The 105,000-nt window shown below is 48.1% G+C and overlaps 4 protein-coding genes, 3 long non-coding RNA genes and 2 pseudogenes across 7 annotated transcripts; 5 read left to right on the forward strand and 4 right to left on the reverse strand.

Moving 5' to 3' along the window:
- Positions 1–14,132: 14,132 nt before the first annotated feature.
- On the forward strand, positions 14,133–15,962 carry LOC137849310 (uncharacterized). Its single transcript, XM_068668836.1, has 3 exons — positions 14,133–15,422; positions 15,514–15,573; positions 15,715–15,962. The coding sequence occupies exons 1-3, from the start codon at positions 14,543–14,545 to the stop codon at positions 15,882–15,884; spliced, it is 1,110 nt and encodes a 369-aa protein (XP_068524937.1). The 5' UTR covers positions 14,133–14,542; the 3' UTR covers positions 15,885–15,962.
- Positions 15,963–17,013: 1,051 nt separating this feature from the next.
- Positions 17,014–19,784, forward strand: LOC137849303 (uncharacterized). Its single transcript, XM_068668832.1, has 7 exons — positions 17,014–17,087; positions 17,588–17,718; positions 17,909–17,968; positions 18,224–18,283; positions 18,736–18,873; positions 19,014–19,115; positions 19,539–19,784. The coding sequence occupies exons 1-7, from the start codon at positions 17,014–17,016 to the stop codon at positions 19,757–19,759; spliced, it is 786 nt and encodes a 261-aa protein (XP_068524933.1). The 3' UTR covers positions 19,760–19,784.
- A 3,704-nt stretch (positions 19,785–23,488) lies between these two features.
- LOC137849304 (zinc finger CCCH domain-containing protein 11A-like) lies at positions 23,489–28,124 on the reverse strand. The gene is made up of 6 exons (XM_068668833.1): positions 27,827–28,124; positions 27,520–27,596; positions 26,642–26,834; positions 25,839–26,008; positions 25,363–25,424; positions 23,489–24,813 (listed from the first exon to the last, which is right to left on the reverse strand). Exons 1-6 carry the CDS (start codon positions 28,122–28,124, stop codon positions 24,546–24,548), a joined length of 1,068 nt encoding a protein of 355 aa, XP_068524934.1. The 3' UTR covers positions 23,489–24,545.
- A 22-nt stretch (positions 28,125–28,146) lies between these two features.
- LOC137849308 (zinc finger CCCH domain-containing protein 11A-like) lies at positions 28,147–34,670 on the reverse strand (annotated as a pseudogene).
- A 132-nt stretch (positions 34,671–34,802) lies between these two features.
- LOC137849311 (uncharacterized) lies at positions 34,803–37,287 on the forward strand. The gene is made up of 2 exons (XR_011091851.1): positions 34,803–35,014; positions 35,759–37,287. It is a non-coding gene; the product is annotated as an uncharacterized lncRNA (long non-coding RNA).
- A 2,234-nt stretch (positions 37,288–39,521) lies between these two features.
- LOC137849307 (ubiquitin carboxyl-terminal hydrolase 42-like) lies at positions 39,522–61,789 on the forward strand (annotated as a pseudogene).
- Positions 61,790–67,382: 5,593 nt separating this feature from the next.
- LOC137849306 (uncharacterized) lies at positions 67,383–69,886 on the reverse strand. Its single transcript, XR_011091849.1, has 3 exons — positions 69,690–69,886; positions 68,346–68,621; positions 67,383–68,073 (listed from the first exon to the last, which is right to left on the reverse strand). It is a non-coding gene; the product is annotated as an uncharacterized lncRNA (long non-coding RNA).
- Positions 69,887–70,803: 917 nt separating this feature from the next.
- Positions 70,804–84,895, forward strand: LOC137849305 (cysteine protease ATG4A-like). Its single transcript, XM_068668835.1, has 12 exons — positions 70,804–70,845; positions 75,406–75,514; positions 75,977–76,075; positions 76,869–76,970; positions 77,526–77,598; positions 78,933–79,012; positions 79,551–79,738; positions 79,848–79,926; positions 80,811–80,956; positions 82,017–82,073; positions 83,227–83,338; positions 83,611–84,895. Exons 1-12 carry the CDS (start codon positions 70,804–70,806, stop codon positions 83,673–83,675), a joined length of 1,152 nt encoding a protein of 383 aa, XP_068524936.1. The 3' UTR covers positions 83,676–84,895.
- Positions 84,896–89,143: 4,248 nt separating this feature from the next.
- LOC137849309 (uncharacterized) lies at positions 89,144–91,533 on the reverse strand. The gene is made up of 3 exons (XR_011091850.1): positions 91,451–91,533; positions 90,107–90,382; positions 89,144–89,834 (listed from the first exon to the last, which is right to left on the reverse strand). It is a non-coding gene; the product is annotated as an uncharacterized lncRNA (long non-coding RNA).
- Positions 91,534–105,000: the final 13,467 nt, after the last annotated feature.

Raw genomic sequence — 105,000 nt, forward strand, 5'->3', positions numbered from 1 at the left:
TATAACATTCACCACTACAAAAATTGGATGATATTGATCTTTCCATGCGTCAATGTGATCTGTGTTTACTCTCTGAATATCTTTAACCTGCTGACTATAGGAAGTTTTTAATGTCTGCATTAAAAGGACTGTGGCCATCAGGTCAAAGGAGGTGATCCTCCCCCTCTACTCTTCCCTGGTCAGGCCTCACCTGGAGTACTGTCTCCAGGTCTGGGTTCCCCACTACAGAAAAGACAGGGATCTCCTGGAAAGAGTCCAGTGGAGGGCAACAAAAGTCTAGATATAAGGAAAACAAAATCAAAACATTCCTTCTCTGGTACCCATAAGAAAGTAACAGACCATGTAAGTAAGTAATGGACCATGCTGCTCAGACAAAATGTCCAGAAATCCCAGATCAAACTTGCTCCAACTGTAGCAAGAGCCCAAAGTCATCAATAAAAAGTCTTGCAGAAGATTTCCAGCAGAGGTAAATGACTATCTCTATAACTCTGCAGTACTGGCTGAAGTTGTCATTCTCTCCGCTCAGAGAAAAAGATTCAGAAAAAAATGTGGCATGGAATATTCTGAATCTAGTAGGAGGGATAGTTTTTATGCACTTTAAAGAAAGAGAGTGAGATAATGCAATGCAATGCTTTGTGATGTGTCTTTAAAGGTGGAGAGAAACTGACTTAGTGTGAGTCTCATCATGGCAACCCTCATTTGTTTTCTGGCATTCATTTTCTACATCCATTTTGTATGCTAGGTAACGGAATAGAAAAGTGCACTGCTGCTTATAAATAGGTACCAACATATATATATTTTTTCAGTGTTCAATAAAGACACATTACTTCTCTTTGCCCCTGTTATCCATAGCAAACTGATTTGTCAGTTTCTGAAACTCTTTTGAGACTTGGAAACTAACATGCAATGAAATATCCTTGAAAGACATTTGATCATGGTTGAACTGCTTTGTGGTAAACGTTTGGCTGTAAAGGACTTTTTGATATTAAGCTCTTCTCAGTGTTCTGTGGAAAGTCGGGTAATTGGGTTCACATGAAAAAGATTTGATAATGGAGAGGCTGCAGGGGTGGTTTCTGTGAGCAGAGCCCAGCAGCTGGCCCATGTCACAGCAGAGCCAGCTGCAGATGGCTCCAAAAAGGACCTGCTGTTGGCCAGAGCCAAGGTAGGGAGTGCTGCTGGGTGGGCTTCGGGGGAGCAGATTTAAGGAAGGGGGAAAATACTGCTGTGCAACAGCAGCCGGGAGAGAGAGGATTGTGAAAGCATGAGAGAAGCAGCCCTGCAGCTCCCAAGAGAAGTGCCGCAGGAGGGCAGGAGGTGCTGCAGGCAGGCAGCAGCAGTTCCCCTGTGGGCTGTGCAGGGAGAGGCCCCTGGTGGAGCAGGCTGTCCCCCTGCAGCCCATGGGTCCCCCATGGAGCAGATCTCCACGCTGCAGCCCCCCCATGGGTGGAGGAGCCCCTGGTGGAGCAGGTGGATGTGGCGTGGAGGAGGCTGCGGCCCATGGAGAGCCCCCGCAGGAGCAGGCCCCGGGCCGGAGCTGCAGCCCGTGGAGAGGAGCCCACGTGGAGCAGGGGCAGAGAGGGACCGAGAAGGAGTGGTGGAGATGAAGTGCTACAGACTGACCACAACCCCCAGTCCAGTCCCCCTGTTCCCCTGCGCTGCACGGGGGGAGGAGCTGGAAGAGCTCAGATGGGGGGAAGGAAGGTGTTTTTGGTTTCTTTTCTTTGGTTCTCACTTGTCTAGCCTGGTAGTAGTAGTAGTTAGGCAGGAAATCTTACTGTCTCCCTATGCTGAGTCTGCTTTGCCCATCACGATCCTTGTTGAGCGATCTCCCTGTCCTTGTCTCAACCCTTGAGCCCTTTGCATCGTATTTTCTCTCCCTTTCTCTTTGAGGAGGGGGAGGGAGAGAGTGGCCGTGATGGAGCTCGGCTGCCCACCCACCGAAAAGCACTGCAGCTGCAAAGTACTGGAAAAGTTTTCAGAAGCAACAAGGTGTTTAACAAGGACACGTATAGTTTCCTTTTTCAGGCTTCCTAAATAATTGGGCTTATTTCATATTCCCAACTTGGAGGAGGAGAATTGTTGATTTCACCTTCTTTTTTCTTCCTTGGAAATCAAAGGAGAACAGCTCTAAAAGGAAGGGGAACGTATCAGAAGCAAGCTTTTTTTGGCTTGTAATCCTTTCTTAAGGAAAAGATTTCTCACACACCTTCCCCAGATGTAGGGGGGCAGAGAATAATTTTGGAACTACTCCAATTAAAGTCAGCTTGGGGAGAGTGGTACTTCTCTACTTGTTTCTGAGACATTCGCATTAGCAACAGAGAGTGTTGTGTTGCCGCTGCCAGGGGCCTATGGTGATGACTTCAGAAACAGAATTGAATGATGTCACTGTGACACCTTGGTAACAGCTGCCTCTGAGCAAGTTTAGCGAGGAGGGACAGAGAAGTGTGCTGGATGAAACCACGTGAGGACTTGTGGATCCCACGTTGAGGTGCATCGAGAGGGCCCACCCTTCTGTAAGTGTTTGGATGCTTCATTTTAGATTTCTGTAGTTTGTGTAAAGTCCTTTCACAAGCATGAAGTTTGGTACTTTGGCTCAGGGATGTAGCTGCACAGAGTGACAGGTGCAACATGTGGCTGAGGGCCTCTGCACGTTCTCTCTTTCCCACACACGATCAAGAAAGAAGGGTAGACAAATAAGAGTGTGCTGTGGTCCTGCCATAGACCTCAAGTACTACAGCATAAACAAGAGACTTAAAAGTAGCCCATCACATTAAACTTCAGGACAGCAATGCACTTCATCAGCTGGGCTGGCCTGTTGAGTGGAGTGTCTCAGGATGGAGTGTATGAAGATGCACTCCATCTGCTTTCAGATTAGCACTTGCAGTGAGCAAGCTGCCTGGCCTTAACATTTTTCATTTCATTTTTCACCCGACTTTTGCTGGTTCTTCTTGGTCTATGATTCACCCATCTCCCTGCCCCAGAGCGACACAAGTAAAGCTCTTAAGCAATTGCTAACCTGTTCTCAGTGCTCACGAGTCCCAAATCACTCATTTTACAATCTATAAACCATGGCAGCTGGCACCTAGTTGGCACACGGTGACACTGCACACGTTGGCAGTGTCGTCAGGAGCTGCAAAGTCAGGGCTGAGGGGGTTAAGGGAAAACCACACATCAGTTTAGCAACTTGGCTCCCGTAGGATACTTCCTACGGCAGGAGTTTCAGCAAAGCCACTCAGAGGGACCTGCTGGCTAATTCAAACGGGACTTCTGCTGGAGCAGTCAGAAGGCAGCAGGAGATATCCAGTGGGCATCGCTGTCAGTCTGTGGCAGTTTGGGGTCCAGGTATCAGTGGTTAGGTGGGGTTTTCTCTGCTTCACTTTCTCCAAAGCTGTGAAAAAATATTTCTTTTACAGCACTGTACAGTCCCACGTTAAGGATGGAACCAGCTGCATCAACTTCCAGTACGACGGTGTTGGAAAAAGGTGCCTTTGGTGGTCAGGAGCACAACAGCTCTGCTGATGTGTTATTTAAGTGTGTTCTTACATCTGAGTTTCCTCATAGCAGTATGTAGCTGAGGGGGTCCAACTTTCCCAGGGAAGATTTATGGTTTTTCTCCTACCAAGCACCAGCTCAGTATACAAAGCTCTGTTAATAACACCCAAGCATGTAGATGTTAAACTGAAACTGCTTTTAAACCTAGTTGTTGTTACAAAAATAGCTTAATACACCATCTTCAGAGGGTAAAAATTCACATGGAAGTACAGAAAAACCCAGAAGCGCTTCCTGAGCTTCAGTTTACCAACAGCACCATCGGATTTAGATCCTGGCCTGGCAGCCAGGATGCAGGGTCTGTAAGCATTGCTGCGATGTGGAAGTGCCAAGACAGGTTTCTGGCCTGCCCTGACTAAAAGACCTTTTTTTTCCATACAAACAGCGTGCCAGGGTACGCTGTAATGCCAATGTGCCAGGTCAATAGAGGATGTCAAACAACAGAGGCGTTTCTCCTAATTTCTGGCATGAAAACACTTTTAACAGCATTCTTTTCACCAAGAAACCCCTCTCTATCTTCTCCAATACTCCAGGATCTGCTGCAGCTGCAGCAGCCGCGCTGCTACAACCCACATCTTTGCCAAATCTTTTCAATAATTGTGCTTTACCTCGGCAACGTTGAGGTCACTCCTCTTCCTCCTCCAGCTGAGGAAGCAGCTCGCTGGCTCTGCCACACCGCAGGTGCGCAAGCAAAAGCTGGGAACACAGGAGTCAAACTCTCAGTGCTCACGAAGCCACCAGGGCACAGGCCTGACACAGAGGCACCCCGGATCCGCTCTCCCTCCCCGCTGCGAGGCTCGCAGCAGCCCCGACCCGAAGCGCACACAATGCTTCGCATGGTGATGTCACCGCTGATTCTGAGTCCCCAGGTGAGGATCTGCCTCACCACTCTCAACGCTGGGGTTGGGTTTTGGTTTTGTTTTTTTTTTTTTTTCTTTTAAACATTCACAGCTTATGGGAAACCATCAGGTAAACCACAGATCGCTAGGGAAGAAGTCCCACACGAGGGAAGAAGTCCGTGCTTTTCTTCCAGGCAGCGGCACGTGCTTTAACACGCCGCGTTCGACAAAGCAGCTCTCCCCGTTTTGCTCAGTGGCAACAGGCACGACTGCAACGCACACAGGTGTAGGCAGCACCTGCAGGTCCCAAACCCTTAACCGGTTTGTAGAGAGCACCAATTTTTGAAGTAGTGGTTCTCCCTTAATCCATGACCCCTTCTTTCCTTTATTTATAGCGGGTGGCTCTCCTCCATTTTCCTCCTCAGTGTCTGAGCAGACACTGGGAATCGTTTCTGGAGGAAGGGCACTGCTGAAGCTCCTACATCTACTCTCCGAGAAAAGAGAGTATGTCAAAGAATACAGATTTCCTTTCTTTTTCCCTTTTGAAATACAATTTCTGAAATCAACGCTGCCGCCTGGCAGCAAATACCTACGGGACTAAAGAGGATTCCTCATCCTCACTGTAACGTTGTAGTTAACCTCCCAACGAACCCATCTCCCCAGGAAGCGGCCATTTGAGATGGGAAGGGGTAGAGCAAGAGGAAGCTCTCCTTAGCCTAGCTCTTCTCCCAACACCACCTTGCCATCCAGCACCAAATTCAATTCACCTGCTCTGCCCGATCAGTTGAACGGGCGTCCGACGCTGGCACATGCCACAGCGGTGTTTCTGATGTGGCTTAAATCACCTATCCGCAGAATATCTCGGGTCTGTACGCTCCAATAATGCAGTAGTTGAGAAATAACGCCCAGAGCTCACACTCTGAGTGCAGCCCAACAGCACCGAAGCACCGGGAGGCTAAACATTCCCAACCTGGCAACAAGGCTGACCCAAGCAACAGCACGGAACCCTTCTGCACCTTCAGCGTGGACATCAGCGGAAGGAAACACAGATTTTTCTTTTCTCCTGGGGCTGCACCGCTCAGGGCCAGCAGAGCAGTGCTTCCCCTTCCCTTCTCTGTCTGTGCCAAGATCGTGCCTCGTCTCTCGAGTCCTGCCCGTGATGGTGCCTGGCCTCAGCCCCTTGAGGCGGCCATTCCTCCACCACCGCAGCTCTCTTGGCAAGCTGCGAGTCATTTTATGTCTTGTCACGGCTTTCCAGAGCCAGGCACACAGGTTCTGGAGAAGGCTGGGGCAGGACAAGCCTGCTTTAAGCCCCAAACCTGCCTCCTTTACTGTCTCCTCTCAGGCCAGGCCTACCCTCCGGGCCCAGCAGCACTCATCCTGCCTGCCCCAGGACCCGCAGGTTGCGCCCTGTGGTAGCAGCAAAGAGCCCCCCAAATGTCTGTCCTGGGGTACACAGGGGTGAGGCAGCCCCGTCACTGCACAGACACCCATGGGACACGTCACCAGAGCCGCTATCGGCTTGGCAATTAAGGACGTGGGAGAGGAGCCCACGTCACGCAAGCATTCGTGGCTGCCCTGGACAAAGAAAGAAACAGTGGCTGTTTTTCTCCCCATTTAAATAGCTAAAAGTACCGCTAGCAGTTTCTTTCTTTGCGTCCAGCCTGTACTACGTTTAAAGACAGAAGCAGCTTCTGCTGAGGAGGTGGAAGATGCTGTCAGCAGAAACACCGTGCCTAGAATGCGAGTAGGGAAGACAGCGATGCTGTGAAATAAAGCTTTTACAGCCGCTTCAGATCAGTTGGCCCGGGCTCCAAGGGTCAGACACCCAGCTGGGAAGATTGAATTTCCTCCTCGATAGCCTTGCCCAGCTCAATCTTGCCATCCTGACTTGGCTCCAGAGAAAGCCTCTTATTAAAGGCACAGAGAAACAATAGCTTCTCGGCCAAAAACTAGGAGTTCAAGCAATCCAGTGAAAAAGCTGTGCTTGGGAACAAGAACGTTTCAGAGGCTAGTTGATTTTAGTTCTCATCGTCACTCGTGTCATGGCAAAGGGCCTCTACAGAGGCAAAAGAGTCTCAGCACTGAGGTAGGACATAGCTCAAACACCAGCCCCAGAAGGTGGAGATCATAGCCTTGACTCACCCTAAAGGCATCGCAGAAAGGGCACCAGGTAAGAGGACAAGGAGGGTTTTTGCTCTAGGGTTAGTTTGTCACATAGCCCAGGAGCCACTGGCTTTGGCTAGCATTTGACAACTGATTCTGGACCTTGAATGGACGAAGCCATACTCTGCCTCTGAATAATGAGGCTTGCATAGAGAGAAAACCCACACTGCCTATAGGGACTCTGTCATAGCAGTGGGCTTGCTTCTTGAGCCCCATCCCTCTTTCCACCCTGCAGGCCCTACTTGCACGCTCTGCCTTGCTCAGATGGGAAGCTCAGCCATTCATCCAGCACCACGAGAAGATGTGGGATTGATTTCACAAGCTGGTGGACACACTGAGGACGTCACAGTTACATGTGGGCACATTTTATTCTCTGGATGCACTCGCGCATTGTTTCTGCTCAACAGCCAAAGCTTTATTGATTCAAAACCATTTCCCTTCTCCCCCACCCCCAGCATGTTTTATTTATTTATTTATTTATTTTTAAATTTTGTATATGTATCCCTTTTCCCACCCCTCAACTGCTCGTCCACTTCTGATTTGAGTAATATCTCTGCTTGGAGTCTGTTTTCTCAGAAGAAGCTAACTGACAATTCATTCTTTTTTTTTTTTTTTTCTCCCAAGAACTATATAAATTACATGCAAAACATTGTACATAGAGATTAATATCAAAATGCAATACAGATCAGATGCACTTTAAGCTGGACTCTAGGATATGGCAAACACACCAGGGTACATATTGCTTTGAAACCACCATTTTTTTTAATGTCATGCATACCACATAATATTCAGTCTTTTGTTTTGTATTTTTCTGTTTTTATACAAAAATACCAGTGCTTATTATACTAGTTACTGGAAAAGAAAAAAAAAAATCAGATCTGTGTGCCCTCTTCAAATCAAAATTTTGTTGTGAGAGCACTGGATAAATATATATACACACACCAACAAGTGTCATAAGCTTTGCCTTTGCTGAAGGAAGATGAATAGTACCAAGAAAATCTGTCTAGTTTGTTTTACAGGCTTGTCTTTCTCAGTATGGAACAAACTGACCTCCCTGGTCTAACTTTGCAGTTGGCTATTCTGCCTTTGTCCTGGAGAGAAGAGCAAGAACAAATCTATTTTTGCACTCCAAAAACGCATTAGAGGAGGATTATCACACCCACCTAAGGGTACTTCCTTGTTTCTTTATAAAGCACCAAGTATTTCTCTTGGACAGTCTCTGTTGCTGGCTTGTTTTGTGCCTTCCATTTATAATAAAGATATTATTAAAAAGATATTATAAAAAATATGATAAAGATATTAAGATGCTTACACCTTGTTTTTTACCCTCCTCTTTGGGTCCAAACACCTAGATGGAGGGTGCAAAACAACACTTTTGAATCCAGACCCTGAGCTGCAGAGTCCAAAGGCCCAGCTTTCAGCTCTAAAGCCTGACTTGGAGATACAGGACACGCCCTCTCCTCCTCCTCACTGCCTCTTGCCTCCTCCCCTCCTGATATTTTAACCGTCTCAAACCTCATTATTAGGGCCCCATGCTTCCTTATTTCACCCCAAATCCCTATGTTCAGGGTCCACAACCTCCACTTGGTATCTGAACTCTTCTTCTGATTGCCTTAACCTTCCAATTAAGAGACAGGGTGCTCCTTTAAAGTGACCAAGTGCTTTGGGTCAGGGCCCTGACACTTGCTTCTGGATCCAAAGCTAGATTTTCCTTGCTTCCAGCCACACTCTTACTAGCCAGGCTGCCATTTTTAGGGCACAAAATCCTCATGCTAGGAGCTGAGGCCTGAATTTTAGGGTCCAAAGCCTCCTCTTTGGGTCCAAACACCCATCTGGAGGGAGCAAAGCATCACTTTAGGATCCAGACAGAGGAAGCGGGCTGCGCTGTCCATGATTTTTAGGCCCCAGCATCACATATTAGGGCAAAAAGCCTCTTCCTTGGGCTCAAAAGCCCTTTTTAGAGAACGAACCCTTCTTTTCAGTGCCAGGATCATCATTTGCTGAGTCAAGGCCTGACAGTCACGTCCCAAAGGCTCAACCTGAGAGCCCAAAGCCTCTTTTTTAGCACCCAGAGCCTTCTCCTTGGGACTCAAAGCCTCAGGTTGGGGTACAAAGGCTCATTTTCTGGGTTCAAAGCCCCATTTTAGTGTCCAGAGACCCCCATGCTAGGCTCTAAAACTTCATTCTTCATGGCTGACGTCTCATGCTCAGGCTCCAAACCCTGATTTTCAGGGCCCAGACGCTGCTTTGGGATCCTAAGCCCCCTCCTGATTGCCTACCTACTCCTTTGTAGGGCCAAGAGTCTACTTTTTGGTGACCAAAGCCTTAATATTAGGGCCCAGAGACCCACCTCTTGAATTCAGAGCCGCCTTCTTGGGGCCTTCCTCATTAGGGCCAAATGCCTCATTTTCACCCTATAACCCCTTCTCTTCAGGGCTAAGAGCATCTTTTGCGGATCCAAACCCTTTTTCTCACCCTTTCTTTGCAGCTGAGAAGCATACAGGCATGGCACCAAGGCTCCTCTGTATAGACCACAGCCTTGTTCTTAAGCACCCAGCTTTCAGGACGTTTTCAGGACAAGAGAGCCTATAGTTGGGATCCAAAGCCGTCTTTGCTTACACGTCAATCCTACAGAGTAGGTTGCCATTTCCAAGGGGCAATTCCCTACTTTTAGGGTCCACAATTTTATTATAAGATGCAATGCGTCCTTCTTAGATGGCAAAGCCGTAAGTGAGAAAGCCCTGCTTTCAAATCCCCAAATCCTCATTCTAGGAGCCGAGGCCTGAATTTTAGGGTCCAAACATCCATTTTGAGGAAGCAGAGAGTGGAGTGTGCACCACGCTGCCCTGACATTTTTTGGCCCCAGCATCACATATTAGGGCAGAAAGCCTCTTCCTTGGACTCTAAAGCCTTGTTTGAAAGGATAACCCCTCCTTTTTAGTGGCTTTTTCTTGCTTCCACGTCAATGTTGTGGACCAGGCGGCCACTTCCAAGGAACAGTTCCCCGTGTTTAGGGTCCACGATGTTATTCTAATTTAGTCTGCCCACTGCAGGGCCCAGGCAGCGTCTCCGGAACCGGTAGCAGGGCCTCTGGGGCGGGTCCCGTCCCAATGGACGTCCCACAACGGACCTGGTTCCGTGCAGCAGCGACCGCTTGGAGTGCTCCCAGGTGCTCCAGGTGCGAAGCAAAGGCACAAAGCGCAGGCACCTTGCCCCAGAAACCCAGCGCAGGAGCCAGGGCTGAGGAGCAGGTGGGGCAGTGCTGCCAGGGCTGCGCAGCAGGGCCGGTCCCATGGGGCCTGGTTCGGCAGTGGGGCTGGGGGCAGCCCCGGGCAGGGGGACCTCCCTCCAGGACAGGGGCTGGCGTCTGCAGTCCCCTGGGGACAGGACCCCCGCGGGGCTCTGGGGCCACCCACGGGGGCCTGGGGCCGGTGGCAGTGGTGGCACTTTGTGGCATCCCTCCCCCGCCACAGGAGCAGGAGCCACATTCCCTCCTGAGCGCTCCCGGCAGGATGTCAGGGAGACCCCCCTGCTCCCCGCGAGCGGCCTGGCTGGAGGAGGCTGGGGCCTCCCCGGCCTCCAGGCCCCAGCCGCAGCCCTATGAGGAGACTGAGGTGCAGCCACTGCAGGCGCCCTCTGGCTCAGGCGTGGGCCCTTCTGCCTCGGCCGTGGCGCATCAGGAGGAAGAGGACACCCTGAGCTTCCTCCGCGCTTGCTACAGCCGCAGACCCAAGGTACCGCTTGCTTTTGTGCCGCGGCTGCTGGCCTCCTGCGGGCAGCCCCTGCTGGGCTCCCCTGACCCACTCGCTCATCTCTCCCCTCCGCGGCTCAGTGAGAGGCGCAGAAGCTGAGGTTTCTGGCCTCCGTCTGCGACGCCTGCCAAGCCGCCGTCGCGGACCCGCGCACGTGGGACGCGGTGTATTTCTGCCAGCTGGAGGTGGCACAGAGCATCGAGGTGAGGGGATGCCCTGCCCCACGGGGAGCACCCTCTGGCCAGGTGCTGGTCACCGGGAGCCGTCTGGGACGGGGCAGCCATCCTGTAGGCTGTAGGCCAGCCCCTGGAGCCGCTCGCTGGCCAGGAGATGCTGCCCTGTGCCATCCATCGCGCTGTGCCCTGCAGGCGCTGCTGCAGGAGGAGCCCAGCGATCGCCTGGACACGGAGGTGCAGCAGAAAGCCATGCTTGCCATCGCTGCCATGAGGTACCTGGGCCAGCGCGGGCTTGGCCACCACTGCCGGCCAGGGGCCCCGAGTGGGGCACAGGGTGCCGCACAGGGGGCGTTCCACACCTCTGCCCCCCTCCCCTTGCAGCACAGCGCGGCTGCTGCCACAGGGCATGACCAACGGCCTCCTGCGCGCCTGCTTCCGCGGGGTCTTCCACCTCCCTGGCCACGAGGACGGGACAGACATGGACACGTCTCTCTACGTCAGGGTATGCACGGGCTGGGCTCTGGGGATGCCACTGCTCCGTGTTCGGGCGCCCCGAGCCCTGTCCTCCTCTTTGCAGACCGTGGAAGCCCTGGACAGCCTGCTGCAGGCGCTGGTGAGCAGCGCCGGCGCCTGCGGTCTCCTGGAGCTGCAGAACATCTTGAAGGTGGGGCTGGGCAAAGGCTGGGCTTCAGCAGGACGGGGACACGGCCACCCGCCTGGCCAGCGCAGCGGGGGGACGACGGGAAGGAGCAGTGCCCTGTGCTGCGGGCACACCAGCAGCTTTTCTCCCCCCAGCTCCTGCTGCCCTTCACCCAGCAGCAGCCGGAGGCCGTGGAGGAGAGGGCCATGGCGCGGATCGCCGGGCTGGCCGCCTTCCTCAACACCTGCTCCTAGCCCCAGGTAGGGAGCCCCTGCTGCAGGCAGCCCCGGCGCCCCCGGCCTCGCTCCCCGGCCGCAGCTCTCCCCATCTCCAGGCTTGCGCAGAGCCGGGGCTGGGGCTGGGGCCCTGCCGCCCCGCTCAGCCGTGCTCCCGCGCTGCCTCTCTCCCCAGGTCAGCTCCTGCTTTGCAGGAGCCACAGTGCTGAGGCATCATCACCCCAAGAAGCACCGCTTCGCCTTGCTGGGGAGGCTGGTGGGGTACCTCCTCCTGTGCTGCACCTGTGAGAGCGAGGGAAAAAGCCACGAGGCAGCCAAGGCTGTGTGCCACCTCTGCCTCTTCGTCACACAGCAAAGAAGTGAGCGGAGCCGCGTCGGGCCGGGTCCCTCCAGACACAGGCACAGCCAGGCCAGCACCAGGCCGCCTGGGCCCCTCTCCTCAGCAGGAGAGACCCGAGCGAGCGAGCAAGCGAGCCCGGCTGCCTTGCCGCGGGCTGACGAGCCGTTCCCCCTGCCCTGAGCGTGAGAGCCCGGGCCCTCCCTGGCCGCGCTGCCCCCGGCTCTGCTCTGGCATGCCCCCTTCCTGCCAGGGAGGCTTGTGCCCGAGCCCCCGGCTGCCACTGCCAGCTCCCCAGGCCCCCCCGCCGACAGACACTGTGTCCGCTTTTCTCCAGGCACAAGGCTGTGCGACCAGGATGCCGAGCAGCCGCAGGGCTGGCGAGCTCGGCTGTCCTTGTGGCTCTCCGAAGACAGCAACAGCAACAGGATGTTCATGGTGAGAAGCGCCAGCCCCGAGCCCTGAGCCCTGAGCCCTGAGCCCCGAGCCCTGAGCCCCGGAGGAGAGCCCGGCCCTGCGACGGCAGCAAGAGGACCGGCACTGTCCCCGACAAAGCCCGGTCCCCACGGGGCCCACACGCGGCCGCACCCCAGCCGTCGCCCAGGCCCTGCTCCCAGCTCTCCTGGGGCGCTGGGAGCAGCAGGGCTGAGCGGGGCCGTCGCAGCCCTCGCAGTGGCTGACATGCTGCCCTTCCTCCCACAGATCTTCATGAAGTACCTGCAGCCCTCTGAACGCCTGGGCGTCTTCCTCACCGCCGTCCAGAGCATGAGAGCCCCGAGTCCCCACAGCACCGAGCTGGCTGCCCACATGGTGGACGTGCTGGCGGCAGAGACTGACTTCCATTCGGGACAGGTGGGTGCCCGCCAGCACCCCCGGCCACGGCCACGGCTCCAGCCTCCAGAGCTCCTCAGGGTTCTGTTCCTGCCCTGGTGCCGGCCCAGTCTCAGCCGTGTCCCACCGGCAGGTGCTCCACATCGTGTGGGCCATCTACAGAAGCCTGCCGTCCGTCAGAGCCGTGCTGGCCCTTCAGAGCCTGGACAGGGCCCTGCTGCTGCTGGCCAGCAAGCGCCCCAGGGAGACGGTTGCCAGCCTGCTGCAGTGCTCGCTGACCTGCACCAGGTACGGGGCCCAGCAGGGCTCCTCTCGCACACCCCCAAAGCCGTCAGCCGGGCCGGGGGCAGCCCTGCTGACAGCCCGGGGGTCCCACAGCGTCGCTGTCACCATGTGGAGGGCGATGGTGTCTGAGCTCCCAGCCACAGAGAGGGTGCTGCGCGAGCTGCTCCGCATCCTCATGAACCAGTCTGGCTGCAAGACATCCACCTCCACCAAGGACCACCCGCGCATCCTGGCCCTGGCCGTGAGTTCCTCGCTTGCCCGTCTGCGTCTCCGTCGGGCAGGGGCAGGGGCAGGGGCAGGGGCAGGGGCAGGGGCAGGGGCAGGGGCAGGGGCAGGGGCATGGGCAGGGGCCCCGCTCCCCTCCCCTGGCCCCTGCCAGCCTTCTCCGCACCCTGGGGCACCAGCCTGGGGGGCTGCGTCCTCCTCTGTCTCTCCCTGCCCACGCCTCCACCTCCAGCTGCTTCCTGCAGGCAGCAAGGCCCCTCCACGAGATCCTCCTGCTGCCTACCAGCCGGGAGGAGGCGAAGGCCATTTTCCCCCAGCTCTTCCTGGCCCTCCTCTTCCAAGTGTCCTTCACCACGGAGCTGAAGCTGCAGGAGGTGCAGGTCTTCTGGGAGAAGCACCGGCAGGACCTGCTCACTCCCGTCAGGTGCCACATCCCCGGCCCCTGCTGCTCAGAGGAGCCCAGGGCTGGGGCTCCCGGCGTGACCCGGGCCCTTCTCTGCCTGCAGGTCCACGGTGCAGGCCCTGAAAGCGCTGCTCCGCAGCGTGGGCCTGGGGATCCAGGTGCTGGCCATCGAGGCGCAGGGCGGCTGGGCCGCGCTTCTCAGCGCCGAGAGCCACCTCTGGGGCGTGCAGGTGGTGGCCAGGTGAGAGCCCCTCGTCGGCACCATCCCAGCCCTGGAGGTGACAGGGGCTTCTCGGAGGAAGTGCTGCCACAGCATGGGTGCCCGTGGCCGCTGGGCTGGTGGCAAAAGAGAGCGCTGCAAAGCCAGGAGAGCTGGGCCCGCCCGGCTCGGGGCTGACGGCGCCTGCTTGCCGTTCTCCCTGCCAGGGAAATGAAGGAGTTGCCCAGGAGCCTGTGCGCCACCATCATCCACCAGCTGGTTGAGCTGCTCCGCACGGAGGCCTCCTCCTGGCAGACGGTGGCCATGGTCATCCTCAGCAAGGTGAGCAGGGGCAGCAGGAGCAGCGAGCCCACGTGGGGCTCTGCACAAGCCCTGCTGCCTCGGGGCCAGGCTTGGCTGTGCCCTGGCATTCCTGCCCTGGCATTCTTGCTGCTGAGCCGGCACTGCGCCCCACGTCCTTTTCAGCTGCTGGAGTGCACAGAGCTCGGCGACGAGCTGGACTGCATCGTGAGCCTCTTTGCCAGCTACCTGCGGAGCCCGTGCCTGGGCATGCAGAGCCTGGTGCTCAGGGCGATCCTGGGGCTCACCGAGAGGCCGGCCACGGTGAGCGGGGGCAGCCGGCAACGCCACGAGTGCCGCGGCTTGGGCTGGGCTGGCCCCGGGCTCTTGTGGCTCGGCACCTTGCCAGGCAGCGGGGAGGGGAAGGGGCGTTGGGCGGGCTGGGAGAGTGTTTTCGCCCAGGGGGCAGTCATTGCTTTCCCCAAAGGAAGGTGTTTTGTTCACACAGGCGAGGCAAACGCTCGTCCTGCTGCCGAGCATCACGGAGCAGCTGCAGGCTGCAGACAGCGACACCCGCGCTGTCGCTCTGCCCGTGCTCAGCACCATGCTGCGGCTCCTGGAGGGGAGGACGCTCAGCCTCGCGGCTCTGGAGCTGGCCGGCAAGCTCCCAGCCCTCTTTGGCGACGTAAGGCTGCGTCCCCATGGCTGCGTCCCTGGGACAGCCCGCTGGGGGCTCTCCCTGCCCGCTTCCCAGCCCTGGGCGCCGCGAGCCCTTGGGCAGGCTCGTTTTGCAGCGCTTTTGGGGGCTCGGGGACTTTGCCCCCAGCGGGACCCATGTCCCCCTCTCGCCCTCCCCAGGACTCAAGTACGGTGCGGCTTCTCTCTATTCGCCTCTTCCTCGACACGCTGGGCTTTGTGGAGGGCAGAGAAGAGAAGCTGCAGCAGGTGGCACACAGAAGCCTGCTCCCGCTGTCCTTCCACCTGCACGACCAGGACGAGAGCGTGGCCAAGGTGGGCATTTTGGTCCTCGGGGGAGGGCGATGCTGACTGCCCTGCCCTGCCCTGCCTTGGGGGCCCCCGAGCACCAGGGGTGCTGCAGCTGCTGGCAGCGTTAGTCTCCACTGAGGCCCCCTCCCTGCGGAGGGGCTGCGGGGGGGGGAGCAGGGTCTTCTGCCCAGGCTCTGCTGCCATCTCAGCTGTTCTGCAGGCCTCCCGGGAAGCCCTCCTTGGTGTCGCGCGCTTCCTGCGCTGGAGGCAGCTGGCGCACCTGGCCGAGACGCTGCAGAGCTGGAAGATCAGCGAGTGCCTGGTACGCACACTTCTGCACCCGGGGCCGGGGCCGGGGCCGCCCTGCGCTGAGCCCGCGCCCTTCCCTCTGCAGCTGGCCAGGAGGAACAGCGCAGCAGAGGAGTACCTGGCCCAGAGCCTGCCCTACCTGCAGAGCCTGCAGGAGCCCCTGCGGCGGGAGGCTGTGAGGTTCACTGGTGAGCCGCGAGCCTGGGGTCCCCCGTCCCTGTGCCTTCGTGCTGTGCCCCGGGGAGCAGCCGGGGGCGCTGACAGGCCGTGTGTCCCCAGGGCTCGTGGGGAGGCACCTGCTGGATCAGCACCAGAGCAAGAGCCAGGACATCTGCCAAGGTGAGCCAGGGAGGGGGATGGCAGGAGCCTGTCCCCTGCTCCCTCCTGGCTGTGCGGAGAGCTGGGGGCAACGTCTGCGGGGGGCCGGGCACTCTGCGGGTACAGGGCCGTCACCTCGCCTCTCCTTCTCTGTTCTCTCAGTCCTGCGAGGCTTGGCAAATGACCCCTGCGAGTCGGTCTCATCGCTGGCGATTCAGACGGGGCTGATCCTGCAAGCACCAAGGCCACGCTCACGCTTCAGCTTTCGGCAGCTGTGCTCCAGGCTGCAGAAGGCGTGGAGGAGGCGATGCTCTTCCCCGGCAGGCAGCTGAGCGTGCTGGAGAGCTCCCGGCATCTCCTCCTGCCTGCGGCGCAGCCCCGCTCCCCGGGCACGTTGCCTCCACTTCTCCGGCCTTCTGCGTGCCAGGGGCACGCCCAAAGCAGCTCCCGAAGCCCATGAACAACAGGGCTTCAGCCGGCGCCTCTCCAGCAGCGAGCCTGCTCCAAGACCCCCGCTTCGGCCTGGGACACTGCCAGGGATGGCACAGCCGCAGCTCCACTGGGCCACCCGCCCTCAGCGCGGAAAGTGGCCTCCTCCTCCTCCTTGTTGCCATCAGAGCTGGCCAGCAGCATCCTCAGCTACACGCAGGCTGTGCCTCCCCAGCCCCGGGGGCACTGTGCAGCCCTCCCTGGAGCGCAGCTCTGCGCACACGCCCCACGCCTGGGGGCCTCGCTCTTTTGCCCTCTCTCTGGCCTTTCGCGCGGTCTCCCCCATTTTCTTTCCCTTCCCTTCCCTTCCCTTCCCTTCCCTTCCCTTCCCTTCCCTTCCCTTCCCTTCCCTTCCCTTCCCTTCCCTTCCCTTCCCTTCCCTTCCCTTCCCTTCCCTTCCCTTCCCTTCCCTTCCCTTCCCTTCCCTTCCCTTCCCTTCCCTTCCCTTCCCTTCCCTGCCCTGCCCTGCCCTGCCCTGCCCTGCCCTGCCCTGCCCTGCCCTGCCCTGCCCTGCCCTGCCCTGCCCTGCCCTGCCCGTCCCTTCATTTTTTTCCTCCCTCTCCCTTTTCCCTTTGATTAAACTTTTTGTATCTCAAACCACAAGCTCCATGTGTCTGTCGTATTTTCTCCCCCTGCCTCTTGGAGGAGGGGCAGGGAGAGAGCGGCCGTGCTGGAACTCGGCTGCCCACCTGAGGAAAACCAGCACCCTGTTGGGACAGCAGGGGCGTGCTGGAGTGCTGCCTTTCTCCACTTCACCATTTTCCCGGAGGAAGGATCTGCCCCCTCTGACTCTGGCCAGCACTGAGTGTCCTTTTGGGTTTCAGACCATGCAGCCCAGAGGCTTTGAGGGACCAAAGAAGCCTTTTAGGATCCAACACCATTTTTCTCTTTCTGTTTTTCCTTCTCTGTTTTTATTTGTTTTCTATTTATTTATTTATTTATTTTGAATCGTACAGACCCAAGGCCTCTAGGATGCTGAGGATGCTGCTGGCCAGCTCTGATGGCAACGAGGAGGAGGAGGAGGCCACTTTCCACACTGAGGGCGGGTGGCCCAGTGGAGCTGCGGCTGTGGCTGATGCCACGCAGCCCCAACCCATGCATGCAGCCCCTGTGCCAGCAGGGTGCGGCCATGAGGTCACAGCGCCGCGCTGTGATGCTGTGCCAGGCCACGGGCACCTCTCTGCGCCGGCCCCAACGGCGGCACTCACGCGGCGGTGGCAGCATGGGGCGGATGTGGGGGGCTGCGGCCCCCACCCGCCTCCTCCTCCTCCTCCTCGTGCTGTGTGCCCGGGATGCCTGGGCTATGCCAAGGCGAGTGCTGGGAGCAGGTGGGCGCCAGCGCCGGGGGCAGCGGCAGGGCCGGATGCGGGCGAGTCGCCGGAGGGGCTGGGGGCCGAAGCCTGGGCTGAGCCCCCCCGGGGCCCCTGTGAGCCGAGCCATGCGCCGCGCTGCCCCGGCTCCAGCCTTCCCCTCCGTCGGGAGGTCCCTGAGCACCGCCGCAGCCTCGGGCATCTCACCCCGTGCCCCGGCCCCTCCATCACTGCAGGGTGCTCGGGGGCACAGCGGGCAAGGGGAACGTGTCTGCTCTCTGCTTGCTTCCAGGTGACGATGCGCTCGGCAGCGCTTCCCCAGCTCCTCAGCTGGGTCCTGGAGTGGAGCTCCAGGGGCAGCCCAGCGGTAAGTTGTCACCGTCCCCTGCCTCCAAAGCAGCAGCACTGGTCCGCGGGCGACTGGAGGTCCTGCGCAGGCAGACCACCCCCTTCCGAGGGGTCGTCCGCTCCCTAGGGGGGCTTCCCGAGGGAAGACTTGGTTGCAGCACGCAGTGGAAGCCCTCCTCACCTGTCCTGGCCCCCATCTGTGCCCGCAGGCCGTGCTGTTCCAGCTGCGCCGTGGAATCCTGCTCCTGAGACTGGGTGGCACCCCACAGGTACGTGGGCTACGGTGTGGCTCTTGCTTTCCTTGGGGTTTGTTGGTGGCTTTCTGCGCCAGCTGAGCAGTGCTGCAGCCTCTCCCTGGCCAGTGGGCTCTTCTCCACAAGAAGCGGGGACGAGTGTTTTTCCGCCAGCTCGCCCTGCTCCTGGGCCCTGCGCCGTGCCCCGGCCCCTCTGTCAGCCACCGCAGGGCGCTGGGGCAGAAGGAGCTCCCAGCACGCACTGGCAACGGTTTTGCTCTGTGCCTGTAGGTGATTTGTCCGGGACGTCCGAGCATGGTCCTGTCCTCGTGCCCCAGGGCGATCCCACAAGTAAGTCAGCGGGAGGGAGGAGCGAGCATTGCCCTTGTTGTTTGCTGCCTGCCTGCAATGGACCTTCAGCCTTCCTTGGCCTCAGCCGCGCAGGAGAGCAGAGAGGGAAGGGCTCAGGCTCGGTGACACGCCTGGGGCGCTTTGCCTTGCCAAGCTGTCTTTGCCAGCCGCTCCGCCCCCATGCGTGCTGCAGAGCCAGCGGGCACGGTGGGCTTGAGTTTCGAGCCTGGGCTGAGCTCTGGGGAGGCCCTTCTCTGGGCAGCTGCATGCACGCTTCGTTCGTTTTGTCCCGGCACGCTGGCACTGCAGGCCCCTGCTGCCTGTTTGCAAGAGGCTCCTGGGCGGGAGGGAGAGTCCAGGGCCGTGCAGCAATCCCCTGTGGGAGCTGCGCGATGGGAAGAAGCATCCCGCCCTGTTTGGTGGGAGCTGCTCTGTTCTGTGTTTGCTTGCAGGTGTGGCTGTAGGCGACGGCTCTCCAGCTTCCGCGCTGGGTCCTCGAAGAGCAAGGCATCAAGCGAGAAGAGGCCAAAGCTCCCAGAGGACCTCGGCAATCCTGCAGGAAATCCTGCAGGAACTGGAGGGAGCACAGGGTGGGTGTGCTGCACGGGGAAGCCTGAGGGGCTGGCTACAGCCGTGTGCATGCTGAGAAGCATCGCCTGCTGCAGCTAGAAGCATCCTCCTGCTGAGGAGCGGTCGCTCCCAGTGCAACTGTGCCGCTTTCTTGCCGAAGGGGCGGACGGAGAGGCTGTGCAGAAGGAGGCGCTTCCCAGGGGAAACACGCTGCCAGGCTCGGAGGGAGCGCCAGAGGCAGCGCCAGCGACCGTCCCGCCAGGTAATTGCCGTCCGGTGGCATGCTTAGCACAGAGCAGGTGCTGCCAAAGGAGCCTGGAAGCGCTCTGCAGGAGGGCTGTGGGCTCTGGCGCGTGGAGCTCAGCGCCAGCAGTGTGCCAGAGATGCTGGCGGGCCTCTGTGCCTGTGGGTGGGGATCGCCTGCCTCCCACCGCAGCCAGTTGCAGCCCGTGACCCGTACCGGAGCGTACCTCCCGCAGCACCTGAGCCCCGCAGCTTGCCCAAGTCCCCAGGGGCCCAAAGCAGCACCGCAGCAGCGAGTGGGACCCCTCCTGTGACCTGCGGCCCAGGGGGCTGCACGGACTCGCAGAGGGAGCCTCTCCATCCACCCGTCTGTCCGCCCGTCCTTTGGCATCCTCTGTGCCTAAGCCATGCTGAGGCTTTCCCTTTCTCTCCTTCTTGGCAGTGCTCTCGGAGCCCGGAGAAGCCCGCCACACCGGGGTGTTCCAGTTTTTTCAAGAGAATCCAGGTACTGAGCAGCCCGTGAGCGGGAGCCGCGAGCATGGCGGCGGCGCCTTCTGCTGCAAGCAAGGCAGCTTCTTCCCGGAGAGGCTGGCAGCGGGAGAGCGACCGTCTCGGCACTGCCAGAGCTCCCGCAGGCTGCCCAGCAGCGCGAGGACGCGCTAAGGCCCAGAGCTGTTCCTCCAGGTGCGGCTGGCGAGAGGAGCGCGAGTGCCTCGGCCGGTGCCGCCGTGCGCAAGCACTGCCTCGTGAGCACGGCGGCAATCGTGGGCTCCCTGCTCTTCAGCACACTTCTGTGCTGCGGGGTCATCCAGCTGCGCAGGAGAAGACAGCAGTGAGCGGCCGTCTCTCGCCCCAGCTCCCCGTCGGCCGGCTGCCGCTGGCCTTGCAGCACCGCCGGTGAGGTGCTGCGGCGCGGCCGCCGGGTGCTGCCCAGCCTCCTCTCTCCGCAGGCGCCTCTCCGCAGCCTCAGAAGCCCGGGCACCGAGATGGGCCCAGCGCCAGCAGCCGCCACCCGGGCCTGGACGAGCGCACCCCAGCCGGCTGCAGCGCGACCGGCCCAGCGCCCTCCAGCCCCCGAGGATACCACCCCCCCGGCCCCCACCACCGTCCCGGCCCTCCTGCCAGGGCTGGGGGCGGCCCCCCCGGCGTGCGGGGCAGCGGGGGGGTGAGGACTGGCAGCCGTCCGGCAGCTTTTCTGAGTAAAGCTCTGCACCCGAATCGCCAGTGTCCAGGCTGTGCTTCGCCTCGCGCTAAGTGGCCAGGGGAGGGAGAAGCTACAAGCAACCTGCGGACACCTTTCCCCCCTCTCCAGCCTCTTCTGCCGCTTGTCCCCGCTCTCTTGCCCTGCTCCAGCATGCAGGCCCTCCCATGGCATTGCAGGCCTTCCCAACGGGGTCCTGCATGGGCTTCCCTTTCTCTGCGAGACCAGGAAAGGGGAGGCACCGCCATAAACAGGCTGTTCCCAGTGCTGGCAGCCTTGGGGACACCAGAGCATTCCAGACACGAGCTGGGGCTCTCTTCCGAGCAGCTGCGAACGAGGCTGTCCCTTCTCAGATCCGCTTTCCAGCCAGCAGCAGAACAGAGGCAGAACCTCTTCCTCCAGCTTTCCTGCTTCTTTCGCGCAGTTTGCCTGCCTGTTCTTTGTCTCCTTGTCCTGGCCAGCCTGTTGTCCGGCACCCTGTGGGCTGGACACACAGATAGCTCTCTGTCTCCTCAGGCTTTTCCTTAGAGCATCAACAAGTCCTGAGCCCTGCGGGTTGGATGGCTGAGAGAGGGAGTTAGGGGGATACAAGAAATCATTAGCCACTAAAAAGGAGGAATTATCCTTTCAAACAAGGCTTTAGAGTCCAAGGAAGAGGCTTTCTGCCCTAATATGTGATGCTGGGGCCAAAAAATGTCAGGGCAGCGTGGTGCACACTCCACTCTCTGCTTCCTCAAAATGGATGTTTGGACCCTAAAATTCAGGCCTCGGCTCCTAGAATGAGGATTTGGGGATTTGAAAGCAGGGCTTTCTCACTTACGGCTTTGCCATCTAAGAAGGACGCATTGCATCTTATAATAAAATTGTGGACCCTAAAAGTAGGGAATTGCCCCTTGGAAATGGCAACCTACTCTGTAGGATTGACGTGTAAGCAAAGACGGCTTTGGATCCCAACTATAGGCTCTCTTGTCCTGAAAACGTCCTGAAAGCTGGGTGCTTAAGAACAAGGCTGTGGTCTATACAGAGGAGCCTTGGTGCCATGCCTGTATGCTTCTCAGCTGCAAAGAAAGGGTGAGAAAAAGGGTTTGGATCCGCAAAAGATGCTCTTAGCCCTGAAGAGAAGGGGTTATAGGGTGAAAATGAGGCATTTGGCCCTAATGAGGAAGGCCCCAAGAAGGCGGCTCTGAATTCAAGAGGTGGGTCTCTGGGCCCTAATATTAAGGCTTTGGTCACCAAAAAGTAGACTCTTGGCCCTACAAAGGAGTAGGTAGGCAATCAGGAGGGGGCTTAGGATCCCAAAGCAGCGTCTGGGCCCTGAAAATCAGGGTTTGGAGCCTGAGCATGAGACGTCAGCCATGAAGAATGAAGTTTTAGAGCCTAGCATGGGAGTCTCTGGACACTAAAATGGGGCTTTGAACCCAGAAAATGAGCCTTTGTACCCCAACCTGAGGCTTTGAGTCCCAAGGAGAAGGCTCTGGGTGCTAAAAAAGAGGCTTTGGGCTCTCAGGTTGAGCCTTTGGGACGTGACTGTCAGGCCTTGACTCAGCAAATGATGATCCTGGCACTGAAAAGAAGGGTTCGTTCTCTAAAAAGGGCTTTTGAGCCCAAGGAAGAGGCTTTTTGCCCTAATATGTGATGCTGGGGCCTAAAAATCATGGACAGTGCAGCCTGCTTCCTCTGTCTGGATCCTGAAGTGATGCTTTGCTCCCTCCAGATGGGTGTTTGGACCCAAAGAGGAGGCTTTGGACTCTAACATTCAGGCCTCATCTCCTAGCATGAGGATTTGGGAATTTGAAAGGAGGGCTGTTCCTCTCCAATAAGGCCTCGCCATCTAAGAAGTCCGCATTGCAGGGAACCAGGTCCGTTGTGTCCGTTGGGACAGGACCTGCCACAGAGGCCCTGCTCCCGGTTCCAGAGATGGTCCCTGGGCCCTGATGTGGCAATAATAAGGTTATAATAAAATTGTGACCCTAAAAATAGGGGTTTGTTCCTTGTAAGTGGCAGCCTGGTCTGTAAGATTAATGTGTAAGCAAGAAAAAGCCACTAAAAAGGAGGGGTTACCCTTTCAGACAAGGCTTTCAAGCCCAAGGAAGCGGCTTTCTGCCCTAATATGTGATGCTGGGGCCTAAAAATGCTGGACAGTGCGGCCCGCCCTCCACTCTCTGCTTCCTCGAAATGGATGTTTGGACCCCAAAATTCAGGCCTCGGCTCCTAGCATGAGGATTTGCGAATTTAAAAGGAGGCGTGCCCTTCTGATTGCCTTGGATAAGGCAATCAGAAGAAGAGTTCAGATACCAAGTGGAGGTTGTGGACCCTGAACATAGGGATTTGGGGTGAAATAAGGAAGCATGGGGCCCTAATAATGAGGTTTGAGACGGTTAAAATATCAGGAGGGGAGGAGGCAAGAGGCAGTGAGGAGGAGGAGAGGGCGTGTCTTGTATCTCCAAGTCAGGCTTTGGAGCTGAAAGCTGGGCCTTTGGACTCTGCAGCTCAGGGTCTGGATCCTGAAGTGCTGCTTTGTTTCCTCCATCTAGGTTTTTGGACCCGCACAGGAGGATTTGGACCCTAAAATTCAGGCCTCGGCTCCCAGCATGAGGATTTGGGAATTTGAAAGCAGGGGTGTTCCTCTCAAAGAAAGCCTCGCCATTTATAAAGGCCGCTTTACACCTTGCATTGAAAATGTGGACCCAAAAAATCGGGCATTGTGCCCTAAAAATGGCACAATGCCCGAGCTGCCATTTTCAAGGAAGAAATCCTTGTTTTTAGGGTCCACACGTTCATTGTAAGTTGACAAGCAGCCTTCTTAGATGCTGAGGCCTTCTTTGAGAGGCCTCACCCCATTCCAAATTCCCAAATCCTCATGCTGGGCCGCACTATTAGGGCGAAATGCCTCATTTTCACCCTATTTCCCCTTCTCTTCAGGGCTAAGAGCATCTTTTGCGGATCCAAATCCTTTTTCTCACCTTTGCTTTGCAGCTGAGAAGCATACAGGCATGGCACCAAGGCTCCTCTGTATAGACCACAGCCTTGTTTTTAAGCACCCAGCTTAAAAATCATGCACAGCGCAGCTCGCTTCCTCTGTCTGGATCCTAAAGTGATGCTTTGCTCCCTCCAGATGGGTGTTTGGACCCAAAGAGGAGGCTTTGGACTCTAACATTCAGGCCTCATCTCCTAGCATGAGGATTTGGGAATTTGAAAGGAGGGCTGTTCCTCTCCAATAAGGCCTCGCCATCTAAGAAGTCCGCATTGCAGGGAACCAGGTCCGTTGTGTCCGTTGGGACAGGACCTGCCACAGAGGCCCTGCTCCCGGTTCCAGAGATGGTCCCTGGGCCCTGATGTGGCAATAATAAGGTTATAATAAAATTGTGACCCTAAAAATAGGGGTTTGTTCCTTGTAAGTGGCAGCCTGGTCTGTAAGATTAATGTGTAAGCAAGAAAAAGCCACTAAAAAGGAGGGGTTACCCTTTCCGACTGCGGCAGAGTCCCGACTTCTCGCCCCGGAGTACTCACACCAGCAAAAAGCACCAACCAAAGCCTGGGGGAACTTTGGTACAGCACAAGAGAAGGGAGTGGAGGTAGCGGAGCCGCATGGCAGAGCTGCTGCTTTTCACCAGTTGATCATCCCTGATAATTGAAAGTAAGGCTGGGTGGGATGACCCCCACCCCCAGTCCTGGCAGCAAGCTTGGTCCACAACACACTGGAATAACGATTCTGCTCCCTCACACCCCTACAGCTTCATCATCTGACACGGGTACAGTCAAAACAATGGCATACACGAGTAAAAGTCAAGAGTTGACATAGTAACTCCAGGATTTGGCTATCAACTGTCCGAGAAATCAGAACACCGAAGCTTCACAATGTGCCCAACATCGAGTTGTGCCAAGGGGGGAGGAAGGAAGAAGCTTTACGTTTAAGCCTTCAGAGCATCGCTCCATCAGAAGATCGATTTGCAGCCACCGTGGCGTGCCAATGGAGATCTTTCTGTGCCAAAAGAAGTGCTTTGTCCTCTCAATAGCGAAGGTAGCCACCTATAGTTACAGAACGGATGCACAAGCCCTTAACTCTGACCAGCAGGGAAATTTAGGACAACTGAGTGCAGATCCTGCCAATTTCTACCCGTTCGGACTGTGCTTTAAGTCTCATTGCAAAGCCTCAGTTAGAAAAAGGATCACCTCGGGGTATCCAACAAGAAGAACAGTTTCAATTTTTTTTATTTTTTTTTTAAATATACCATAGGACTACGCGGTTCAACTGTCAATCATCTCGGAGAGTTCAAGGAGGAGCTCATCCTCGTCCTTCCCTAGGTCTAAGTCAATCTCGGCTTCCAGTCTGCCTCCTGAGATTTCCCAAAGTAGCTTCTCCAAATCTTCATCCGCAGATAAGGGCGTGTTCCCTGTGGAACTCAGCCGGCGTGTCCGTGCCTCTTCTAGCTGGGAAGAAGCTGAGGTCGAGGTCTCGAGTTCGATCTCCATCTGTTCCTCAAATCTTGCCGGGCTTCCAAGACGCACTTCAGGTCTTGGGAGAGCAAGAAAGAACAATCAGGATATGCCATTTCTTAACGGGAAATCCCTTTTCTGCAAACCGGCTCTTAAAACTGTAGGCAAGCCCTCCTACGCTTCAATCTTACACAGGGATTGTTATCAATCAACCCAGGGCTACATTTAGAGCCCGATGTGTTACCAGGTACATTTTTCAGTCTGGGGCTTTATCTGTGAAGCCAGGGCACCTGGAGTTGAGGTGGCATTCTTGAGGACCAAAAGGCAGAGGACACTACTCCTCATCTATCACCTCCCGAGGAAGTAGAACTTCACCTCCTCCTCGTTCAGGTATTCAGACAACCCAAGAAGTCACTGGAAAGCTGTGCTGACTTGCAGCATTTAAAGAAAGCCTAATTAAGCAATCCTGCTAGATTTCCTGCTAGAAAGTGGTTTCAGGTGACTTATTCCTTTGATGGATTTGGGCTTTAATTATCTCAGAACCCTCCTTTTTTCCCACATGTGACAGAACTTATGTTTCCCTGGGGATATACACTGATTAAGAAAAAGAACAAGTTGGGGTTGTCACCTGTTTTGGGCATTTTCTTCAAGTCTGATGGCTGGGACGTGCTCCGGCACGTCTGAAACACCCTAGAAAGCAGCAAAACAGTATTTATGACACATGGGTAAAAGATTCCTTAATAGCTTTTTCCTCCACACTGCTTCTCCTCTGGCATTGCGGAGCCGTGGCCAAAATACAAAACCAAGGTGCTCCTGAAGAAAGTTCACATTCACCTGGAGGTTACTCATGATCTTGTGTCTTTTAAGAACATGGCATTCATGGACAAAATCCCCCCCACCAGAGAAATCACAGCATCAGAGTACCGGTTAAAGAGTGCCATTCAGCTCATAAATACAGAAGGGTTCTACAAGCATCCTGTAGACAGCTACTGGATTTCCAAGGAAACAGAAGGCCTGCAGAACGTTTGCCTTTTCCACCTTTTCTCCTAGAGGAGGGTAGGAATTTAACAAGGGATCCATCTCTGCATTAGCCCCTGGCCTTACCATGGCTGCTTTTTTGGCTGGAGGTCCCATCATGTCAGCATCCAAAGCAGTCCGGAGTTCCACAGCTGCTATGGCAGAGGGATAACTCCCAGGTGCCTTACGTTTCAGTGCCTTCTTCTTGGGGAAAGTGACTTTCCCACCCGAAGGCTTCGCAGATGTCATCAAGTTGGCTAGAGTAAAAGGAAGAGAGAACTGATGCAGTCTTGCTCTGCCTCAGGAAAAATCCAGGTTCTCTTCATCATTTCCACAGTCCTTCTACACAGTTAAATGCATTTGGCCAGCAGAATTGCACCGCCATTGCCTGGATTCTCAGGAATGTTTTCCACATAGTAAACTCTGTCTACCAATAATCCATACAAAGGAACCAAGAAACCGAATAGCTACAGTAAATAAGAATCCAGGACAAGGGAAACCTCAGACACATAGCAATCCTAAGTGCAAGCTAGGTTCACAAATATAGACAGCTTTTATATTTCAAGTCCTGCTCCCTCTAGGAAAGGGAAAAGCAGCAGTTAGAGTACGACAAGAGCGTATGCAACTGTTGTACCAGCTTCCTCTCCCTTGCAGTGATGTCCCACAAAGATGTTCTACAAAGTCCAAATCTGTAGTGTCATTTTCTAGTCTCCCGTTCCTTACCTAACATCTGGCTGGCAGAAAAAGAAACAAACTAAGAAAAAGAAAGTCCACACTTCGCTTCGTAGCATTGCGTGCCAAAATGCACCCAGCCAGAGTTACAGCATGAGAATTGTCATCTTCTGTCTGTATTTCAGAAGACAACCTAAGTAACTCTTAACCTTCAACACTTTTAGCTTCCCGGCCCTGAAATTGAGCTGCCACTTTCCCTGCTGGTTCAGTATGAAAGAAGCCAGCAGTAGATTTGACAGCAGCTTCCTCCTTCCCAAGCTTCTCTTGTTGTTCTCTCTGTTGCCACTTCTCCCACCGTCTCTCTTCAAAGCTCTTCTCTGGACATTTACGAGTTCCACTCTGCTGAGTGGGCTAGAAGGAAAGAAAAGTAGTGCATGAATAGGACAAAAAAAAAAAAAATCCGTGGAGATTTCGTTAAGAAAATCTGATCAGCAATCCCTCCAAAATGGTCTTGATGTGGAACAGCATATTAATATCGTTCAGGTTACTGTTGTGTTTTTTTTTTTCCCTAAAATTCTGCCTGTAACAAGAGCCATGCTTTACTATGGACACAGTCTCACATATCTGCAATATCCACTATGGCAAGCTTCTTTAAACAGCTAGGGTGTTCTGCTGTACATCTATTTATCCCATTCTTTTTAAGCAGCAGAAAGTCATACAAGTTCCCCTAGACAGTATCCACAGACAGATTGATTTCCTTGAACACAGAACTCTGGCCTTCTGCATTAAATCCTTCATGTCTGACAGATCAAGTCAGTAAGAACAAAAAGAATTCCCTCCACGTTAACTGTGTAGATTTCAGCTGGTGCTAACAGGGTTTCTTTGTTGCTGTGGTATAAACAGACTGATTCCAAGTTTGAGGAGTACAGAGTTGTCTGGAAATGCTGCTGGCGATAGGATTTAGACTGCACTGCAGCTCCTACCAGATGCTGAAGGGTAAGAACACACTCAAGAGGGTGGCACACGGTGAGTAACCAAACTTGTCAGAATGATCAGAAATTGTACGAATGTATGTGTGTCTTCACAGAGGACTCACCTGTACATCAGGTACAGAAGAAAGTTTAGGAAAAGGCCGGTTCAATTCCACTGCCTTCTTTTCTTTTTTTAAAGCACCTGAAAAAGAAGACCAAAAAAAGTTTGGTCAACGGCAGAAATAAAGAAAGCTGGGTACTTGTTTCCTTTGTGCATTTATTTCCTTGTGCCCCATGAGAGAGAGAGAGAAAGGCTACAATGTGCAATCCATTCAGCAATTATCCATGAAGCAGATCCTGAGCAAACTGAACTTGCTCAAGATGGGAAGCACCTCACTGGGGCAGGCATTAAAGCATCTGTTTATGGAGCACCTGTTAGTTTTGTGCTCCATAAAGATTTCTGCTCTGCTGGGGCAGGTCCGGGTTGTGCTGAGGGAGCTGCACGAGCAGGTCTTGCCCCTGCGCTGGAATCTTCAGTTTTACCATGCCCTTCAGCCTCGGTTTTGGCTTGAGTTTCGCGTCTCTGAAGAGCTTTCTCACGACGGATTTCCTCCAGTGTTTTCACATGGATCTCTCCCATTGGCTTAGCAGCCTTCCCTGTCATCATCAAGAAATGAGGAGAAGCACCAACATTTAAAGAGAGTCCAGCAATAGTTTCAGTCTCCAACATTTGTCAGAGCACTAAGGAAAACTAATCTTGAGTGTTCCCAATAATGCATCTTAGAACAATATCCTTAGAACAACATTCTCCTCCTCCTCTGAGCCACTTGTATTTTGAAGACCAGCCCTATCCAGAGAGAACTGCTACACAGAAATGCTACTTTACTTTAGTACTTTTTCAGACTGCATTTCAAATTCCTGCTCCTGGCAGTGGTTCTATTCTAATTGTACGGAACGGTTCACAGAAGCAGCTAAAAACCTTGACAAGGCACAAGTAGAAAAGAAACACACACCTAGAGCCAGATTTCTGATAGTGGCTGTCAGAAGAGCTTCAGCACTCAAGCAAGAGGCATCAGTTCTTTGTTTTCGTTTCAATTAGTTTTTAGGGATGGATGAAAGCAGTCCAAGTTCATGGAAAGGAAGGAGGAGAAAGCATATTTAATATCTAGCTGTTACCTCTCTCAGTACTGGTCTGTTTCGGAGGTAATCCCAGCCTGTCCTTCAGAGACTTGGCAACTTGAACTGCAAAACAGTTCAATTCAAGAACAAATTAGGGAGGCTGCAGAATGTCAACTTCAGGTTCACATTGCAAAACAAGACAGGAAAGGGAACTTTGAATCCCAGTGATTACCACCTCAGCCAACATGCAAAAAGAAACATCACTGGAAAAGGACAAACAGAAAGACTAAATACAAAACCCAGGAATCCAATCTAGATGCCTGTTTAGTACCTGGATCTCTCTTGGGTGCTTTGTCAGCATTTCCCGGAGCCTCTACCTTCTTCCCCAGCCTTTCAGCAAGGTGGCGCTTCACTGGAAGGGTGCTTACATCGTCTTCAGAGAAAACAAGGAATATTGTAAGAACTTTTCTTTGCAGGAAGCTTTGAGAACAGTCAACAATAAGCTTCTATTTTTCAAGCATATTTTCATAGTATTGCCTTTCAGCTGATAAATGATTTTTTTTTTTTGGCCATTTCTGCAGTCAACACAGATCTCCACTGCAACGTATTTTCCTTTCATACATCAAAAATACTCTTTAATGCAGTCATATATAGAAGGCAGCACCTACGTAACAGCTCATAAAAAGTTCTTACCCGTGGAGGCTTTCTGTTTTCCTTGTCTAGCAGCAAGATCTAGTCGAACCACAGGTTACTCCCCTAAAACAAAAGGGATTTTTTTTTTCTATTTCACAGAAACCAGTAGCCAACAGAAATATTATCCTGTTAGCCCATCTCCACCATGTCAGACACTGTTTTGACAGCTAAACCACATAAACTCATATTTTAACTATAATTAACATAGAAAAAAAAATATTAATAGTCTCAGTGCTTGCTTCAAATTCCAGCTGAGATAGTAGAGAGTGAATCTGAGTCTGCTTGACAGCTATACTTTGTGCAGAACAAAGCTGCATAAGCAAGCAGAATATTATTAGGTACAAATGCTGAGAAATAGTCCTTTCTAAGGTGAATGTCTACGAGTAAAAGTACTTCCACACTTTTTTCCCTTTCAAAGGCATTTGCACAGCTCTAAACAATGTATACACAAGCTCCTGTCATACTGTGTCCACACCTGCCACTGTCAGCCTCTTTAATGCTTCAGAAATTGCTTCTTATATAGCACTGTCTTCTACAGCTCTTTCTTCTCCTTACTCTTCTGTTTTTCAGTTACCCCCCTATTTGCATACTGACACTTTTTTTTTTCTCCTGCCACTGCACTTAACCTGAGCACCAAATCTTGCCAGTACAACCAGGGACTTTAAGCATAAAAGCACGTTTTGAACAGAAGGCAGCACCAGAAGGCTAACATGGGTGAATTGTTTTAATTATTGCTTAACCCTCCAGTTTGGGAGTAATGAAATCAAAACAAAAGCATTCACTATTACCTTTCCTGGAAGACAGTGTCACAGTTCTCACCACTGTCCGGACGTTTTCCTTTTCTGGAGCAGGAAAAATCATAGAATCAACGGGACGAAGAGAAGATCTTGAAGAACCTTCTGTTCAGAGCAACCAAAACATAAGGAAGTTTACCCAACATAAAAAACTATCACAAAAAAACAAAAAACTTTAAATTATTTGTTACTGTCCAAAATACAGCAAGCAGAGCATGTAAATAAGAGAGGTGACTAATTTGCCTCTGGTTGCCCTTTGAACTCCCATTTAGAATACCATCAATCAGGTTGCTTGATGCCCCCAGCTAAAAATGGAAGTCTGTCCCTCAAGCAGCTCCCAGGCACCATCACCTGCCGTGAACAGGATAAGAAAGTAGGGAATATTAACTCACCACCGTGTCTCTTATTTTTTTCCTTCATCTTCTGAGATTTGATTTCCTCAAGTGTTTTTATTCCAAAATTCAGATTGCCCTCTGAAAACAGGAAACAGTTCATGAGACTGGCTTAGAGGCACTAACTGAGGGACCACAGCTCCTCAGGCTTCTTAGCGCTCAGCAACTTTCTGAAGTATTTAGAATAAAGCCTGGCAACACTCCTCACAAGTGAAAGAGCCCTAGAACCAAGGGCATTTTGCCCCCCCTATCATCCTTCAGGCTTAAAAATGTAGTTTTAATTTTAATCCATTTACACGATATTAGATCCCTCTATCGTTAGATATGGTTTATCAACAGTGGTTGCAAGGCTGCACGTGCAGCCATTTCAACTCCACGCTGTGGCCCTGTTTTGTTCTCCAAAAGTAAAGAAAAGGAGTTCACCTTTCTGACCCAATGGGCACGTGATGGTATGAATGGCAGAAATGAGATCATGGAAATAACCGAGTCCATTCAGCACCCCTACATTTTGTTGTGTTTTTACACCACACTGCTTTTGAGTTAACTGTCAAGTTCTTCTGATTTATCCTACTAAGGTGCTGGAATACCTTGTTTAGTAATAGTAGAACTGCCTTTGCGAGTGGAAATCACCCGTAATCCATTTTTGCCTTCCGCAGCTGGTTGCTGGACGGGAGTTCTAGTTTCTTCTCCTTCCTCAGAAAGCTGGTCTGAAGGGGAAAAATCTATTCAGTTATGCATAGACCAGATTGTTCATGATTACATAGCTCATGCAGTGACACTTCAGCCCATGCTTCATATAAAAAACTTTGTTGCTCTTTTGTTTTGTTTTGTTTTTTAAAGAGCTACACTGACCTGATAAACTCCTAAGTAGAATACACTAGGACAAAACATCTAGGACTCTAGATTCTCTCTGCAGCTTTAACTACTACACAACACATTGCTCTTCAGACAGAAAAAAGAAATTTCCTTCCTAGTTTCACACAGAACTTTACACAACAGACCAGCTAAAGCCAGGAGTGGTTCCAAGCTTTCCTCCAACGTTTCAGGTTCTGTCCACTGACTGCCGGACAAAGCCACCAGTGACCTGGCCACTCTGCCTGCCCTATTGCTAGTCAGACCTCAGGTCATCTGTGATTTCTACATTCATTTACAGCACAGATTCCTTCAAGAACCAAAGATTTAACACATTCATTTACAGCACAAATTCCTTCCAAGAACCATAACATGCTCACCATCATCATCTTCATCATCATCTGCAGCATTGATTACAACTGGAGGGTGTGTAGGGCTTGGGACATTTTCAGAGTTTTCCACTTTCATCACCCCCTTAGCTGTGGAGAGGGATTTGACTGGACAGAAAGTTTGTTTTGCTGCAGTGACATCTGAGCCACTTTCAAATCATCGTCCGCGGACTCAGGCGGACTTGGCAGTGTAGCTAGAGGAAGAGGAGGATCATCGGTAATATGGCAGTTTAAAACTTTGACCACAATGCAAAGAGATGGTAGGAAAGGAAGATAACCCGCACAGACAACGAATTCAGCATCTTCTTTTGCCCACTCCATCCCTGTTTACACCGGGAACAATGACTTCCCTTCAAACAACAACACATCTCCCTACCACCCAGCAAAAGATGAAACAACAGGAAGCAAACTGCAAGGCAAACATCACACAAAGCAAAGAGAAGCTGAGCACGAAAGCAGAAAACAAACACCAGCAGTACACTCGGTTTAACTGACCACCTATGACTGCAGACCTTTTCCTGCACTCACAAATGAACAGTTACCTGATGCCCCCTACAGGATTGGCACCCACTAAGTAATACTCCAAATTAATTCTTCAGCGCTTAAAGAAAAAGGACCTAAACTCACTCTTGCTTGGTGGGAAGAATTGTCCATCGATGTAACGTCCCTTTGCATGATGAAAAGCACAGTTGGCTTTATGACAGCCTCCCGGCTGCTTCTCCCAGTAGCAAGGAATCTCACTGCACTTTTTCTGAAGACAGAAAGAAAGAAAAGCTTGTGATAACATGCACCTGAGGCTTGCAAAGAGATGCACAGCTCCAGATCACGACAGCTGTCACAACACAGTGCTGAAACATCATTCCAAAGGTCAGTTTCTCAGTTAAGTGGAGTATTTCTGGGCATATTCACAAAGTTTGCATAAGCTGCAACCACTATGCACATTTAGATTTGTCATCATTCAGTTTGAGAAGACAGGCACTCTCAGACATCAGTTGAGGGTGGGTTAAACTAATACACCTAGGATTATACTAGGATTATTCAGAGGGAAAAAGAACATCCGAAATTGCCTAGGTTAACCCTGTCTAGAACTACTTCTTGGAGACTTAGTTCTTCTGCACCTTTAACTTTCCCCACTTCCTACCCCAGGCAGCTAGAACAGCATTATCGGAAGGACTGTGGCTCAGAAGAGACCCGATAGTTCATTATCAAGCCTGCTCCCATGAGGATAGAACAGCCTGTTTATTACCCCCCTGCTCCAGCAGGTTTTAGCAGTCTATTTAACAGCTATTCTGCATCTGTTGAGAAAACTGTCAGCATCTAATAAAAAATATATATATATATATCTTGCTAAGACACACCTAAGGCATTGATTTTATTTTCCTCTGCTTCCTCCCACCCCCTCTCTTGGTAACAGAAACCAGTATGATTTTGAAGCAAACAAATCTATCCTGCAAAAGCACAATCAGTACACCTACGGCACTGAAAAATGCTTTTGTTGATTGATTTTGAGAACACATCGTTAGGCACTCACGTCAATTTCCATGTGTCTGAATCGGCAGACATTCCTGAAACAACGACCCTCCTGCCACAGCTTGCAGACCGTCTCATTGCCCAGAGCAGCTTCGCAGTGGCGGTAGGCACATTTGTCTCCCTGGAACCAAAAGGAAACCAACAAGGAAAATATAGTACATCCTCAAAAATGGCCATGCTGCTGCCTAATGTTGCTACAACTGAATTCAGAATCTATCTGGTTCTCAAGTTAACCAAAGACCAGTGTGCTTCCTCCTCCTAATCTACTCCTTCCTGAAAAAAATGGGGAAAAAAAGCAAAGCAAAGGAAAGCCAGCCATACCTTGGTACAGGTAGAATAGAAATAGAAGTAGCAATCGTCTCCTTCTTTAGACATGCCGACGAGTTCTGCTAACAAGCTCGGCTTCTCTCCACAGGGCCTTCCTCTGCTCTTGGAGAGAGCTGTCTTCACCCTTGCTTGGGCTGAAAGTCTTCTACTGGCTTGTGATCAGTGAAATCTTCTTTTGAAAAGTAACCCTAAAGAAAGTAACAAGTGAAAAATAATGAGGAACGAACAGTTTTCCAGCTTTCTTCAGTTCATCAAATCAAGTTATCAGTCTCTCAAAGAGAGCAAAGCCTTTTTCCCAAATTCTGGAAATGCACACCAACAAGTGTCATAAGCTTTGCCTTTGCTGAAGGAAGATGAATAGTACCAAGAAAATCTGTCTAGTTTGTTTTACAGGCTTGTCTTTCTCAGTATGGAACAAACTGACCTCCCTGGTCTAACTTTGCAGTTGGCTATTCTGCCTTTGTCCTGGAGAGAAGAGCAAGAAAGGAACAAATCTATTTTTGCACTCCAAAAACGCGTTAGAGGAGGATTATCACACCCACCTAAGGGTACTTCCTTGTTTGTTTATAAAGCACCAAGTATTTCTCTTGGACAGTCTCTGTTGCTGGTCTGTTTTGTGCCTTCCATTTACAATAAAGATATTAAGATGCTTACCCCTTGTTTTTTGTTTTTTTTTTGTTTTTTTTTTTTTTTTTCTAACGAACAGTGGAAGTGGAGAGTCGGATGACAAGCAAGAACAAACACTAGAAACTCCTTGTTCTGCCCCTGCTTTTTAATCACCCAGCATCACCCCGGCTGCAAAACAGCCTCTGCTGATTTACCTGCTTGTTAAAGCACCCCACAGGCTGCAAGTGCGGTGTGCTAAGTGTCAAGTTCTATTTCACGGTGCACAGGTAACCATTCATCTTCCCACAGTCGAAGCACAGAACAGCCTCTTGCTAACAGAACTCATCCCTGCTGCTGCAAGAAACCTCATGGCCTGCAGGAAAACCTCAAGCTAAGAGTTCCAAAGCAAAAGCAGAAAACGCATGATTTGTACTCTTTATATTGGAGTGAATTCTAGCTGCTAAACGCTGCCTACATCTGAGGGCACGTGCTGAGGCTGGGGGGAAGGACACTCAACACCCACTGACAGCAGGAGTGCAAAGATGCCAGCCAAGAAGGCAAAGGTTAGAGCTGAAAGCTGCCTCAGCTTCCTCCAGCAGCCAGCTGGGGGTCACCTTTCACCACGCGCTCTGAGACTCTGAGCCCTGAATTGGCAACATGACTATTTTTTTCCACTATTAAGCTTTTCATCAGTGCTTTTGGTTTGTTTGTGGGTATTTTTGTTTGCTTTTTTTGTCTTAGTTTCTAATTTTTGTGGAGCAGTGACTTTAGCTGGAAAGAAGGGAGAAGCCAAGTATTTCTCAGTGAAGACGATAACAATTCTGTCTCTGTATTTGTAGAAAGAGACTGTTTGGCAGGTACAGGATACTTCACTGAGACTGTATTCTAGATAAACAGAAAACCTGACTGAAGAAATCTGTGTCCTTCCAGATTCCTGGGCATTTCAAGCGGTGACTCCTGAACGTTCTTGGGAAGAAGACCAACAACAGATAAGTGATGAGAACACTGTACAAGTCCCTACGGAGACAGACTACATAGTTATTGTGGATCGCTATGAGCTCAAAGTATGTCTAATTTCAGCTTTTTTTTAATGCTCAAATAGGACATATTCCTGCGTCATGTAAAATTGCAAATTAAGCCCATTGTTAACCAATGCCAATTAAAACAATTAATTGGAAGGACATACAGATAGTGAAATAATTCAGCCTGTAATGCACTGTGACTGTTTAGTTTCCACACCTCATGGAGATTTCTGTAGGCTACCATTTGCTTCTGGTCATCTGTAGTTTAGGAGACAGATTCTTTGCCTAATTTTTAAGACAAAAGGCCTTGCTGAATTTTAAAATACCACACTGACAACCTGCTAGTACTATTATGGATATCATTTTAATGATTCATAATTCTTATGATGGGTTTGAGGGCTTTTATTTGGGGATTTTTTTTTCATGCTTTGATGTATTAAGAACCTGAAAAGGATCTTTATTTCTTGCAGTGATGATATTAAACCTGAAGTTAGCAGGTTTACGTAAACTAGCTAGCCATGGAGAAGTGACTACTTTTCTGAAATTCCTTGAAAGTGCAGTATTAGAATTTCTTATATTGTGTGTGTGTGTGTGTATATATATATATATATATATATATATATATACATGAAGGAGGCAGAGTTTGCTGATAAGATGATAAGCAGCATTATTTCCAGGGGGCAGTAGTATTTCCATTTGGTATGGCTGCTCCCTAAAGCTACATGCTTGCAGGCTCACACAGGTAATGGACAGCTGTGGCAGTGGAAGAAGGTGCTGCCACTAGCTTGTCACTGTTGCTGTGCCAGAGATTATCATCTCTGCATCTTTGGTAATAGAAATGACTGTGTGAGAGAGAGGTGATTGCTACAAGCAGTCGCTTTGCTATTTACCCACCTCTGAATTTAAAGGTAGGATTGAGCAAACTAATCCACCTTTGCTCTGGGCGTTTGAGCAATCTGTTCTGCCAGCAGAGTTGTAGGCATGGCACACGTGGGTAAAGGTAATCACCTAAGGGTGCTTCCTTTTCCAGCTGGCACAGCTGTATCTACAAGATCTGCAGCCTTTTTACAGTGCCCCGCGCTGCTGCAACGCTTCTCTAATGAAATGCAACAGTGGCTTTGCTGTGGCAGCAGCTGTCCTACAAAGAGGATCGTGTCATTCCCTGCTGCTTTGGGAGCAGTCGACTTGCAATTACAACCATTGATGTGATAGATTGGTTAGTAGTAAAAGATTGTCCGAAATTTCAGCCTTTCCTTTCTCTGAAATATGAAAAATTAACTCATTTTCCCTGCTGAAATCTCATGGGATATTTAATCTGTTCTCTGAAGTGTCACATTTTATTTAATAGCGTAAGAAAAAGTAGGCTCTCACTTGTATTGTTACTGTTCAACCTCCGAAAACATATAGAGCGTATTCAAAGGATCTGGTACTATTCTAAAGTTGTTGTTTTGCTCCATTGTTGTCTTCAGAAATTGTTATGCTTTGTCACTGAGATAACGAAGGGATTTGACATTTATCACCTGGAAAAAGTATATGGCGTCATTAATCAGTGTATTTACAACCAGAGAGAAGACTACGACAAAACCGATTTGGTGGAGGTAATTTTTGTTTTGAATTCTAGCACTTTCTGTCACTGTTACGCAGTATTTGTGTGTTCTGGGGTATCGTGGTTGTTTAGCATTGCTCTTCACTGCTTAGCTGTCTGTGCACAGACAACAACAGTACGACTTCTCCCTTTCAGTCTGGAAGACGTTTATCCACCTTGCAAAACAATTGTTATATTTGGCATAACTGTTGGCAGTTTCTGCAGGAAAAAGCTTGAACTTGAAGACAATGGGTCCACCCACACAGCCCTTTCAAAGCAGTTAACCTTAGTCTGTCAGTAGTTTTCCTTGGGAACCATTTTGGGAGCGGGAGGACTACGAAGGGAAGGTGCTTTTCTAAGTCTTTCACTCGCTCTCTCCCTCTACAGCCAGTCATGCACGGTGATAGCAGTTGTTCCATCCTTGGAGAGAAATTTAAGTATATAACAAGAGTTTGAGACTTCTCTCTAGTCACACTCTAATCTCTTTTTAACTAATGCGCTTGAGCATCTGTAATTGGGGAGATTTCTGCCTGTGCCAGTTTTACACTGAGTCAAATTCTCTGGTCTCTTCCTGTAAAAGATGATTTCGGAGTTGTCCGAACTCCTCAGAAATCTGTGTGAGGCATCCATGGTCCAAGTCAGGTGTTCCCAGTATACGCTTGGATATTCACTCTTCACATTGAAGATCCTTGAACCCATTTATCTTAGAGTTGCTTGTGCTTGAGAACAGATGAAATTTGTTGTGCCGATCAGTCTGCCTCGAAAAGAGAGTGCCTCTTTTTTTTAGGCACTGGTCATCTCGATCTCTTCTTCCACATCTGATAAAGAGTTAGAACGGACACTCTGTTCTGCCTGTGAGAGGATTATTTAGATTCAGGGAGGCTGCTCCTGAAAAAAAAAATGAGATCTTTTAGCTCGAGAAGGGATTTATTTATGTTATCTCATGGCCTGTGAACTTTTGTAACTTAACATTTAATTTAAGTGTTAAAAGTTAAGTAGCTTTCTTGGTTTTCTATTTCTTCCTTTAGCTTAGGCAAACAAATCTCTCCTATTCAGAGTGCACTGTACAAGTTAGTCAGGAGCGTGCTCTACTGTATGGAGAGAGAGAGAACTTAAGGAGTAATTATTCAAAGTCCAGAAATTAACTTGAGCTTGTTGTGGCTTCTCAGCAACTGTTTCTTCCTTCTAATTGTTGTGAAACCACTGCTGAGAGAGATCCATATAGTTTATATCCTCCTCTCTATTTTGGATGTATAAGGATGCCTCTGAAGCTAGACGGGGTAATAGGCCGTTGTGATGGTGGTAGCACACTGTTTGCTAAATATTACTAACCATGTATTACAAATTATTTATTTTTATAGTAATAGAAAGTGTTCTTAAGTTTTCATTTGTGCTTACTGCTATTTTAGTAATAGGTAGTAATGGTAATAGAAGGATGGTTGGACTAGATGATCTTGTGGGTCCTTTCCAACCTTGTGTTTCTATGATTCTTTCATGAGGAAGCTGTAGACCGCGATGAGGTCTCCCCTCAGCCTGCTTCTTTCCAGGCCGCACGGGCCCAGTGCCCTCAGCCGCTCCTCATATGTCTTCCCCTCAAGGCCCTTCACCATCTTCGTAGCTCTTCTCTGGACACTCTCCAACAGTTTAATGTTCTTTTTGTACTGTGGTGCCCAGAACTGCACACAGTGCTCGAGGTGAGGCCGCACAGCGCGGAGCAGTGCAGGACAATCACCTCCCTCAACCGATTAGCAGTGCTGTGCTTGATGCACCCCAGGGTATGGTTGGCCCTCCTGGCTGCCAGGGCACACTGCTGGCTCATACTCAACTTGCTGTCAACCACGACCCCCCTAGATCCGTCTCTGCAGAGCTGCTCTCCAGCATCTCATCGCCCAGTCTGTACATATAACCAGGGTTGCCCCGTCCCCGGTGCAGGACCCGGCACTTGCTCTTGTAAAACTTCATGCGGTTGGTGATCACCCAGCTCTCCAATCTGTCCAGATCTCTCTGCAAGGCCTTTCCACCCTCAACAGTCAACAACTTCAAGTTTAGTGTCATCAGCAAATTTGCTCAAAACACCTTCTAGTCCTACATCCAAATTGTTTATAAAAGCATTGAAAAGAACTGGCCCTAAAACGGAGCCCTGGGGGACCCCACTGGTGACCAGCCACCAGCCTGATGTAGCCCCATTTACCATAACCCTCTGAGCCCTACCCGTCAGACATTGCTCACCCATCGTATGATGTTTTTTATCTATGCTTGACATTTTTAATGGGATTGTGTATATGGTTTGCTTTTCTTGTTCTCTAAAATGACTTTTTGAGAAATCCTTTATATAATGAACATGAAGTTGAGGAATCACAGACAAGACAGGTATATCTTTGCGAGTGTTCCTGTAGTCCGGAGGGTTTTTGTTTGTTTGTTTGCCTTTGGAAGGTTTTACTCTTAATCTTAACGTCCTTCAGCAGAAGTGAGAAATGTGATTTTATTTTGTGCAGTGTCGCGGACCCTCCGAAATCTACTGGGAAGGATGAATACCTCGCAGAGTACCGATTTGATGACGGTGGAGACAAGGAGAAACCAAGAAGATCAAAAGAATGTGACCTCATTTCAAAAGAAAACGTTTTGTACGGCAAAGAGACTTCTGAGCCTGGTGAGAAATTGCGGCAAACTTCCTCTCTCAAGTGTGACACTGAATGTAGCTCTAAAAAGCTTTCCTCCTCATCTATTGCAGAGAGATGCCAAGGTAGAAAGGACAAGACTAAAAACACTGAGAAAGAGCATTACCAAAGCAAGAGGGAACATGCTCCTAGTGAAGAGAAGGAGAGTCAAAAAGCAGGTCCTTCCAGCGGCCAGGTTCAAAAGGCGTCACGCTGGAGCTCCGAGTTCGGCGGCGTTCCGAGGCCGTTGTGGCGGTTGTGGAGACGGCCCTGGCTGAGGTGGCTGCTGCTGTCGCTGCTGTCCCCTCTGTCCCCGCTGTTGCCGCTGTTGCTTCTGTTCCCGGACCTTGGAGACCCCCAGCGGCTCCCTGTGACAGGCCCTGTGGCCCCGGGGAGCTGCCCGCCGCCTCGTCGGCCAGCCCGGCAGCAATCCTGCCAGCACAGAATAGCTCACTGCGTTTCAGGGTAAAGTGACAATTAATTTCTATTTCCTGGCCTGGGTGCTGCTTCCTTCTTTAAGGAAGCTTCAAGGTTAAAGGTTAAGCTCAGTTATGTCAGGGCCCAAGTCCGTTTCGTGAAGGGGCTCTTGTACGAAAGCTTAAGCTGGGATTGACTCTCCGCTAAGCGGAGGCCAAACGTGTACCTACTGAGAAGCAGGTCCTAAGTGATAACGTTTTCTAAAGAGACCGCTAAACACATCTGAACAGTGCTGCTGCAGAACTCTGAATGGGGGGATAGCAACTGTCTTAACTGATCTGGAATCTTGAGTTTACTTTTCAGTGGACAAGAGGTGTGTCTCTCAAGGCAAACAAAGAGAGGAGTAACACCCGATACTCATGTCAACATAAATTTATGCTCAGAGCGTAGGTGTAGGAACAGCATCGGTATGTATATGGAACATCGGGAGAGGAAGCTCTGTCGGTATTTACAGTTTTTCTACTACCTTGTCAGAGAGACGTTATCTCCATGTTAGAAATGGATGTATTTTGAAAAAGTGGTGGTGGATCGGATTTCTTCTTTCTAGTGTTAATATTTGCTCTTGAATCGTACTTAATACCTGGTAACGCCTCAATCAGTTGTCAAAAATAAACTTAAAAATGTGTAAGGCTTATCTCATTGGTCAGTATAAAGATCAAGGCCTTTCCTTTTTTCCTTTTCCTTTTCCTTTTCCTTTTCCTTTTCCTTTTCCTTTTCCTTTTCCTTTTCCTTTTCCTTTTCCTTTTCCTTTCTTCTTCCCCAGTATTGTTTTTCTGTTCTCCTTCTCACTGCAGTCTTGATTTTGTTTCTTGTCCCTTAAATGTGTTTTCAATGTGTTGCTGAAACATTTTCTCTTTCAATCCGAAAAAAGGAGCTGTCACTGGTGAAGATCAGAGCTTATCTGAAAATCCCTGAGCCCAGGAGCTGTCACCTTAGTCTTCCAATCGGACAAGGACGACTTCATTTCTCGTGTAAATGCATTTTTCAGGTTTGCGTATTGTTTTTTCAGGAACGGAAAGTGTGTATAGAATGGATTTAAAATCAATCTTAAATGTAAAATGTCAAGGGAAAAAAGTTCTAGTTACAACCTCTGCACACAATTTGCCAGCTGTGGGACTAGGAGTTTTCTTATTTACTGTGTTTTGTTTAACGTGTCTGAAGTTTAATGGATAGCAATCAAGGCGTGCTAGAAATCTGAAAGCACTTTATGCTTTGTTCTCTCAGTCATTTTGGTATAACAAACTAGCTTATGTTTTAAACCCTCCATTAGGTTAGTGGTTTCCCTATAGGTAACAAGTCCCTGTGTGCTACAGTAAGACAGTAACAAAACATGAAGTATAGAAGTTCATCCTGTCATTATTCAGCTTCTGCCTACGGACACACAATTATGCTTATTTAAAGCGGTATCACCTTGAAACCTAATCAGCATTTTAAAAAGGACTTTGTAGCAGTTATTGGCTTTTGTCCTGGAGGGCTGAGGTTTGTTTTGTTTTGTTTTACATTCAGCATTTCCGTTTCTAGCTTACATTGCCCTGTTGTTTTGCATGAGGAAAACGTGCAACTTTACAAAGCAGAACGGAAAGAGCTGCTTTTTAGTCTAACGTTTCAGTTTTTTGTAGGAGTTTTAAATGTGGTAGGAGTAAAACACCAGAAGTACTGCTGCCAAAGTTCTATTCAAACTTGTATTTCTTGGAGAAGCAGAAGAAGCCCAGGGAGAAATAAATTTGCAAACGTGCTCTTCATGCTCTCCTTTCCCAAGATTTCTCTGAGATATAGGCCATCCTCTGTGGGTTTTGAGGTATATGGTTCCCAGGAGTGAGAAGGAGGGCCAAACATCTCTCTTCTTGGATCTCAACATGCCAGGGCTTTAGTGTACTGCCACTTACGGCTCCGCTTTTTCACCTGGAAAAAGCGACCACATGATGTAGACTGAGGAGCCCTCACAAATTAATTTGCTATCACAAAGTGACGCCCAGAAAAGGTGTATTTAAAAGCTAGGCTCATTATAGAATAACAACAACCCCCTCATGATTGGTGCAGTAGACAGTGAGGTAGAGGACGATCCCTGGAAAGACAGAAGAAAAGGAGCAGTGAGTTCTGGGTACCTTTGTGCACACGAAACAGAAAAACGCAGGCAGTGAAGTAATAGTGTTCCATTACTAACGCCAGCAATAGATAATTGCAACAATTATCTATTAGATCATAGGTAATAATTAACAGATAATTGTGCAACTCTGGAAATCAATAAATAACTGATTCCCCTCAGAGAATGTCTTCTACATTTTTATATTAAAAAGACTCCAGAGTTGTAATGGATTAAAATCCTACGGAAGTGAAAGAAATGGCATCAGCCACTAGTTCTGCAGAAGCTAAAAGTAATACCGATAGAGTTTAGATGGAAATTTTCACTTTGTGTGTTTAGTTTGGGGATTCTTTTTAAATCATTCATACCAGCGATTTAGTTCTTAAGGCTGTTTCTTTGAGATTAAGTGACAGGACTTCTGCTACTCTTTTCTTCTTGGAATGCTTCTTGATATTCTTACGTCAACCAGAACTTCTGTCTCTGTCGCAGATGTCAACAATGACCGTAGTTAAGAAGCCCAAATCTTCAAAGTCTAAAAAGCCCTCTTCAAGGCGGTCTGGCAAATCCAAGAAACCAAGTACTAAAATACTGATGTCACGCACCACAAACTGGGGCCAGATACCGCCTGCAGAAGATTCAAGCCAAGTCTCTGTGGCCCAAGGACGTGGAGGTGCTATTTACTGTAGATCATCTGAAAAATCTAAGGCTTTTGCCCCAAGAGATCTAAGTAAGCGTGAGCTTTATCCTGACTCCATTTTCTTCAAAGCAAAAGTAGAAAATGCAGTTCTTACTTGTTGCACTGATAGAGAAGGGGACTAGCGTGAACAAAGACTTCAAAAGCAAATCCCCTAAGGCAGCTGAAGTGACTGATGTTACAGAAATTAATTTTGATATATTTACAGTCAACAGAGAAATATGGGGAGCTTTTTGTAATGCACAGATTCATCCATGTCTTTTCCGTTTTGCAAAGAAAAGTGTTTGATTGTTGCTATTCACAGCTTCCATTTTTCACACGTTTTTTGAATGATAACATTGCTCAGGAAAAGATCTGGTATCTGTAGGGATACCATCATTCCTCGTTACTACTTTTTACCTTTTTTCCGTATAATTTCAAGTCTAAGCTTGTGGTTTAAGTTATAATAAGGAAAAAAACAGTAGTTGAGTTAATCAGGTTAAAGATTATAGATGGAGAGGAACTTGGCATTAGGTACTACAAACAGAATGGCAGTTAGCCTTGCCTTAGAAAAATTAAAATGGTTGACGAAAGTTTTTTTTTTTTTTTTTTTTTCCCCCAAAACATTGTGTTGACCAGCCAATTTGAATTTGGCGGTATTAAAGCTGTCTGCAATAAGTTTTTCTGGCTGCGATTGTAGCTAGCTCCTCTAGGTACTCCTGCAGAATAGTATTTTTTTAAATACCTTCCTTAGAAACAAACAAACAAAATCTCTTTTTAAATTTAACTTTCTTGCAGTCGTTAATGATGGAATTGCTCCACCACAGAGCATTCTTTTTCCACCTGAGAAGATTTGTATGGATTGACGAGAAACACAAAGTGTTGGAGTTGGCCTGTACAATCTTGGCAACACATGTTTTCTTAATGCTACTCTACAGTGTTTGACCTACACACCCCCACTTGCCAATTACATGCTTTCTCTTGAGCACGGCCAGTCATGTGAGTACTTTCTAAGAGTATTTCGAATCTGTTGGACAGCTCTGAAGGTGAAAGAACAGCAGTGATTCTGAGACAAGCTTATTTGCCTGATTTTACCTGTAGAAGCTGGCTTTGAGCACTGTATTAGCAGTGGGCTCCGAATAGCATATGGAGTGCAATTAATGCACTATGTTTGTTTAATGAATTTATTTATTTATTTATTTATTTATGTATTTATGTATTTATTAAAGGATCATTTATTGCTTCGTGGGAATAATGAAGTGCATTGGACAGTAATGCATTTAGTAGTAATTTTAGAGAGTAATACATTTTTCAGCCTGTGGAGTTCACATTCCTGTCAGCCTTTACAAATGTGACTTTGCAGTAGTCTTTTAGATTTCTCATCACAAAATGCATTTGAATACAGGCTTAGTGGATATTTTTATTCTGTAAAGTTGTGTGAAATGAAATGTTACAAGACTGTTGGGACATTGGCATCTTGGGAGAATAGAATGTAGCAAGGAGAGTGGATATCGTATCTATAGTTTAAATTTTACTTAGATGTTTGTTTGTAGTTATGGATGTTTTGCTGGACTGGGATGCTTTCTTCTTTCACTCTTCAGGTCGTGAACAAGATTTTTGCATGATGTGCACAATGGAGACTCACATTAACCAGGCCCTGCGTTGCACTGTTGATGCCATCGAGCCTACGCATGTTATCAGTAATCTCAGTCGTAAGTGGCTTCAGATGTGTTTCTTTTCGATAGCTTGTAATCTTCAAATACTTATTTGATGTGTATAAGTGGTTTTAACACTAGAAAGAAGAGAGATTTTAGAAATAGAAGAATGATTTCATTTTTAAATGAGGTGAATACTATCATCTTCTTCTTTAGGAATAGGACAACATTTCCGTTTTGGCAGTCAAGAAGACGCACACGAGTTCTTGCGCTATACTGTTGATGCTATGCAGGAAGCGTGCTTGAATGGAAGCACCGAGTAAGCATAAACAAGTTCACTTTCATACATTCTCTAGCACCTTCTAGTCCTTTATTTACTATCAAAAATGATCTCTAGCACCTTTTAGTGCCTTATTTACTATCAGCAACGAAAGTCTACATCATCCTTAGTTTTCATAAAACTCTTTGAAGAGTTAACTGTGCGCCTTAAATCTTCTGAGGTCTGATTATAATTTATTTCCAGATTGGACAGATCTTCTCAAGCTACCACTATCATTCATCAAATATTTGGAGGATTTCTAAGATCGAGAGGTACTTTAAAAAATATTCCTGTCCTTAGAACTGATCTGTGTCTTTTGTCGGTAGTAAAGCAGTCTGTAGTTTGTCTAAAGTAGTATCTGGCAACAACTTGAATTTGGACAGTTAGTCTCCTTCACATAAGGTTAAGCATTTATATTTTGCTTCCAGTGAAGTGCTTGAATTGCAAAGCAGTTTCGGATACGTATGAGGCATTTCTTGATATCACTTTGGATATAAAGGTAAGATGTTTTCTAAATATAATTCATGATGTTTAAGTACATGCATAACTTTCTAAATTAAACTTGTTTACCTTAAAAAACCAAACCACATATAATGTTAAAACGTAAGAGCTTGGTGGTGCTAAGGAAGTGGATTGGACTTTGTCCGTCTGTGGAACCCATGTAAATAGTCTCCACATTTGCATTGGGTTTAAGGGGAAAGAATTCTCTTTCTGCAAAAATTATAATGCTGTCATACTTCTCTGTTGTTCTACCCCAATGTACATCTAATTGTTAGACTGATGAATTTGTCCCCAGTATTGATGACAAAGCACACTATAGATGCTGTCTAGGCTACTGGAAAAGTATTTGTTCCGAAGTCAAATGACTTCCAGGTGAGGTCAATGCTGAGCATGCTCTTTCTGCCTCCTTCTTCACAGTGCTCATAGTAGATCGCTTGAGTATGTTAGTAAGATTCTCTTATAAACCACTAGTACGTCTCTGGAATTTCGAATTTACGGTGACTTTACGCTCTTCTTTCTCGCTCCTCTAGGCGGTTTCATCTGTTACCAGAGCTCTGGAACTCTTTGTGAAACCTGAAGAGCTGGGTGGAGAGAATTGCTATAAATGTAGCGAGTAAGATTTTGACGAATTAGGTCTTAATCCTAGATGTCAGTTTTATATGTTGCATGACTCTGTTGGACTACCTCTAAACTTTGGATCTACTTACGAGTTTTGTGGAAGTTTATAAAACACTTGGATTTTTGTTTCTTTGGAGGGGGGAAGTCTTGTTCAGAGGCATTCCCTATGGGTTTGCAATTCTCTGGCTCGTATTTTGCCATCAGAATTCAAAAAGAGATACTTTTGTTCTTTCTATTTATTAGCTCTCGACAGTACTTTTCTTGATGTAAACTGCCCAGTTTCCGTTGTTCTCTGGGCTAGCGGCTAATTTTCACTGCTTACGCTGTAGGTCCTACCTTGGAGCGGGCAATGTATCAAACTGAACTATTGTGTTTCAAAGGATGGCAGACTGTTTCAGTGTCTTTCCAGACAAGCTCAGTACATGAAGACTTCCTACTGTTAAATGTCTCCCTCCTGTAGAATGACCATGTGCTTCTGTTGTATTTTTGATGTTGATAGACGACCCATGTTGGAGATTATTTGCAATTTCTAGTCCTGGGGACCAAGGCTTTCTTGTTCCACTTTCATTATTTGTATTTCCCTTGAAAGCTGAAAGAATGTATTCAGGATTGGAGTTCAAATAGCCACTTTTGTAGACCAAGAAATGGTACCTTGCCATCCAACCTGGTAATACCCTTTCGTGAGAGATTCCTGTTCCTGCTATGCCCGGGGTTTTGGGAGAATTTACCTTCTTCACTGTATTAACAAACCTGACACGCAGTGCATGGGTTTATGAAAAGAAAAAAGACCAACCTATTATGCAAGTAAATGTCATTCAAATAGCATAGGCATGCGTGAGACATTAAAACGAGTTTGTTTTGGGGGCGAAAAAAGAAGATGCCTTCAAACACTTATCTCTGCTTGTTTTTAAGGTGTAAAAAGATGGTTCCTGCATCCAAGAGATTTACCATACACCGTTCTTCCAAGGTTCTCACAATATCACTGAAAAGATTTGCAGATTTCACAGGTGGAAAGATCAACAAGGTATATTTACCACTGTAATGCAACTATATCATCGTGTAATGGGACATCCCCCAAAGCTGAAAGTTGTTAATATTTTCAGACAATAATTGTAGACTAACGACTATGGCTTATTCTTTCTCTTAATATCAATAAAGTTCCCGCTTGACAAGAAGCATATGCTTTCCTCTGAGAAGGCTGATTCATCAGGAAACAGTTCTCTGCAACTTCTAGTCTTAAACATTGTTTATGGGAAGACTTATTTGTAGTGAATCAAGAAATATCTTCTAGAAATATATTCTAGAAATAAATTCTAGTCTGTGTTTTTTGGAAGTGTTTTTCTCTGGCTAGTCCACGAAGTACTCTGGGATAATTTTTCTATCTTCTTGGTCTCTCTTTAGGAGGTGAAATATCCGGAGTATTTGGACCTGAGAGCCTACATGTCACAGTCAATGGGAGAACCACTGCTCTATGCCTTATACGCGGTGCTGGTACATCACGGTGTCAGCTGTCACTCAGGACACTATATATGCTATGTAAAGGTAGAAGTCAATAGCATTTCTAACAGGGTAAAGGTTGTGCTGGCAAACCAATGAAAGCGTGACTAGCAGCTACTGTTTCTAGGGAAAAAGATTTCATTATATTTTTATTTGACACGTTGTCGTGGTTTAACCCGGCCGGCAGCTAAACACCACGCAGCCGTTCGCTCACCCTCCCCCCTCCCTCTCTGGGACGGGGGAGAGAAATGGAAAGTGAAGCCCGTGAGTTGAGATAAAGACAGTTTAATAAGACAGGGAAATAATAATAACAAAATAATAATAAAATAATAACAATAATAATACAATGGTGATAATAGGAAAGTAATAATAGTATGTACAAACAAGTGATGCACAATGCAATTGCTCACCACTCGCTGACCGATGCCCAGCCTAACCCCGAGCAGTCCGGCCCCCTCCCCCCGGCTAGCCACCCCTATATATTGTTTAGCATGACGTCAGATGGTATGGAATACCCCTTTGGCTAGTTTGGGTCACCTGTCCTGGGTCTGTCCCCTCCCAGCTCTTACTGCACCCCCAGCCTGCCCGCTGGCAGGACAGAGCAAAAGGCTGAGATGTCCTTGGCTTAGTATAAGCACTGCTCTGCAACAATTAAAGCATCGGGGTGTTATCAGCACTCTTCTCATCCCAAGCCAAAACACAGCATTCCACCAGCTACTAGGAAGAAAATTAATTCTGTGCTAACTGAAACCAGGACATCTATCCACCCCTTATTCCATACCATTTATGTCATGCTCAGGTTACACTTTTTTCCATACATTCTAATTAGTCACCTATAGTAATCATGGTAGTGATAACATACAGTATAATATACTATTTAACATGGTACAATTCAGTTCATGGGCTATTCTCACCCAGTATTAAATCTCCTTGAGGTACACACCGGACCTCTCCGTTCTTTTGCATCACCCACCAAGTGTATCCAGGTCCCTGAGCGAAAACAATTCCACGAATAGGTTTGCCTTTTCCTGAGGCAGGAGTAGCCCAGACTGTTTTACCCAGCATATTTTTTACATGCACTACAGGAACTTTATCCCCATCTACAGTACGTAACAGGTTTGATTGGGCAGGTCCAGCTCGGTTGGTAGATCCCCTAGTATTGACTAACCAGGTGGCCTTTGCCAAATGCGTATCCCAGTTTTTGAACGTCCCAGCGCCCATTGCTTTCAAGGTAGTCTTTAACAGGCCATTGTATCGTTCAACTTTCCCGGAGGCTGGTGCATGATAGGGGATGTGATACACCCATTCAATACCATGTTCTTTGGCCCAAGTGTCTATAAGGTTGTTTCGGAAGTGAGTCCCATTGTCTGATTCTATTCTTTCTGGGGTGCCATGTCGCCATAGGACTTGCTTTTCAAGGCCCAGGATGGTGTTCCGGGCGGTGGCATGAGGCACAGGATATGTTTCCAGCCATCCGGTGGTTGCTTCCACCATTGTAAGTACGTGGCGCTTGCCATTGCGAGTTTGAGGGAGTGTGATGTAATCAATCTGCCAGGCCTCTCCATATTTATATTTCAGCCATCGTCCTCCATACCAAAGAGGCTTTGACCGTTTGGCTTGCTTGATTGCAGCACATGTTTCACAGTCATGAATAACCTGTGCTATAGCGTCCATGGTCAGGTCCACCCCTCGATCACGAGCCCATCTGTATGTTGCATCTCTACCTTGATGGCCTGAAGTGTCATGGGCCCATCGGGCTATAAATAATTCACCTTTATGCTGCCAATCCAAGTCCACCTGAGCTACTTCAATCTTAGCAGCCTGATCCACCTGCTGGTTGTTTTGATGTTCTTCAGTAGCCCGATTCTTGGGCACATGAGCATCTACGTGGCGTACTTTCACAGCCAGGTTCTCTACCCGAGCAGCAATATCTTGCCACAATGCAGCAGCCCAGATGGGTTTGCCCCTACGCTGCCAGTTGTTTTGCTTCCATTGCTGTAACCATCCCCACAGGGCATTTGCTACCATCCATGAATCGGTGTAGAGATAGAGAACTGGCCATTTTTCTCGTTCAGCAATGTCTAAAGCCAGCTGAATGGCTTTCACTTCTGCAAACTGACTCGATTCACCTTCTCCCTCAGCAGCTTCTGCAACTCGTCGCGTAGGACTCCATACAGCAGCCTTCCATCTCCGATGCTTCCCCACAATACGACAGGACCCATCAGTGAACAGGGCATATTTCTTTTCATTCTCTGGCAACTGGTTGTACAGTGGGGCTTCTTCAGCACGACCCACCTCCTCCTCTGATGATATCCCAAAGTATTTGCCTTCTGGCCAGTCCATGATCACTTCCAATATTCCTGGGCGACTGGGGTTTCCTATTCGAGCCCGCTGAGTAATCAGTGCAACCCACTTGCTCCATGTAGCATCAGTTGCATGATGCGTAGAGGGGACCCTTCCCTTGAACATCCAGCCTAGTACCGGCAATCGGGGTGCTAGGAGGAGCTGCGCTTCAGTACCGACCACCTCCGAAGCAGATCGAACTCCTTCATATGCTGCCAATATCTCCTTTTCAGTTGGAGTATAGCGGGCCTCAGATCCTCTGTATCCCCGACTCCAAAACCCCAGGGGCCGACCTCGAGTTTCCCCAGGTTCTTTCTGCCAGAGGCTCCAGGTGGGGCCGTTCTCCCCGGCTGCAGTGTAGAGCACATTCTTTACATCTGGTCCTGTTCGAACTGGCCCAAGGGCTACTGCATGGACTATTTCCTGCTTGATTTGTTCAAAGGCTTGTCGTTGTTCAGGGCCCCATTCAAACTCATTCTTCTTACGGGTTACTTGGTAGAGCGGGTTTACAATCAGACTGTAATTTGGGATGTGCATTCTCCAAAACCCCACAACACCTAGGAAAGTCTGTGTTTCTTTTTTGTTAGTTGGTGGAGACATAGCTGTTATTTTGTTGATCACATCCATTGGGATTTGACGACGTCCATCTTGCCATTTTATTCCTAAAAACTGGATCTCTCGTGCAGGTCCTTTGACTTTATTCTGTTTTATGGCAAAACCGGCTTTCAGAAGGATTTGGACTATTTTCTTCCCTTTCTCGAAAACTTCCTCTGCTGTGTCACCCCACACAATAATGTCATCGATGTACTGCAGGTGTTCAGGAGCTTCCCCCTGCTCTAGCGCAGACTGGATCAGCCCATGGCAAATGGTAGGGCTGTGTTTCCACCCCTGGGGCAGCCTATTCCAAGTATATTGGACTCCCCTCCAAGTGAAGGCAAATTGTGGCCTGCACTCTGCTGCTAGAGGGATGGAGAAAAATGCATTAGCGATATCAATTGTGGCGTACCACTTGGCTGCCCTCGATTCAAGTTCATACTGAAGTTCCAGCATGTCCGGCACTGCAGCACTCAGTGGTGGCGTGACTTCGTTCAGGCCACGATAGTCCACTGTTAGTCTCCACTCGCCATTAGACTTTCGCACTGGCCATATGGGGCTATTGAAAGGTGAATGGGTCTTGCTGATCACTCCTTGGCTCTCCAATTGACGAATTAGCTTATGGATGGGAATCAGGGAGTCTCGGTTAGTGCGATATTGCCGCCGGTGCACAGTTGTGGTAGCAATTGGCACTTGCTGTTCTTCGACCCTCAGCAACCCCACAACAGAGGGGTCCTCTGAGAGACCAGGCAAGGTAGATAATTGTTTAATGCCCTCTGTCTCTAAGGCAGCTATACCAAAAGCCCACCGGAACCCTTTTGGGTCCTTGCAATATCCTCTTCTAAGATAGTCTATGCCAAGGATACATGGAGCATCCGGGCCAGTCACAATGCGGTGCTTTTCCCACTCATTCCCAGTCAGACTTACTTCAGCCTCCAATACAGTCAACTGCTGAGATCCTCCTGTCACCCCACAAATATAGATGGGCTCTGGTCCTTTATAGCTCGATGGCATTATAGTACATTGTGCACCGGTGTCTACTAAAGCCTTATACTTCTGTGCGCGTGATGTGCCAGGCCATCGAATCCACACAGTCCAATAAACTCGATTGTCCCTTTCCTCCCCCTGGCTGGAGGCAGGGCCCCCCTAATCCTGGTCAGAATCTTCTTCGTTTCTGTGTTTGAAGGATTGTCTGCTGGAAGTTGGAGCAGCAAACTTTTCGGAGAATCCTTTTTTCCTGATTGTTTTCTTTTGCAACTCACGTACCCGTGCCTCTAGGGTCGCGGTAGATTTTCCATCCCATTTCCTCATGTCCTCTCCATGGTCTCGTAAGTAAAACCACAGGGTGGCACGGGGTGAGTACCCACTATATCGTCTTCCTTGTGTGGGTGAACGCCTACCCCTGATAGCTGAGACACTGCTTTGTACAGGTGCGGAGGAGAATAATCTCTCTTCAAGTTGGTGAAACTTTTCAGAAAGTTTCTCCCAGGTGTTCTCTTTCGGTCGTTGGACACTGGTTGGTTCAGGTTGGGGGGAAGATAGATTCTCTTTAAGTTGGTGGACCTCTTCAGATAGTTTCTCCACAGCTGAGACGCAGGCCTGTAAGGAAGAGGAGAGACTTTCTTCGTACTGCCGGAGTTGTTTAGCCGCTTCATCCACTGTGGGTTCCTCATCCTCTTTCCAGGCCATTACTGCCAATGAGCTGGCATATGATGATGGTGCACTCCGTACAAACTTCCGCCACATGGGTCGTGTACACTTGACTTCATCTGGATCTTTGGATGTTTGTGTCTGGTCTGGATCCTCATAAATCACTTCCCGTACGGCTAATTCCCTCAGGTACTGGATTCCCTTCTCCATAGTGGTCCACTTGCCTGGTACACATAAAATATCTTCCTTGAAGGGATACCTTTCCCTCACAGCTGAGAGGAGACGCCTCCAGAGGCTGGTGGGTCGTGCTCCATCTGCAATTGCTTTGTCAATGCCGGCGTCTCGAGCAAGGGATCCCAACCGTCTGGCTTCCCTGCCGTCTAATTCCACACAATTGGCTCCAGAGTCCCAGCACCGGAGCAGCCAGGTGACAAGCTGCTCACCTATACAGCGACCAAAATCTTTTCGCACATCTCGTAGCTCGCGCTCGTTTAGGCTTCGGGTAGTTACTGTTGCTCTTTCGGCATCCTCATCTTCCTCCTCCTGAATCCTTGATGGCCCAGCGTCGTCATCATCTTCGTCATCTCTATACTTAGTTTTGGCAGAAGCCTTACCTGGATTGGCAGAAGACTCTCTGCGTTCTAAACGACTTGAATTTCTGTACCATATTTTCACCTTCTCTACAGGGGCAGCTTGCACTGCTACTGCTCGTTTCTCTGACTTTGTTACAGGGTCTGCCACAGGGGTTGGAATGCCCTCTGCAGGGGCAGCTTGCACTGCTACAGCTCGTTTCTCTGACCCCGTTACAGGGATTGGAATACCCTCTGCAGGATCAACTTGTACTGCTACAGCTCGTTTCTCTGACCCCGTTACAGGGGTTGGAATACCCTCTGCAGGGTCAACTTGCACTGCTACAGCTCGTTTCTCTGACACGGCCACAGGAGCTGGAGCGGCTGCAGGAGCTGGAGCAGTTGCAGGAACCGGAGCTGTAGCGGCTACAGGAGCTGGAGCTGGAGCTGGAGCAGTTGCAGGAGCTGGGACTGGAGCAGCAGTAGGAGCTGGAGCTGGAGCGGCTTCAGGAGCTGGAGCTGGAGCAGCTTCAGGAGCTGGAGCTGGAGCAGTTGCAGGATCTGGGACTGGAGTAGCGGCCGGAGCTGGAACTGGAGCGGCTGCAGGAACTGGGACTGGAGCGGCTGCAGGAACTGGGACTGGAGCGGCTGCAGGAACTGGGACTGGAGCGGCTGCAGGAGCTGGGACTGGAGCGGCTGCAGGAGCTGGGACTGGAGTGGCTGCAGGAGCTGGGACTGGAGTGGCTGCAGGAGCTGGGACTGGAGTGGCTGCAGGAACCGGATCTGGAGTGGCTGCAGGAACCGGATCTGGAGCAGCTGCCGAGTCCACCGTAGGGGTCACAGTGGCCGTTGGATCTGTCACAGGGCTTGGAGTGGCCGCAGGGTCTGTCACTAAGTTGATAGCAGTATCAATGGCAGCTCGATAGGCATGAGCCAGGCCCCAGCACGTTACAATGATTTGTGTTACTTTAGAACTGCCAGAATCATGACACCTTTTTTTCAAGCATTCTGCCAGTTTTTGAGGATTTTGCCATTGTTCAGGGGTGAATTTCCAACACACTGGGGGTGCCAACTGCTCTAGATGCCTGCCCATATCCACCCATACTCCCTGCCACCCACAACTATCCTGCCTCCGGGCAGATCTCCGGATGAGCTTCATAAGTAGTTGTTTAACTATAAGCAGAATCTGAAGTGCATTCATGAGGCAGAACAACAAGACTATGGTATTCTGAGTATTCCAGAAATATTCAATATCTTGGAGAGCTATTGTGACAAGCTCAGGGGATAAGAGGGTGGTGAAGGAGGAAGGCAGAGTGACCCAGGAGGATACAGGGGGGGTGAAGGAGAAAGGGAGAGTAAGCAAGTAAGGAAAAATATCTTCCCCTTTCCCCTCCACAGATTGACTCCATAATGGAAAAAAACAATAGGTATAATTGCTAATAGTTTCCAAGATACAGTTTCCAAAGTACAGAGTCGACGATGTTACTGAATACAAATAACAAGTTAGAGTCATGATCACATATTTCATCGTCTCATAAGCCATTGCTACAACACACAGCACCATAATGATCTGAAACCAGGGCCCGGAGAGAATAAACAACACGACAGAGAGCAAATACGGAAAATAATGTACTATAATACTCAATTTGGAAAACAGGCACAGCAGAGTTGAGATTAAAGCAATCAGCATTATGACAAGTGACTATTAAGCAGGTCTAATCCTTACACCAATTTTAGTTTAACACACTCTGATCAGATCTGCCGTTATCTCAACCTTTCGGGCCCCACGTTGGGCGCCAAAAAGACTGTCGTGGTTTAACCCGGCCGGCAGCTAAACACCACGCAGCCGTTCGCTCACCCTCCCCCCTCCCTCTCTGGGACGGGGGAGAGAAATGGAAAGTGAAGCCCGTGAGTTGAGATAAAGACAGTTTAATAAGACAGGGAAATAATAATAACAAAATAATAATAAAATAATAACAATAATAATACAATGGTGATAATAGGAAAGTAATAATAGTATGTACAAACAAGTGATGCACAATGCAATTGCTCACCACTCGCTGACCGATGCCCAGCCTAACCCCGAGCAGTCCGGCCCCCTCCCCCCGGCTAGCCACCCCTATATATTGTTTAGCATGACGTCAGATGGTATGGAATACCCCTTTGGCTAGTTTGGGTCACCTGTCCTGGGTCTGTCCCCTCCCAGCTCTTACTGCACCCCCAGCCTGCCCGCTGGCAGGACAGAGCAAAAGGCTGAGATGTCCTTGGCTTAGTATAAGCACTGCTCTGCAACAATTAAAGCATCGGGGTGTTATCAGCACTCTTCTCATCCCAAGCCAAAACACAGCATTCCACCAGCTACTAGGAAGAAAATTAATTCTGTGCTAACTGAAACCAGGACACACGTGTGTATTTTGTTCCTATCCGTGATTTCATTTGGAACACGTGCAATTCACCTAAAGAAATGGTTGTCTTTATTTGCAGGCTGGTAATGGACTTTGGTATCAGATGAATGATGCTAAAGTAGTCCGTACTGACATTAAGAGAGTTCTTGGTCAGCAAGCTTACATACTTTTTTATATCAGGTAATAACAAATCTTAACATGTGTTCAGAAGAGATTTACTTTCTTGTTATTGATATTTTTCTGTTTTGCAAGTGTTTTTCTTGCTATCCCAGGGAAAGATTATTATTTGTCTAATTCAGTTCTGTCTAACCTGAAATTCTCTGTGTCATTTATTATCTTTTGTTGCTTGGCCTGAAACTGCAGCACTTGTGTAAATTGCTATCTATGTGTTACCTGTAGCTGGCTAATTTAGAGAAGGAGAGAGATGAAGGTCATCTGTCGTGTAAGAATGAATTATTGTTCTGAAAGTGATAGTCTTAGTAGCAAGACTGTTCTCTCCTTTTCAGTTTGTAGTCTTGGCGAAGCCTTCTGTAGAGAAGGCTTCCATATCGTATGAACTGTTCCTCTAAAATTATAGGATGGGATTTAATCCAAGAGTAGGCTGAAAGAAAAACTAAACTACGATCACTGCTCTTTTCTGAAGGCGCTATGATTTGACACTTGGAGAACGTGCGTTTTACTTGCCAGCACCATCTTATCCCTGTTCATTCCCTCCTGGTCAGCAGGGGGCTAATAGTAAGCAGGCTGGATTTATGGGACCACGACTTCTTTCTCATATGATTAAGGTAATTCAGGGAAGTGGGAGGGCAGGTAACGGCACCAAACTGCTAGTGGGTTTGGGGTTTGGTGTGGGGTTTTTTGTTTGGTTTTCGGCATCTTAGTTTTGTTTTCCTTCCCATGCTGCAGCTTTCTCCACAGCCCTCATGCTACAGCCAGAGTCATTCAAACAGTGGTTACTGCTAAATTGTGCAGCCATGCGACTCCATTACTTTATACCTCCAAGACAGCTTTCTAAAGCACAGAGAGCTACGCTCTGACAATTTAAGCAGAGTGTACTAATCCTCGAATCATTTAAAAGAGGACTTGATTTTCCTATCGTCGTCACTTTAGCTAAGACAGGGAAAACTAAGTGTCTTATTCCTGAGCACCAGAACAATTACTTCAGGCTTTTCAGGGTATGTTTAAAGGGGAAAATAAATATATTTGGGAATAGCAGCAGGTAATGTTAAGTTGTTTGGCTGGTTTTCAAAGATGATGTTAATTTGATTCCAATCGGCTGTAAACCAAAAGCAGGAATTGAATACGCTTATTGGACTTGCATTTATCTTTAAAGGGCAGTGTGTTTTTCTTTGTAGGTGTTAAGACCATTTGTAGAAATACTCAGTAGGAGAGTTTTGTGTTTCAAAATGTTAAATGCAGTGTTTGCGTTAATCCATCTTGCCATTTCTTCTTTTTAAATACAGAATTCAAGCCGTTTAAATGGAAATGGATCCATAAAAGAGGACGCAAAGACCACTGGTGTCACCCTAAAAAGGCCATCTTCAGCACCACCGATGGCCTGTGTTCAAAACCAGACAATTACCAGGCCTTCAATTACTGATCCGTCAAGAAAACAGAAGATCACCACCAGTATTCACAATAAATTGCCTGCTCGTCGGACTGTGTCACAGCCTGACTGTCTTAGCAGTGCTGCAGAGGATGAAGATCTCTACCAGGCTGTTCCTTCATCCACAATTACAAATTCGGTAATGCAAATGAAGCAAATGCAAACAAGCAAAAAAGTTTCTGATGAGATTTTTGTGGAGCCAACAGTGAATGAAAATCCTAAACTCAGCTCTGATAACACAGTCCCTTACGGTGCAGAATCTTCAGGAAAATCTGAGGAGGAGTCAAAGGGCTTATTTAAAAGGAATTGCAATGCAATGTCCTCTAATGGAATTTTGGTTGGAAAGGTAGTCCATACATTGCAGCATTCCGGTTCTTTCTGTCAGAATGCTGACGAAGGAAGATCCCAGCATGAGCTGCCAAAAACCGATTCACTAAATGGTGCTATTAGGTTAGGTAATGAATCGAAAGAAAACGCACTGAAACTTGATGATTCCATTTGCCGAGTTGAACCTGTTAAACCTTCTGAGATGTTCTTTTCTAAAACAAATGGATTGCTTGAAACATAGATTTGCTCCATCGAGAATTTCTCACCTATGATGTATTCGGGAGTGTTTATTGTGTTCCTAATTCAGGTGAAATACTGAGAAAACACAGCACAAATGTGATTGTAAGACTTTGTGGTATTATCCCATTAGAATTTGCAGACCTGAGCTTACATTAGAACTTGTCAACTTAAGCTCAGCTGAGATAAAAATTCCTAAGTTTCATAAAGTAGATTTTGGGAGGTGAGTTGGGGTTATCTTTGAAGTGTAGATAATGCATACAACTCAAAACGGTCTTGCTTACCATTTAATGGAGAAATTCTGACAAGACTAGTCCTCAGTACTACTACAAATAGTATTTTTTTGTCTGCTGACTTGTGCGTTTTGATTGCAGATGCCTGGAGCTATGCCTTCAGTCAATCGAGAAGTCATCACGGAGTCCCTCACAGCCAGCCAGCTGAACAGCTTGTCAGAGGAAACGAGGTAAAATGAGCACAGTCTGATTAAGACAAGACCTTATGGAAGTTCGTTACGGTTTTATCTGTCTACTAATAGTATTTAATGGAAGGATTTAAATTAGTACAATTCCATGCTGTATGTCCAGCGATACGAACAGAACTAATGATCAGCACTGAGCATATCACTCTGATGCAGGTTGGTGCCTCAAGGAGAACTTGTGTTCCTTCATAGAATGTTTTTCCATTTTTCTCCACTGTCTGGAGAAACACTGGCTGTTCCCCGCTCGCCCCTATGCCTTTTTTCTCAGAGCAGCAGGTGGAAGGAGACGGATGCATTTGCTTTTTTAGTGCAATGGCTTCAGAAGCAAGAGGGGAGAAAGCACTTTCTCAGGGAGCTGAAGAAGGTGTCCTAATCACAGGAGAGGTTTCTAAATGGCATATCTCTGCGAGTGTTCCTGTAGTCTGGAGGTTTTTGTTTGTTTGTTTGCCTTTGGAAGGTTTTACTCTTAATCTTCACGTCCTTCAGCAGAAGTGAGAAATGTGATTTTATTTTGTGCAGTGTCGCGGACCCTCCGAAATCTACTGGGAAGGATGAATACCTTGCACAGTACCAATGTGATGACGGTGGAGACAAGGAGAAACCAAGAAGATCAAAAGAACGTGACCTCATTTCTAATGAAAATGTTTTGTACGGCAAAGAGACTTCTGAGCCTGGTGAGAAATTGCGGCAAACTTCCTCTCTCAAGTGTGGCACTGAATGTAGCTCTAAAAAGCTTTCCTCCTCAGCTATTGCAGAGAGATGCCAAGGTAGAAAGGACAAGACTAAAAACACTGAGAAAGAGCATTACCAAAGCAAGAGGGAACATGCTCCTAGTGAAGAGAAGGAGAGTCAAAAAGCAGGTCCTTCCAGCAAGAGGAGGTGTTCTCAGAGCGTGGAAGTTGTTGAGCAAAAGCGTCACAAGCAGGAGCACTGGGAGGGAAGCAGGTGCAGATCTTTCCCTGGTGAAAGAAACAGCCCTGAGAATGGCAGAAGAGCAGTCAAATATTCAAAGTACAGATCTGGCAGCGGAGGAAGATCAGAACAAGGTAGCAATAGATATTACCGATCCAAAGGGGAAAGAAGTTGGAGCAGAGAAAGATACTATCGAGATGAAGCACGGAGGTGGGAAAGATGTAGCTATTACAATGATTACTATTCACCTCATGTGACAGGAGACAGTAGAGAGAGAAAGTTCTCTCACGGCGATGCAGCCTTTGACAAATGGACTGCAACTTACTACGGCAGGTCACATAAGCATTATCATTACAAAAGTGGATGGCCTCATGGTTCCCTCTTGAGAGATGAAGATGGACGTCGCTTTAGCACACCCCGAGCAGACTTGCATCGTTGCTCGGTATCTCAGCAACATTCTGGAAGACATTCTCGTGAAAGACATGCGCTTCCACCTGTGTCAGCTCATTTGGAGAACTGTCGCCAGAAAAATGAAACAGAAGGAAACAGAAAAAGAAAATCTACCCGTGCAGAAGGTAGTGAAAGTGAAATAGAAAGGAAAGACAGAAAGATAGAAAAGGAGCTTTTAGGTGGTGAAAAAAATGCAAAAATATCACAAGTTCTAGAAGAAAAAGAAGTCTAAGGATAAACATGGAGAGAAGGATTCCAAGTAAGCAAGGATTCCAGCATACTCCGCATTTTTTATCCTAATTCTTTTCTGGGTGCTTCTCATGTATTCCTTTTTTTTTTCTCCTTTATTTTTTTTCTCCTTTTTTTTTTTTCTCCTTTTTTTTTCTTCTCTATTTTCTTCTTTTTTTTTTTTTTTTTTTTTTTTTTTTTTTTTCTGGTAGTTTCTAAGTTACTTAGATAGCATCAGCTGGCTGGGGATCATGTTGTTAGGTTGATCAGTGAAGATAGGAAAGCTATTGCTGAATTGTGTCAGAGCACTAGCTTTGGACCACATAGTTGGAAACACATCCGTACACCATTCTGGATTAGGTTAAAAGTTTTTTTCTGCTTGCACGTATTCCAGAGCTAGCCATTGTTAATGATCTGTGTACAAACCAGGACCTATGGTCCTTCAATCTGAGGGCTTAAGTTTGCTACATCTAAAGTAAGTTGCGTGTGCACAAAGCACCACAAAAGAGCTGACATGCTGCAAATCATCACCTGTGGTAAAATAAATAAAGTTTCATATAGGCAACAAGTGCCACATCTTTTTTTCTCTTTTAAACTTGCATGTTTCTTTCAGACTTCATGATTTGTGTTTCTGTGCACTCCACTTTGACAATGCCAATCGCAAGCGTAAAAAAAACAGAAAAAGGAGAAGAAAAAGAAGAAAAAAGAGAAACAGCAGGAAAGTGAAGGGCTCCTTGGAACACTTAGATCCTCGTTTCCAGAAGATAACGCGGGAGAAGAAGGAAGAATCCCATCCTCCAGATGGCTCTTCATGTGAGCAATGCAGAAGTGAGAGCAGTAAACAACCTTACAAGGAAGGGAAGCCTTCCAGTGCAGGCGAAAGCAAGAAATACAGCTCCGTCTCATCCAACGAGTGTATTAAAGGTAAGCGGCCGCAGTGTGTCTGAGGAATTCCTTTTCTATTAATGTAGAGATTATTTCAAACAGTCTTGAAGTGCTTGATGACTTAAGAGTCTGCTGAATATTAAAAAAAAAGTTGATGGACTTTTTCTTTCCGTTTTTAAATGACCACTAGGAAAGAAGGCCTGAAATAAAGAGGTGAAAGGCAAATAGTTTTCATTTGGTGTGATGATTAAGTGGCAAACAAGAGGAAGAGTTGCAAGATCCCTTCTTAAATTCAGTCCAGCCAAGTAGGAAAAGTAAACGTGGACAGCTGTATCTTGGCAAACAAGATAGTAGGGAGCAAGGAGGTTTAGCAGTCAAGATGGAAGGTGATGCCATGAGGCTTACAGGCTAGTAATGTTCTAGTGAAACCCAGCCTTCCTAAAGAAGCCTGCCTGAATAATTCCTGTGAATAACAGACTCTGTTCAGCTATTTCCTAACATAGAAACGGTGCTGACTGCTTCTTCAGAGTAACATAAGTTAGTGATACTACTGAAATAGTTGTGGTTCAGACGTAGATCTGATTTCTCCTAAGCACGCTCAATTCACAGCTGTTGATCCTCCAGCGGAGGCTTTGCAATTGAACACCTGGAGAATAGGTAAATTTCCCGCTGTTGTTCTCCTCTCCTCTTGTTTTGTTTTGTTTTTCTTAGTAGCATAGGCTTAAGACTCTGAAGAAAGAGGCTGCTTTTTTTCATTTCCAACACTGGCTGTTCCTCCTGAGCCCTGCCTTCTATTTTTGCAGTCATAGGATATGTGAATGTAAATCTGTGGGAGAGAGGTAGAAAACTCTGTTTCAACTGGTGTCTTTTTCGGCTATGTTGGGAGACCAAATTGAGTGGTTTTGAACCTTCTGGCTCTTATTCAGAGCAGCAGCATGTGGAGGGAGACAGATGCGTTTGCTTTTTTAGTGCAATGGCTTCAGAAGCACGAGGGGAAAAAACACTTTCTCTGGGAGCTGGAGAAGGTGTCCTAATCGCAGGAGAGGTTTCTAAATGGCATATCTTTACGAGTGTTCCTGTAGTCCGGAGGTTTCTGTTTGTTTGTTTGCCTTTGGAAGGTTTTACTGTTAATCTTCACGTCCTTCAGCAGAAGTGAGAAATGTGATTTTATTTTGTGCAGTGTCACGGACCCTCCGAAATCTGCTGGGAAGGATGAATACCTCGCAGAGTACCGATTTGATGACAGTGGAGACATGGCGAAACCAAGAAGATCAAAAGAACGTGACCTCATTTCAAAAGAAAACGTTTTGTATGGCAAAGAGCGTGGTGAGAAATTGCGGCAAACTTCCTCTCTCAAGTGTGACACTGAATGTAGCTCTAAAAAGCTTTCCTCCTCATCTATTGCAGAGAGATGCCAAGGTAGAAAGGACAAGACTAAAAACACTGAGAAAGAGCATTACCAAAGCAAGAGGGAACATGCTCCTAGTGAAGAGAAGGAGAGTCAAAAAGCAGGTCCTTCCATCAAGAGAAGGATCAACTTGAATACAAAGAATACAAACTTGAGCTCCTGATGGGCTTCATGCTGAACTCTGTGCTGTTCTTGTCCTACTCTTGGTCTGTCCATACATACTATGGTTTAAATCCAAATAGAATCATGCGATGAGGAAGATCTCACTGCAACAAATTCAACATCTAAAATCAAAGTTTACATTTTCCGTGATTTTCTTCCCGAGCAGAAGTTTGGAGTACTCCTTTTCCATTAATGTAGAGATTATTTCAAACAGTCTTGAAGTGCTTGATGACTTAACAGTCTGCAGGTTTATTATCAAATCCAAAAAAAACCCGACTTGGTAGACTATTTTTTTCCCGGTTTTACATGACCACTAGGAAAGAAGGCCTGAAATAAAGAGGTGAAAGGCAAATAGTTTTCATTTGGTGTGATGATTAAGTGGCAAACAAGAGGAAGAGTTGCAAGATCCCTTCTTAAATTCAGTCCAGCCAAGTAGGAAAAGTAAACGTGGACAGCTGTATCTTGGCAAACAAGATAGTAGGGAGCAAGGAGGTTTAGCAGTCAAGATGGAAGGTGATGCCATGAGGCTTACAGGCTAGTAATGTTCTAGTGAAACCCAGCCTTCCTAAAGAAAAAAGAGCTTTTCTCCCAGAGAAAGAGAGACAGACAGACAGACAGACAGAACAAAAGGAAGGAAGGAAGGAAGGAAGGGAGGGAGGGAGGGAGGGAGGGCGGGAGGAAGGTAAAGGGAGAAAGAAGGAATACCCCACACTCATAAAACTGAGAAAGATCCAGGTGTAAAAGTATGTAAAAGAAAGACAACTGTCATGTTGTGGTCTGATAGGATGTAGGAGAAAGCAGAAACCCAGCAATTCTGTCTTTCCTACTCCTCCAAACCAATTCCGTTGACAACTCTGAATGCTTCCAGCTAGAAAAAAAAGGAAGAATGAAGTGGAGGGCTCCTTGCCATCACTGTATTTCTGGAGCGGATTTCTGGATAGTCCCCGCAGCCAGCTGTAGGGCCTGTGCCAGGCTTGGAGTGGCTGCAGGGAACATGCCAGGGGCTCGAGGTGCTGCAGGGAACATGCCAGGGGCTGGAGGGGCTGCAGGGCGAGTGACACGGGTTTGAGGGGCCTCAGGTCCCACCGCAGTGGTTGAAGTCGATGCAGGGAACATCAGAGTTGTTGGAGGGGCTGCAGGTAAAATGCCAGGGGTTGCGGGGGCTGCAGGGTGCTGAGTCACAGCTTTGCATCAGGTCAAGACGCATTTTCCTAGAACCATCAATTTCCCCCTGAAGGGGCTGAATAGCATGGAACGGTCTTCAAAATGCACAGAGCAGACCCCAGCAAACGTAGGGATGCTGCTAGCAAATAGGGAACCTTTTTGTTGATGTTGTTAACATTGTTTCACGACAACAGATGCAAACATGTATCTTGAGTTGAGGGCAAAGGTGACCTTGGATCTGAAGCACACAGGCGTTCGCTAATGTCCCCCCATCCGGAGTGAATCCACAACGACTCGGAAGGAAAACTAAAGTCCAAAGCAGTGCACTGGGATAAAGAGAGTTTAATAGGGTAGAAAAGGAATAAAAACAATACAATAAATATTAATATTTATAATTTATAATATAATAACGTATATAAATTGTTTAATTAATAAGATTAAATAATAATCATCATAATTTTATAGTAATAAAACAACGCCATACTGTACAACACAGTCAATAAAGTGGATTGAATGCAATAAAAATAAAACCCATTTATCCCATCCCAATGAGTTCCTATCCCCATCATCACTTCCCATCCCACTGATCATTTCCTATCCCAACAACGTCCCAGTTCTGATCCCAAGGCTGAATTCCCAACTCCCACCCACCCATCCAGCCAGCCATGCACCCATTTTCTGCATTTTCAGGTCACAAGACTCTGATGAAGGCCACCTCAGCCTTTTCCCCGAAAAAAAAGCTGCCCTTTATTGTGAAAAACTTCACTTTTGCACAACACTGCAGACCCAGCCAAGATGGTCCTGCAAGACAAGGTGAAACAAACATACAAAGCCCATATGGATGTAAATTGGTTCATCTAAACAAATTCCTACCACGAAATCCTGATCCTCAATCTCAGCACCGATGAAAAAAGAGGATACAGTTCCCTCCTCCAAGGTCCCTCTCTGCCCCTGCTCCCCGTGGGCTCCTCTCCATGGCTGCAGCTGCGGCCCGGGGCCTGCTCCTGCGGGGGCTCTCCACAGGCCGCAGCCTCCTCCAGGCCACAGCCACCTGCTCCACCGGGGGCTCCTCCACCCACAGGGGCGCTGCAGCGTGGAAATCTGCTCCATGGGGGACCCATGGGTGCAGGGGGACAGCCTGCTCCACCGGGGGCCTCTCCCTGCACAGCCCGCAGGGGAACTGCTGCTGCCTCCTGCCCTCCTGCTGCACTCACCTGGGGGGCTGCAGGGCTGCTTCTCCTCTCTTTCTCCCTGTGAAACAGCTTTTTGTTGTTATTTTTGTTCTCCTTTCTTCAATATGCTCTCCCAGAGGAACAAGCGACATCGTTTCTTGGCTTGGCTCTGGCCAGCAGTGGAGCCGTTATCTAACGGGGAGCAGCTTCTAGATTCTTCTCACGGAAGCCACCAAAGGGAGGACAGACCAAATGATTGCAAATTGATATCCACGTGACAGCAAAATGGAGTCAAAGGATAAATTGTGCTATTCAGACTAAAAATGTGTAACATGCAGCTACATATATCTAACCTTTGCACCTAAGTGCTGTTAACCATCCCAGGCATTTGTTGTTCACATGGTGAATAAGTGCTGTTTTGGATTTACAGAGATAATCTGTAGATTTGGTTCCAAAGGGGTTAAAATTCAGGCAAGGCAGTGAGAGCTTTGTGGGCTGCAGGAGAACCAAAATGCAGGAACTGTCAGGGCTCATCCTCACCCGTGACCAACTCTCATTTGGTCTTCTTTGGAGAGAAAGCCAAGCCAGCCAGATGGCTTCCACTACTTCTATGGGAGTGACATTGGGATTGATCTTTAAAATGAAATGAAGCAGAAGGCTGTGGGTTCTCCAACCTTCAAGATATGCAGCACTTGGCTGGGAAGGTTTCTTACGTTCCTATGGATTTGAAGAATTAGGGCTGAAAGAAGCAGCAGGAGCCTAGGGCCATATTCTGTCATCTCTATGGAAACTCCTGACGGGAATTACCTCCCTACTGGTGTCAAACTGCAGGCAGGCAAACGGGTGTGGTCTCCTCTCTGTGCAACTCCCCAATCCATGGTGTCTCTTTGCATGTGTGAAATTGCATGTGTATAGGGGGTGTGGTGGCAGAAGAGTGAAAGCCTCTTCTGATGGGTCCTAAAGCTGTGAGTCTGACCCTTCTGTGACTGTGCTGAAAGCGATCCTGGGGATAGAAGGGAGAGTGATCCAGCTGCACATCATGAGACGGGGAAGAGACGGAGGCTCTGGCGTGCACTGCTGACTGGTTTGCCTCGGTGGGGTTGGAGTGAGGAAGCTGTACCCTCCTCTGTTAGCACAAAGGAGAGGAGTTATTCCACGCTATTTTTCCTCCTCTGTGTATGAATGGACAGACTGCACAGTTGGTTAAGGCCGTAGCTACTGAAGACAAGAACTCGATTGTCTGCTGCTCTTCAGGCAGAAGGAATCAAGAGACAGGACTGGCTCTGTCTGCATATACATATACATCAGTGCAGGTGGTGCCATGTTAACTTCACTCTTTTGCAAGGTCTTGTTTGCTAACAGCAAGTTATGGCCCCTAGGGATGTTTTACCTTGAGGGAGGGAATGGGGGCACACCAAAACAAGTAGAACAAGCAAAATACTGTGGGGTGGAGCTGACAAAACAACAAACAAACAAACAAACAACAAAAAAACAACTACCACCACAGACCACCCACTAGTGCCGTGCTTTTCATCCTGAAGTGAGGAAAGAGCAGAGCATCCTTGCAGTAACTTCATGCCTCAAAACCCTCCTTTGTCACTCTTCCTGCACTTGTGTAACAGTTGCTTGCAGGTCTGTTTCCTTTCTTATTTCAGGACTGGAAGATGGCTTCATGGACTAAACAGACTTGGCTTGGGGAAGAGTAATTGAATTTATTGCCAACTGATCACAAAGTAGGACAGTGAGAATTTAAAAACTTTAAAACAAACCAACCAACCAACCAACCAACCAACCAACCAAACAGAAAACCACCTCGCCACACTACCTCCATCCCAGGCTAAACCTCAGTCTTGATTCTTCTACCTATTTCCCACAGAGCAGTGGGGGGTGGTTGGAGGATGTTGGGGAATGGAGGTTGCAGGCTCTGCTGCTCCTTCATTGTATTTGGCAATTTTATTGATGGTAGCGCTCCCCACCCCTCCCATCCCCTCTTTTCCCTTCCCTCCACTCCCCTGCCCTCCCCTATGCTCCCTGTTCTTTCTGACCAACAGTATGATAGATTCGGGTGGGTGGTCAGCACGTGGGGCTACGGGGAGAGGACATGTACACAAAGATTTGGCTCCAGATCCAAAATGTCATGTATTTGGCAATTTTATTTATGGTAGCACTCCCCTCCCCTCCCCTCCCCTCCCCTCCCCTCCCCTCCCCTCCCCTCCCCTCCCCTCCCCTCCCCTCCCCTCCCCTCTTTTGCCTCCCCTCCCCACTTTTGCCTCCCCTCCCCTCCCCTCCCCCCCATCCCCTCCCCTCCCCTCCCTTCCCCTCCCGTCTCCTCCCCTCCCCTACCATCAGCTCCCCTATGCTCCCTGTCCCTATACTCTGCTACACTCCCCTCCCCTATACTACCCTACACACTCCTACACTCCCCTCCCCTATCCTACCCTAAACTCCCATTCGCTACACTACCCTACATTACCCTATGCCCCCCTCCCCTACAGTCTCCTACACTCCCCTCCCGTATCCTACCCTACACTCCCCTAAACTCCGATCCCCTACACTACCCTATACTCTCCTATGCTCCCCTCCCCTCTAACACGCTACACTACGCTATGCTACCCTACCCTACCCTACCCTACCCTACCCTACCCTACCCTACCCTACCCTACCCTACCCTACCCTACCCTACCCTACCCTACCCTACCCTATCCTATCCAATCCTATCCTATCCTATCCTATCCTATCCTATCCTATCCTATCCTATCCTATCCTATCCTATCCTATCCTACCCTCCCCCTGCCCTCCCCTCCCCTCCCTTCCTTTTATTCCCTCCCCTTCCCTCCCCTCTTGTCTTCTTCTCTCCTCTCTTCTTTCTTTCGGGTAACTTCAAATCGCTTCAGTCGTTCTCATAGCTCCTATGCCTGGCTGATTCACAGGAACCCATCAGCAGCAACCAGAAGCGCTCCAGCTGCTGTGTCACTGGTCGAGCAACAGTCTCCAACTGGGAATCGCTGACTTCGTTGTGTGGCTCAGACAGGTGCCTTGCAGTTCCACCGTGGCCTGGACGTTTCCTCTTGCTGTGTCCCCACCTACAGCGCAGTTCTGCTTAGAAGCAGCAGCAGGCTTTGGAAGATGTCCCACTCCTTCCATTTTCAGTGGTTTAGCTTGGCTAGCCGGGTGGTGTCTGTCAATAGAAGACAACACCGAGATTTGGGTTAGAAACAGCTAACTGAGTAGTTCCTTTGCACAAGGGCAAGGAATATTTACCCCTTCCTACTGGAGGCTGCAGTGTCAGAGATAATGACGGGTCCTTCCGAGAGCTTTGAAATATCCCTTGGGGATGCTGAGTCCAGAGGACCAGAGCAAACCTGTCTAAAGTACACCGTGGAATCACTCGGAATGACTTCCTAGCAGAAGCATGTGTCTGATACGGCTTCAGCTGGTTGCAGTGTTCTTCTTCACCTCATACCTAAATTCAGATGAGAGATCTCAATGAAGATGGAAAGGTTGAGAAATAGAGAAATCACTGATGTGCTTTGAGAACTTCTAAGGACTGAGTACTGCATCAATCCAATGTTGTAACATTAAGGATTGGTTAGAAAAGCAAACGTTAAAAACAAGGAAAGGGGAAGAACAAGTAGGCTTTCTTAAAGTATCTATTCTATTTAAGGTATCTTTAAAGAAGTAAATAAGTACTGAAATATATATGCAGAGAGAGAGAGAGAGAGAGAGAGAGAGACAGAAACCTAAGAGTCTGCTGTGCAGGTTAGCTTCTTGCTCTCTTTTCTAAAAGTCACAGTGAATGCAGCATCTGTGTGCGTTACAAGCATTACCCTCAGTCCAGCACAGGTACACACGAGAGGTCAGCCTGCAGGTTGCGGAGGCAAAGCAACTGCTCTGGCTGGATGTGAAGAGCCAAGACAGAAGTTGCTGTCAGGGAAAAGATACACAGAGGGGATGAAAAAGACGGAGTGTGCTTCCGACCTTCACAACTTCTAAGCAAGCGGAGATGAGGTTGTGGAAGAAGCAAATAAGCTGTTGATCTAGAAGCAGCCTGAAGATTGTCCTTAAGCAGGGCCTTGCATTCTTCATTTTTACAGCATTGCTTGCCTTCAAGTGCACGACGATGATTTGATGAACTTTCTACCACTACAGAAATGCACCGGATTCTTTCACAAAACTTACGGGTGGTACTTGGCAATATTGGTCAGCATTCACTATTTCCTTCTTCATCTCAATTCTCTTTTGGCCTGTGAAGCTTTCCAGATCAGAGGAGAAGATCCACGGTAATACGGAGCTTTGGATACTGCAAAGGAAACGAAGAATCCTACTGACAACTCTTTTCAACCTCGCCTGCAAGCATCACAGAAAAGAATACCGAAAGAACACCGCTTTATCATGGGAAGCATAAATTGGAGCATAGGTGTCCTATAGCTGAAGCGAGGTGAAGCAGGTTCCACACAAGGTGAAGGAGCACACCCATAAGCATTTCCGTAAAGCCGTGTTTTCAAACAAAGGGTTAAGATTTAGATTTTCTTACAAGTGAAGAATGAAGAAATAAAAGGAAAAGAAAATTACCAGGACATCCAGTTTTCCTCTAGCTTGCTTTGCTTCTTTCCGAATCTGAGTCTGGAGTGACAGTCAGGGAGCAGCGTTGTGCAGAAATGCCAAAGCCTCCCCAGCTTGTTGTACCTTCATCAGCAAGGGCTTTGATACTGCTGCCTCCTCAGCAACATCAGCCATTTCCGAGGAAAGCTGGTGTCCATCAGGTCAAATAGGAATGGGAAATCCCTCTTGCCACAACTTCACACTCACACCAGAGTTGGCAGGACAGGCCGATGGACAGAGAAGCGTCTGGAAGAATGTTAGAAAACAGACTTTAGATTTCCGTCAACCCAGGAAGAATTACTTGCTCATCCCTTCAAAGTGAACTCTGAGTAGAAGGAGGGGATCCCAAGCTGCATTCCTGACATCTATGCTGCAAAGTCATCCAATGGGACATGTTACTGTAGCAGCCTGTTACGAACAGAAACAGGACTTTGAGGTTATGCTGTTGGATTAGAATTAAGCTCAAAGAGTTAGTCCTTTGACGTGTTTTTGTTTGCAAGTGTTTTCACTGCTTCCCAGACAATGTCTCCAGCAAGCTAGCTGCTTGCTTCATTTGTTCTGTTCTGTTCTGTTCTTTTTGATTCTGTTTTGTTTTGTTTTCTCAGCCAGGATTCTTAGAGAAATGAGATTAAAGTGATCATATTGTATGTCCACCCATCCCTCCCTCCCCTTCGCTTGTCCAGAGCTTTTACCTCGTCCAGCAGCTTGAATGAACTCGGTCCTAGGCGCAGTTGTGTCCAAGCCATTCTGTTCCTAGACGTGTTGTGAGAACAGACAGCTAAGTAGTGGGGAGAGGACGTGCTGCTGTCTGCAGTGTGACCTCAGCGCTTACCAAACAGTAGGGAATACACAGAGAAGGGCCGTAGGAGAACTTCAAACCCCAGATACGTTTTATGTGGAAACCAGATTTCCCAAGATAACGCTGGACACAACTGCATAATCAAAAGGGATTCATTTCTTGGTTCATTCAACTCCTAGGTTTTAGTTTTAAAACATGTCTGTCTTGGCTTAAAGCACTCTTCCAATCTCTATTTCCAGTTACTAGGATTTCCTGAAATAGCTCATCCCATTTTTTTCTTTGTACACTCTCCCAGCCTCTTTGTTTTCCTCTCCCCAAGAAACTTAGCACTGCTCTCTTCATACTTGACAACTAGATATGGAGCTGTATCAGCCAGAAGGAAGTTTCCTTCACACTTTCTGCTTCTTACGGTATCTGGGCTCTTACCTTTACACTTACTCACCCTTCCTACATTAGCACAAAGAAAGTGTTTTGGAGATCTGATGTCTTGTTTTCCAGAAACTGCCCTGAATCACCTTTACGAGAGCTGTCCCACGCTGCGAGCACAAGTCTTGCAGTCTGGCCAGATATTTGCCTTCTAAGTCAATAACCAAATCTGTTACAAAGGTAAGAACATGTAATGAATGGAAAGGAAATCCTTTTATTTTCATCGCAGTTCACTTTTTTTAGTTAAGTTAAGAACATGTAATTAATGGAAAGGAAATCCTTTTATCCTTTTATTTTGATCCAAATTCACTTTTTTTTTTTTTTTTTTTTTTTTTTTCTAGACCAAGAATCAATCGTGGAGAACCACCAAAACTCAGGTGAGAAATGAAATGACAAATGTTAAGGTCAGGCAGCTTGCCCACTGCCATTGCTACCCTGAAAGCAGATGGAGTGCATCTTCATACGCCACAGCCTGAGACACTAGTCGACAGGCCAGCCCGTGTGAGGAAGTCCATTGCTGTCCTGAATTTTAACATGACAGGGGGACTCTTAAGCCTCTTGTTTATGCTTTAGTACTTGCGGTCTATGGGAGGACCACAGCACACTCTTCTCTGTCTCCCCTTATTTGTTGATCGTCTGTAGGAAGAAGAGAACGTGCAGAGGCCCTCACCCGTACATTGGGTCTGTTCTCACTCTGTGCAGCTCCATCATTGAGCAAAGTACCAATCTTGAGGCTTCTGTAAGGACTTGACACAAACTACAGAATACTACAATGAAGCATTCACAACAAAACCACATTTTTTTCCTCAGCCAAGCATCAAAACACTTACAGAAGGGCATGGTCCCTCTCTGTGCACCTCAAGGGGAGATCCACAACTCCTCACGTGGTTTCATCGCATCCAGCACCCTTCTCTGTGCCTCCCAGCTAAACGTGCACAGAGGCAGCTGTTGCCAAAGTGCTGTGGTGACACAATTCAGTTCTGTTTCTGAAGTCATCACCGCAGGCGCCTCCCAGTGACGGCACAACACTCTCTGTTGCTAATGCGTCTGTCTCAGAAACAGCTAGGGAAGTACCACTATGCCCAAACTGACTTGAATTAGAGTAGTTCCCAAATTATTCTCTGCTCCCCTACATCTGTGGAAGGTGGGTGATCAATCTTTTCCTTGAGAAAGGACTACAGAGCAAAAGAGCTTGATTCTGAGATGTTGCCCGTCCTTGTAGAGCAGTTCACCTTTGATTTCCATGTAAGAAAAAAGAAGGTGAAATCAACAATTCCCTTCCTCTGAGCTGGGAATAGGAAAGAAGCCCAATTCTCCAGGAAGCCTTCAAAAGGAAACTCTGCATTTCTTTGTTAAACACCTTGTTTAATTTCTTGAAAGAAATCTTTCCCAGGACTTTGCAACTGCGGTGGTTCAAAGCGGGTGGGCAGCCGAGTTCCACCACAGCCGCTCTCTCACTCCCCCTCCTCAAAGGGAAAGGGGGAGAAAATATTATGCAAAGGGCTCCAGGGCTGAGATAAGGACAGGGCGATGGCTCAACAAGTATCGTGACGGGCAAAGCAGACTCAGCAGAGTGACCCTCAGGGTCCCTCCCTGCCCCTGCTCCCCGTGGGGTCCCTCCCACGGGATGCCATCCTTCCCCAGCTGATCCCACACGGGCTGCCCACAGGCAGCAGCTCCTCAAGCACTGCTCCCAAACGGCTCCGTCCCACGGGCTCCATCCATCCATCCCCCAGGAGCAAACTGCTCCAGCACGGGTCCCCCACGGCTGGGCGGCAGCTCCCCCCAGCCCCCCTGCTCCTGCGGGGGCTCTTCTCCACGGGGGGGCTGCAGCTGCGGCCCGGGGCCTGCTCCTGCGGGGGCTCTCCACAGGCCGCAGACTCCTCCAGGCCACAGCCACCTGCTCCACCGGGGGCTCCTCCACCCACAGGGGGGCAGCAGCGTGGAGATCTGCTCCATGGGGGACCCATGGGTGCAGGGGGACAGCCTGCTCCACCGGGGGCCTCTCCCTGCACAGGCTGCAGGGGAACTGCTGCTGTGAGCCTGGAGCACCTCCTGCCTCCTGCTGCACTCACCTTGGGGGCTGCAGGGCTGCTTCTCACTCCTTGCTCTTCCAGCTTCTGTTGTGCAGCAGTATTTCCCCCTTCTTCCATCTGCTCTCCCAGAGGTGCAAACAACATCGCTTATTGGCTCAGCTCTGGCAAGCGCCGGGGCCCTTTTGGAGCTATCTGGAGCTGGCTGTTGTCTGGACTGTTCTCACAGACGCCATCCCTGCAAGCCCCTGCTACCAAACCCTTGCCACGTAAATCCGATCGAAGTGTATGCAGCAATTACAAAGCCGCTGTGCTTTGGGCTGTCATGATCCTCCTGCAAGTGCAGGGGAGGTGCAGGGTTGCTTTGCATTTCCAAAAGGAGGAAGAAAGCCTCCAACCCCACTGGACCTCAGCCACTTGCAGGATGCAAGCAACGCTCCCCACTTTCAGTTATCTCCCTCCCATGCACACAGTGGGAGCAAGGTTGAACAAGCACATTTTTGAAAATGTTTATCTTAATGAAGAATAAAAGAAGTCTACAACACCCAATCCCTCTGTGCACCCAAGGCAAAAATCGTGGACTATTCTGCCTCAACACTATTTTCAGACCCAATTTGTCAAGTCATCTAGCAGAGGATTTCTCTCTTGTTCACTCACTAGCTTAGTAGAGCACCAGTTTACATAGGTGCTGGAGCAGATTCCTCAACCATCTGAAGGGACTTGATCCCAGAAAAGTTCAAAACTGCAGATGACTCATGATTTTGTGGTGAAGCATCTATTAAATGAGAGCTGTTCCGCTTAGGGCACAGTGAGACAATGTGAGAAGAACCCTGTATCTCACTGATTGAGGCTTTATAACTCTACAGAATTGTCAGTCAACAATAAATGGAAAGTGCGGGAGATATGTTCTTTCTTCCTCCTTTCCCTGCCATACATTAGCAGAGAGATTGTGGTGGGATATAGGTTCAGAGCCTCACAGAAGAAGGATTTGAACCCAGGCTCTCCACAGTCTGCACCACTGCCTTCCTGACGGCTTTTGACTATTTTAATTAATTTTATTTTATTTTATTTTATTTTATTTTATTTTATTTTATTTTATTTTATTTTATTTTATTTTATTTTATTTTATTTTATTTTATTGTATTGTATTGTATTGTATTTTATTTTATTTACTTTATTAGTATTATTCTTCTTATTTTTCCGGATGGTGTCTAAGTCTTGGGGGGGAAGAACCAACTGTGGGAGGAGGGAATGCTACTACCGTCTGTGACAGTGGTGATTTCTGGACAGTGTTAGCAACAGAGCTTCTGCAGAGAAGAGAAAATGCCAGGCAGTCTCTCTTGGTATTCCATGTACTGAGTACTGAGTGCAGTTTTGGGCTCCACAGTATAAGAAAAAGTATAAGAACAAACCAGTGCACTGTGATAAAGAGAGTTTAATAGGGTACAAAAGGAATAAAAACAAACAAAATAAGAAATGAGAATATTGATAATTTATAATGTATCATAGAATCATAGAAGCATAGAATATCCTGAGTTGGAAGGGACCCTTAAGGATCATCAAGTCCAACTCTTGACACCGCACAGGTCTACCCAAAAGTTCAGAGCATGTGACTAAGTGCACAGTCCAATCTCTTCTTAAATTCAGACAGGCTCGGTGCAGTGACCACTTCCCTGGGGAGCCCGTTCCAGTGTGCAACCACCGTCTCTGTGAAGAACCCCCTCCTTATGTCAAGCCTAAATTTCCCCTGCCTCAGCTTAACCCCGTTCCCGTGGGTCCTGTCGCTGGTGTTAATGGAGAAAAGGTCTCCTGCCTCTCGACACCCCCTTACGAGTATAAAATATAGAAATATTGTTTAATTAATAATATTAAATACTTATCATTTTATAATAATGAAACAATGCCATACTGTACAACACAGTCAATCAAGTGGATTTAATTAAATAAATAATAAATCCCAGGAAATTAAATACAATTTTAAAATGTAAATTTAATACAAATAAAACCCATTTTTCCCATCCCAATGAGTTCCTATCCCCATCATCACTTCCCATCCCACTGATCATTTCCTATCCCAATAACCTCCCAGTTCTGATCCCAAGGCTGAATTCCCAACTCCCACCCAGCCATCCATCCAGCCATGCACCCATTTTCTGCCGTCCGTGCTGGCCATGCCCACATCCATGCCCGGCCTGAGCATGGGCAGCGGGAGCGGGCTGCATGAAATAACTGAACATGAAATTATGAAATAACATGAAATAATAAATAAGGTAACTTAATTGTTGCTGTTGCTGGCGCTGGGCTGAGCTCTGGGGCGCTGGGCTCGCCAGCAGGGCCGCAGCCCCGGGAGGAGCGGGAGCCGGCTGCTGGACCTGCCATGGTGGCTGGAGAGTGGGGCGGTTGCTTGGGGAACACGGGCAACGGGGGTTCCGTCCCAACGGCTGACCAGCCCCTCGCCGACATCTTGGGGAGGACTGCAGGCTTTGGAGCCAAGCAGGCTGCCCAGCGCAAGACTTGGCCATCCCCAGCAGGCTTTCCCTCCCACGCAGCACTTGCCATGCCCAGGACGCTTCCACACCACCACTTGCCCGGCCCAAGGCTTGCCCAGCCCAGGACCAGCTTCTCGGCCTCAGCGGCAGTGCCCATCCTTGCCATTTCACCGCATGGCACATTCCCAGCAACCCAGACGAAATCTGCCCCATCAACACGAAGCGTTTCTTCAGCCAAAGAGACCTCGTCCCAAAGAATTCCCCTCTCTTGGAGGACTTCTCCAAGCACTTCCTTCCCCAGGGAATGGTACCCACCCCATTCAAGACTTCCCATCCCAAGGCTTTTGCTTCCCAGGGATTTCCTTCCTAGGGAACATTGCCCATTTCCTAGCCCAATGGCTTCCCACCCCAAAGAAGTCTTCCCATGCTGTAGCCCCGAAATGCCCCCAGAGGGCACCTGGCAGCTACTGGGAAGGAAATGAGCTCTGTCATGGTGAGCTAGCCGCTCAAGGCCCTGCTCTTTGGCCCAGGTGTCTGTGAGGCGGTGTTGGCAAGGAGTCCTGTTGTGAACATAAGAACATAACGTAACAGAAGAACATAAAATCACATCAGAGAGAAAAAAATGTAGAATAACAGAACGCGACATAAGAACATCAAACAAAGACAACTCTCATGATGTGGTCTGATAGGATGGAGGAGAAAGCAGAAATCCAGCAATGCTGTCTTTCCTACTCCTCAAAACCAATTCCGTTGACAACTGGGAATGCTTCCAGCTGGAAAAAAATGCCAGAATGAAGTGGAGGACTCCTTGCCATCACTGTGTTTCTGGAGCACACCTCTACCTTTCTGTCCAACAGGGGGTTCTTCTTGGGAGATAATTGCCCAACATGAAAAAACACAACCAAAGCCAGAGGACCCATCTCCGCAACAACACGATAAATAGAAAAGACATCTCTAGATGCAGACCCCAGAGCTCCAATTCACTATGTCCCACTAGTGGAAGTTTTTTTTTAGGCTTTGTTTTTAAGGCCACTGGCTGCCTCCTCCCTTATGCTGCCCATTCTCCCTGTTGTCCTGTCTTCTTTCTCCTGCATTGCTTCCTTTCCTTGGTGGACCTTGCTGAGCTCTTTGATGTTTTGTTGTATATATATGTATGAAGACATAAACCTGTTAGAGAGTGTCGAAAGAAGGGCAACAAACAAGAGGGTCTCTTTTAACAGGGGGATTGAGGTTTGTGGCAAGGTTTTGGTAGCAATTTAGGGGCTGCACTGTGCTGGACACAGCAACAGACGCACCATAAGCCAAAGTCAGACAATAAACCAAGTTGTGTTCACGTGTGGTTTACTGTGGTTTACGTGTGGTTTACGTATATAAGAAAGTTTTCGCCTATTGGTGAGTATACTGCAGATTTGCTGCATTGTTCTAAATTAAATAGCAAGATAAGTGATGGCATCGTAGGCTGGGAAAATATTTCTAGAGTATTAGCGCATTTTGAGCATCATTTTAACTGTTTATGCAAACATGAAGATTATTAAAATCAGTGTTTATTTATGTCTGTATGTAAACAGGTGATCATGTTGTATAGCATGCAGTAAATGGTTTGTGAATGCTGCTTGAAGAATGAAAAGAGTAAGTCAGCTCCACAAGGAATAAATGAATTTTGTTTATTTGTGCAATGCAGAGATTAGAATTAGACCAACAGCATGGAACCAAAGTCTTGCTCTGTGCCTTTTATCTGTAGGACAGTTCATGGAGGCTTCAGCAGCCCTATCTGTTTTCTAGCACTCTGAAATGTCCTCTTGGTGCTGCACCCAGTTGAAAGCCTGCACTGATTGTGATGAACTTTCCTAACAGGAGGCACGGGTCCTTCGTCGGACGCTGGCTGGGGATGTATGCTGCGATGTGGGCAGATGATGCTGGCCCAAGCATTGATCTGCAGACACTTAGGGAGAGGTGAGTGCTGGTCCTGAGGGAACTTCGGTATTGTCTGCAGACGCTTCTTCGTAAGTACTCCATTAAAAGCACAAACCCTGAATTTATTAGTGAGACTTTCTTTGATGCCCTGGTAACAGTTCCTAATGAATCAATTCATATTCAGCTGGGTGAAATCATCCCAGCCTGAAGCAGAGAAATAGGCATAGAAGGAGAACAAATGGGGAATCCTGTCGCCATTATTTTATAAACCTTTTAGTGTAACACCCAAGTTGAGGCCAAGGGAAAACCTGCCACCGTGGGACAGTGCTCTTACCCTTCTCTTCACTACTCGCTTGTCAGCAGCACGAGGTCCAAACCCCCCTGGTGCAAGCTCTTAAGCATGCATGTCACATCCCAGGATGCTGCCAGTGGAGTGTTTGGACTTTCTGTATGGATCTTATGTTGTTATTTAATGGGTGCTTAGAAATCCAACAAGGTCTAAACACAGCCTGTACTTTTAAATAATCTTGGAAGCTCATAGATACTGGAATGGCTATCAACACGCAGCATGATCCGTCAGAATATGTTTGCAGTTGATGTTTTTGTTTTGTTTTATTTTCCCTGTTTTTACAATCTAGCCTATGATGATAAAGGGCAGCTTGATGATAAATAACAAGCTTGGAATTCTAGGAGCTCTACACAAAATGTAAATATTCGAGATGAATTGAAATGTCTTTTAACATCTCATTATAAAGCTTTCTGCTGTCTAGACATTTGATCAGTGTAATGAAAACGTCACCATTTTTTATTCTATATCAATTTTTCCTTTCAGATTGGCAATGGGAAAAACACAAAAAACAACCAGAAGAATATCACAGAATCCTACGATGCTTTCTCAACAGGAAGGCTTGCTGTTATTCAATCCACCAGATGGGTAAGAACAAACATAAACTTTCAGGTTTTTTCCACTGAAATTTCTACTGTGTTGAATCACTAATTTGCAGTATGTTAATTCATAATTTTAAAAAGTGGATGTGAAGACAATGTGTATGCTTATACAAAAATAAAAAGGTATGCAGATGGGCGCAAAGACTAGTAGTACAGAAACATTCCCTGAGACCTAAATAAAGCCATGTACTAGAATCTAGCTCTTGATAAACTCTGTAAGCCTTGGGTACCAGAGTCAGTAATGTTAGAATAGACAGTCTTGTAGCTTATTGCTGTAATTTGTAATAAGGGGCACTAACATTTGTTAACTTGTAATTCTCATTATAGTTTAGAAGCCTTTAGTTTATTAAAGAAACTGGCACTCCCTAAGTTTTGAAAAGAGCATAGATTGAGAAAATAAGTGTTATTGCTAAATACAGATTGCAGTTACTCTAGAATGTTTGACAGTCACGGTATTTACTGTATATTGTTCCCACATTCTTTATGGTCTCATTTTTCTTTGATTTTGTGTACGTGTGTCTTTTTTTCACTATGAAAACAGCACAGGTGGGTGTTGGAGAGGGGAAGTCAATTGGAGAATGGTTTGGACCAAATACAGTTGCTCAAGTACTAAAGTAAGTGAGATCATACCAGTCTCATTCAGAACGTACTCCCCTGAGGCAGCCAAGACAAGGCCCAGGCAGAGTTTTGAAGGCTGCATCTCCCCCTGTCCCACAGTCAGGAATGTACTTGCCATCTCTTTACAAGTGCAGCATGGAATGTCATGCCACAGCTCGGTGTGCAGGTACTGAGTTGGGAATGGGTGACCTCTAAATTTTAATAAAGGAAGAGCCTGAGGAGAAGAAACTGCAGGAAGGTCTCCTGCTATGCCGTCTGCATGCCCTCACCAGTCACACCACAGATGTATATTCCTTTCTGCACAGTGGCACAGCTCTGGCAGGTCGAGAGTGCCACCGTGTAGGTCGGAGTGGTGGCGTGAAACATCAGAGAGAAGCCATCTCGGCTGAGGAGGGAACTGAGCTGCAATTCCTCCCTTTCTGAGCAGCAGTTCTGCCAGCAAGGCTACTGGATAAAGATGGGCAGCTCCTCATAGTCTGGGAGCCACACTGAAAGGAACTGAGGCTGCTCAGTTCTCCAGGGGTACGTGGAGGTGTCTTACCTCAGGCAGGGGCTAGGCTACAGGTCCTGCGAGCTCAGCAGCAAGTCTTTGACACCCTGGAACAGGCACATGATCTGAAGAGGGAGGGGAGCTGAAGCATGCCCTGGACTCCAGATCTTTCATGGCCAAGTTTTTCATGGTGAAACGCTCACCCCCATTTCTTTCTGGCTTATTTGAAACAGCTAATTCTGCCAGTGCAGCTTAAGAGCTTAGCTCCCTTCCCCAAAGGTTTGGATTTTGCAGAAGTGGACATAAAACTGTGTGCTGCTGTCTCCCACTGAAGTTTTGGTGCCCCAAACCCTTAGCTGATTTAGCTTTTAATGCCCCATTTCTGCTGTGCACGCAGGCTCAGGCAGAAGTAATTCCACTGAATTCAGTGGGATTTCTTAAGCAAAAAGTAATCTGCAAAACTGGCATAGGAATTTTTTTCTTTTCCAGATGAGAAAAGACACAATTGGGCAAGAACCCATTGCAGAGACTGTCGAGTGCAATAAAAAGTAATAAACTTGATGTAGTTGGACTGTTACTGTCACTGCACTTAGCCGTAAGACAAAACAGTTTGCACATGGTGCAGCGCATATGTTTTTCCTGGTACCACTCAGTACCTATTTTTCTAAAGATATTAAACATTTAATGTTTAAAGTTTTCTTTTTTTTTACATGGAGACTTTAAAAAATGCAGAAAGGATGTTTTTTCTTAAGAAAAAAAAAATAAATAAATGGTTCTGAGTGTAAAGCTACCCTTTTGATCCAACTAGTTTATATTAATTAGTACCTTAATGTTTTCTAGGAAGCTTGCTTTATTTGATGAATGGAATTCATTAGCAGTTTCTGTATCTGTGGGCAATACGGTGGTCATTGAAGACATCAGTAAGTGACACCTCATCAGTTTTCTGGTAACAGTTTCTGATTTGACTCCATTTGCCAGCATGTATCTAAACATGAACAAATACTTAGGGGGCCATGGCTTTGTCTTGCAAGGGTAAGAAGAGGGAAGAAGGACATACAAACTCAGTTGTGTTTTTTTGATCCCTGATGCCAACTCCATGCTCACATCACTGGATGTGAAGAGCTCCTTGAAGAATTTCTACTGTCATCATTTCTGCCATTTCATTTCTCTGTCGTTTTATAGGCAAAGCTTGACAGTATTAATAACATTAATAGTACATGTCACTGCAGTCTTAAATTGTCATCCCCCAATCATTTATCTAACGTCTCACTTGGACGTGCCAGCACATACTGTCTGCTAGAATTACTTCTACTAAATAGCTGTAATTGCCATGCCCGGCTCGTTTTGTCTTGGGTGCCCTATAAAGATCCCTGGCAAACTAGCTTAATTCACTACTGAGAGGAAGATCTGCTTTGTGTTCCTCTGTGCGTTGACTGATTTCTAGTTTTATTCCCGCAGAAAAAATGTGCCGGTCCCCTCCTCAGAGCAGCAGCGCGTCCCACAGCAGTGCACATTTGCACAGAAGTGCTCTTGGCCGAAGCAAGAACGCAGGAGGACTCTGCACAGGCTGGCAACCCCTCTTGCTTATTATACCTCTACGACTAGGGATAAATCACATAAATCCCGTATATATTGATGCATTTAAAGTAAGGTTTTCTTTCAATTCATTGCTCGTTACTGTCAAATAAGTTTGGGTATCTGTGATGTCAGTAAAGAAATGAATTACAATTTCCTTTACTCCTTTTGAACTCCTAGGAATGCTTTAAGATGCCACAGTCTTTGGGAGCATTAGGAGGGAAACCAAATAATGCCTATTATTTCATAGGATTTTTAGGTAAGGAAAAAAGAAACTTATTCCAAATGTGCAGATGATCAAAAGAGAACATTTTTTGAAGGGGAAATAGTAAGGAGTCTAAGCGTGAACCTCTAGAAGTAAAGAAAGATGAGAATAGAATAAAATAAATGAAGAAGCATATCTAAAAGAGTTTAGAAACAGTATGAGATGATCCTTAACAGGAGCAGAAAGTTAACAGCAAAGCTAGGTGTAAAAATAAGTGATGACATCAACAAGAGCAACATACTAAGAATAGCTGATAGCATTTGACAAGTGTATTGGTCAAATGTCACTTTTATTTTCTTGTATTTCAAAACTGTTTCTGATGGCAGTATCTTTTTCACCTTTTGCATACCTTCTGTTATTAAGTATTGCTCTAATTAATTTAAAATGCATTCCTTCAGATTTCACCCCACTTTGGGCCAAAATTTTGCAACCCTATTTTGTCCTTTTGTAAAACCTAACCTGTTTTAGTTAGGCTTTTTTGTTCCAATTTCTGAATGAATGCCTAATGGGATTACAGATTGCATCTGTGAACATCCTGTACCTTTTAATCTGTCAAATGTTAGTGTTTACAACACTTGAGATTTTTTTTAAAAAAAAAAAAAAAAGTACTGGATCTCACATGGAAAAATAAAAGTATGTGACAAAGATAGAACATATCCAACCAAAAAATTACAGTAATAGGTCACAATAGGAAGTTATACTAAATACCCTGTGGGAAACGTTGTGTCTAAACCTTCCGATTCTCTTAAAGAATCCCTAGCTGGAAAGTCTAGATTATACTGACTGCGATGGCAATCTAATTTCTATTTTACAGTTCTGGACCAAGTGCTTATTAATGTCACTTGCTTATTTTTAACATACGGCTTTTACCCATCCAGGCAATGAGCTGATCTATCTGGACCCTCACACCACTCAAAGCTTTGTAGATTCAGAAGAAAATGGCACGGTTGACGATGAGAGTTTCCACTGCCAGGAAGCCCCACATAGAATGAAGATCATGAATTTGGACCCTTCAGTAGCTTTAGTAAGTGTCAGGAAATCTTGAATGCATATACTTTATCTCAAAGTAATGTCTCTCTACATTGGTAAGGGCAGCAATGCATCTCCTTGAACAGAACCAAGATCACAAAGCTGTCTTCTGTGATCAACACATAGTAGTTTGTACATAACTACATGGAGAATCTTAGGGCAAGTGGGGAGCTGTCTGTACTGTAGGGAGCTCGCTTTGTTTTCTTTACTGAGCAGCTTTTACTTCTTTCAAGAGGCATTATAATGGTCAGAGCAAGGAACTGAAACAGGTTTACGTGTTTTATTCTATCACTACTTTATGTTTGGTCACCTCTAGACAAGTTACTTAAACTTACTTTCTATCATAAGTTAAAAATGTTTAAGTGGAATTATTGTATTTCACCCCAAATTACAAATACAAATGTATTATTTGTAATTCACCCAAAATGTCATGGGGGTACTGTGGTATTTGAAAAAATTGGATCTGATCCCATGCCAGTATCCTGTGATTGGGTGATTGGCAGTTGTCACCAGTGGGATGTGTTTCTAAAGCTTTAAACAATCTGTAAAGATACCGGTATCTGTCATTCATTCACATACCTGTTTTTTAATACTGCTGCTTTTTAGAAAGTTTTTTTGTTTTGTTTTGTTTTGTTTTGTTTTAATACTTAACTACGTAACTGTGCAAAATGTGGCATGATGCAACGAGACAGACAAAATCATAATGAAGAGCAAATATTTTCAGTATAGATACCACAATGGAAAAGTTCCTTAGGTGGTCCATCATCTACAAGTTTTCAGCTTCTGCTGATACCTGGACTGTAGGAACTGGGTGGCGCTCCATGGAGGAGCACACAGGAGCTGCTGCTATTTTTTGCTTGACTATTTCTTTAGGGGTTTGCAGGGCCTTGTTCTCCCCGTGGGTTCTCTCCCTAGAGCTGCCACATATTTGGAGTCTTATATCTACTGATCGTACAGGGCATTACTGTATCAGAGGTCAAACCGCCTTACCTGCTGGTACCACATACCTACCATCTGCAAAGGTAAAACTCTGTGTGTTTGTTTTTTCCCCTAAGGGCTTCTTTTGCAAAGAAGAACGTGATTTTGATAACTGGTGTAGTCTTGTACAAAAGGTAAGAGTGGGAACTTAGCATCTCGATTTGTTCTTTATAAAGTCTGGTTTTTATTGTCTGTTTTTTGTAAAATTTTCCTTTGCATTTTCCTTTGTATACAAATTGTATGAGCCATGGAGAAGAATGCATTAAAGCATCAGGGTAAGGCAATACTATTGAATTGCTAATTGGAAATTGTTCAGCACTTTACCAGCCACAAACCCTGCCAGTTGGAAAATGGGTGTAAACATACACACTTGAAGGTGTTACTGGGTGACACTTGCTTTTAACTTCTAATTCTCACTAAATGACTAAGGTTTAACTGCCATATTGTAGTGATGTGTCAATGATTTGCTTCCTGATCCTTTTTTATTGTTTGACATAATAGATTGCGTGTTCTAATTATGACTGTTAGTCCTAGCTATCTTAAAGATCTGATTCTGTAAGTGCTGCAGGCCTCTAGCTCCTGCTGATCTAGGGAGAACAGAAGGTGCTGGCTGCCACAGGAAACAGACTTGAGGATGTTTCTGCATGCAGCTGTTAAGCTAAGCACCAGACGTCTGAATGTAAAGTACCATCAACCTCTAAAGGCATTTATTTAAAAAAAAAAAAAAATCATCTAAGGAAAACAGTTTGTAAATAACTGAAATACAGGACAGAAGGTAACTTCTCTTTGAAGAGGAATAGCGTTTGGCTTCAGGAACACCTTTTTTCCTGACCAAAACCTGTCCTTCAAAATCTGATGCGTTTTTTTTTTTTTTTTTTTCCCCTTTGGAGGAGCTGATAGATCTGTCTTTTGTGCCATTGATCAACAGAAAACTTGAGGAGAGTTCTATGCAAGCAACTTTCTTTTAAAAAGCAGAAAATATTGTACATTCCTAGTGTGCTTGCTACATGTAAACAAAATTACAGGTTTGCAGATATCAAAGCTGATATCAAAAGATGATAAGACTGATAATTTGTAGTACAGTTCAAGAGATCTGTCTTCCAGATGTGTTTGAACTAGGGATGTATTACAGAGACCATGGTGCTTGGATTTCACAGTATGTCTGTATAAAGACTTTTTTTCCTGATGGACATGTGTAATTAAAAAACACTTTCAATTAAGCAGACACGTTTTGTGTTTGAAGCGTCTCCCGAGCCAGCTTTTAAAATGAAAGCATTCTGTCCTCAGGAGATTCTAAAGCAGCAGAGTCTACGGATGTTGGAGCTGGTCCAGAAGTACCCGCCACACTGGCCTCCTTTCATACCTCCAACAAAACCAGAAGTGACAACCACACGAGCAGGTAAGGCACCGATTAAAAGCCTAATTGTGCAATGTTATGTTCCTCGTTAGCAAATAAAAGAATAATCACAGGTAGAATAACTATCCTTTGTGAGTGTCAAGCAATATATAGCAGGCATGTATCCAAACAAGCCATACAATTGCTAGCACAGATTTATTTTTTCACTCTTACAAAGTACTTTTCTGGAATGTGTCTTTCAAAGTTGTTTTTTTTTAAGTGACCAAAATCAGGCATGTCTTTAGAAGCATTTTTTTCTTTATCTTTTTTTACAGAACTCATTGAATCTACTGACAAGCTATTTGAATTGGAAGAAGAATTTGAAATCCTGAGTGTGTGAAGGAAACTGTGGTGACTCTTCTGAGTGTTGAATATATTGGTAATATTATTGCATTGACTTAAACAGCCATGTTAGCCCCGAAGTGCCTGAAATTATGGATAACAGAGCACAGAAATCTAGTAGCATCCAAAACTCCAAGGGCAGTTTAACACACAAGCTTCCCCGGATGGAAAGGCAGTAAGAGCTCTTGTGATAAGATGCTTAAAGGGAATCTTTTTTTAACGTACCTTACCTGGAGACAAACGGGCCTTTGAGATTAAGGCAAAAATACATGTATCACTGGGCACCATGTTTGGAGAAAGGGATAACCCAAATGGATATTTCTTGCTCTCATATAATAATGCAATAGTTTAGTTCTTCAAGCAAAACAGTCTTCAGTTAAGGAGGATGTTTACTTCTGTTCCCTCCTGTGGGCTGCGTCATAGGAAAAATACATTGTCTTGTTTAAAAGATCGACTGGATCAGGAGAAAATTGTTTCCTTGTTAAATATTTTAACATGTATTTGAGCAACCAGACCTTATTACAAAAATGTTTCTGTAAAAGGAACTATGTCTAATGTATACATTTTGCAATAGCCTTCCTGTTTCTGGGAGACCTCAAGAGGAACAGGAGACTCAAATAGTTGATACAGATCACAACCACTGTTATAGTTATGGTATATTTCACCTTGACCTTAAAATTCAAATGATTAAAACTTAGGTTATTTCTTTCCGAGTTAAAACGAGTCAAAGGTGGTTTAACTGTACCTTATTTATTTTAGAATAGATTTACACAAGTTTCTCTGTTACAGCACTTTATCTGTGCATCTAATAAATTTCTTAAGCTTTTCTTAGGTTGTATGCTGCTATGTTTGGTTAATTTGTGTGAACTAAATATAAACCAGGTTATCTTAAAACTTAATATAGAAGCGTACACAGATTACTGAATTGTTGCTTTTTGACTTCTTGCCTTTTGAAATCTGTTTTGGTAGAAGTGCCTTAACCCTACAGGTTTATCAGAACAGCCTGGGCAGTTTTATTTCTAAGGCAGAGAATCTCTCTCTAGCAGCCATAAGAAAAACAGTTCAGAATAAAGAAAGGCAAAGATTTTTAATCCATGCTGAAGTTCCTTTTCACTACCAGACAGTCCCCCTTGTGGTCATTTTGTCATGCTAGTGTAATGAACATGAACTGCAGACTTTCATCTTCACCAATAAATGACAACATAGAGAAATACTGAATATTGTCTCCTCTCACTTGCACCTCTCCATCAGGGCCACTGTTTTTTCAAACAAAAGAGTTAACGAGATCCTATTGCATCTTGTTTAATGTTTATTAACAACAGTTTGGAAACCACACACGTAGAAAAAAAATATCATTTCCTTATTTTATTAAAACATATATAAAACATATAAAAAACATATATAATATATATATATATATTATGTTATGTATGTTATATATATATGTTATGTTATGTATTAATATTATGTATATTATATATATTATATATATATATATATATATTATATATGTGTTGTAAAGCACACAATTCCCTACCAATGACAACAAAAAAATCATCTAATTGAGCATGCAGTTTTCATTAACCTGTTTTTTTGTTTCTTTTTTTTTTTACAAATACCCAACAACACATACACATGTGTTGTGTTGTGTTTTTTTCCATCATTTCTCACTGAAGCAATACCCATCCCCTATCAGATCTGTGTCATTACTCTAATTTTTGTTCCTAATGTACTTGAAAAACTTCTTAACTCTATTGATTGCAACAGTGGATTTTTTTCCCTCCGACCAAATGATTGCAAATTGATATCCACGTGACAGCAAAATGGAGTCAAAGGATAAATTGTGCTATTCAGACTAAAAATGTGTAACATGCAGCTACATATATCTGACCTTTGCACCTAAGTGCTGTTAACCATCCCAGGCATTTGTTGTTCACATGGTGAATAAGTGCTGTTTTGGATTTACAGAGATAATCTGTAGATTTGGTTCCAAAGGGGTTAAAATTCAGGCAAGGCAGTGAGAGCTTTGTGGGCTGCAGGAGAACCAAAATGCAGGAACTGTCAGGGCTCATCCTCACCCGTGACCAACTCTCATTTGGTCTTCTTTGGAGAGAAAGCCAAGCCAGCCAGATGGCTTCCACTACTTCTATGGGAGTGACATTGGGATTGATCTTTAAAATGAAATGAAGCAGAAGGCTGTGGGTTCTCCAGCCTTCAAGATATGCAGCACTTGGCTGGGAAGGTTTCTTACGTTCCTATGGATTTGAAGAATTAGGGCTGAAAGAAGCAGCAGGAGCCTAGGGCCATATTCTGTCATCTCTATGGAAACTCCTGACGGGAATTACCTCCCTACTGGTGTCAAACTGCAGGCAGGCAAACGGGTGTGGTCTCCTCTCTGTGCAACTCCCCAATCCATGGTGTCTCCTTGCATGTGTGAAATTGCATGTGTATAGGGGGTGTGGTGGCAGAAGAGTGAAAGCCTCTTCTGATGGGTCCTAAAGCTGTGAGTCTGACCCTTCTGTGACTGTGCTGAAAGCGATCCTGGGGATAGAAGGGAGAGTGATCCAGCTGCACATCATGAGACGGGGAAGAGACGGAGGCTCTGGCGTGCGCTGCTGACTGGTTTGCCTCGGTGGGGTTGGAGTGAGGAAGCTGTACCCTCCTCTGTTAGCACAAAGGAGAGGAGTTATTCCACGCTATTTTTCCTCCTCTGTGTATGAATGGACAGACTGCACAGTTGGTTAAGGCCGTAGCTACTGAAGACAAGAACTCGATTGTCTGCTGCTCTTCAGGCAGAAGGCAGAAGGAATCAAGAGACAGGACTGGCTCTGTCTGCATACTGCAGTAGACGCACTTTTTTGCATCTTCTGTGCGTGAAAAAGTATGTTTTAATTGATAAGAATCCCAAGGGCCTAGAAATACTGCAGTTTTAGGATAAATCTGGCATAAACTGAGTGTCCTGAGGATTTTGAGTACTCCATTTCCGTGGCCAGACCAACAGAAACTCCAGGGCAATAGTAAACACAACTTTCTCTCTCTTATCCTAAATTTCTCCACTTGTTATCTCCTGACCAGCAATTTACAGGAAAGTTACAGGAAAGTGAGGGAAAATATTTGAACTATTTATACATCAGTGCAGGTGGTGCCATGTTAACTTCACTCTTTTGCAAGGTCTTGTTTGCTAACAGCAAGTTATGGCCCCTAGGGATGTTTTACCTTGAGGGAGGGAATGGGGGCACACCAAAACAAGTAGAACAAGCAAAATACTGTGGGGTGGAGCTGACAAAACAACAAACAAACAAACAAACAACAAAAAAACAACTACCACCACAGACCACCCACTAGTGCCGTGCTTTTCATCCTGAAGTGAGGAAAGAGCAGAGCATCCTTGCAGTAACTTCATGCCTCAAAACCCTCCTTTGTCACTCTTCCTGCACTTGTGTAACAGTTGCTTGCAGGTCTGTTTCCTTTCTTATTTCAGGACTGGAAGATGGCTTCATGGACTAAACAGACTTGGCTTGGGGAAGAGTAATTGAATTTATTGCCAACTGATCACAAAGTAGGACAGTGAGAATTTAAAAACTTTAAAACAAACCAACCAACCAACCAACCAACCAACCAAACAGAAAACCACCTCGCCACACTACCTCCATCCCAGGCTAAACCTCAGTCTTGATTCTTCTACCTATTTCCCACAGAGCAGTGGGGGGTGGTTGGAGGATGTTGGGGAATGGAGGTTGCAGGCTCTGCTGCTCCTTCATTGTATTTGGCAATTTTATTGATGGTAGCGCTCCCCACCCCTCCCATCCCCTCTTTTCCCTTCCCTCCACTCCCCTGCCCTCCCCTATGCTCCCTGTTCTTTCTGACCAACAGTATGATAGATTCGGGTGGGTGGTCAGCACGTGGGGCTACGGGGAGAGGACATGTACACAAAGATTTGGCTCCAGATCCAAAATGTCATGTATTTGGCAATTTTATTTATGGTAGCACTCCCCTCCCCTCCCCTCCCCTCCCCTCCCCTCCCCTCCCCTCCCCTCCCCTCCCCTCCCCTCCCCTCCCCTCCCCTCTTTTGCCTCCCCTCCCCACTTTTGCCTCCCCTCCCCTCCCCTCCCCTCCCCCCCATCCCCTCCCCTCCCCTCCCTTCCCCTCCCGTCTCCTCCCCTCCCCTACCATCAGCTCCCCTATGCTCCCTGTCCCTATACTCTGCTACACTCCCCTCCCCTATACTACCCTACACACTCCTACACTCCCCTCCCCTATCCTACCCTAAACTCCCATTCGCTACACTACCCTACATTACCCTATGCCCCCCTCCCCTACAGTCTCCTACACTCCCCTCCCGTATCCTACCCTACACTCCCCTAAACTCCGATCCCCTACACTACCCTATACTCTCCTATGCTCCCCTCCCCTCTAACACGCTACCCTACCCTACCCTACCCTACCCTACCCTACCCTACCCTACCCTACCCTACCCTACCCTACCCTACCCTACCCTACCCTACCCTACCCTACCCTACCCTACCCTACCCTACCCTACCCTACCCTATCCAATCCTATCCTATCCTATCCTATCCTATCCTATCCTATCCTATCCTATCCTATCCTATCCTATCCTATCCTATCCTATCCTATCCTACCCTCCCCCTGCCCTCCCCTCCCCTCCCTTCCTTTTATTCCCTCCCCTTCCCTCCCCTCTTGTCTTCTTCTCTCCTCTCTTCTTTCTTTCGGGTAACTTCAAATCGCTTCAGTCGTTCTCATAGCTCCTATGCCTGGCTGATTCACAGGAACCCATCAGCAGCAACCAGAAGCGCTCCAGCTGCTGTGTCACTGGTCGAGCAACAGTCTCCAACTGGGAATCGCTGACTTCGTTGTGTGGCTCAGACAGGTGCCTTGCAGTTCCACCGTGGCCTGGACGTTTCCTCTTGCTGTGTCCCCACCTACAGCGCAGTTCTGCTTAGAAGCAGCAGCAGGCTTTGGAAGATGTCCCACTCCTTCCATTTTCAGTGGTTTAGCTTGGCTAGCCGGGTGGTGTCTGTCAATAGAAGACAACACCGAGATTTGGGTTAGAAACAGCTAACTGAGTAGTTCCTTTGCACAAGGGCAAGGAATATTTACCCCTTCCTAATGGAGGCTGCAGTGTCAGAGATAATGACGGGTCCTTCCGAGAGCTTTGAAATATCCCTTGGGGATGCTGAGTCCAGAGGACCAGAGCAAACCTGTCTAAAGTACACCGTGGAATCACTCGGAATGACTTCCTAGCAGAAGCATGTGTCTGATACGGCTTCAGCTGGTTGCAGTGTTCTTCTTCACCTCATACCTAAATTCAGATGAGAGATCTCAATGAAGATGGAAAGGTTGAGAAATAGAGAAATCACTGATGTGCTTTGAGAACTTCTAAGGACTGAGTACTGCATCAATCCAATGTTGTAACATTAAGGATTGGTTAGAAAAGCAAACGTTAAAAACAAGGAAAGGGGAAGAACAAGTAGGCTTTCTTAAAGTATCTATTCTATTTAAGGTATCTTTAAAGAAGTAAATAAGTACTGAAATATATATGCAGAGAGAGAGAGAGAGAGAGAGAGAGAGACAGAAACCTAAGAGTCTGCTGTGCAGGTTAGCTTCTTGCTCTCTTTTCTAAAAGTCACAGTGAATGCAGCATCTGTGTGCGTTACAAGCATTACCCTCAGTCCAGCACAGGTACACACGAGAGGTCAGCCTGCAGGTTGCGGAGGCAAAGCAACTGCTCTGGCTGGATGTGAAGAGCCAAGACAGAAGTTGCTGTCAGGGAAAAGATACACAGAGGGGATGAAAAAGACGGAGTGTGCTTCCGACCTTCACAACTTCTAAGCAAGCGGAGATGAGGTTGTGGAAGAAGCAAATAAGCTGTTGATCTAGAAGCAGCCTGAAGATTGTCCTTAAGCAGGGCCTTGCATTCTTCATTTTTACAGCATTGCTTGCCTTCAAGTGCACGACGATGATTTGATGAACTTTCTACCACTACAGAAATGCACCGGATTCTTTCACAAAACTTACGGGTGGTACTTGGCAATATTGGTCAGCATTCACTATTTCCTTCTTCATCTCAATTCTCTTTTGGCCTGTGAAGCTTTCCAGATCAGAGGAGAAGATCCACGGTAATACGGAGCTTTGGATACTGCAAAGGAAACGAAGAATCCTACTGACAACTCTTTTCAACCTCGCCTGCAAGCATCACAGAAAAGAATACCGAAAGAACACCGCTTTATCATGGGAAGCATAAATTGGAGCATAGGTGTCCTATAGCTGAAGCGAGGTGAAGCAGGTTCCACACAAGGTGAAGGAGCACACCCATAAGCATTTCCGTAAAGCCGTGTTTTCAAACAAAGGGTTAAGATTTAGATTTTCTTACAAGTGAAGAATGAAGAAATAAAAGGAAAAGAAAATTACCAGGACATCCAGTTTTCCTCTAGCTTGCTTTGCTTCTTTCCGAATCTGAGTCTGGAGTGACAGTCAGGGAGCAGCGTTGTGCAGAAATGCCAAAGCCTCCCCAGCTTGTTGTACCTTCATCAGCAAGGGCTTTGATACTGCTGCCTCCTCAGCAACATCAGCCATTTCCGAGGAAAGCTGGTGTCCATCAGGTCAAATAGGAATGGGAAATCCCTCTTGCCACAACTTCACACTCACACCAGAGTTGGCAGGACAGGCCGATGGACAGAGAAGCGTCTGGAAGAATGTTAGAAAACAGACTTTAGATTTCCGTCAACCCAGGAAGAATTACTTGCTCATCCCTTCAAAGTGAACTCTGAGTAGAAGGAGGGGATCCCAAGCTGCATTCCTGACATCTATGCTGCAAAGTCATCCAATGGGACATGTTACTGTAGCAGCCTGTTACGAACAGAAACAGGACTTTGAGGTTATGCTGTTGGATTAGAATTAAGCTCAAAGAGTTAGTCCTTTGACGTGTTTTTGTTTGCAAGTGTTTTCACTGCTTCCCAGACAATGTCTCCAGCAAGCTAGCTGCTTGCTTCATTTGTTCTGTTCTGTTCTGTTCTTTTTGATTCTGTTTTGTTTTGTTTTCTCAGCCAGGATTCTTAGAGAAATGAGATTAAAGTGATCATATTGTATGTCCACCCATCCCTCCCTCCCCTTCGCTTGTCCAGAGCTTTTACCTCGTCCAGCAGCTTGAATGAACTCGGTCCTAGGCGCAGTTGTGTCCAAGCCATTCTGTTCCTAGACGTGTTGTGAGAACAGACAGCTAAGTAGTGGGGAGAGGACGTGCTGCTGTCTGCAGTGTGACCTCAGCGCTTACCAAACAGTAGGGAATACACAGAGAAGGGCCGTAGGAGAACTTCAAACCCCAGATACGTTTTATGTGGAAACCATATTTCCCAAGATAACGCTGGACACAACTGCATAATCAAAAGGGATTCATTTCTTGGTTCATTCAAATCCTAGGTTTTAGTTTTAAAACATGTCTGTCTTGGCTTAAAGCACTCTTCCAATCTCTATTTCCAGTTACTAGGATTTCCTGAAATAGCTCATCCCATTTTTTTCTTTGTACACTCTCCCAGCCTCTTTGTTTTCCTCTCCCCAAGAAACTTAGCACTGCTCTCTTCATACTTGACAACTAGATATGGAGCTGTATCAGCCAGAAGGAAGTTTCCTTCACACTTTCTGCTTCTTACGGTATCTGGGCTCTTACCTTTACACTTACTCACCCTTCCTACATTAGCACAAAGAAAGTGTTTTGGAGATCTGATGTCTTGTTTTCCAGAAACTGCCCTGAATCACCTTTACGAGAGCTGTCCCACGCTGCGAGCACAAGTCTTGCAGTCTGGCCAGATATTTGCCTTCTAAGTCAATAACCAAATCTGTTACAAAGGTAAGAACATGTAATGAATGGAAAGGAAATCCTTTTATTTTCATCGCAGTTCACTTTTTTTAGTTAAGTTAAGAACATGTAATTAATGGAAAGGAAATCCTTTTATCCTTTTATTTTGATCCAAATTCACTTTTTTTTTTTTTTTTTTTTTTTTTTCTAGACCAAGAATGAATCGTGGAGAACCACCAAAACTCAGGTGAGAAATGAAATGACAAATGTTAAGGTCAGGCAGCTTGCCCACTGCCATTGCTACCCTGAAAGCAGATGGAGTGCATCTTCATACGCCACAGCCTGAGACGCTAGTCGACAGGCCAGCCCGTGTGAGGAAGTCCATTGCTGTCCTGAATTTTAACATGACAGGGGGACTCTTAAGCCTCTTGTTTATGCTTTAGTACTTGCGGTCTATGGGAGGACCACAGCACACTCTTCTCTGTCTCCCCTTATTTGTTGATCGTCTGTAGGAAGAAGAGAACGTGCAGAGGCCCTCACCCGTACATTGGGTCTGTTCTCACTCTGTGCAGCTCCATCATTGAGCAAAGTACCAATCTTGAGGCTTCTGTAAGGACTTGACACAAACTACAGAATACTACAATGAAGCATTCACAACAAAACCACATTTTTTTCCTCAGCCAAGCATCAAAACACTTACAGAAGGGCATGGTCCCTCTCTGTGCACCTCAAGGGGAGATCCACAACTCCTCACGTGGTTTCATCGCATCCAGCACCCTTCTCTGTGCCTCCCAGCTAAACGTGCACAGAGGCAGCTGTTGCCAAAGTGCTGTGGTGACACAATTCAGTTCTGTTTCTGAAGTCATCACCGCAGGCGCCTCCCAGTGACGGCACAACACTCTCTGTTGCTAATGCGTCTGTCTCAGAAACAGCTAGGGAAGTACCACTATGCCCAAACTGACTTGAATTAGAGTAGTTCCCAAATTATTCTCTGCTCCCCTACATCTGTGGAAGGTGGGTGATCAATCTTTTCCTTGAGAAAGGACTACAGAGCAAAAGAGCTTGATTCTGAGACGTTGCCCGTCCTTGTAGAGCAGTTCACCTTTGATTTCCATGTAAGAAAAAAGAAGGTGAAATCAACAATTCCCTTCCTCTGAGCTGGGAATAGGAAAGAAGCCCAATTCTCCAGGAAGCCTTCAAAAGGAAACTCTGCATTTCTTTGTTAAACACCTTGTTTAATTTCTTGAAAGAAATCTTTCCCAGGACTTTGCAACTGCGGTGGTTCAAAGCGGGTGGGCAGCCGAGTTCCACCACGGCCGCTCTCTCACTCCCCCTCCTCAAAGGGAAAGGGGGAGAAAATATGATGCAAAGGGCTCCAGGGCTGAGATAAGGACAGGGCGATGGCTCAACAAGTATCGTGACGGGCAAAGCAGACTCAGCAGAGTGACCCTCAGGGTCCCTCCCTGCCCCTGCTCCCCGTGGGGTCCCTCCCACGGGATGCCGTCCTTCCCCAGCTGATCCCACACGGGCTGCCCACAGGCAGCAGCTCCTCAAGCACTGCTCCCACACGGCTCCGTCCCACGGGCTCCATCCATCCATCCCCCAGGAGCAAACTGCTCCAGCACGGGTCCCCCACGGCTGGGCGGCAGCTCCCCCCAGCCCCCCTGCTCCTGCGGGGGCTCCTCTCCACGGGGGGGCTGCAGCTGCGGCCCGGGGCCTGCTCCTGCGGGGGCTCTCCACAGGCCGCAGACTCCTCCAGGCCACAGCCACCTGCTCCACCGGGGGCTCCTCCACCCACAGGGGGGCAGCAGCGTGGAGATCTGCTCCATGGGGGACCCATGGGTGCAGGGGGACAGCCTGCTCCACCGGGGGCCTCTCCCTGCACAGGCCGCAGGGGAACTGCTGCTGTGAGCCTGGAGCACCTCCTGCCTCCTGCTGCACTCACCTTGGGGGCTGCAGGGCTGCTTCTCACTCCTTGCTCTTCCAGCTTCTGTTGTGCAGCAGTATTTCCCCCTTCTTCCATCTGCTCTCCCAGAGGTGCAAACAACATCGCTTATTGGCTCAGCTCTGGCAAGCGCCGGGGCCCTTTTGGAGCTATCTGGAGCTGGCTGTTGTCTGGACTGTTCTCACAGACGCCATCCCTGCAGGCCCCTGCTACCAAACCCTTGCCACGTAAATCCGATCGAAGTGTATGCAGCAATTACAAAGCCGCTGTGCTTTGGGCTGTCATGATCCTCCTGCAAGTGCAGGGGAGGTGCAGGGTTGCTTTGCATTTCCAAAAGGAGGAAGAAAGCCTCCAACCCCACTGGACCTCAGCCACTTGCAGGATGCAAGCAACGCTCCCCACTTTCAGTTATCTCCCTCCCATGCACACAGTGGGAGCAAGGTTGAACAAGCACATTTTTGAAAATGTTTATCTTAATGAAGAATAAAAGAAGTCTACAACACCCAATCCCTCTGTGCACCCAAGGCAAAAATCGTGGACTATTCTGCCTCAACACTATTTTCAGACCCAATTTGTCAAGTCATCTAGCAGAGGATTTCTCTCTTGTTCACTCACTAGCTTAGTAGAGCACCAGTTTACATAGGTGCTGGAGCAGATTCCTCAACCATCTGAAGGGACTTGATCCCAGAAAAGTTCAAAACTGCAGATGACTCATGATTTTGTGGTGAAGCATCTATTAAATGAGAGCTGTTCCGCTTAGGGCACAGTGAGACAATGTGAGAAGAACCCTGTATCTCACTGATTGAGGCTTTATAACTCTACAGAATTGTCAGTCAACAATAAATGGAAAGTGCAGGAGATATGTTCTTTCTTCCTCCTTTCCCTGCCATACATTAGCAGAGAGATTGTGGTGGGATATAGGTTCAGAGCCTCACAGAAGAAGGATTTGAACCCAGGCTCTCCACAGTCTGCACCACTGCCTTCCTGACGGCTTTTGACTATTTTAATTAATTTTATTTTATTTTATTTTATTTTATTTTATTTTATTTTATTTTATTTTATTTTATTTTATTTTATTTTATTTTATTTTATTTTATTTTATTTTATTTTATTTACTTTATTAGTATTATTTTTCTTATTTTTCTGGATGGTGTCTAAGTCTTGGGGGGGAAGAACCAACTGTGGGAGGAGGGAATGCTACTACTGTCTGTGACAGTGGTGATTTCTGGACAGTGTTAGCAACAGAGCTTCTGCAGAGAAGAGAAAATGCCAGGCAGTCTCTCTTGGTATTCCATGTACTGAGTACTGAGTGCAGTTTTGGGCTCCACAGTATAAGAAAAAGTATAAGAACAAACCAGTGCACTGTGATAAAGAGAGTTTAATAGGGTACAAAAGGAATAAAAACAAACAAAATAAGAAATGAGAATATTGATAATTTATAATGTATCATAGAATCATAGAAGCATAGAATATCCTGAGTTGGAAGGGACCCTTAAGGATCATCAAGTCCAACTCTTGACACCGCACAGGTCTACCCAAAAGTTCAGAGCATGTGACTAAGTGCACAGTCCAATCTCTTCTTAAATTCAGACAGGCTCGGTGCAGTGACCACTTCCCTGGGGAGCCCGTTCCAGTGTGCAACCACCGTCTCTGTGAAGAACCCCCTCCTTATGTCAAGCCTAAATTTCCCCTGCCTCAGCTTAACCCCGTTCCCGTGGGTCCTGTCGCTGGTGTTAATGGAGAAAAGGTCTCCTGCCTCTCGACACCCCCTTACGAGTATAAAATATAGAAATATTGTTTAATTAATAATATTAAATACTTATCATTTTATAATAATGAAACAATGCCATACCGTACAACACAGTCAATCAAGTGGATTTAATTAAATAAATAATAAAACCCAGGAAATTAAATAAAATTTAAAAATTTAAATTTAATACAAATAAAACTCAGAAATTTAAATAAAATTTAAAAATTTAAATTTAATACAAATAAAACCCATTTTTCCCGTGCCAATGAGTTCCTATCCCCATCATCACTTCCCATCCCACTGATCATTTCCTATCCCAACAACGTCCCAGTTCTGATCCCCTCGGTGTCCCAGTGCAAGAAGAGCTGCAGGCAGAGGCCTTGCTGAGTGAGCACCTAAGGAGAGGAATGTAATCCAGAAGGCAGCAAAGAAGAGCAATGCCCCGAAAGAAGAGCTAAGTCTTGTCTCTCAGCCCTTTGGTGTCCCAAGCAGCAGTTGCCATGGGCAAGCTTTCCCAGCCCAGCTGCTGCCAGCATCCCCCCAGCTTGCCATTGCCACCTTCCTGGGTGAGGCGCGCGCGCATTTGCCATTGGCATTTGCCGTTGCCCATCCCTGAGAGTGGCAAGCAGTGCGTAGGTCCAGCACGAGAGAGGGGAGAGGGCAAGCGAGAGGGGCAAGGGCTGAGGAGCGTGGCTGAAGCTGGAGCAGGTGCCTGCAGAGGTCTCTGTGCCTGCCTGCGTGCTGAGCGGGCCTGGGTGCTGCGGGGGCCGTCGAGGAGAAGCCCGAGGTCGGTCACGGGTAGCCGTAAGAGTAGGCTCTGGCGTGGTCCTTCTGCCGCTGCTCGAAGAATTGCCCGGGGCCGATCTTCATGTGGTGGGCCGCCCGCTGCCGCTCCTCTTGGGCCAGCTTCTTGAGGCGCTCCCGCTCGGGACGCTGCTGCGGCGTGATGGGCACCGACGACTCCTGCTCCTCCAGCGGTGTGGGCGCTGCGTCGCCGCCCGCCCAGGGCCCCACGCAGGGCACGTAGTCCCCGCGGGGCTGCGCCGGACGCTGCAGCGTGCGCGGCTGCGTGGGCAGAGCCGTGGGCAGTCCCCTCCAGAGCGGGGGGCTCTGGAGGGGACTGCGAGGGGGACTGGGCAGGGCTCTCCTGAGGGCTGGGAGAAGTTGAGGCCTCTTGAGGGGAGCCAAGGGAGGCTGGGGCAGGGTTCTCTTGTGGGCAGGGATGAATTCCTGCTGGGGGGGCCTTTTGGGGAGAGGCTGGGGCAGGGGTCTCTTGCGGGCAGGGAGGCAGTCAGGGTCGGGGCGCCTCTTGAGGGGAGCCAAGGGAGGCTGGGGCAGAGTTCTCCTGCGGGCAGGGATGAATTCCTGCAGGGGGGGCCTTTTGGGCAGGGCTCTCCTGAGCTGGGGCCGGGCTGCAGGCTTGAGGGGGGAGCTGAGTGGCGGCACAGCAGCTGCAGGGGGCTGCAGCGCCCGCCCAGCCTGCACCTTGTCGGGGTGCAGCCCAGGGCTTGAGGGGACCTCACCCAGCGCTCTGGTGGCTGCCAGTCCCTGTGTGCTGGGCTCCTCGATGTCCTCGCAGAGGTCGGGCAGCTGCGAGAGGAAGCGCTTGAGGACAGGACTGCTGGGGACAGCGGCGAAGGCGTCCTGGGGCTCCACGGCATCGAGGCAGCTGAGCAGCTCCTCCAAGCCGGAGCTGTCCAGGTCGGCCGGGAGCTGGTCCTGCAGGTGCTGCAGCTGCTGGCTGTCCCCTGCCAGCTGGGGAAAGGCCTCGGCGAAGGCATCGGGGCCCAGCTCCAGCAGCTCCAGGGGCTCCTCAGGCACCTCTGCAAGTGTCGCCGCTGAGGAAAAAGCAAGCCAATGCAATCCCCCAAGCATCCCCCGCTGCCAGCTTTGCCATGGCTCCTGGGTGTGGGGCGCCCAGCGGCCGGCTGGGCCAGCCCTAAACTCACCGTCGGGCGTCGCCGTCTGGGTGCTGGCGGTCGCTGGAGCCTGGGCAGGCTCGGGGGGAGTGGGGCCGGGCAGCGGGGGCCCCTGGTCCTCGCTGAGCCCCACGGCATGCAAGCAGGGCTCCGGCAGCTGCCCCCGGCTGCTGCTGAGGGTGCGGGGCGCGGGGAGCGCCTGCCCCCGCAGCGGAGGCCCCGGCACGAGGAGTGGTGGGGGGCCGGGGTAGGCAGGGGCCTGCAGTAGGCAGGTGCCTGCGGGGTGCAGGAGCTCCCCATGGAGCACGGCCCTGGGCCCCAAGCAGAGGGGAGCACCATCCTGGGGCACCAGCGTCCCCGTCCACATCAGCAGGGGCTGGGAGACACTGGGGGCACCCACAGGAGCGCTGTGGGGGAGCTGCCCCACAGCAGGGAGCGGGGAGCTGCCCCACGGCGGCGGCGGGGAGCTGCCCAAGCTGCAGGTGGTGCCCCTGGGCTGGGAGGTGCCCCCCAGGTGGCAGCTGCACCCTGGCGGGGAGCTGCAGCACCTGCCCCTGGACCCCCGGCACCACGTGCCAGACGGTGGCCTGGGGCAGTGCGGAGGGGAGGGTGGGTACCTGCGGGGGCTGCAAGGGCAGCGCCATCGCTCCGGGGAGGGAGGGAAGCAGCCAGGCAGCCACCGTTGGCGGCACGGCTGGGACGACGAAGGGGGAGTTTTGCGTCTGCGGAAGCCGCGGAAGCCGTCTGGGGAAACCCTCTGTGGGAAAAAGGGCGCTGGGCTGAGCTCTGGGGCGCTGGGCTCGCCAGCAGGGCCGCAGCCCCGGGAGGAGCGGGAGCCGGCTGCTGGACCTGCCATGGTGGCTGGAGAGTGGGGCGGTTGCTTGGGGAACGCGGGCAACGGGGGTTCCGTCCCAACGGCTGACCAGCCCCTCGCCGACATCTTGGGGAGGACTGCAGGCTTTGGAGCCAAGCAGGCTGCCCAGCGCAAGACTTGGCCATCCCCAGCAGGCTTTCCCTCCCACGCAGCACTTGCCATGCCCACGACGCTTCCACACCGCCTCTTGCCCGTCCTGAGCATTTCCCAGCCCAGGACCAGCTTTCATCCTCATGGTCATTTCCCATCCTGACAAGTTCACATGAGAACAGATTCCCATACAAAAGATTTCCCATCAACACAAACAGATTTTTCCCTTCATCCAAAGAGATCTCTTCCCAAAGAATTCCCCTCTCTTGGAGGACTTTCCCATGGTTTTCCTACTTCAATAAATGTTACCCACCCCATTAAAGATTTCCCATCCCAGTACTTTCCCATCCCAGGAGTGACTGCCCATCCCAATGCTTTTGCTTCCCAATGCTTTCAAACCCAGAGAACATTTCCCATCTCTTTCATTTCCGAGCCCAATGCCTTTCCACCCCAAGGAAGTCTTCCCATCCCAGCAAGGATTTCTCGGCTCACACATCCTTTCCCAACCCATTCCCATTTCCCACTTTCACCATCCAACACACAGCTTAGCCAGCCCACAGCTCTAGAGAGGGATTTGGACGATGCTGATAGACACAAGGTCACGGGGATTTGCTGTGCTGACGATTGCTCGTTCTTACAGATCAACACAGATCCCCAGTCCCAAGGGCGCCAGGCAGAATCTGGCCAATATGTAGATACGAGGCTCTTCCATTTCCTACCGGGAAAGAAAGAGATCTGTGCGTTTCTCTCTCTCCACCTCCGGAAAAAGAGAGGAAGGGGAGAGCACTAATGAACAGGAGCATGCTCAGCTCAGCCACCGGCATGGAGGCTGCCCGCTCCTCAGCACCTCGAAGCAGCAGCACCTTCAAGTCTCCTCCTGCAGCAGCAGCACATCAGTGTCTCTTGTCCCACCAGCAGGACAGTGGCGTCTCCCATTGCACCATGCCGACCTCCACGCCTCGAGTGCCAGCAGCAGTCCTCAGTGCGAGCTGGACGCTCAGGGCACTTGTGGCCACCCACCTTTGTGAGCTCCAAGGCTGACAGTGACTCTCTGCTGAGCTCCCACGGCTCTCAGGCGTCCCGCTGGCAGAGCTTATGGCGCTAAGCTGACTGCCAGGAGAAAAGGCTCCCGTGAAATGGCTGCTCCACAACGCCAGGAGCAAGGTCTGCTGGGCTGGGGGTTCGCAGAGGAGCTCGGCCTTGGGCCTGGCAACTGCGCCTGGAAGCCAGGGACGGCCTTGGTGTGCAGCTGGACACCTGGGCCTGAGAAAGCAAGGTCTCTTTCAAGATGCTTGGCACCATCGTCACCCAGTGGCTGTCTCAGGGCGACGAGAGAAATGCACAGCATCTCTTGCTGCCCTGCAGTGCTGCTGTCCTACGCCCTTGGGTGTCTCTGGGATAGAAAAAGGGACGGATTTTGCCCCAAAACCCAGCTCCTTTCTATCAAAAGCATCACGTCCTCCTCTCTTTCTTGGATTTGGCTATGACTTTAGGAATCCCTGCAATCCCTGCAGCTGTGTCCCCTGCCAGCTTCTTGTGTGCCCCAAGCATCCTCGCTTGCAGGGCAGTAGAAGATGCAGAAAAGGCCTTGCCTTAGTGGAAGCACTGCCCTGCAGGAGCTCCAACATCCCTCTTAGCAGCACGCTGTAGCCCCCAAATGCCCCCGAAACGGCACATTTCAGCTCCTGGGAAGGAAATGAGCTCGCTCAAGGGGAGCTACCCGCTCAAGGCCCAGGTGTCTGTGAGGCGGTGTTGGCAAGGAGTCCTGTTGTGTGAGTCCGTTCTTTGTGGGTGCTCCGTCCCCACAAGGCTTGCTTTGGAAGGCCCAGGAGAGTCTTGTGGGCACTGGCCTGGGGTCCCAGGCTGAGCCAGCTGCTGGCTGGCAATCAGGGAGGCTCGCTCAGTGTCTTGGCTTGGGTTTGCGTGGCCAGGCTGTGGGAGTGGGGGGCTGCAGGGGTGTCCTCTGTGAGAAGAATGCAGCAGCTGCCCCATGGGAGCTCAGGGCCGCTTCCAGGAGGCTCCTTCCAGGAGGGACCCACCCGCTGCTGCCCAGAACGCAGAGCAAAAGGATGATGTTTGCGCCTGGGGGAGAGCCCATCTAAGAAAGGGAACAAAAGCTGCTGCCCAGCAGCGTCTGGGTCAGGGAGGAGTGAGAAAGCTCTGTGCAGCCCCCAGGGCCGTGCAGCAGGAGGCAGGAGGTGCTCCAGGCTCACAGCAGCAGTTCCCCTGCGGCCTGTGCAGGGAGAGGCCCCTGGTGGAGCAGGCTGTCCCCCTGCAGCCCATGGGTCCCCCGTGGAGCAGATCCCCACGGTGCAGCCCCCCCGTGGAGGAGCCCACGTTGGAACAGGTGGATCTGCCCTAGAGGAGGCTGCGACCTGTGGAGGAGGCCCCAGAGGAGCAGGGTGTTCAAGGAAAGGTTGGAGCTGGTGCTTAGGAACATGGTTTATTGGGTGACATTGGTAGTACAGTGATGACTAGACCGGACAAATGTGAAGGTCTCCTCCAACAATAATGATTCTATGATACCTCCACCACGTCCTCCTCCTCCACTTCCTCCTCATCGTCCACGGCCTTTTTCTTGTCCACTGCCTCCTCCTTGTCTACCGCGTCCTCCTCGCCCCCCGCCTGCTAATCCTATTTCTCATTTTCCTCCTCCTTCTCCTCCTTCCCTGCCTCTTGCACCTCCAACACCTCCTCCACCTCCACTGCCTCTTCCTCCTTCTCCTTCTCCAGCCCCACTGACTATTCCTCCTCCACAGCCTCCTCCACCTCGGCAGAAGCTTCCTGGCCAACTTCCTCTGCATGCTCCTTGCTAAGGCATGCTGGTAGCAATGATCGTGAGCCCAGAAATGGCAGGAGGAGTTGCCAGGAACCAGGTGTGCCAAGGCGGCTTCTCTGGGAGGCTATGGCTGTGAGCGCTGCCCACCGCTCCTAATTCTCGTTCCATTTGTCACCCCACAGGACCATGGCACTGTGACCCTGTAAGGTAGCAGCTGGCGGCTCCTATCATCTTGATGACGCTCTGTGATGCGTTGCTTGTTGCCTGGGTAGCGATTGTTAGCTATTATGCAAATGGCTTGTCATCAATCGGGGATGTGGCTGCTCCTCCCTATAAATGGGCCAAGGGGGGCAGTGGGAGCCAGAGTGTTGGAGAGGGGAGATGGGAGAAGGTGGAAACAGAAAAGGAGGAGGATGAGGAAGAGGCATAGGTGGAAAAGGGGGAGTAAGAGAGGAAGGGGGCAGTGGAGGAGGTGGCGGAGGAGGAGGTGGCGGAGAAGATTGAGGAGGTGGCGGAGAGATTGAGGAGGTGGCGGCATGAGTAGGAGTGGTGACAAAAGAGGAGGCGAGCAAGGGATAGGCAGAGGGACACGATGGAGGTGGAAGAGGAGAAGAAGGTGGTGGAGAAATAGTAGAATACTAGAGGAGGAGGTGGTGGCAAAAAGAAAAAAAAAAAGTGGAGGAGGAGAAGGTGGTGGAGGAGGAGGCCACCAAAAAAAACAAAAAAACAAAAGAGAAGGAGTAGAAGGTGGAGGAGGAGAAGGAGGTGGAGGAGGAGGAGGCGGAGGACTCCAAAACAAAAGACCCTCTCTGGTGGTGAGCGTTGACCGCTGCTCCTAATTCTAGTTCCATTTGTCATCCCACAGGACCATGGCACAGTAGCCCTGTAAGGTAGCAGCTGGCTGCTCCTAGCAACTTGATGATGCTCTGTGATGCGTTGCTTGTGGCCTGGTTGCCTGGGTAGCGATTGTTAGCTATTATGCAAAAGGCTTGTCATCAATCGGGGATGTGGCTGCTCCTCCCTATAAATGGGCCAAAGGGGAGCAGTGGGAGCCAGAGTGTTGGACAGGGGAGAGAGGAGGAGGAGGAGGAGGAGGAGGAGGAGGAGGAGGAGGAGGAGGAGGAGGAGGAGGAGGAGGAGGAGGAGGAGGAGGAGGAGGAGGAGGAGGTGGTGGTGGTGGTGGTGGTGGTGGTGGTGGAAGTGGAAGCCAAAATAAAAAGGAATAAAAACAAAAAAAGAGGAGGAGGAGAAGGTGGCGGAGGAGGAGGCGGTGGAGGAGGAGGCCAAGGAGGAGGTTTTCTCAGCTACAGCAAGCCATGGGATTTTGCTGTTTAAACTTTTAACTCCTTGCCTAACCACAGGGGTTGTCATTCGTGGACAAATACTGGGTTAAGTACACCGTCACTGCAAGAGGAGCACAAGCTACCTGCAAATGGGCAAATATACCTCTGCAAGTTTTCTTACAAGGGATTAAGACAAAAAGGCCTGTGCCTGGCAGAGGGAGCACTGAACGATGATCTAGCAAAGCAGTCTATCGCAGACAGACAACACTGGCCCGGAAATCCTGCTGGAAAATTTGGTGTACCTGAAACTGAGACGGAAATTGGAACTTCCAACAAAACGCTGTAGGGTAGAAGTTGTTTTAGCTGAACATACTGGGCACATATTTGAGTGCAAAAGGTAAGCTATTGCTTTGTTTATGTAAGATCTGAGTGTTTCACCCAGCACTCCAGCATCCTCTCTTAAGTAGGGGAGGCAACCATAAGATGCAGAAGTTGGCAGATGCACAGGATGTATACTTTACTATAAGTAAAGAACTTCTTCCTAAGATATATTAGAAATCTAACTTTTCAGTTGAAAGCTATTATTCCATGTCCTGTCACTCCAGGCCCTGATAAAGACCCCCTCCCCAGCTTTCCTATAGGTTGCCTTTAATTACAGGAAGGCTCTCCCTGGGGTCACAGTAAGCTCACGTGTTACCCAGGTGTCACAGATAATTCCTGAGATAGGAATAATGACAAGGGTTAATCTATTGCAGATGATTTCATACAATAATAGAAAAGCTTTTGTTGGAAAGCACAAGGGAGGGGGGAGGGTGGGCGAACAGCTCTGTGTTGTTTAACTGTCGGCTGGGTTAAACCACACCAGTGTGGTTTAAAAAAAAAAGAAAAGTGGAGGAGGAGGTGACCAAAAATATCACAAATACAAAAAAGAAAAGAGGAGGAGGAGGAGGAGGGGGCCAAAAAATCACGAATACAAAAACAAAAAGAGGAGGAAGAGGAGGTGACCAAATACAATGATTTTTTTGGCCGCTTCCTCCTCCTCCTCCTATTTTTTTTTGGATTTGTGTTGTTTTTTTTTTTTTTGCCACCTCCTCCTCCTCATGCTTTTCTTTATGTATTTGTGATTTTTTTGGCCTCCTCCTCATCCTCCTCTTTTTTTTTTTGTATTTGTGACTTTTTTGGCCACCTCCTCCTCCTCGTGCTCCTTTTTTTATACCTCTGATTTTTTTTGGCCACCTTCTCATCCTCATGCTCTTTTTTTTTTTTTTTGTATTTTTGATTTTTTGACCACCTCCTCCTCCTCCTCTTCTTTTTTTTCTGTATTTGTGATTTTTTTGGCTGCCTCCTCCTCCTCCTGTTCTTCTTTTCTTCTGTATTTGTGATTCTTTTGGCCACTTCCTCCTCCTCCTCCTCTTTCTTTTTTTTTGGATTTTTGAGTTTTTTTGGCCTCCGCCTCCTTCTCCTCCTGTTTTCTTGTTTTGTGACTTTTTTGGCCACCTCCTCCTCCTCAACCTCTTTTTGTTTTCTGTATTTGTAATTTTCTCGCCATCTCCTCCTCCTCATGCTAATGTTTTTTGTATTTGTGATTTTTGTGTCCACCTTCTCCTCCTCATCCTCTTTTATTTTGTATTTGTGATATTTTTAGCCACCTCCTCCTCGTCTATCTCTTTTTTTTTCGTATTTCTGATTTTTTTGGCCTCCTCCTTCTTCTCTTTTTTGTATTTGTGATTTTTTGGCCACCTCCTCCTCCTCATGCTCTTTTTTTTATTCGTGTTTTTGTTGACCTCCTCCTCCTCCTCTTTTTTTTTTTTTTTTTGTATTGGTGATTTTTTTGGCCTGCGTCTCATCCTCTTTATTTTTTTATTTATTTTTTTTTTTTTTATGGCCACCTTTTCCGCCTCTTCTTTATTTTTTGTATTTGTGATTTTATTGGCCATCTCCTCCACCTCCTCCTCTTTTGTTTTGGATTTGTGATTTTATTGGCCCTCTCCTCCACCTCCTCCTCTTTATTTATTTTGTATTTGTGACTTTTTTGGCCTCCTCCTCCTCATGCTCTTTTCTTTTGTATTTGTGACTTTTTTGGCCTCCTCCTCTTCCTCCTAATGCTCTTTTTCTTTTTGTATTTGTGATTTTTTTGGCCTTCTCTGGGAGGCTATGGCTGTGAGCGCTGCCCACCGCTCCTAATTCTAGTTCCATTTGTCACCCACAGGACCATGGCACTGTGACCCTGTAAGGTAGCAGCTGGCGGCTCCTATCATCTTGATGACGCTCTGTGATGCGTTGCTTGTTGCCTGGGTAGCGATTGTTAGCTATTATGCAAATGGCTTGTCATCAATCGGGGATGTGGCTGCTCCTCCCTATAAATGGGCCAAGGGGGGCAGTGGGAGCCAGAGTGTTGGAGAGGGGAGATGGGAGAAGGTGGAAACAGAAAAGGAGGAGGATGAGGAAGAGGCATAGGTGGAAAAGGGGGAGTAAGAGAGGAAGGGGGCAGTGGAGGAGGTGGCGGAGGAGGAGGTGGCGGAGAAGATTGAGCAGGTGGCGGAGAAGATTGAGGAGGTGGCGGCATGAATAGGAGTGGTGACAAAAGAGGAGGCGAGCAAGGGATAGGCAGAGGGACACGATGGAGGTGGAAGAGGAGAAGAAGGTGGTGGAGAAATAGTAGAATATTAGAGGAGGAGGTGGTGGCAAAAAGAAAAAAAAAAGTGGAGGAGGAGAAGGTGGTGGAGGAGGAGGCCGCCAAAAAAAACAAAAAAACAAAAGAGAAGGAGTAGAAGGTGGAGGAGGAGGAGGAGGTGGAAGAGGAGGAGGCGGAGGACTCCAAAACAAAAGACCCTCTCTGGTGGTGAGCGTTGACCGCTGCTCCTAATTCT

The sequence above is a fragment of the Anas acuta genome, unplaced genomic scaffold (assembly GCF_963932015.1).
Source record: "Anas acuta unplaced genomic scaffold, bAnaAcu1.1 SCAFFOLD_208, whole genome shotgun sequence".
Taxonomy (NCBI): domain Eukaryota; kingdom Metazoa; phylum Chordata; class Aves; order Anseriformes; family Anatidae; genus Anas; species Anas acuta.

What these genes read in the sequence shown, in the direction of transcription:
- LOC137849310 (XM_068668836.1), top strand. Translation starts at nt 14,543, where the DNA reads ATGCTGCGGCTCCTGGAGGGGAGGACGCTCAGCCTCGCGGCTCTGGAG. An exon ending in GGAGGCTGTGAGGTTCACTG is followed by an intron (nt 15,423 to 15,513) that starts GTGAGCCGCGAG and finishes GTGTGTCCCCAG; the next exon opens with GGCTCGTGGGGAGGCACCTG. An exon ending in GAGCCAGGACATCTGCCAAG is followed by an intron (nt 15,574 to 15,714) that starts GTGAGCCAGGGA and finishes CTGTTCTCTCAG; the next exon opens with TCCTGCGAGGCTTGGCAAAT.
- LOC137849303 (XM_068668832.1), top strand. Translation starts at nt 17,014, where the DNA reads ATGCTGAGGATGCTGCTGGCCAGCTCTGATGGCAACGAGGAGGAGGAG. An exon ending in ACTTTCCACACTGAGGGCGG is followed by an intron (nt 17,088 to 17,587) that starts GTGGCCCAGTGG and finishes CCATCACTGCAG; the next exon opens with GGTGCTCGGGGGCACAGCGG. An exon ending in GCCAGCGACCGTCCCGCCAG is followed by an intron (nt 19,116 to 19,538) that starts GTAATTGCCGTC and finishes CCTTCTTGGCAG; the next exon opens with TGCTCTCGGAGCCCGGAGAA.
- LOC137849304 (XM_068668833.1), bottom strand. Translation starts at nt 28,124, where the DNA reads ATGTTGGAGACTGAAACTATTGCTGGACTCTCTTTAAATGTTGGTGCT. An exon ending in TCAGGGCCGGGAAGCTAAAA is followed by an intron (nt 26,009 to 26,641) that starts GTGTTGAAGGTT and finishes CTTTTACTCTAG; the next exon opens with CCAACTTGATGACATCTGCG. An exon ending in CAGCCAAAAAAGCAGCCATG is followed by an intron (nt 25,425 to 25,838) that starts GTAAGGCCAGGG and finishes GCTGCTTTCTAG; the next exon opens with GGTGTTTCAGACGTGCCGGA.
- LOC137849305 (XM_068668835.1), top strand. Translation starts at nt 70,804, where the DNA reads ATGTTGCCCGTCCTTGTAGAGCAGTTCACCTTTGATTTCCAT. An exon ending in CTGCAGACACTTAGGGAGAG is followed by an intron (nt 76,076 to 76,868) that starts GTGAGTGCTGGT and finishes TTTTCCTTTCAG; the next exon opens with ATTGGCAATGGGAAAAACAC. An exon ending in AGTGACAACCACACGAGCAG is followed by an intron (nt 83,339 to 83,610) that starts GTAAGGCACCGA and finishes CTTTTTTTACAG; the next exon opens with AACTCATTGAATCTACTGAC.